At 37.4% G+C, this 141358-nt stretch overlaps 2 protein-coding genes across 2 annotated transcripts; one reads left to right on the top strand and one right to left on the bottom strand.

Moving 5' to 3' along the window:
• Positions 1-38041: 38041 nt before the first annotated feature.
• On the bottom strand, positions 38042-59870 carry DCLRE1A (DNA cross-link repair 1A). The gene is made up of 10 exons (XM_081251488.1): positions 59626-59870; positions 57987-59104; positions 54355-56055; positions 52763-52896; positions 51553-51671; positions 48089-48229; positions 46174-46319; positions 45234-45388; positions 39980-40121; positions 38042-38616 (listed from the first exon to the last, which is right to left on the bottom strand). The coding sequence occupies exons 2-10, from the start codon at positions 58450-58452 to the stop codon at positions 38456-38458; spliced, it is 3165 nt and encodes a 1054-aa protein (XP_081107614.1). The 5' UTR covers positions 58453-59104; positions 59626-59870; the 3' UTR covers positions 38042-38455.
• A 40-nt stretch (positions 59871-59910) lies between these two features.
• On the top strand, positions 59911-125180 carry NHLRC2 (NHL repeat containing 2). Its single transcript, XM_081251543.1, has 11 exons — positions 59911-60300; positions 63210-63362; positions 75698-76153; positions 78881-79002; positions 92959-93088; positions 106122-106221; positions 109353-109584; positions 110152-110274; positions 111189-111398; positions 112732-112951; positions 117296-125180. Exons 1-11 carry the CDS (start codon positions 60123-60125, stop codon positions 117550-117552), a joined length of 2181 nt encoding a protein of 726 aa, XP_081107669.1. The 5' UTR covers positions 59911-60122; the 3' UTR covers positions 117553-125180.
• Positions 125181-141358: the final 16178 nt, after the last annotated feature.

The raw sequence follows: 141358 nt of genomic DNA, 5'->3' as shown, positions 1-141358 counted from the left end.
GATGTTTACAATATCTTAAGAATGAAAGAAGCAAGTTGCAGTGCAGTAGGTATAACATCATCCCACATTTACAAAAATAAATGACTGGTGTTGGTGCATATAAAATTTTCCCAACCCTGGGCTTCCCTGGTGGTGCAGTAGTTGAGAATCCACCTGCCAATGCAGGGGGCATGGGTTCGAGTCCTGGTCCGGGAAGATCCCACATGCCGCAGAGCAACTAAGCCCGTGCGCCACATCTACTGAGCTCATGTGCCACAACTACTGAAGCCCGCACACCTAGACCCGTGCTCCGCAGCAGGAGAGGCCACTGCAATGAGAGGCCTGTGCTCTGCGGCAAGGGGTAGCCCCCGCTCGCCGGAACTAGAGAAAGCCCACCCACAGTGATGAGGGCCCAACGCAGCCAAAAATAAATAAATTAATTAATTAAAAAAAAATCTTTCCCAACCCTAACTGGGGAGAGAAATCCCTCCCTCACAGGGGTTGTTATGATGTTGAAATGGATGATGTACAAACAGCCCCTGACACATTGCCTGATACGGAGTAAGCACTCAATAAAGGTTAGTTATACTGCTGCTGCTCAGACAATACCTTTTTTTATCTAGAAGAACATACATCAAATTGTCGATAAGAATCATCTCTGAGAAGTATGATCACAGTTGGCCATTGGAGGGAGGCATTTCTATAATGTTCGAATTTTTTTCTCTCTCTTTTTCTTTTTACTATGAGCACATGTCACATTTTTAATGAAAAATAAATACAGGTGTGGTAAATAATATATACATTTAAACATATTTATATATTAAGCCTTCATAAGTAGAAACCAAGCCGCCTTAGTGAAGGAAATTTAAAAAAATATCAAGGTAAAACGGAATCAACAATGGGGGGTGGGTACACTGCTTTGAAGCCCAGAGGTCCTTCTCCTGTTTTGCTCAGATGTCTAAGCTGAGATGGGTGGACAAGCACTAGCTCCCAGGCCCTTCAGTGCCACATTGAGTGGAAGAAGAGCCTGAAGACTAAGGCACTGAAGTGTTTTCGTGGCTCACGGAAGTGCTGGGAGAACACAGGACTCCTGGCTCCTAGTCCGTGCTCTCCCCTGTGCAATGAGGGTAGAGAGGCTGCTCCTGGCCCTCTCTTCATCCCAGAACGTTCCCTGGCATTTGTCCCAGACCATTTGTCCCTGGGATACTTGTTACGAAGATCCTGCCCTAGGGGCTTCTCCCACATGAGCGGTTTGTTCCCCAAAGGAAGTCTCAGGGCAGATTTCAAGATCTCCCCCAACCCAAAGGTTCTGATTTGGTAGTTCTGTTGTGGGGCCCTGGAATCTGCCTTCTAACAACCAGGTGACTGGACTGCAGGTGAACCAGGGAGCACTTCTGGGGAGCATCACCGCCCCCTGCCCCAGGGTAACAGGGAGAGGCCGGTGTATCTTCTGAGAAGCTGCAGGACACGGACTATGCACGAGGATGAGTTTGAGAGGAAAAAGCCGTTCGTTTTCAACAGTTCTGGAAGAGGCTGATGACAACCACCCCTCCATTCCCCCTCCAGAAAGGAACCCTGTGCCCGAGCAGAGAAGCCTGGTGTCCACTCTGCTCTCTGCCACTGGGGAGTGTCCTAACCAGGGCTGGGAAGAAGCAACCTGCCCTGACTCTGTGTGCCCACACGCCATTGGGCGGGTGACGAGCAGAAGCATTAAGATGGAGAGGAACGTGGCGTGGGACTGCAGGCTGCTTCTCCTCATCCAGTTTCATTCCTCTGCATCTCCCCCTTACCAGAGCAGTCAGCCAGCAATTTTCCCGCGATTTATTTAAGCTAGGTCCTGCCCAATGACGGCTCTTCTTCAACCTAACAATGGTAGTGGCCCCAAGGAAAGCTGGTGACGGGCCCAGAAACCTGCTAACCGAGGCATTTGTCCCAGACCCAGCTTTTTGTTACTCAGCCAAGAGAACTGTAGGACAGCCTGCTGAGAGATGGGGGCAAGTCTGGAGGCCAAGGCGAAAAGGACATGTGCCTCACAGACGTGTAATTCATCAGAGCAGAGAGGGCAGGATAGACCCTCCTCCCACTGTGCACCCCCCACCGCATCCACACCCCCCCTCGGTGCATAGAGTCATCTGTGACCTTCCCCTTCCAGAGCTGCCCTGTTGTTCAGTCCAGCCCGATTCCAGATGGACGAACATGAGTGAAGGTGGAGCGGGGGGCTGCAGAGTGATGAACCCACCTGTCCCTGCAAGAGGTAGCCCCGTTCTGGGCATATTTCTGGAAGAAAGGAGGTAACGAGAATGGATTATAAGCTAGTCTTGGCCATCATATAACCTAGGCCTGAATCTGGTGCACTTCAGTCTTGCTGGGGAAGAAACCAGAGCTGGCAATGTGAAGAGAGTTACCTGGGCTCCCCAGCTCTGCGTGGCACCTCCAACTTCCAGGTTGACATCTTTTCTTCCCTTGCTCAACTTTCCAAAAGGGCACTTGGAGCTGCCACCTCTCAGCCACTCCCTCTTCCTAATGGTTGCATCATGCCTCTAGGACAGGCCTCAGAAGGTGTCTGTATCTTTCCACTTTGTTCTTTCTGCTGAGGACACAAACTATTCAGAGTGAAATCTAAATAGCAGCTGGTAAGATATGCAATGGACATGCAAGGCCAAATACATCTATCCTGACTCAAAGCTGCTGACATATTAGCATGGATTCCAGAAAGGAGCTTACATACATGTGTGTACATTTGTGTGCATGTTGATGGGTGGGGGGGGGGTGGAGAAGACAGGTGGGAGCAACAATAATTCTTTAATCATCTGAGAAGTTGAAGCACTCAATCTCCCCACACCTACCCCTTTCTCTTCAGGGCTTGGGCCAAGTACTTTCCCTTGGAATGAGAAGGAGGATTTAAACTATCATAAACAGGCCCAAACGGAGAGGGCTTTCAGATTCAGAAGCTGGAGTAACTTAGATTTTTATCCTGAAGTTGAATACACAGACATGCAGGAAATGTGTTTTATTGAAAAATCTCTTTAAAACATCTGAGTTGATGAAGGCTTTGTCTAATGATCAAGAATCTGGAAGGACCTCCGGAGCCATTCTCAATATCAACTCTGGCTAGATGGTTCTGGAAATCTAAGGGTTTAAGTGAACTTTGCACTCACAGGACTGGATGCTGGAGCTGGGCTGCCCAATTCAGTAGCCACTAGCCACATGTGACTTAAAATTTTAAACTAATTAAAATCAAGTAAAATTTAAAATCTGGTTTTTCAGTTGTACTAGCCACACTGGAATTGTTCGGTAGCCATATGATGGTAACTGGCTACAGTACTGGACAGCACAGATGTAGAATATTTTCATCATTGCAGAAAGTTCTAGTGTACAGCCCTGCTCTAGAATGTTAAACCCCTCAGAGGGGAACAATTCACATCTGCCTTGCTCACTACCATATTCCTAGCACGTAAATACATTGCACTGCTCATGACAAGGGCTAATAAATACATGTTAAAAGAAGGAATCACTAAATGTGGGGTTAAATACCAATACACAAGCATTATTCTATTTTGTTAATGGTTTCAAATAAAATATTCATATCAATGATTTTTATAACTTTTTTTTCTTTTGATATGGGGTCAGATCCAATTAATTTAAAAGCCAAGCTGTGGGCCTTTTTTTTTTTTTTTTTGAGGTAGGTGGGCCTCTCACTGTTGTGGGCCCTCCCGTTGCAGAGCACAGCCTCCGGACACGCAGGCCCAGTGGCCATGGCTCACAGGCCCAGCCGCTCCGCGGCACGTGGGATCTTCCCAGACCAGGGCACGAACCCGTGTCTGCTGCATCGGCAGGCGGACTCTCAACCACTGTGCTACCAGGAAAGCCCCAAGGGCCTTTTTAATATAAGCTGTTTTCTCAACAATTAACAGGTTTTTATGGACTAGTCACTATTGACTTGGGAGCTCTCCTGGGGACACAAAAGATATACAAGATCTAAAACTCTTTAACAAGAGCTTATGACATAGTAAAAAAAGAGGAAAATGACCAAACTGTGATCTCTTGTTTACCTGATGTCATTTGAGAAGTCACCCTCCTATAGTTTAAATTTTAAATTATGTTCATCATAATCTTTCTGAAATATGTTAACCCTCTCTTGCCTTCTTAAACTCTTCTTACTCAGGGTCATGGTGATGGGCATTATATTACCATACTCTAAGTATTTTCTAAGAAGTACTGGGACATGGAAGACATTTACATATACACACACACACACACACACACACACACACACATATCTGGTCTAATGTGTCATTTAAGGCCGGTGTTTCTTTACCAATTTTCTGTCTGGGTGACCTGTCCATTGTTACAAGTGGGGTTTTATTTTTTAATTTTTTTAATTTAATTTTTTAAATTGAAGTATAGTTGATTTACAGTGTTGTGCCAATCTCTTATTTTTTCTTATACCAAATGATCCTGGACTGCTTTTGTTTATGCCATGGGCTGGGGAGGCAGAGGGTGCCTCCTGTACTCACTGTACATACATTAAGGGTTAATACTCTATGAGTGTGTGTATAAGAGGTTTTAGGAGGAGAGCCCATTAGTTTCTAGTACAGGGGTTCTGTGACATTAATTTGGGGTGCTCCGTTATCTTGATGGTGGTAGTGGAGTTATTGTTATTTACCTGCCTCTTGGTTCTCAAGTGTGTCCTGGAAAAATGAATGGGGAACAAAGTAAAATTACTCTATAAGAAAAACTAGAGGACAATTAATTACCAAACTGTATGGTGACAGAAGGAAGAGATGGTGATGGAATGGAGTACAATCATGGCTAACATTCAGTGAGCTGAGCGTACACACGCTAGTGAATCCTACAACAGCCTTGTAAAACCAGGACTGTCACTACCCCCCATTTTGTATGGGAAGCCAAAGCACAGTGAAGCTAAATAACTTGCTCAAGGCTATGGCTGATACATGACAGAGCCAGAATTTAAACCAGACTGGTTGGCCTTGGAGGCCACAAGTCTAACTCTACATCACACTGAAAGCTTCTCGGAGGAGGAAGGAACTTGAGCTCTGCAAGAGGATAATCCACAGGCGACAGTGACACAGGCAGCAACGAGCATGAAGCATACTGTCCAAGTGCAGACAAGGAATGTGTGGAATGACTCAGATTTTTTGTACATCTCTGATTTCAATAATATCCACTCCTTGACTGGGCCTCTTGCCCAGGAGAACCATAAAAGTCGACACCTTCTGTTCCAGGAACCAGGGGAACTCTATGGAGGCTCCTACTATGACTGGTTAGCATGTTTCATACCCCTCCTTTTAGATGGCCATCTGGCTCCATATAACATTCAAGTTAACAAGCAATGCACAGCTCCAATGACAAAGGCATTAGGCTAGAACTCTGGACAGGAGATGAGTAATAAAGCATCTTTGACTTTGCAAACCTTTTCCTCAAGTAGGAGTAATAGGAACACGTGCATAGATAACTACAAGGCAAATCTGATAGCCCTAAATCCTTTGTTAAAATACAAACTCAGTGTTAAATGAGTAAAAGGCTTAAAGATGAATCCTATTTGGTTGGTTTGAGGAGAGCCTCACAGGAAGGGTGATTATTCATTTATTTATTTACTTACTTAGTTAGTTATTGTGTGGTGTGAGGGGTGAAATTTTACCTATGGAAGAATGAATAAAATTTACTTGATTCTCTAGAACAGGCCAAATCACCAGTGCACAGACATCAGAATGTAACTGGCAGGACCAAAGAAATTCTCGAGGCCCTATAGCACTCCTTCCTTAATTCTTACACCATCTAAGCCCTTTGAATTGTCACCAACAGCACTTCTTAAGCACATCGTGGGTTCAGAGAACTGTGCCAAGCACTAGTGATATCAACAGAAATAAAATACCTTCCTTCAGGGAATTAATAATCCCTAATTAAGGGCGAGAGGGTAAAAATTGCTTAGGGGTAAAATTTTCCCAAATAGAATGGATATATTGTCACACAAAAATTTGTACATGGATGTTCACAGCAGCATTACTCATAATAGTCAAAAAGTGGAAATGATCATCAATTGTTGTACGAATAAATTAAATGTGATATATCCATACAATAGAACATTATCTAGCCATAAAAAGGAAGGAAGTATTGATATTTACTATGACGTAGATGATCCTTGAAAAAGTGATAAGTGAAGAACGGCAGGGACAAAAGGTCACATATTATATGATTCTGTTTATATGAAGTTTCCACCATATACAAATCCATAAAGACAGAAAATAGATTAATGGTTGCCACGAGATGGGGGGAGGGGAGAATGGGGAGTGACTGCTAATGGTCTGAGGTGAAAACGTTGTGAAATTAGATAGAGGTGATTGTTGTACAACTCTACATATACTAAAAACCACTGAATTGTACACTTTAAAAAGGTGAATTTACGGTGTGTAAATTATATCTCCATTTTAAAAATATAAAAGAAAAATGTCCCTCATAGACTCTAAACTGGGGTAAGGAAATTGGATATCAAGGCATTCCCCCCAACCTTGAAGATAGGGTTCATTTATAGTTGATGAAGAATAAAGGCAGGAGCAGCCTTTCCCATGACTGACTAAGCAGTCTTTTCTAAAACATGGCTTCATGTGAAGATGATAAGAGGATCCTGTTGTAAGAAACAGTTGATTAACAGCTGATTAACATCTTTAATTCCTTTATAGGTGTTAATTCTTGTTAACATCAAATCTTAAGATAAAAGTACCTCAAGGACCAGGGATCCCATTTAAAGTCTCATTTATACTAAGGTGCAAATGACTATATGAGCCTTAGAGCAGAAGGATGGTAAGAAAGGACAAGAATGCACTCAGTGCCTAGAAGGGCAGGATGTGCAGAGCTAGACTACAGAAAATGAGGAAAGATACCAATAAATCATCCAAAACAAATAACATAATTAACTTATCAATGTAGCTATTGATACTGGCGAAAGTGGCCAGAAATTATAGTCCCTCCTCTAAAGCCTTCTTCTAGGGACTGCTGAGAAAACATAATTGCTATTTTTGTTCAGAGTCATATATGTAGGACTGGCAGGATTTTCTTGTGCTCCAAGGAAAGGTAACTCCTTGATCAAATTGTTTTTTGCCTTATATGCTAATCCAATCCTGCTGTCTCGTAAATTGTTTTGCAATCCCATTGTCTTGCCATGAAAAAAATCGCACGAAATTTAACACTGTAACAAAAAGGTCTTCCCAAAGCCTAAACAATGCCCAAATCAAGAGGATCCAGCTGGGAGACCAGAAGCTCTAGCAATGAGCTACGTGGAAGAGGAGTAGGACTTGAACTCAAGAAGAGGGAAATCTAGGAAGAAATTGGTCTTAACCAATTACAGCTGGCTAGCAAGATGCTGAGAGCTCAAATCAGCCTGGATGCTGTGATCCAACTTTTATTTAATTAATATTCTCACACTTCCAAACAAAGTGGGTGAAATCATAAAAGCTCTGCCAACATTCCTCTCAGCTTACATAAGCCAAACTTGAGCTGCGTTGTGGATTTATTAGGCAGTGCTGTGAACATTTTAATGCAGTATTTATTTACTAAGCTGTATAAATAGACTTGATACTAATGACACCATCATTTTAGGAAAGATGCTCCTCTTCATATGTTGGCTGTTAGACATTTGCACATTATTCATTATCTTCAAAGCATTTTCCACCATCCCCTCCCCCTTGCACTCCTTCCCTCCCAATTTTTTGAATCTGAGAGTATAGATGACAGTCCAGATCATTTAAACCATACAAGAATTGCCTGGTTAACTCTCTACGATGCAGGAATTAAATGAAAAATAAGAGTAAAGCTAATCAGAACGCTGTGAGCATTTTTAATATAGTATTTGCTTACTTGGCAAACACTTGACCCCCAAGGTCCAGCTCAAATGTCACCCTTCTCTATCTCTTCGCCTCCCTTTCTCAAGTAGAATTGATTGCCCCATCCATGTTTCCACATCAATTTGTATCCATTTCCTCTGTAGCATGTAAATCTATTACTTCTCTTGTCAATACATCTGTTATTCCATACAAGTCTGTGGATTCTTTGAAAGCTAAGCCATATCTTGGTCACCTTTATATTGTTAGGATCTGTAAGAGTGCTCAGAATAATAAGTGCACGTCGAATTAAAGTGAAATATGAGGTTACAGTCTCACAATATGGGGCCTTCCCCAAAGTGCAGCTACACATGCCCACAGCACACCAAGTCTCCACTTGGTTTCGGTTAAGAAGATGAGTTCTTAGGGCTGGATACTTCAGAGATGCTGGGGTGATAGAGTTCTAACATTTGTCATCAGCAAAAACCCTCCACTTTTCTCTTGAGTCAATAAAAGAGTATTTACTCAGTGCTGCTTAATAAGGCTTGGCGCTTAGAAGTTGTAGAAGATACCTACTTTATTCTTTAAGATGTAGAAAGGAATGGAAAGGGGCCTGGATTTTTGAGGCTCTCTTCAATAACACTAGGCACTGCTTTCTGAACATTATTCCATTTAACCTTCTCAACAACTCTTCAAGGTAAGTACTACCAACCTCATTTTAAAGATGAGGAAAATAAAGCTCAGTGAAGTTAAGTAATTGTCCCAAGGTCACAGATTCAAATCCAGGTGACCTGGCTCCAAAACCCCTGCACCTACCTTATGGGGCACAGTCTTCGGGGTCCCACTGATCTGTCATCTAGCTTCTGTTTGACCTTTGGTCTGGAACATTCACTTCACCTCCTGGGCCTCAATTACTACATCTGTAAAATGGAAATGATACTACCTCTTTTGGACAAGTGATAGCCTAAGTTTTTAAGGAACCCTTGTAACCCTATCAAGCCTGTCATTCTAAATCTACTCGGGGAGATGTGACTATCATGAAACTAGTATTGTGTAACATAAGAAAGAATGAATCTAAGTGTTAAAATCTACCATATAAACAAAAAGTAATGCAGGAATTCAGAGGAAGATAACATGAATGTAAGCTAATGTTCTCAGAGAAGCCTCCCCTTGCAACAGAAGAGGGATAAATTGGGACTAAAAGAATGAATGAGATTTGGAAAGCCAAAGGAAGAGCAGATTGAACAAAAGAAGAAAAATGTTTGAAATGAGCATGATAGTGAAAAGAGCACTGCACACTACGATGAAGAATACTACCATTTATTGTGTGTTTATTATATAGCAGGAAGAGTGCCAAGCACTTTGTAAGCATTACTTCATTTAATCCTTGCACTAATCTTATGAGGTTAGCTATTTGAGTATCCCCATTTTACTGATGGGAAAACTAAGGATCAGAGAGGTGAAGTGATTTGCCCAGGGTCACAGAGTTATTAAATGGTAGAACTAGGAATCTGACTCCATGCTCTTGACTAACCAGGAAAGATGGCACATGTCAAAGAAGTTATTCAGAAGACTATGGAAAACCAGCTGGCCTCTGTAGTCACTGAGATTATCAGTCTATGTGAATTAATTTTCCCATAAAGTGTTAAGAAATGCAACACCTTAAAGATAAATTCCCCTAAGTTCCTATAATTTGTCCTACCCTTTGAGGGAACAAAGGGTAGGACAAACCCACTTATTTGATTTGACCTTTTCTAGGTATTCACTGCATCATTGTATTTTTGCCAATGTCAATAGATTTCATTTTTGTTTGTTATATATCCTGACGTCATCATAAAGTCAAGGTGGTTTCCTGTATCTACTATTCTTCCCTTTTGAAAATTATCCTTTCTTCCTCTTTTCAAAGTTAATAACTAATAACTTTTTTACTTAATAACTTGTCTATTATTCCATGTTGAAAAAACAACAGTGAGGAGGTTGGCAATGAATAAACAGATTTATTTCTTTAACTCCATCTGATAGATGGCAGCCAGATGAAGTACTTTACAGAGACACATTTCCCAAGGATTCTTTAGAGGAAATAGTTCTTTGAGATCTTTGTAGTCCAAATTTCTTTTAATTTCATTTAACAAAGAGTGCCAAGTTTTATTATTATTGTTATAATTTCTAAATTAATTCCTCATGTGCCTATTGATATTTTTTTTCTTTCTGTCTCTTTCTCCCAGGCTTTTAACTCTCAGCTCTTCTCTATGAGCTCTTTAACTAATACAACTCTTTCTATATGTTAGTGTATCAGAGAATCTGGTTCTCTAGAGGCTTTGGTTCTATCATATATTTAGTCCTTGTATTCTAAACAATTCAAAAATTTAAAGCTAGACCTCTAACATAGAAATGACATGATATAAGAAGCTCCTTTTCACTGCACTGCACAAAATGGAAAAATGAAATGCTATGACTATGTGGATCAGGGGTCAAGAAGTAATCTGGCTTCAAATTAAGCCACCTTTGACCACTGGCCCCTTTGGATTCAGAGAGAACTACTCTTTAGAAGATGACCACACTCTGAAGCATCCACATCTGCTTTCTTTCATCTGCAGTGACAAAAACTCAGTCAACCTATCACCCAATTTCAGGGCATAAATGTTGTGCCTTCAAGGATGGGGGCCCCTACACTTGGTGGGAGTTTGTGCCCAGAGTGTGTGGCAGTCTCTTGAAGATTCAGTGACCATCAGGTGAAGCTGCTTTTACACATTGTATTGACTTTCTCAGGATGCCAATTATTAAAGACCAAAATGAATACCCAGCAAAGGGTAAGTCTTTCCAGACAGGAAAATTCTGGATCCCATGGTTTTAGATGTGAAGATTACCATTTGGAAAGGAAGTAAAGTGTGTTGAAAGTCAGCATTTGATAATAGTTACTGTTCTAGCTCTGAGGAATATAAATGGACAGAGGAAGGTTTGGGGAGGTGGTGGGGAGTCCACTCCCCATCCCCTCTCCTTGAGTGCCCAACTCTCCCTGGTGCCCTCATGTGAAAATTCTGCCATGCAACCCCACAACTGTGAGTCCTGATTAGGCAGGGGCACCATTGTGCATAGCCATTTCCTGTCAACCTACCTGGCCCCGGAGGGGGCCTCATACTGAAATACATAACCGAAGTATCTTAATAGGACATAAATCCATTGGAAAATGACATGGAGAATTATGCAGAGAGCACTTTCTTTAAAAATGACTGGCAGGTGGAGAGGAATTGGGCAGCAGTTTCCCATATGCGAACTGCTTTTCATTTCAGGTCAGAAATAAAATCAAACTTAATCATCGCAGCAGGACTGAGTAAGAGTGTGCCTACGTGTTCAGTCCTTATGTCGATTCTTTCCCAGATTAACATTCACCAAGAAAAATAGAAAGCTACACTTAAAACTGAAGTTGCATAGTTCAATGCAAATCTGTAAATGTGTATTGAAAACCTACTATGTGCAAGACATCCTGAAGATACAAAAGTGGATGAAATATAACCCTTCTTTCTATTGCCACCTCAGGCATTGCAAATTGTCAAGGTGAACACCTGGCTGCAAACACACGGGCTGAAGATTTGAAAAATAAAAATCAATGTCCAGGCCCAAATCCTGTCCTTATTCTCAAATTGATGACCAACCTCAACCTGAAAGTGGGAATAAGATCTAAGTGTTAAATGCTCTTTGGCCTTAGTAAATCCTCCCAATTTCCAGTCCTGGCTACTTGCTGGCCAATTTGTATTTGTTTAAGAAAAACCATTGGTTCAACAAATATTTCCAGCATCTATTACGTTCCAGGGACTATTTAAGGCACCAGAGCTGTAGCAATAAACAAAAAAAACAAAAATAGTTGCTTTCATAGAGATTACATTTTGGTAAAATCATCACCTCCAGCACAGAAATTATAATAGTAGATGTGTTTTCCATACAAAGTTGACAGAGAGTATGTATTTTCTGCCAGTACTTTCTAGGCAGAATTTTTATTGATTGACTGCTGAACTGAAAATAAACTCTTCTGATTTTCCCTCGGTGTGTCCCATGGATACCTGAAGTAGACAAGTTAATAAACTTCTGTTTGTTTTTCTCTTGTTAAAAACAATAAAACAAACTCTTCTAAATAATACTGTTGATGAAAAATTAATCTGACTCTCTAAGAAAGAAATGGAAAATTTTATTCAAGCCAAATTTGAGGATTTTAACCCGAGAAAAGCAACTCAGGAAGCTTTGAGAATTGTTCCACCTGTTAGAAGTCAAGGCATAGTTATATAAATTTTTGAGACAGAGGGCTATACATTAAATGACGTACTATTGACAGTTTACACAATCCAGAACTAAGCACCATCATGGCCCCTTACAAGATTAAGAAGGAATGTTATCTTTTAAGGAGTTGTCTTATTGATGCTAAGAGAATGTTGCTTTTTATGGTTGAGCGGGTATTTCTGCCGATGGGGAAGTTTGGTCGATGTATAATGCAGATACACAATGCACAGTAGCGGGGAGAGAGGAGGCCAAAGGGCAGAGAAAATTTTTTATGTCTGAATTATTCTTGTCTTGCCATAAAATATGAATTTTATTTCATAATGTGCATACTGGTTACTATTTAATTAAACCCTTATTTAAAAAATTATGTACTTAACCCTAAAATTAAGTATAACTATGCTATTGATTAAATACATATATTTTAATTAATCATTTAAAAATTTAAATACACTTAACATGCTGACAATATCAAAACACTTTCGTGAATTTGCTGTGATCTTAGGTCTTGCTGGATTGCGGTTTCTTGGCTTTCCCCTCCCAGCAAATGTAATCTCTTGAATAACTTGGTTTTGTCCTGAGAAGTAACAATCCCACTTGTGTACCCTCATAAAGGCCTCAAATATTTTTCACTTCATAATTTTGCTGCATTTGCAAAGTAGTTGGAATGGATCAGACATTTCCTAGCAACAACTTTTGTATATAAAAAGTCTGGAATTTAACATTCCAATGATAAAGTACACCATTTGGACAAAGCAAGAAATTAAGAACTTGCAGAGGTTTGCATTTATCAAAAGAACTAAAAAGAGAGTAATGTTGCCAATGCATTTAACAGTGGGGTTCCCAAGGCAGTGGGGTGCTGGTGGATAGCAAAACATCTGGATGTAGTCTGACTTTCACCATGACTCACTGTGCAACCTTAGATGAATGACAAGTTCTCTGGGTCCCCATCCCTCTCCAGTTTAAACCCACATCTGGCCTCCAAATAAAGAGCCTTCCCTCCCAAACAATTTGATGAAGTAGATTGGATCTCTGTGAGTACTCCCGTTTAGTTTTAAATAGAACCAGGTGGAACAATCCATATTAGTGATAACATTTTGACTGATGTTGACACTAATCTCAGGAATTTAAAACGGCCCATGTCCTTTTCAGTACCGAAGGTCACTGAAATGATTTCCTTCCATGTACAAAATGATTTTAATAGAAATTTAAAAATCACTTTACCTCCCCTAGATCTATTCTGGAGATCAGAATGATCAGAATTGGAATCTTGGCTAAATCCAAATTGATAATGCTGGGAAATTCACGGGACTATAATCCCCTAGATAAAACAAGGGTGAGAGACTGGGTTGGTGGGTTGTTTTCAAATGGTTTTAAGACCACATCTCCCTAGTTTTGTAACTCATTTCTTCAGCCATGAAAATAAATAATTGCACAATATTTTCAGAACTTAAATCAGGCTGAAATCAGGCAATAAGACTAAAAACAAATGAATTTATTCTGCTTCTCTTTCATGTGGCCTTATGTTTTTAAGGCCATATTTATTGGAAATCTTTTAAGTTCAGTGAAATTTTCAGAATCATCTTGTTAAGTAATGGTTTGTATTCCATTACATAATTTTTTTCCCATAAAAATTGCCCTTGAGGCTAACACTGGCAATTCTCCCCCATCAGACTGAGAAAACACTCCTTAACAAACTGTGAATTTTTTGTGTGTTTAAAAAAAAAATTTTAAGCTAAGGGAAGGCCTAACGGCCGAAAGATACCAGGTGAGTTTTTTTTGGTTGGTTTGGTTTTGGATTTTGTTCTTTTTCCAGAAAGCTCACGCAGTTAAAGTAAAAATGCCACAGCTGTAGTTTCCCGAATGCTAGGAAGTCCAGCCGGTCAAAGTGTCAAGGCCTCACAGGTATAGGTGATGATAGATTCTGACATTCTGCCCTGACAAGATATAAAGCCTCCCAGAAATAATGAGGATCTAAAGGATAAATATGCCATGTTTTCCTTTGGGCTACTTGAGATTGGGATTGGCTAGGGTGTGGAAATTCTTCCCGACCTGCAGGCCTATGGAATACCTCCTGGGAATAAACATTTATTTATTCTAATAGATGTTCTTTGGATCATCTGTTAAATTCACTTCCAAGAAAATCAAATCCCTTTTGCCATTCATTTGTACTTTGTGAAAATATATAAGATCTGTACATGATGTGTGTGGGGGGTGTGTGTGTGTGTGTGTGTGTGTGTGTGCGTGTGTGTGTAAAGCTTATATTAATTTCTCTTTCTGAAATTTTCAGTTTTCCTCATGACTGGACAGAAATTCAATCTCAAATAAATTGTGTTTTCAATCTGCCTGCTTATAATAGTAAGAAAGCCTCTGACTTAGTCTAACGTGGACTCACGTGACAAAGGAATGCTAAGCTTACAGGAACATTAATATGAAATGCAAGCCACCTCTTTCTGAATTATACATTTTTCATAACTCATTTTATTTTTAGTATTCATTTATATCATAGCTTATAATATGAAATGCAGTAAAATAATAAAGCTAACTTATTTTAGGCTGGATTCCTGTTTAGTCATGAGGAAAATCATGAAAGTTTGCAGAGAAAATAATTGATTTCAAGTTTTTTTAATCCATAAAAATTACTTAGAGCTGAAATGAGTTGTACCAGCGTTAAGAAATAAATTGGGGTACTGGTCTAGATATGACAAAATCGAATGCATATTTTTCACAGTTATATTAACCTTCCTATTATCTGTACTAGGGAGATTTAATTGATTTAGCTCAGTGTTTCTCAATCTTGGCTACAATTTAGAATTCTCTGGTGAGCTTTTCAAGATATACCAATGCATGAGCCCCTCCCCAGACCAAACTGAATCAGAATCTCTAGGGGTGAGACTTGGGCATCAGTACTCTTGAAAACATCCCATGTTGTTCTAATAAGCAGCTGAAGTTGAGGATCACTGATTTACAGAGAATCTGACCCTAGAAACATGAATGATCACATGGTCTATGGTCTAGAAGATGCCATTGCAGATCCACTACCAGCAGGTAGCAGTAGAGGAAAATAAAAAGCCAGGCCAGATGCCAGCCCTGGTTAAGAAGCCTGGCCGATGTGTTACCAAACCCAGGTCCGGCTACTCGCCGCTCGAAAGCCAGTTCTCGAGAGACAAGTGTTGGTAGGAAAGGAAAGTTGTTTTATTTCGGAGGCTGGCAACTCAGGGGGTGGGGAGAGGGTGGACGCCTGTCCAAAGGCCGACTCCCCCCTCCCCCAACAATCAGGGGGCAAGAGCTTTTATAGACAGAAGGAGGGGGCTACATGCAGAAACAATACAGTCAGCTCTGATAGTCATCTTGAAATTGGTCATTGGTGGTCTGACCAGTGTCATCTCAATTGTTTTGGGCATAGTTAATCTTCAGTTCCAGGGTCAGTTTGTTTCCATTTCTTTGAGGCCAATTCTTGGAATTGTGGCAGCTTGTAACATGGCTACAGTCTTGTCATCATGTAGTTCACTTCTTCCACCTGGCGGGGCTTTCAGTATCTATAAGACAGCTCACAGGATATGGCTCAGAATATTATCTATAGCCCTTAAGGAGGACCTAAAGGTCCTTGACTATGCTTAATGACTAAACTATTATTATTTGGTGTCCTTTGACTGTTTTCCTCTGTTTCTGCATTTCTCACTTGTCTGATTAAAATTACTCTTTGGCTAAAGTTTTTCCACGGACAAAAGGCGGGCTGAGGACATGGTGGGGGCAAGGACCATATAGGGTCCTACTCCACTTCAAATGTACATTGGGCACCAAAAAGAATCTTTAAAGACTGGAGGACTTCTTAAAAATCATTCTCAAGGTTGTGTTTTTTTACTTTTTCTGAAACTTATCTTTGGGTCTGATATTTGGGAAGTTCAACACATTAAACCAAGGCAAGATATATGAAAGCCTGGAAAACGGAATGGGAAGGAAAAGAAATCACAGTTTAAAAGATGTTTCTTTCTCAAGGACTTCTTTGCTTCCAAAAAATGCAAAGTTATTGAGAGAAATATCTGTAGCTATCTATGTCTGTAGTTATGTTCTAAACATTCAAGACTTTGGAAAGAACCATGGAATTTAAAATTAAAGATGAAGGGGCTTCCCTGGTGGCACAGTGGTTGAGAGTCCGCCTGCCGATGCAGGGGACATGGGTTTGTGCCCCGGTCCGGGAAGATCCCACATGCCACGGAGTGGCTGGGCCCGTGAGCCATGGCCGCTGAGTCTGTGCGTCCAGAGCCTGTGCTCCGCAATGGGAGAGGCCACAGCAGTGAGAGGCCCATGTACCACAAAAAAAAATAAAAATAATAAAATTAAATTAAAGGTGAAGGAATCTTGATGCCATGGCAGTGTAATCTTGAGCAAGTTAATCTCTATGACCCCCAGTTTCCTCATTTGAAAAATATGGCTTAGATGGAAAAACAATTGAAATGCAAACCACATAAAAATTTTCAAATGTGCAACTGCTAATTATTTTCTTTAAAGTTGGCTTTCGGGTATATTGGAATTTCAAGGTCAATCCCTCAGCTACCATTTTTTGAGTGTCTCCCATGTACAGAGCCCTATACTAGGGGCTTTGATCTAATGAAGGCCCTGACTTGTTACCAAGAATGGTTAAGAATACTCATCACAAAAGTAGCCATTGTTCTAAATACTTATACATGCCTTGACTTTTTCTTAGTCTCAAACTAGCTAATAAGGAGTTAATAGTTCAATTAAAGTTACTTAAATGTGACTAAAATAGGACATTCTCTTCTCAGCAACTGGAAAGAGTGCTGGCTTCTGGAGAATAGCCGAGTTTTAAAATGTTTATATCCCCATGTCCTCCTGCCCCAAAAGGCTTAATAAAGATTCTGGTTGGAATTAAATTTACAATACGGTGACTAGACATTTCATTTTTACTGAGATGCAGTCTAATCCCCTTAGAGTATTGCATTTCATCTATGTAAATATCTACAATTCGCAGATGCCTGTCCCTACTCCAATAAATTGCAAAAGACTGTTGATGATATTTGGCCTCCCAAGAGCTCACAGATTTTTTTACAAACTGTATTCAGTATTATTTTCAAGCTCTGCAATCAGAATTGTGAGTCTCGGCAGTCAGCTGCTTGGGCATTTCATAACACATAGCCTTGTACTGATAACTTGACTCTTGTTTGAAAGCCTTAACCCCTCAACTGCACTGTAATTACTGACGGGCAGGTACCAGGACTTCTGTTTCCTGTCTGTCCTTACAGTCTCCTATATGTCTCATTCACAGCAGAGAGTCAAAGATTCTCCATAATACAGAAAGTACTGGAACTGGATGGAGTATGGGAGGCCATTTGATCTAACAGTCTCATCTTCAGAGTAAGGTTGAAAGACTCCAGAAAGTCAAAAGACATGCCCATGGTAACTCAGTAGCAAAATGAGAACTTGAACCTAGCACTCCTAACTCCCAGATCCATTGGATGAATTGGTAAGAAGCATTAAACATCTCATAGAAGATCTGATGGCTGGAAAGTCTGCCAGGAACAAAAAAGGAATAAAAAGTGTGGTGTCATTCTATTCCCCCAGCTCCCTACATGTTCCCTAAGATGGAATGACACTAGGTTACCAGTCTGAGTAGAACACATGAAAGCAGAAGTAGTGGCATTTGGAGGGATATAAAGATGTGGAACAAAAGTGGAAGGGGTCTTCTATTCCAACCTACCTCCAGGAACTTTCCCAGCTTGTGTAAACCTGGTTCTTTTTTTTTTTTTTTTGCGGTGTGTGGGCCTCTCACTGTTGTGGCCTCTCCCGCTGCGGAGCACAGGCTCCGGAAGCGCAGGCTCAGCGGCCATGGCTCACGGGCCCAGCCGCTCCGCAGCACGTGGGATCCTCCCGGACCGGGGCACAAACCCGTGTCCCCTGCATCGGCAGGCGGACTCCCAACCACTGCGCCACCAGGGAAGCCCCTAGACCTGGTTCTTGAAAGAGAACAAACTTATAACCAAAGCTCTAAGTAAGGACTTTTAGGACATGTGCGTATATTGGTCTGGATTTGGATAAGTGAGATGAGTGGGACAGGGATTTGTAAATAATAAAACACTAGACAAGCAAAAAGGAGATTATTGTCTATCACTTATTTTAATCCAAAAAAGGCATGGCTTTCATTTGTACTTTCAAAATTTGGAGTCAAAAGAAAATAGTACCAAGAACGTTACAAAATTCAATCTCATGCTCAACATCACTAATCATTAGAGAAATGCAAACCAAAACTACAAAGGTATCACCTCACACCAGTCAGAATGGCCATCATCCAAAAATCTACAAACAATAAATGCTAGAGAGGGTGGGGAGAAAAGGGAACCCTCTTGCACTGTTGGTGGGAATGTAAATGGATACAGCCACTATGGAGAACAGTGTGGAGGTTCCTTAAAAAACTACAAATAGAATTACCATACGACCCAGTAATCCCACTACTGGGCATATACCCTGAGAAAACCATAATTCAAAAAGAGTCATGTACCACAATATTCACTGCAGCTCTATTTACAATAGCCAGGATATGGAAGCAACCTAAATGTCCATCAACAGATGAATGGATAAAGAGGATGTGGCATATATATATATATATATATATATATATATATATATATATATATATATATATAGGAATATTACTCAGCCATAAAAAGAAACAAAATCGAGTTATTTGTAGTGAGGTGGATGGACCTAGAGTCTGTCATACAGAGTGAAGTAAGTCAGAAAGAGAAAAACAAATACCATTTGCTAACACACATATATATGGAATCAAAAAAAAAAAGGTTCTTTAAAACCTAGGGTCAGGACAGGAATAAAGACACAGACGTAGAGAATGGACTTGAGGACACGGGGACTGGGAAGGGTAAGCTGGGACGAAGTGAGAGAGTGGCATGGACATATATACACTACCAAATGGAAAATAGATAGCTAGTGGGAAGCAGCCGCATAGCACAGGGAGATCAGCTCGGTGCTTTGTGACCACCTAGAGGGGTGGGACAGGGAGGGTGGGAGGGAGATGCAAGAGGGAGGAGATATGGGGATATATGTATATGTATAGCTGATTCACTTTGTTATAAAGCAGAAACTAACACACCATTGTAAAGCAATTATACTCCAATAAAGATGTTTAAAAAACAACAACAAAACCAAAACAAGACAACAACAAAATTCAGTCTCAGCTTTTACAATGCAGAATGGCCATATTTCTTCCCTTCATCACAGGAAAGCCCCAACTTACTACAAGTGAAGTTCTCTCACTATTTTCTCATTCTAAGGTACATAGAAAGTACATATATTTTATTGGATTCAAATCCACACATGCTAAGTATTTCAAAGGCTGACAAAACACAAGAACAGAAGGACAGCTTTTCCAGTAATCCTTGTGTAATGTAATGATTTCAGGAATTCCAGCTCTTGAAGTTTACAAAGTCAAATGTCAGTTTCAGCTCTGTTACTTGATTCATGACAAGAAATCCATGACACACAGTTACAATTCAGCCAATAAAAAGCTACTATATTTAGAAATCCCAGTTTCTTCCAATGGTCTTTTTGTTTATTAACAGACCCTCCCAACTTCCCCTTCTCCTCTATAAAAGTTTCCTCTCTTTTGTTTTACTAGACTTGCATGCGGTTCACCATAATTGCATGCCCTGAACTGCAATTCTTTGCTGCTCCTGAATAAACTTGTGTTGCTGATAAAATAACTAGCTGTTTTATTGTTTGAGGTTAATAATAGTCAGTAGGTAAGCAGTCTTTGTCAAAACCTATAAGGATTGTATAAAAATGAAAAACTCCCTAATTTAGCAACATAAACCTTTATAAATAAAAAACAGAACGGTTTTCTATCCAATTCATCGTTCCACAAAATGTTCATTTAATCCACTCAATGGATTACTGACCACCAAAAAACTTTAATTATTTTCTTCTTGGAATGTTCCATTCTTCAATCCCATTGTTTATTTAAAATGATCCTATTTTTGATAGAGTTAATTTGGTTTAAGTTTAAGTACATATAAGAATTTCTTTCTTCTACTCCTAGCCATGAAAAAAAAAAAGTTTAAGAGATGGGTCATTACAGAATACAAAATGGAAAGCATAGGGGCTTTTTTGGTTGTTGTTTGTTTGCTTGTGTCTTGAGTTATTCTCAGATACCAGGTTTTCAGGTGTACCTGATGTTTTATCTAACACCATGAGGTGGTTTGTCCTTCGACCCTTCTGTGGGTCATTTCTGATTATCTTCTGGAAGCCCCTGCACATTGAGTCCCCAGGAGAGAAAACCCAGAAACATGGTCTTGCATTTTGGGGATAAGCCAGCTACCTGGCCACGCATTAGATCTCAATGTTTTTCCACCTCAAATTTATAGTACTATTCAAAGTCAGCTTGCATTTCCTGGACCCATAACATGCAAACTGTGGGTAATGAGCTGTTGTGTCCACCGCGAGGCAGGGAAGAATGCCTCCATCATGGAGAGGAGGCAGCCTGTGCTAGAAATTCACTGCAGTAAAGTCTGCTGAGAGATCCCTAACAAAGCCACTTCCTCATTCAAGCTTTGCTTTCAGGTGTGTCATCTTCTTCCTTGTACATAGTACTTATATTCTTAAGCCACCAGTAGATGAGCTCCCTAATTTACTTCCTTTTTGTACTTATGATGCCGGTATCTTTCATGATATCTGACTATGTATCATAGCAATGAAGCAACTGTTTTCTCTTTCAATATTTGTACACACATATTTCTTTAATGTTTCAGGATGCTTAGAACTAAGCAACACCCACATTTCTTGGCTAATGATGCAAGTGCTACAATACTGTTAAATTTTATCCTTTACAGGGAGAAAAACAGAGCTCCGAGTCCTATGGATTAAAGCAGTGATTCACGAATTTTGGGGGGCATTAAGAATAATCTGCATCCTTCCTCCTTAAATACAAAAGCAAAAAAACCCCTGCAGATTGTAAATCCCCAGATTCCCCCTCCACCCATTGGAGATACTGATTGAGGTCCAGGAATTTGTCTTTTTTTTTTTTTTTTTTTTAAACTAGGGCCCCAGGTAATTCTGAGAAATGCCCACAGATCATACTCTGAGAAACCCTGGAATGAAGGAGAGCTGTTTTAGCTATACTCACCCCTTTATTAAGCTGTCATCCGAGCGATCTCTAAGCTCAGAAAGAAACCCATGAGGAGTTAGAAAGCCCTTCTGTGAGTGAACTGAACAGTCCACAGTGGGAGGTTTCTGGATACCTCGGAAGAGATAAAGGCAAATGCTTTGTTTCAAAAAATGGCCTCATTTCATCATCTGGTTGCCTTCTTCTTCCTGTTCTCCCCCTCCCCCCTCGTGCTGCTTTTCCTCCTCCACCTCCTGTTCTTCCTCTTCTCTCTCACCATCCTCCTCCTCCTCTTCCCTTTCCCCTTCCCCTGTCTCTTCTCTCCCTCCTCCTCTTCTTCTTCCTTCTTTTTTGGCTCACTTAGGCACTGTATTCTTTTCTCCTTTCACTATCCAACCTCCTTTTCCACCAGCTGTTGCCAAGTCTGTCAGGTGACTATTTTTAAGAAGACGGAGTTGGTAGAAAGTATCATCTGCAAGCAGAACTTACAGGTGAGACTCAGAACTTCAGAAAAGCTGAGAGGCTTCTCTCTGCAGTCTTGGCATAATGACCTTTCTTATTTTTAGAAATAAAACTGGGAATAAATTACCTTTCTTATTTTTAGGATGAATCTGATAAGTGTGTATAAAGTGGTGGCGAAATTCAGCAGCACCCCATTGCTCAGATCCTAGCAGGGGAGCCTTCCTCCCCCATCCCTCTCCACACAAACACTCCCATTACCAGGAGCAGGCAAACAAAGAACACAGATTCACCATATCCCACCAGATTCAAAGCCGTCACACACAGGCGCTAAGACTCTGCCACAATGAAAACCTCCAGGAACTGATTACCAAGGTTAGTCACCAGGGTGACTCAGCCTAAGAAGGAGCATAGCTTTTGAAGTAGTCGTTGGGGAATGCAAGGGTAGCAAGGCTAATTTAAGAGGTTGCTAACACAGACAAAGCTATTTACAAGCAAGGACTTTCATTCTTTTATCGGTGAAGCAAACCAGCTGCCCTGTTAGTCTTGACACTGTAATCTGACCTGTAAAATGGCAGTTGATTAACAACATCCTCTCTCACCAAGCCAAGAAATGGTGAAAAAATTGTCTCCAGGGACCCCTTTAGGGATTAAACAGAGGGTAATGCTTATTATCTTTTGATCCTTTAGCTGTTAGGAAGATAGGTGTTGTCAAAATGGGTGAACAATTACCAGTGGAGTTTGAATCTGGTGTGTTTGTATCCATCTTACTTGTGGTTGAAAAGCTGGCTCTGGAGACTAATTGAGAGAAAAAGAGAGAGAGAAAGAATGGAACTTTAAAAAGCCACTCTTTTATCCAAAAGCAGAATAGCTCTGTCCTCTTGTGCTCCCACTAGGGGCCAGGCCTCTGTCTTGCCTTGCCTTATAGGGAATTAAGCTATTTTCCATCTGAGAATCTGGCTCTCTTAAGCCTATAGAGGGAATCCTGAGTATATGGAAGGGAATGGGATGCAAAATTCCCTCCTATGAGTAGGAAATGAAGGAGCAGTTCTTACTCAGGGTCACTCAGCTTCTCTTCTCCCCAAAGCCACCCCAAACCTTCAAATATTTCCTTCTTGTTGATGCCTCTTGGATCATCAATTTATTCTAAGTTCAGGGGAAGAGCAGATACTGCAGTATATTATTAACCAACAAAATCACCAAAGAGGTTCCATAGATCTGCCAGAACCTGTTAATGTACTGCATCACTAGGCTGAATCCGGACACTGCAGCTCTAAACTGTCATTATTTGGCAATTGATGTAATATATAGGTCTTACCAGCTGCTTGTATAACACCTTGTTCATCAAAATGAATAATCTGCATTTGTGGATTTGTTCTGCTCCTGTGTGCCCTGGGAATGCAGAAGAACGAATGTACTCTGCTTACTCATTCTTTCATTCACTTACTGAAGGGCAGGTCTATTGCTATTGGCTCCTGGTCCTATTTTAGAGTTAATACAACCATTTTAGTTAATACCACTATAAGGGATCAATTCTTCCATTACTTTACCTTCAAGGCCCCAAAGCTAAACTGAAGGAAGTTCTGCCATTTATATATTTATATATATGTATAGATATGTATGTATATATATATATATATACACATACATATATATTTAAATTAAATGATAAAATAAATTGATTTAAAACATTTTCTCATCTAACATATTTTAATATTATAGAATATATATATTGTGATAAGTAGCTTGAGCAAAACCATCATGTCCAAGTCCTGGAAAAGCATGAAACACTCTGAACAAAATAGCAACTGAGCTAACAGACTCATAGAATTACATAGCCATGACCTAGAGATCTACCAGCTCTCTCATTCTAGTGGAGGAAACAGACCTCATTTCAGTAATTCAGGGAAGTGAATTCATCTGCCCAAGGTCACAAATTAGTGGCAGAATCAGGCTTAAATGATAGTCTCTGGACACTAAGCCAAAATTTTTCATTACGACACCTCCCGTGTCAACAATATCTCTTCTCAGAGAGTCATAAACTAATTACAAGTTGTATGATGATGATACCAATGGCCTTTTTGCAGAGCTAACACCTGACTCCTTTGAGCATCATGTAATGATGTTAGTATTCCCAGCTCATTTGGCTAATTTCACCATGTTTAATTGGAGCTAGAAAAATGTCCCTCTTCCTTTGATTGGTGGCCATTCCAACCAAAAAGTTTTCATCATCAAAGAACCATGGGGAGTGAGGGTGCTTTTCTCATTCATGTTCATCTCTAAAAGGTACTCAAGACCTGCCATCCATCACTTTATCTGCTCCTGTTTGGGCTGCTGTGGTTGGGACCACCATTGCTGTCATGGCTTTATCTACAGGGTTTTCCAAGTGTGACGTCTAATCTCATTTCATACTCTCCCCACAAACTCCTGTCTGAATCAGTGACTGCTTGAGATTTCTCATTCATTCACAAAATTATTGAATAACTTCTCAGGCCTGTATTTGTTATTGAAATTTATAGCACATATGTGGTGCCTGCCACCGAGAAGGTGCTGAGTAGTATTTGAGTAAATGTTTTGATGACAAAACAGGTGGCATACAATTAGAGACATTTTGTTTGAATACAGTACAAGCTACCGCAAAATAATCATGCCTTTAATATTCTTATGTAATTTGCCAAATCACTTATTGCTTACAAGAGTTATTATAAAGAGAAAATCATGAAATACAAGATGAGAAAGAGAGATTCCGTGTTGTTTAAGTAGAAGCAAGAAACATGGCTGGTTAATTACAAAGGAAAAGTAATAATATTATGGAGGTGTGCTAAAAGAGAAATAATGGCTTGAGGGAAAAAAGGAAAAGGTGGGGGAATGCTGTATTCTGGAAATATTCATGTGGGAATTCCCTGATGGCCCAGTGGTTAGGACTCCTCACTTTCACCGCAAGGGGCACAGGTTCGACCCCTGGTCGGAGAACTAAGATCCCGTATGCCGCCTGGTGAGGCCAAAAAAAAAAAAAAGAAAAATATTCATGTGCTGAGAATATCCTTAGTCAAGGAAGTTTGGAAAAATACACAATCCAACTGTCAATCGATAATCAAAAATATAACAGCAGCATAATTTGTACAGTTACAAAATCTATTATTTTTTCTGGATCTTGAGCGTGTGTGTGTGTGCGCATGTGTGTGTGTGTACCGTTATTCTAGGAAAGGTGAAAACGACACATGGGAACCATGGATGTAATCATAGAGCAGGAAGAGCCAAGCGTTTGGAGGACTGGTTTTGTAGGGCCACATTCTGAACCAGCACAAACAAAGAGGTGTCAGCTCACTGATAGTGCACTGATTACAAATGTGACCAAGTGGAAAAACCTTCCTGCTGCCAAATTAGTCACTGGAAACTTGATAAGAAAGCGACAGTGTAGTCGTGGTTACAAGTTCAGAGAAGCATTAAAATTAAAAGGGGAAAACCCTAAAAAGGAGGAGAAGGTGGTAGCTCACTCCGTCAGTCTCCTTAATACAATAAGATGGTCCCCAGTCCCTATTTCCTCATATATTCTAGCTCCCCAAGTGATCATCACTCATGATCTCTTTGCTCTAAATACTACGGGCGTTTTTCAGAACTGATCTTAATGTTCTATTGGCAGCATTCCTCATTTAATGCTGGTGACTCTCAAACCTATTTCTAGCCAAGATCTTCTAGCCCTGGAGATCCAAATGTTCCCCAACTGCCTTTGTGTCAACAGGCACCAGGAATCTGTAAGCCAACAAGTTCAAGCTACTCACTGGTCTCCCTCTCTCCACGCTGCCCCTCATGTCACTGCTCAGCGAACAGCCCATCAGTCACCCAGGTAACCTAGTCAGACTTCTGAGCTCACCCTTGATTCTTTCCTCTTCTTTAGATCACACATATTCACTGAGTATCCACATGTACCAGCAACCATTCTAGGCTGGCCCCGGGATGGAGTAGTAAAAACGGAGCTTATAGGTGTGAACATGCCTCACTCTCACCCATCCTGCTAACACTGTCCTGTTGTTCTTGAGGCAGCCCTCCTCTCTCTAACCCAGCCGCTGCTTTCCCACTTTAGGAATCCATCATTTCTTGTCTTGATTACGTCAACTGCTTCCTAAATCATTTCTCTGATTCTAGGCTTGGCTTTCCAAACCATTTCCACAATTCAGGGAGAGAAAACTGCCTGCAGCCAATCTTATCACGCCATCTCTGCTTAACACGCTCCAGTGTCTCCTCACCGCTCTTAGATTAGGGTAAAACTCCTCAAGAAATGGCTCATTAAGTGGCCTCTAAGACACCTAGGAAGGAAGATAACATGGTGTCTCTTCAAACCTAAAGTCTTTAAATATTCATTCAACATTGTTAATCAGGAAAAAGCTGATTCTATTAATAAAACCTGAATATCCATTTATATCTAAAGTTAGGAATTCGCCATATGCATTGACTATAACATAGCATCTTTTTATGCATATATGCTTCATATATATACAAAAATGGATCCTGCTCTACATATTGACGTGTTATGTAACCTACTCTTTTTATTTTCATATTTCCATGTCATTAAACATTTTTCTACCACTGTGATGACCACACAGTGTTTTATTGATTTGTTTATTTTTAAATTTGATCTTTCCCAAAGTGATAAATGCACTTTAAAAAAATCAAATAGGGGCTTCCCTGGTGGCGCAGTGGTTGAGAGCCCGCCTGCCGATGCAGGGGACACGGATTCGTGCCCCGGTCCGGGAAGATCCCACATGACGCGGAGCGGCTGCGCCTGTGAGCCGTGGCCGCTGAGCCTGCGCGTCCGGAGCCTGTGCTCCGCAACGGGAGAGGCCCGCGTACCGCAAAACAAACAAAACAAAACAAAACAAAACAAAAATCAAATAGTATTAAAGGGTTTATAATAAAAAAAAACAATAGCACCCTATGCCAACGGTCTCCCCTCCAGCTCTGGTCCCCAGAAGCAGCCATTTAAGAATATTTTAGCTGTTGTTTTTACTAATTGATCTCTATATTTCCAAATAATATGGGTACGCCACTTTGTATTGATTGATCTATTTTATCTATTGACTTGCAGTGTGATGGAGTCAATAATTCAACTAATACCTTTTAGTCACTACTATGTGCCAGACACTGTTCCAGGCAATGAACAAAACAGACAAGATTATTACATTGTGAAACTTAATTCTAGGAGAAAGCCAATTAAAAAGCAAATAACTAAATACAACAATTTAATATACTACTATGTGCTATAAAGAAAGTAAAACAGAGTAAGAATAACTTCAGGTAAGGTGGTCAAGAAATGTTCCTCTGAAATGACATTTGAGTTGAGCCTGTATTGTGAAGATCTAGAACAAGAACGGTATTAATTAGGGTATGGGTCCGGTGCATGTAATGGACCCTATAACAATGGCCTAAACAAGTGACTTTGTTTTCTTTTTCTTTTTTTTTCCTTATGTAATAGCCTGAGGGTAGGCCAGCCAGGGGTCCAGGCTCCTTCTATTTTCTTGCTCCTCATCTGTAAGGTCCAAGATATCTTCACTACATTCATTTTTCACAGAACAAGATGGAAGAAAGAGAAGGGTGCATCTCTTCTTTATAAGGGCACAACTCAGAAATTTCTCATCTCTTATGCTCACATACTTTTGGCCAGAACTTAGTCACATAGTCACAGCTAGCTGCAAGAGAAACTTGAAATGTGTTTTCTATTCTGGGCAGCCATGTGCTGAGCTAAAATTCTATTGCTGTGGGAGAAGAGAATGGGTAACAGGGACCAACTTATTCTCTGACAAAAGAACATTTTACACACAGGAAAGATCAAGTGCAAAGGCTCTGAGGAGAGCAAGACCTTGACTTGTTTAAAGAAGAGAAAGAAGGCCAGTGTCACTGAATGTTGTTTCAAGAGGGGAGGGTGGGAGGCTATGGGTTCAGGGAAGCAGACAGGGACCAGACCATGTGGGAATTTTAAACCCTGGTAAGGAATTTCACTTTTACTCTAATTGCATTCGGAACCCACGGGAGACTTTTCAGCAGGGAACTGATTTAACCATTTTCTCTCACATCTTCCCCTTTTCCATTCCTTATTAGCATTACATCCCTGACTTTGATTAAATCATTATCACTGTTAACATCAGTGTTAATATTGCTCATTGCAGAACCAAGTAGTTTAACTGAAGTTCATTTTCCTTTCCTGTGTAGCTTTTGGTGTGCCTCATGTTAATAGTATCATTTGTTTTTCACTTACATAATTATACACATATGCACACAAATACACAGCTTCAATTCATTCCAGAGTCTCTATCATACCATCTGTCATCTAGTCTGCCCAGTTGACCTTTTTCTGTCTTCCAGAAATTTCTTGTTTAATCTCTCAACCACTGATGGAATTATTCTTGTGAATCTATTTCTTTTTAATAACTTTACTACCATGTTAATGAATTTTGGGAAGGAGAGGAGAAAAATAAGCATGGTTTATCCACCAATTTAATTGAAATTCCATTAATATTTTAGCTTAAGAATTCTCTCCTTTTACAATAACTTTTAACAAATATACATTGAAAAGAAGACTCCCCTTTTGATACATTTGTGAGACATGGAAGATTCAAAAGGCTTCCAGAATGTCTCTGTCAAGTTGTTGCTTTGAATGTGTCTGAATGCCAGGAGGGGATGATCAGGCCACACTCATCTTTCAACTCCCAAGTTGGACGCTGTCTCTGCCCACACCATCCTATTTCTCCTATAATGTATTCAATATTATGACTCCCCATTTACTTTGTATATTCCAAAAGCCCTGTAAATGCAGGTATCTCTGTATTTTTGGTTGTTTTCGAACTGTTCTGTTTACTGCCTGAACTCCTTTTGTGGACACTTAAATGTTTCTTGGTTGTATGGATGCTATCCACCTGGTCCTTCAGTGGAACCTTTCTCACAAGCATCTTTGATTTTTTTTAGATACAACAGCCACTCTGAGCTTTTATCTTTTATGAGTATGCCAATTGTACTCATGTTTAAAATTCACTTTAAATGCTACCTGGTCCCCCTAAGGAATCAAGCCCCTTCCTCTGCCCAGCAGAGTGTCTTACAGATAATTAGCACCCAGTAAATGTTTCCTGAATTAATAAACTAAGTCAGTCAATGAGGATTTAAATGAACTTTTCCATTCTATGTATTAAAAAATTTTCAAGCTTCTACCATTAAATATTGAGCAGCTGGAAAGGCCAGCATTGTTAATGTTAAGCATGATTCCCAGCCTAGACACAGACGTGTAGCAAAAGGATATTTAACATTTTCCTTAATTGTTTATTTGGCACAGCAAGGGTAATATAACCAAACCCATCTGTTTCCTCTTGTCCAGGGATTTCAAATGGTGACAAAAAGAACTTTATGCTGACCTTCTCAAGACTCCTGACTTAACTCACCTGTTCTTCGTCAGAAACTTGTTAAAAATTTTAATACATATGAATAAATTACTAGAACACAACCTGGGGTCAACAGCTTAGAAACAAAAAGATAAGTTTCTTGGCTGATTATTCTCATGACGAGAATAGCTGAACTGTTTAAAACACTGTGCTTTATTATGTACTTAAAAGAACCTGGATGTTAACCAGGAATTATATAATTAGAGGATTTAAGACTAAACAGGACACAAATAAGTTCTTTATTTCATTATCGAGCCTTCACAAAAGATCTTAAATAGCATGCTGCAATTTTATTTTATTTATTTTTTAACATCCTTATTGGAGTATAATTGCTTTACAATGGTGTGTTAGTTTCTGCTTTATAACAAAGTGAATCAGCAATACATATACATATATTCCCATATCTCCTCCCTGTTGCGTCTCCCTCCTGTCCTCCCTATCCCACCCCTCTAGGTGGTCACAAATAACCAAGCTGATCTCCTTGTGCTATGCGGCTGCTTCCCACTAGCTATCTATTTTACGTTTGGTAGTGTATATAAGTCCATGCCACTCTCTCACTTCGTCCCAGCTTACCATTCCCCCTCCCCATGTCCTCAAGTCCATTCTCTACGTCTGCGTCTTTATTCCTGTCCTGCCCCTAGGTTCTTCAGAACCTTTTTTTTTTTTTTAGATTCCATATATATGTGTTAGCATACGGTATTTGTTTTTCTCTTTCTGACTTACTTCACTCTGTATGACAGACTCTAGGTCTACCCACCTCACTACAAATAACTCAATTTTGTTTCTTTTTATGGCTGAGTAATACTCCATAGTACATATGTGCCACATCTTCTTTATCCATTCATCTGTTGATGGACACTTAGGTTGCTTCCATGTCCTGGCTATTGTAAATAGAGCTGCAATGAACATTTTGGTACATGACTCTTTTTGAATTATGGTTTTCTCAGGGTATATGCCCAGTAGTGGGATTGCTGGGTTGTATGGTAGTTCTATTTGTAGTTTTCTAAGGAACCTCCACACTGTTCTCCATAGTGGCTGTATCAATTTACATTCCCACCAACAGTGCAAGAGGGTTCCCTTTTCTCCACACCCTCTCCAGCATTTATTGTTTGTAGATTTTTTGATGATGGCCATTCTGACTGCTGTGAGGTGATACTTCATTGTAGTTTTGATTTGCATTTCTCTAATGATTAATGATGTTGAGCATTCTTTCATGTGTTTGTTGGCAATCTGTCTATTTTCTTTGGAGAAATGTCTATTTAGGTCTTCTGCCCATTTTTGGATTGGTTTGTTTGCTTTTTTAATATTGAGCTGCATGAGCTGCTTGTAAATTTTGGAGGTTAGTCCTTTGTCAGTTGCTTCATTTGCAAATATTTTCTTCCATTCTGAGGGTTGTCTTTTCATCATGTTTATGGTTTCCTCTGCTGTGCAAAAGCTTTGAAGTTTCATTAGGTGCCACTTGTTTATTTTTGTTTTTATTTCCATTTCTCTAGGAGGTGGGTAAAAAACGATCTTGCTGTGATTTATGTCATAGAATGTTCTGCCTATGTTTTCCTCTGAGTTTTATAGTGTCTAGCCTTACATATACGTCTTTAATCCATTTTGAGTTTATTTTTGTGTATGGTGTTAGGGAGTGTTCTAATTTCATTCTTTTACATGTAGCTGTCCAGTTTTCCCAGCACCACTTATTGAAGAGGCTGTCTTTTCTCCATTGCATATTCTTGCCTCCTTTATCAATGGTAAGGTGACCATATATGTGTGGGTTTATCTCTGGGCTTTCTATCCTGTTCCATTGATCTATATTTCTGTTTTTATGCCAGTACCATACTGTCTTGATTACTGTAGCTTTGTACTATAGTCTGAAGTCCTGGAACCTGATTCCTCCAGCTCCATTTTTCTTTCTCAAGATTGCTTTGGCTATTCAGGGTCTTTTGTGTTTCCATAAAAATTGTGAAATTTTTTGTTCTAGTTCTGTGAAAAATGCCATTGGTAGTTTGATAGTGATTGCATTGAATCTATAGATTGCTTTGGGTAGTAGAGTCATTTTCACAATGTTGATTCTTCCAATCCAAGAACATGGTATATCTCTCCATCTGTTGGTATCATCTTTAATTTCTTTCATCAGTGTCTTACAGTTTTCTGCATACAGGTCTTTTGTCTCCTTAGGTAGGTTTATTCCTAGGTATTTTATTCTTTTTGTTGCAGTGGTAAATGGGAGTGTTTCCTTAATTTCTCTTTCAGATTTTTCATCATTAGTGTATAGGAATGCAAGAGATTTCTGTGCATTAATTATGTATCCTGCTACTTTACCAAATTCGTTGATTAACTCTAGTAGTTTTCTGGTAGCATCTTTAGGATTCTCTATGTATAGTATCATGTCATCTGCAAACAGTGACAGCTTTACTTCTTCTTTTCCAATTTGGATTCCTTTTCTTTTTCTTCTCTGATTGCTGTGGCTAAAACCTCCAAAACTATGTTGAATAGTAGTAGTGAGACTGGACAACCTTGTCTTGTTCCTGATCTTAGAGGAAATGGTTTCAGTTTTTCACCATTGAGAATGATGTTGGCTGTGGGTTTGTCATATGTGGCCTTTATTATGTTGAGGAAAGTTCCCTCTATGCCTACTTTCTGGAGGGTTTTTATCATAAATGGATGTTGAATTTTGTTGAAAGCTTTTTCTGCATCTATTGAGATGATCATATGGTTTTTCTCCTTCAATTTGTTAATATGGTGTATCACATTGATTGATTTGCATATATTGAAGAATCCTTGCATTCCTGGAATAAACCCCACTGGATCATGGTGTGTGATCCTTTTAATGTGCTGTTGGATTCTGTTTGCTAGTATTTTGTTGAGGATTTTTGCATCTATGTTCATCAGTGATATTGGCCTGTGGTTTTCTTTCTTGATGACATCTTTGTCTGGTTTTCTTATCAGGGTGATTGTGGCCTCATAGAATGAGTTTGGGAGTGTTCCTCCCTCTGCTATATTTTGGAAGAGTTTGAGAAGGATAGGTGTTAGCTCTTCTCTAAATGTTTGACAGAATTCGCCTGTGAAGCCATCTGGTCCTGGGCTTTTGTTTGTTGGAAGATTTTTAATCATAGTCTTGATTTCAGTGCTTTTGATTGGTCTGTTTATATTTTCTATTTCTTCCTGGTTCAGTCTCAGAAGGTTGTGCTTTTCTAAGAATTTGACCATTTCTTCCAGGTTGTCCATTTTATTGGTATATAGTTTCTTGTAGTAATCTCTCATGATACTTTGTATTTCTGCAGTGTTAGTTGTTCATGCTGCAATTTTGAAGTTTAAAAACTGGATAAAGATTTATATTTATGTATTCACATCATCATTGTTGACCATTTTAATAAATTGCATTGCTTATTCAAGTCAGCTGCTGTTATCGACCATAATATTTTAAAACTTCCTATCTCAAGTCTTCCTTTCCAACTTATAATTATGAAGATCATTTTGCTTCCTTTCTGCAATCTGAGGCACTAAATCTGTGTTACCTGCATTGCATATAACCACTTCATACCTGCAATGCTGTTATGTATTTAAATTTATCTTATTACTGATAATTCAAATAATTCTCATCAGACCAAAATTATACACTTGTCATTATTAATCATCATCTTCTAGCAAATCAAGGCCACAATCTATAAAAACTGACTATTTTACTTAGGCTTAAATAATACATTTTAGAACAATCATTTAATTGAGCTTTGTGTACAGTGCAATCTTTCAAGACAGAGTTAGTGAAAAGATGATCAACATCATTAGTCATTATGGAAATGCAAATAAAGACCACAACCAGATACCACTTCATATCCAGCAGGATGGTTGTAATCAAAAAGGCAGATAATAACAAGTGTTGGTGAGGATGTGGACAGGTTGGAATCCTCATACATTGCTGGTGAAAATGTAAAATGGTGAAGCACTTTGGAAAACAATTTGGAGTTCCTCAGAAAGTTTAAACGGAATTGCCATATGACCCAGTACTTCCACTTCTAGGTACATACCCAAGAGAAATGAAAATATATGTTCACACAAAAATTTGTACAAAATGTTAACAGCAGTATTATTCACAAGAGCCAAAAAGTGGATAACCCACATATCCACTAGCTGATGAATGGACAAAATGGGTATTTTCAAACACTGGAATATTATTCAGCCATAAAAAGGAATGGAATACTTACATTGATACATGCTACAATATGGATGAACCTTGAAAACATTGTCAAAAAAGCCAATAACAAAAGACCGTGTACTAGATTCCATTTATATGAAATGTCCAGAATAGGTAAATCTATAGAGACAGGAAGATTTGTTGTTGCCCAGGACGAGGGGGTGGGTGGTAGTCAGTTGGGTGGGGTGGAGGACAGGAGATGCCTGGGGAGTAACTACTAATGAGCATAGGATTTCTTTGGGGGTGATAAAAATACTCTAAAACTGATTGTGGCGATGGTTGCACAACTCTATAAGTATACCAAAACCCACTGAATTGTACACTTTAAATGGGTAAGTGATGTGGTGGTATGTGAATTATAACTCCATAAAGCTATTTTAAAAAAAAAGAAAACCAAAACATAACAAACAGAGTTTAGGACTCTTTCCATGGATAAAAGACACTAATAAAAAAAACTGACTGATTTAGCAAAACAAGGGTATTTGGCCTTTATTCCCCTTCCAGACACTGTTGCTTTTAGTTCATTTACAATTTTATCTGCTTATCCCACGTGATACCTAACCAGAGCTCAGTCTCAGCAGGAAGTCCACAACAGTTCTTTCAAACAAACTTAAAAAAAAAACAGTTTAATAACATTATCTAATAGTGTATTAAAGCATTGCTTTGAGCATTGCTTTATGATCTTAAGCTCCTTGCTTTCCATTTTGAAATAGCAGAAGGGCTTATACAGGTAATGTAATTTGACTTTACGAAATTTCCTCTATCATTGAAAAAAAGTCTATCATATTTAGGACAAACACAAATAGTGTTCTTAGGTGTTTTGAATCCCTATGTAATCTACAATCGCTTTATAGGGATTTAAACCACAAAATGTAGTCCCAAACAGAAGAGCAGCATTTATATAAACCAAGTTTGATTTAAATTAAATGAACTTCCTAAAGACCAGTTCAATTGATCACTCATGAATTGTTTACATGCGGTTTTGTTTCTTAATTAGTTTCACGTGTATCCTGTTTCGTCAACTAGCTCATACAACTCCAACCTACTCCAAACTTTCCTTTCTCAAGATCTAAAGCCACACGAATTTATCTCTGAACTATTTTACATATATTAGCTTTTTTTCCAGCCCCCTATGGAAATGCTAAGCTCCTCAAAGGCAAGGATTTTGTGTTAAATGTCAGCACCTCAGATATTCCATAATTATCGTGTTTCTCAAGGTTCAAGGCTTAGCCCATGTCTCTTGTCAAGCTGTATATATTCATATATGTATAAGTGTGTATATATCAATATCTATCTCACTTTTACTTCATTTCCAACACATAGGTATATGTTGACTGCCCCCAAATCTTCAAAAACTCTCAATATTCTTCAGAATAACCTCTAAACTCCTTAGTAGTGTTATCAGAGTTGTGTGCCATCTTCCTCCACCTATTCCTTCTAGTCTGAGCTCCACACGCCAATACACCAATTGCTCAAAGCTCCTCTTGCACAACTTACACTGTCACAGCTCCAGGACTTGGCTGTCTCTTAGATTTCTCTCCAGCCTATGAAAGGTCTGTTAACTCATGTTTTAAGAACTGTGTAAAAAGGCATCTTCTCTATGGACTCTTCCTTATCAGAATTAATTTCTCCCTTTGAAGTGTTTGGTATTATACCACTTGTCACGGTGCCTAGGGACATGTCTTTCTCTCCTAGTACTACTTTTCTGACATTTGAGACTATTTTATTTATGTGTGAATCCCTGAAAAAAGAACACGTTTATACCCCCTTCACCTTATACAGAATAATCACTCAATAAATCCTTGTTAGATTGAATTATTCTTAATTTCCACACAACACCAAGAATAGTGTGGGGCACATAGCAGTTACTCAACAGATAGAATAAGTTCTAAGAGAGAGGATTCAAATACTCAGTGACTGATTATAGTGACATTTAAACTAAAGTAATAGATCTTGACAAAAAATAAAACTTTATTCTCTAAATTGTTCCTACACTGAAGTCATGGACATTTTAATATACCCAAACAATCAACTGAGTAGTTTCAATATATTTTTATTTTTAGTGGTTCTTCTGGAATCACACTATTTTCACCTGAGGAAAACATGTAAAAGAATTTTGGAAGTCAGATTCTTAGAACATAGATGGATTTTTCACTGTTTATTCAAGATTCATTCAAGCATTTACCATCTGTTAGAACTGTCTCTGAACCAGACCACATACTGAAAAAGGTACTAGATCATAAGATGAGTAAGATATGAGCCCTGCCCTGAAAGTGTTTAAAATACCCCAGCGGAAGGATCTCAAAGGAATCTGGGTTTTGGTGCTGGTATAATTAGCTCTATATCGATGAATCTGGAAATTCTTGAAAATGTACTCTCCTAAATTCAGATTACAATATTTATGTTTCAATGTATATTAAAAACAAAGCTATAACAATATTCTATTTAGAAAACCACTTGGGATTCACCAAAATAGCAAAAAAAAACATAATTAGGTGCTACGAATCAGGACCTGGAACTAGGTTGAGGCAAGAGAGATTTCCTAGAGTAGCGTTTAAGGAGACACTCACTCTCAGGGTCATGCAAGTGCAGGGTCAGCCTTAAAAAGGATTTTTACCTTTTGCCTCTTTAAATTTTACATTCTAGGCATCTCTCCTGCCTCACCCTAGTTCTGGCCTGGCTATGATTGTTTAAGAAAAGAATAATTTTGTGTTATACTTGGTGTTGTATAATTGGTCCACTCCATAACAAGCGTTTTATAAATTATTTCTGGCTTACCAAAAGTAGAACAGTGAAATCATGGGGGATTGAGTTCCTAAGCAAAGAGAGTATGCCTACTTTCTGGAGAAGGGGTAGATACTAAGGGAAAGTTGAAATATAATTAGCATACAAAATGATTACCAAGTTAAAAGCTTCCAACTATTCAGATTAGAAGGAATTCTCATACCTAAACCATTCTATTATCTATAACCATTAGCTTATGATTTTGCTGATTTCAGATAACTTCTTTGGAATTTTTCTAAGATCAATACCAAATGAACTGAATGAACAGCAATAAAACAACCAGAAAAGTTACAAGGCAATATCAATAGTCTTTCAAGACAGATAATTTTGGGTATTAGTACTTGGAGTTCCCTAGTCTAGTATACATGGTTATTCAGGACCAAATAAGGAAATTCTAAATGCATTTGGTTCACAAAAATATAACTCAATAACTGAAGAAAGCAATAATTTAGTTTTTCTGAAAACCAGTTTCCTATTTAGGTACATTAAGAAATACAGGGTAAATGATAAATAACAGGAATAAAAGGCATTGACATCAAGTGGAAAAGGTTTTCTTATTAAATCAAAGTCATGAGAACTTGAAAACATCCTGTCAAGTGTCGGTGCATCTGGTAATTCAATGTTTAGATAAGAGTGTAAAGGAGCTTTCTGAAAAGTTCCGAATACATGTAATGTGTAGTAAAGCATTTTCCCCTTTGTTGGCTTAATTCTTTCTTCTTCTCTACACATGGTAAGGATGTTCAAGAGCTGCCATCCATTTATTTTGGGTTGATGGTAGATTTTTTTCTTCTTTTGCTTTGCTTTAAAATTGAACATTTTTACCTACCAAAGTGTTAGGTTATTGGAACTAAGAATTTCCCATACAGTTCTCAACAGAGCCTTGAAAAGTTCGGTTGTTGCGACTTATTTGTAAAATAAATCCCATATTTGGGATGGTCCCTAAATGAGGTTTTGCATATTCTGCAATAATAACAGCAAAACAAATCATTCCAAGCTGCCATAATGGTGCTAATTGTGTAGAAAGATGTTTTTGCGTTCGAAAATAAGATGGCTGAGGATGCTTTTAAATAACATGCCGGAATTTCCAAAGTAAAACATTCAAAATCATGAAAAATCTTTCTACCAATGAAAAATGACAATTCTAGGAAAAAACTATTACTCAAAAAAAAAAAAAATGACCTTAAATGACTTGGCCATCTCCTCTATGTTAAAAATACCTGTATTTGCAGACTACATGTAATTTTTCTAGTTATAACTCTTAATTAATGATTTATAAAAAGTTTAAAACACCAAGTCCAAAGAAGTCAAAATATTTTAAATATATAATTGAAATCAACTCAGAACATAGTTACACTGGATTTATTACTACTGGGCCCCAAATGCTTTTCCTTCCCTAAACATGATTCCCTACTAACACCACCATAACAAAGTAAAATCCAAGTTTATGAAAATAAAGTTCATGGAGAGTACTATTCTTCTGGTGACTGAAATCATCACAGAAAATAATTTTCCATTAAGACATTAAGGAATCCCTAAATTAATTTCATGAGAGGCAATGGAAGAATACACATGTATACACATGCATACTTTCATTATGCTAGCCATTTTCTTATTTAAACCCCATAAAAACACTTTTAACATGTATTGCCCCAAATTTTCATTTTGGATCAGTTACTTCATCTCTGTTGGAGAGATCAAGACTCATAAATAAATTACATAATCTCACTTTAAAAAAAAATTGCAATCTAAACTTTTAGTTATCTGATGTCTTGAGTAAACAATTCAGATAAACATTATTCACGCAAACTTTTCTCCATCGTTTACTGGGTAGTTGTCTAGTCTCTTTGAGTCATCTTTTTCAGAGTCAAATGTTGAATTACTGTGACTGAAATTCTATAAGATTGCATACATGTCAGTTATAAATCCTAAAAACCAAACGACACTATGGCAAATTTAAGATCAATTTTTTATTTAAGTATACATATCATAGAAAAGCTTTATCTCATAAAAATATGCCCCATATTAAATAATTTTAAAGATACATAATTACTTACATATAATGCTTTCAATCTAGTTTATTATCATGAATCCTTTGGTCCCCAAACCTGCCTATGTTTACGCTCCTACTGTTGGATGCAGAATACAACAGCCCCACAGGGAGGGGCAAGAAACAAGGGTACTAGGCAGACCAGTCTCAATTATTGATGATGCTGAGAGGCCCTGCACTGTAAACATGTTATTCAAACGTAAATGAGAAAATAAGCTGTATGAGTGACCTTCATGAGGTTTTTCACATAAAGTGAAATATCATATCACTGAAGATTTAACTACTAACAAGCTAGGCCTAAGTTACTTAACTACTTCTGAGTTCTCTGAGGTAACATCAATATTCAGCTTCCAACTTCCACTCTTCAAAATATTTCTCCATTGTGCGTCTGGATCTCAAGGTGCCAACATTCACGGTAGGTATGATTTTCTGCGGCTTCAGCCATTGAACAAAACGTTTCATCTCTAGGTAGCTGCTGTGTTCACTATAAGGAATCCCTGCAACATGAAAGACAGTGCCTACTAAAAATCAAACTAATAAAGAAAACTGCACAAGCCCAAAATGAAATAAAAGAGAAAAGGAAAGCAATCCAGAGTATTTTTGCCAAAAATTCCTTGGTGCTTTTTTTCTGATAACAAAAATTTGCTAGTATCTTTTTTTTTTTTTTTTGCGGTAGGTGGGCCTCTCACTGTTGTGGCCTCTCCCATTGCGGAGCACAGGCTCCGGACGCGCAGGCTCAGCAGCCATGGCTCACGGGCCCAGCCGTTCCGCGGCATGTGGGATCTTCCCGGAGCGGGGCACGAACCCGTGTCCCCTGCATCGGCAGGTGGACTCTCAACCACTGCGCCACCAGGGAAGCCCCCTGCTAGTATCTTTTACAAATAATAAATATTAAAATGATACAAAAACTTTTGAACATTAAAAAATTCTATTACTTTGCTATGTAGACACTTAATAATATGCATTTCTATAGATTCTTATTTATAAGTAGGCTTTTCTTTTTAAACAATTCTTCCCTTTAAGCACTTTGCCCAGCTATTGATTTCAGGAAAATTCTGGAAGAAATATGAGTAAAATTTAAAGAGTAACAAGCAGAAGACTCTTGATTTCCACAGCAAGTAAGCAGATTCCATCCCCAAGCTTTGTACGCATAAAAAGGAAAAAAAAATTAAGTACTAAAAGTCTCTTCATCTTCTTTACTGAAAATCAAATACCTCAGAGAAAGAGGGAGAAAGGGTCCTGTTTTGAGTAAACTAGGATCCAAAAATGTTTCCATCAGCCATTATTGTAATAAGCCAATCTCTGAGGACAATGGTAAACATCCTCCAAAGATGAAAAAATTAAAGTCAAGTCTGTATCTCTTGCTGTCATCACATCTAATCCACTGTCTTCCTGTTCTTGGTGTCGCAGCATCATTTAAACTTCCAGGACACAATGGCACTACCCACCCCTCCTTTCAAGTAGTTCTACAATCTCCCCTACATGTCACTGATCACACATATAGACTGATCTGTATTAGTCAATGTCTATTTACTACAGTAAATACATCAGTAGAGCATGATGAATGATTTGAACTTGTTAAATTATTAAATTTAATTATTTAAATTATTAAATGATTTAATTATTAAATTTAATTATTAAATGATTTGAACTTGTTAAATTATTACTACAGTAAATACATCATGTAGAGCATGATGAATGATTTGAACTTGTTAAATTATTATTATTATTATTGTTTTAACTTGTTAAATTATTAAAGATTCTTTGGTGCCTCTTTTTCCTTGGATCTTAGTTTTACTGTTTTTAAAAAAATGTAAGGTAATTACAAACATTAAGAGTAAAAAAATTGAATAATCATACCATATATTGAAATGTTTCCTTTGGTCTGGGGAATAATATCTGCCATACTAGTTAACTTGTTAGAATGTGTCCATCCTGTAGGTCGAAAAGCCAAAATCTGATCATATTTCCCACCACACTTCTTCAAATGATTCTGTAAACCCTGTTAAATAAAAACAGGATATTTATTTAATGGTCAGTGAAGATGGGTTATATGGAATAAAACCGAATGATTAAGATGTTACATTGGCACAGTCACGGAGTTTTCACTTGGTGAACATTAAATAGGAAAACCTAGTGCACTCCCCCAAAAATAAAATCACCAAAAAAAAAAAATCTTTTCCCCTTTACTTATCTAAAGTTAAACAAGTTTAAGTACAGTCTGAGAAAAATAAGATGAGGCAACTTTAAAGATAAGTAATCATGTGTTTTAAAATTACAATTCAGATAGCTACCAAAAACAAACAAAACAAACACCTCTCCAAATCCTACAATTATTAGGATATTAGAGATACTGGCATCTAATACTATCCTTATGAGACATACTGATATTAACACTGGTAAACATCATTCCAAACATATCCTCATACATATACACCAGTAGAGGACTGACAGATGGATAAAAAGATGGAAATAACTTTATAATGGCATTATACTCAACTCAGACATACATTTTAAGATGCATAGTATCTAGTGTTCCCTTTTCAAGTGTTTACTCCTTTTCACCCTTTATGCATGAACTAGAATAATTTCAAAACTTTTCACAGTGCCATGATCAGAAGTAATATGCTAATAAATCTTGAGGTCATCATTAGTGAGGTCGTCATTAGTGAGGACATTAGGTAAGATTCTCAGAAAATCAGTGACAAAGGTTCAACCTTTGAAAGATAAGAGAAATCCAGATAAAGATAATAATGGCAAGAGGGATACAAAAAAACTCTAATACTTTTTGGGCTAAAGATTCAACCCAGAGTGTCAAAAGCTTAGTGTAAATTTATAATAAAATTTTAATTTTATTTAAAATAATAAAAAACCTAAAGTGTATATAGTGTCATCTTGGATTTCCAGAAGTCTTCTTTTTCTTCTTTAACCATACATACTTTACTGAATTTTTAAAAGATGCTGGTAGGAAGTTCTGAAGAAATGATAAAGATAAATTCACTCATCCATCTATTCATTCGTTCAATAAATATCTGTTCCAGTATTAACACCAGGTGCTGATGCCAGAGTGGTGAGTGAGACATAGCCTTCACCTTTTGGAAGCTTACAGCCTAAGGGGAAGACATCAATAAACACCACCTTCTAAGTCTTTTTTTTTTTTTTTTTAGTGGAAACAATCTGCCCTTTCCTAACTTTTTAAGACTCTCATCATCTATTATACCATCAGCACCTAGGAACTTACAGATTGATCTCTTCAGAAAGGACTCATTTTTTAGTATAAGTTTCTAGAAATGGAAATAGTTGAGGATTTACCCTCTTTTCTATTACTATCCAAGTGGATGAAGAGTGCCAATTTCTCTGAATCTCAGCATAGGGATATTACCTTTTTTAAAAGTACACCAATTTGGTAGAAGACAAACACATCATTTTAAAAAAATTTTTCTTTTTGATTACTATTTAAAGGTTGAACAGTTTATTGTGTTTATCAGACATTAAGATTTCACTTGACGAATTAATAATAACCCTTTGATTTCTCTTTTGCATCAAATAATGATCTTTTATTAATTTGTATACCTACCATTAAACAGTCATATTTCTTACCAGCTACTACCCCCCCAAAAAAGTTTAAGTTATAGCTATATAACTAAGTTTTCATTACCATATCCCTGGCCCTGCAAATTTTCAGATCTTTGTCTTACTTAGTCTAGGATCTATTGTAATACTATTTGCTTAATTACTAATCCCTCTCTCTTCCTGTCCTCACAAAGAAAAGGAAATAACAGGAAACAGGTTTAGAGCAATTAAACAGGTAATATCATAAACTGAGAGCCCAGCTATCAATGCAGGTCATCAAACTTATCCATTCTTATTTGTCTCTGTAAAAACACTCGGGAGAACCCAATCAGAAGTAATTTCATGCTTTTCATGAGACAAATTAGAGTTACCATGAAAACATCATTAATCTGTGCCACAAACAAAAACATAGGATATTATCATATAAGCCAAACATACAGGGAAGACTGCTGACAGCCACTAGTCTTTCATTAACCACAACTGCAGAACTACTATCATGAGGAATTTTATTATCATTTAGTCAACATAAAGTCCCTGGTCTATGACTTGTCTCTCTGTTTACTGGTAACCAGTTTGTGATTAAAATGCACTCAGTAGATGCCCCTAAAGTTATTTTTTCAGTATGCAAATAATCATCTATAACATTATGGTTATAATGTTTTACCACATCCCATGAATCAGGTTTAAATCAGAGGTGATAGAAAACTATATACTTACGTATATGAACTTGGGATGTTGAACTAGGTAGCATGAATGGTTTTATTTATAGGGTTTCTAAGTCGTTCAAGCCTGCCTTAGAAACCCTGACAATTGTATCAGGTTTACATTTTCACAAAAAAGTCATTAGCTCTGATACAATAAAACTATTTTTGGCTGGTAAAAAAAATTGGCTTTAAGTACTAAAATATAGTCTTACGGTAACTGTCAGCTTCTGCTCCGTCTGTGTTCTGAAGATATGAAATTGTAAAAAATGTCAACAATATCTGGTCACTTTCATGGAGGAAGGGGAAGGGCTACTGAACAATACCAACAACCTATGACAAATAATGGAAATAATACAAGCAATGATTTCAGATATTCCTTTTTTTGTTTTTTGTCTTCAAAGCAGGTACCTGCCAGTTTTTTGGGTGTTTTTTAAGCATACAGTTCAGTGGTTGTTGGTATAGCCACAAAGTTGTATGACCATCACCACTATCTAATTCTAGAACATTTCATCACCCCTCCATAAAACACTGTACTCATTAGCAGTCACTCCCCATTCCCTCTCCCTCAAGCCCTGGAAACCACTAATCTACTTACTTCTTCAGATTTACCTATTCTGGATATTTCATATAAATGGAATCACACAATATGCGGCCTTTTGTGTCTGGCTTCTTTCACTTGGCATGTTCTCAATGCTCATTCATATAGTAGCATGTAGCAGTAATTCATTCCTTTTTACAGCTGAAGAATATTTCTATTTTATGTATATATAACATTTTGTTTATCCATCCAACATTTGATGGACATCTGAGTTGTTTCCAGTTTTTTGCTATTATGAATAATGCTGCTGTGAACATTTGTGTAGAAGTGGACATACGTTCTCAATTCTCCTAGGCATATACCTAGGACTGGAATTGCTGGTCATATAGTCACTCCATGCTTAACTTTGAAAGAAATTAACAAACTGCTTTCTAAAGCAGCTGCACCACTTAAAAATCTCATTAGCAACGCACGAGGGTTCCAGTTTCTCCATGTCCTCACCAACAATCGGCACTGTCTATCTTTCTTAGTATAGCTATCCTTGTGAGTGTAAAGTGCTATCTCACTGTGGTTTTGATTTGCAGTTCCCTGATGGCTAACAGTGTTGATCCTCTTTTTATGTGCTTCTTGGCCATTTGTATACCTTCTCATTCATTCCTTAGCCCTCTGCTGTCACTGGTTTTCTCCAACATCACTTCACTGAAACAGTTCTTGTGCAGGTCACTTTTTCCTTATATGACCTCTCCACAGCATATGGTACTTTTAAACACTATTCTTGAAAAGGTCTAGTCCCTTCATTTCCATAATATTCTGACTTCCCCACCCCTTTTGTCCCCCTAAATGGATAAATTGTCCAAATGAAACTAAGTTAGCAGGAAATAAGACTGTATTGCATGAAGTAATCTTTATAAAAATTATAAAAATATGCTATACCCTCCGCAGGATATCAGTGTTCATTTTATAATTAACCAACATCCTCATTAGCCTCCATGCAAACTGGATGCCTCTCAGATTTAACATATGTTTGCAAAACTGGCTTAAACACCAATGGACAACACTATGACCTGATTATCCTTGACATTTTTATGAATTATATACTCATGAAAATAGGCCATAAAATTTTTACCATGATCTCATGAAAAGAGTAGTTACACCAGTGAGAATTTCCTTACTCAAGGGATAGAACTAAAATACTAATTTTCTTTACACAATGTGTTATTATTTATAAGACAGATACAGTAATCAACACCTAAACTATTTCAAAAATCTCCATAAAAGTTATTTCATAAACATTATAGCAAAATTAAAAACATATTTTTTTGGTGTACATTATGTTCTGAATTACTTTTTTTTTTAAGAAGATGTTGGGGGTAGGAATTTATTAATTAATTAATTTATTTTTGCTGTGTTGGGTCTTTGTTTCTGTGCGAGGGCTTTCTCTAGTTGTGGCAAGCGGGGGCCACTCTTCATTGCGGTGCGCAGGCCTCTCACTATCGCGACCTCTCTTGTTGCGGAGCACAGGCTCCAGACACGCAGGCTCAGTAGTTGTGGCTCACGGGCCTAGTTGCTCCGTGGCATGTGGGATCCTCCGACCACAGCTCGAACCCGTGTCCCCTGCATTAGCAGGCAGATCCTCAACCACTGTGCCACCAGGGAAGCCCTGAATTACTTTTAATACATAGGTTTGATGTTATTCCATTGCAAGGTGTCAAAACGTTAGTAAATGGAATGAATCTTAGTATCTGAATAAATCTGACAAATGAGCCCCCATAAATCACAGGGAGGTCATGTCATATGTATCTTAATTTATATCTCAGAACTAGCACTAGAACTTTCTCTTTCACTTCTACTGTTTCATTTAATCCTCACAAGTATATTTTCAACGTATATCAATGTTATAGTGGCTTAAAATTATACAGAATAGACCTGAAGAAAAGTAAGAACTCCCTAGAATTTTCCACTCATTTCCCTACTCATCCAGGAAGAATGGAGAACAATCTCAAAATGTTTGAATGACCAGAGAGCTGCACACTTTTCTATTTTTGTTTCTTTCTTTGTGACAGTTCTCTAGTTCTTAAACTCCTGGTGGGCATATGAATCACTCTATACAGCTGCACACACATACAAACTTAAAATGTTTAAAATTCCACTTAAAAGATTTTCTAGGGCAAAGTTTACTTTGACTCCACTGTAACTGAATTCCTCTAAGTTAAATGCAAGTAAAATGGGATTCTAGTTTACAATCATCAGATTGCCTTTTCTAGTTCATCCTAAAAAGACATATCTCTTGAATACTTACCTTAAAATTAATTTGCATCATTGGGAGAAGGTGAACCAGTGAATTGCACATGTCTGTAGTGATGAGGGAATTAATTTCTGGTATATTGAAGCACTGTAATGTGTTATATTTTTCTTTGGACATGCCCACTTTTGAACCTAAAACATCAGCAATGGCTACAGGCAAAGGAAAAGTTTAAAAATAGTAAAATTACAGCTTATGAAAAAAATAAAATTACAAGTTAACTTTAAAATAAGAATTTACCAAATTAAAAGAAATTCAAAACATTCACACTTTTGCCATAATATCTCAAAAAGGCTGAACAGGTTTGTCAGTTAACTATGTGGAATAAATTGTGAGAAAGCCAAGAATTTATTTTTAAAGACCTAGTATTTAAAAATTGCATAAGATGTATGGAAAGAGTTAGAGGGAGGGAAAAAACAAAATTTGGAGGAGTTAAAACCTTAGCTTTATCATTTCACATCTTAATGTTTGACATTATGGGACCACAGTTAAGAAGAAATGGAAGTACTTTGCAAAATAGTACAATACTATGTAGACAAACTACAGTTACATATCCAAAAATCATTTAGGAACAAAAACTAAAACTGGTCTCTAAAATAATTAATTGGTGGCTATCATCAAAGAATGCAGTGAAAGACCTATGCACTAGTCATCTTTCAAAGTTTACTAAAATAGTAATGTAGCATGGACTTTTGCTCTATAAACATTTTGTAGATATAAAGGCTACCATAAACATACTTAACAAATGTTTCCATTAAGTTAAGCCTTTCAAAATTTAAATGAATCAAACTCTATCAAATTTTTCTTTCAACCTCAAAGGTAATATTGAACTGTTTCAGGAAATAAATATCAACTGAAAGAACAGAGCCTGAAAGGGCTTTAAGCAAAAAGAATCTGATCTTTGTAATACAGTAAATTAGCTACAGCTACCACCCACCTAGGAAGACTTTCTCTTTTCCAATAGAATAAGTGCCACAGACAACAAGAGCACGTGGGTTTAGAGTTACAGTCTCAAAGGCAGTGTTGATGGCAAACTGGATAACCTCTTGCTGAGACGGAAAAGAGTATTCTGGGCTGCAATATCTGTAATATGGAAACATGGTACTTATTAAAAGAACAACAAGAAAGTCATAGCATTAAGTTGGGTGCTATTTTAGAAAACAAGCTTTAGCAAAATTACATACAACAGCAGTATAGTACATTAACACCACCGCAGTTATCTCACCAGTGCCTGTGGTTAAAATATTTGTTACCAGCTATTGATTATTTATGATGGAACTATACATTTCAATATACCTTTTTAATTATATTTCTTTTATAACCCTCAAATAAAGAAATTGCATTTTTTTTCCTTCAAGAATATTTCTAGGTAGCTATTTTAGCTATGAATTATAGGCCTTAATATCTTCTTTTTTTTAACCCCAATCCCTATCAAAGGAAATACGATTTATAGGGATTATCTTTTTGGACTAAAGAATTCTGATTTAGTAAAAAAAAAATATACATATATATATAAATATAAAATAATAAATATAAAATATATATATATAAATATATATATTTATTTATTTATTTTTGCAGTACGCGGGCCTCTCACTACTGTGGCCTCTCCTGCTGCGGAGCACAGACTCCGGACGCACAGGCTCAGCGGCCATAGCACACGGGCCCAGCCGCTCCGCGGCATGTGGGATCCTCCCGGACCGGGGCATGAACCCGTGTCCCCTGCATCGGCAGGTGGACTCTCAACCACTGTGCCACCAGGGAAGCCCAAAATATATATATTTTTAAGATAATGAAAGTGAACATGAATTTAATGAAGTAGCATTAAATCAAACAGTTAATATTCATCTGTTTGTTATTTTCTTTTAGGAGATATAGAAATACATATAGTATTATGGGACTACAGCAGATCCAGTTGGGTCTACTTCAGTACAGTAACACCCAATGAAAAATTAACACTAAGACTACTAGTTATATATATTTGAGATGAAAATTAAGCACTTTTTCACTAAAGATCTCATAAAGTACACACATCAAAGAAATATTTTTCCAATTTTCAAAATTGTTTTTGCTGTTCAGCCATAAATCTTATTATTAAGAAAAGACTTAGTCCTTTCTCCTATAAATACTCACAAAGAAATCCAGAATTGTATGTAGAATAGAATTAAGTAACAAAAAAAAGTTTAAAAAATTATTTTCTTAGTTCACCTAGTATTTAGGTGAATGGAAGAATTAACTATAGTATTAAAAAACTCGTTGTGGAAAGACCATCTCTTACTAAGATATGCCATCCAAACTCACTTCTTCTTGAAACAGGTTGAAATGGTTAACGTAATTTCTGACCAATTGATGAGGTATTTCAATATATAAAAGAAGATAATAGCTTATACCATTATGTAGCACTTAGGAATTCAAGGTTGCCACTTATAGATTACCTTTTGGAGAAAGGAACAAAGTAAGTTTGAATATTCAGACAGAATCTCATTCTCTGTTTTGTTCTTCACAATCATGCTTAATAGTTACACAGACACTTTGAAAGGATAACTTTAAAGGGCGTTTTCCTAAAGTTTGCTCCCAAATTTTTCATCCTTGTTTCAGTAACAAGCTTTTTACATAAACCATATTTTCAAAAGGATATTACATAAAAATTGAGCTGGAGTCAGTTAAGCCATGCAATCCAAAATTTGTTCTTAAGTATATATTTTTTCAAACAGCATCCACCTGATAAATACTTAAAATGATAATTGACAGTAAGCCATCATTTTGATTACCTAAGCAAAAGTTCAAATTATTCATAACATGCAGGGCAAATGCTGTTGGTGGAAAAAAGAAGTACACAAAGTTTCTCTTACGTTGTATCTAAGTAAAGCGTGTGGACTTTCTGGCCTGCAAGAAGAGAACGTTCCATGGTGGGATCTGCTCTGAAGTCTCCCGTGTGTAGTATGACATAACCATTAGGAAGATAAAAAAGGATCATGACAGCACCTGGACAGCTGAACACAAACATTGAAAAAGGAATATTCTTAACACAGGCAAAGCATCTAAAGAAAGAGTGTTCATTTCAATATCAACAAGTTAATATACTTTATTAGCTGACCACAATGACATAGCATTGTACTACAAAGGTATGTAGCATTTTAACTTAAGGAAATTTATGTCACACACACAGAAAAAATGGTGTGCAGGAAAGGGTTAATTCAGCAGGCCAGTGTTGTGCAAACTCCACAGGTCCCCAAGAAAGGCCTGTCCTTAGGAATAGTCATTGACTGGCTCTTGGGAGATAAGTTTAGAGTCCTTGAAATATTCTGCCTGCTAAGAGTGTTTTGTATGCCTGACACATTGGGCCATGTGTTACTAGTTTGATAAGATAGTTTATGTTAACAGTGTGATCTATGGTGAATATCTGTCTTTGCTCCTGGGGACTGGCGTCTGAGTAGCCCAGGTCAATCAGCATGGGTGTTGCATGTGTACATGATTGATCCTCAATAAAAATCCTGGATACCAAGGCTCAGCTGAGCTTCCCTGGTTGGCCACACCTCCTACGTGTTGTTACACACTGTCGCTGGGAGAATTAAGCACATCTGTGCCACTCCACTAGAAGAGGAAACCTTGAAACTTGCACCTAGTTTCTCCTGGATTTGCCTCCATTTGCCTTTTTCCCTTTGCTGACTTTAATCTGTATCCATTCACTGTGATAAGCTGTAACCACAAATAAAACAGCTTTTCTGTGTCCTGTGAGTCCATCTGATGAACCATTGAGCCTCAAGGTGGTCTTGGGGACCCCTGACACAATGGGGTTTGGAAATTACTGCCGAAAGACAGAGAATTTTCATTTTAAATTCTAGGAAAACACAGGAAATAATTACAATTGTAATTAAAAACTTCCCCTTATCTCCCTGACGCCAAAATTAAGGCCCTGACCACTTCACTAGAGATTTTCCACTTAGGGAAGAAATAATAATAATTACCACATGACACCTTTTAGAAAATAGAGGAAGGAATATTTCATGAGACCAGTATTACTCTGATATCAAAATAAGACAAAAGCGTAGTTAAAAAAACCCTATAGACGAATATACTTTTTAAAACAGACACAAAATTTCTTAACAAAATATTAGCATATCAAATCCAGCTATATATTTTTAAAAAGGGTAATACATGAAGACCAAGTGGGGTTTATCTCAGTAATGCAAGGCTGGTTTAAGTCCATCTTTGTCATTTACCACATTAACATTATAGAGGACAAAAGTTGTTTTATCACCTCAACAGATGCCAAAGAAACATTTGACAAAATTCAACACCCATTCATGATTACAAACTCCCAGCAGAATAGGAATAGAAGGGACTTTCCTCAACCTGACAAAAGGCATCTATGAAAAACCTATTGCTAACATCATACTTAATGGAGAAAGACTGAAAGCATTCCCCTTAAGATCAAGAACATGGCAATATGTCTGCTCACATCACTCCTACTCAACACTGTATTGAAGGCATAATCCCGTACAATAAATAAGAGAAAAAATATCATTCTAAATGGAAAGAAAGAAGTAAAACGAAAGCATCTTTATTTGTGGATGACATATGTAGAAAATTTTCAAGAATCTACAAAAAACCTACAACAACTAATGAGCAAGCTTAGCAAGGTCTCAGGATACAAGATCAATAAACAAAAATCAGTTTTCCAACAAGAAGTGAATGGAAAAAATAATTGTATTGTGTCCATACAATAGATAGTACTCAGTAAGTAAAAGGAACACACAACAGCATGAATGAATCTCACAAACATGAGGAGTGACAGATACAAAACAGAAGATATTATATGATTTCATTTAGATGAATCCCTATTAAAGACAAATCTAATCCATAGTCATAGAAAACAAATCAATGGTTGCCTGGGTAGGAGTTGGGGTTGGGGATTGACTGGGAAGGAGCACAAGGAAAACTTGTGGTGGGGAATATTTTCCATATTTTTATTGTGGTGGGAATTACATGGGTGTTTACTTTTGTCAAAATTCAGCAAAGATTTAAAATGGGTCCATTTTATTTATGTAAATTGTACCTCAATAAAGTTGACCAAAAAAAAAAAAATCAGAACCTGAGTTATCATAATTGGTGATTAAAAAAATAAACAGCAGCAAAGTTAGCAGACAAAAACTTATAGGCAACCTGAAAAAATAACAAGCCTGGATTTTAGGAAACCTAGGTTTAGTCTTAATTTTAATTCTCTAGGCATCTATGATCTCTAAGGTACATAAGGCTAACATTCTATGGAAATTATAAAGATGAATAGCTGACTGACAGTTACATTTTGGCAATGTGAATCCTGACAGTACTTTACATTAAAAAAAATGAGGGAAAAAGAAAAACAATTTCCAAGAAAAAAATCTTCCAAGACTTTAGTGTCAAAAACCTAAAGGAGGGCTTCCCTGGTGGCACAGTGGTTGAGAGTCCACCTGCCGATGCAGGGGACACGGGTTTGTGCCCCGGTCTGGGAAGATCCCACATGCCGCGGAGCGGCTGGGCCCGTGAGCCATGGCCGCTGAGCCTGTGCATCCGGAGCCTGTGCTCCGCAGCGGGAGAGGCCACAGCAGTGAGAGGCCCGCGTACCGCAAAAAATAAAAAAAAATTTAAAACCCTAAAGGATTTCTTCAAGGAAAAAAAAAACAACCCTCTAGAATCTGAATGGAGTACCAGCTGTTAATTTGTACCAGCTGTTAATATATATAAGTGATATTAAAGAAAATGGCAAAAGGTTTTCTCTTAAAGAACAGCAGCAATATGTTAAAAGATTTTTTAAAAAAATAAGATGGAGTCTCATGTAAAGCATAGTAATTTAAACTGCATTAAAAAATGGGTTAGAGAACACTTAGAGAATCTCTCTACATTTAATCTTTGATCCTGTAATTGCGTACATTTTTTTTCAAAAGGAGAAACACACTTTACTTAAGTGTTTCTTATCTTACTTAAATAAGACATTTATGAAATATCAAGCATAATAGTTCCAATAAGAAGTTCTTAAATAACCATGCAATGTGTTTTCCTTTTGAATATTTAAAAATAGGGTATTACTGGGCTTCCCGGGTGGTGCAGTGGTTGAGAGTCCGCCTGTCGATGCAGGGGACACGGGTTCGTGCCCTGGTCCGGGAAGATCCCACATGCCGCGGAGCGGCTGGGCCCGTGAGCCATCGCCGCTGAGCCTGCACGTCTGGAGCCTGTGCTCCGCAACGGGAGAGGTCACAGCAGTGAGAGGCCCGCGTACCGCAAAAAAAAAAAAAAAAAAAAAAAAGGGTATTACTAAGGTAACTTTAATACTTACTGATTGGCATCTAGCAAAACAACCTTGACACCATTCACTATACATTCAGTGTCTGTTGGCAATGGATGGATATATTGTTCTTGCACGTGAAGTTTGCTCTTCAACAAATTGCCAGTTATCTGCAAAACAGGATGTGCTTATTGCTGATACATTAAAACATTAAATATGTCTTTTATTTCATATCTAGTTTAGAACACAAACATCTTAATAACCGCCTGGTTCTCCCACTTATACTCATGTAAACCCTCCAGAATGCCAGGAAGAACTTTCTAAAATGACTGTGTCACAACTCTGCTTAAACACTGTCACTGATTCTCCCTCACCTGTAAAAAGTCCATTATCCCCATCATGTCATACAAAACCCTTCATGATCTGGCCCCTACCCATTTCTGTGGATTTATCTCCTGTTATTCCCTATCTTGTCTTTAGTGATTCTGAATTATCTGAAGTTCCTGGAATGGGCATACTTCTTAGGTGTCTGTGCCTTTACACAAATTCTTCTCTACCTGGAAGGCTCTCTCCTCTTTCCTCTGCCTTGCTCTGAAATGAGACAGACCTGTGTTCAAATTCTGGCTCTGCCATTACTAGCTCTGTGACTTGGGGCATGGCACTTAACCTCTCCAAGCCTCAGTTGCTTCATTAATAAAAAGAAGATAATTCAAGAATGCTTGAGGATAAAATCAAATTCTAGCCAAAGCCCTTAGTAGTACACATTAAAATGCTCACCTTTTAATAATTATTTCAAGGTATCTCTTGCACCGTGAAACTTTTTCTAACCTTAGCCTAGGACACAGTAAAGCCCTGCTTCTCCCTACTTTTAGGCATTCTGTTCACTTTTCTATTACAGTACAGATCCCATTGCGGTACTACTTGTGAATGTGTAGCCTGAAAGCTCCTTGAAGTTAGGTATTTTGCCTTGAGTATCTTTTTAGGCATTCAGTAAATATTTACTGAATGAAACATACATGTTTTAGTACATCATGAGGTATCAATATTTATTGTTTCCACATAATAAAGCATAATTTAAAAAATCTATTGTAACTATTGACAATAACTCATTTAATTTTAGAATCTCAATGTGGAGTCTGTTTTTTCATATATTTTCTAGAAGAATGATAGATCTTACAATCTTAATTACCTTTTTTTTAACCAGACTGGTTAGAAATTTGCTGCATTCTACAAATTCAGGATTTAGAATACTAAAACTTACCTCACTACAATAAACAGGAAACGTGAAGTTTTTAGACAATCCAGCATAATGATCAGAATGAAAATGTGTGAGAAAATAGGCCGTGCAACCTTCAACCAATCCATACTGAAAGGCATCGACTGTAAAGCCAGTTCCTACAATGAAAACACCAACACAGATGCTTGAGCAATAGCTAACTAAGTAAAAGCAGTCCAATTTGCTTATATAGCAAACCCTCTGACACTTTACATCTCATTTCCAACTTAACTTTACATTTTAATTTAAAAATCTACACCATATAAATTCAGCAAAAGGTGATGTTAGAGATGAAAATGAGTCTTATAAGTTTCCATTAAGTATCCCAGTATAGGCTTTTTAATGAATAACTGTATCAAAAAAATTAAAAATACTAAGCTACAAATGAGTTACTTTTTTGTTTTGCTGAATGTTTTCACAATACTTACTGGGCACCTAAAATCCTTTACTTCTGCAAAACAGCAGAAGGAGAATGCTAACTTTCTTTTAAAACATGAATTCTCAATGGGGGTGATATTGGTATGCTTCTAAGGGGCAAAAATGGTTGATGACCCAAATAATCTAATGGCCCTCCAAAGGGCCACAGTACAATAACAGATAAACAGGGTATCTGTAGTATTTGAATTTCATTGTGGGAGGTGGGGAGGAGGAAGGGAAACAAACAAACAAACAAACAAAAAGCCTAAAAAGGCTCCCTAGAGGAGCAATAATGAAAAAAAAAAAGATTGAGCTGTTCTGAAATTTGTTCATGAGAAAAAAACAAGTGCGCTGACTGTGATATGCAGGTAAATAAACATACCTCCACAATTCTACGGAGGCCTAGCCACACATGGCCCACTAATTCTGGGCTCACTTAAAATACAGAAAATTAATCAAAATAATTATTAAAAACAGAACTGGTACTAAGATGTACATAAATGCTTTTCTTTACATAAATATTTTGAACAAATTATATTGAATAGATTTAGAATATCAAAAAAGCATATTAAAAAATTTTTCTGAAACCAAGTATATTTGGGCAGTTTTATATTCTTTTCAGAAGAAGGGTACCTGTTTTCTTCAATAATAAAATTCATCTTACGACACATTTTTCTACTAACTCATCTATGAAGACATGAGAAATTATAAGAACATGAAAAGACTGAGAAACTAAGCTATGATACGGTTTAAAAATGTTTAGCATTTATTATGACCTGTATAACCTGTGACATTTTCCTTCTTTGAAGCTATTTAGTACTTGCATTTTTCTTAAGTGCTTAGAGACTGTTATTATGGTTACTTACAGAGAGCCTTTCCTCCTTCTGTATTAAGCTGATCTATATGAATCTTTGTCAGATCTGTAATATCTATCTAAATAGTATAGTACCTTATATATAAATATGTTTAATAAAAGTTTGCTGAACTGAATGGAGTAAAAAAGATTAAATAGGAAAAAAAGTCTGTTACAGGTCAATGAGGTATAAAAAGTAAACACACACAAACAGATTGTTTTACACACACATAACATGGGCAATGAACATGTAATTCAAAAAAGTTACATCTTCGTAGATATAGTAAGCCTTGATATTTCAACTTACCAGGTATTTTCTTATAGAATGGACATGTCCTTTTCCTTAATTCTCCTGCATTCGATGACTCTGGGATTTTCGTGTTCCCTCTCTGCAGCCTGCCATGAGCTGATTTTACGAAGACTCTGTCTTTACTTAACTTGACTGTTCCAGGTTCTGTCTTGTTACGGTGACCTGAACTCTTCTGATGTACTCCTTCCTGCAATGAATCTGACTTTTTAAGTCTCTTTCTTTGACGCTGTGACCTCTTACGAGAAAGTTCCACAGAGGGCTGACTCTCACTTAAATTATTTGCCTCTAATTCTAAATCACTTAAAGATTTTTCTGCTTTCCTCTTGCACTGCCGGGACCTCTTTTCATTAGGACTTACAACTGTATTTAAGTTCATCCCTTCTAAGGCATTTTCCACCAGCAATTTCTCTTCTTTTCTTTTGGGTGGTAGTCCAAAATACACACCTATATCCATTTGCTTCATTACCTTAGTAGAAGGTTGTGATGCATTACACTTAGGGCCAGATGGCAATATTTTCAAAGACTTAGCAGCAGTAGGTGTACTAGAAAATATCGCTGTATTTAAAGCTGTAACTTTACTGTCTAGCATACCATCTAATGCCTTTCTGCAGAAACATGCTGAGTTCGTATTGTGCTTAGCATTGAAATTCTTACTTGATAATTCTCTAGTTTTACTTTGGGTTGGTTGGAAAGAATGACACCCTCCTCCCTGGCTTTCAAAAGGTTTTGACATTTTATTCTTAAGTAACGGAAGAGAAATTTGATTGTAAACAGCTGATTCTTCAATTACCTGTTTCTCTTTATTTGATTGAGATGAGTGAAATTCTGGCTCATCAGGTTTTGCTTTAGTGGCTTGGTAACTAGGAGAAGTAAACCTCTCTGCTAATGCAGGTGGAAACAATATAAAATCATCATCAGTATATGCTGGATCATCACGTAAAATAATACTCTTATTTTGGAAAGTAAGTTGAGACGAATCATTTAGAGTGTTGCATTTATACAGTTCTTCATCGTATTTATCCTGAGTTAAGAAGCTATCCACTTCGGGGCAGCTCTCCTCCTGGTCCTTCAGTAAAGGGTCATGGAATTTTTTAGACAAAGTGGAGCTATTTTCATCTCCTTCTAAGCTGCCATCTTTAGAGCTTTCTGTAAAAAATAGTTCCTGTTGTGAATCATCCAGCTTTTCATCTGTATCATAAGTTTCTTCATCACTTTGAAGTGGAGAATAGGAGATTTCACAGTTGCTAAAGTCATTTTCTGGCAACGTCAAATTTATGTGTTCTGGGCTGTTTTGACTGTCTAATTCTTCAGCAAGAGGCAAACCAAATCCTACCAGTTTGTCATGATTAACAAGTTCTGTAAATTGTGGGACTTGTTGGGAAGTTTGGATATTTGTCGAAGAGGAAACCTTTTTATCAGTTTCAGTTGGAGACTGAGATTTTCTTAGACATTGTGTCACTAACAAGGGATCAGTTGAAACATTTTTTTTTAAGTTATCTGTTTGTTTCTGATATGGAGACCATCTTTCCTTAAGGCTACAAAGAAAGCCTGAATGAGTCTCACTGAAACTCCCACCTGACTCATGGGATGGATTGCTGAAAGGACTATTACTAGCCCTGCTTTGAGCTAGCAGGAGATGAGTGTATCTCTTGTAATGAGAAGGAATTGTTGAGGAACACTGAAGAGCATCAGGACACTCTGAAAATTTTAATAAAGAAAAAAGTATTACCAGATCAAAGCACAGACTAAGCTTTGACAGTATTAGCACTATAAATTAACATGTAAGTGGAAAGTCATCAGTCCAACTTTGAGGCCTTAGGACAATAGCTATCTTTATATAAACAAAAAATCAGCACACAATAACAGTAATCCAGTATGGTTTTGCAAGGTGCTAGTTATTATTTTTAAATCAATATATTCTTTTAAATTTCTTGTCAAATACTCTTTTCCCCCAAAAAATTTAAGACTAACACCTTTTCCTCCCCACTAAAAACTTTCACAAATATGAGCTCCTCCAAAATGCATGTCATGCTTGCACTAGGTATTTCTTAAACAGGTGCTACAAATTGATCCCATCAGTTTCACTACATCACTATTGCTCAAGCAATAAAGAGTAGAGAAGGCTGGTATGTCTCTCACAGACTAAAGTTCTACCTCAATTTTTATCTTATCAGGCAACACATATGTATGAGAGTTGCAGTACCAAATTAGGTTCCATTATTTAATATTCACACTGTATATGAAACAGTAATAGCAATCTTAATTAGAGCTGTTCATACCCTAAACATTTTAAGTTCTGTTCTAAGTTTTGACATTCAATTTGATAAACTGGTTAATAATAAGGCTTTAATAATCTGGAAACTATTCCCTGTCATACCATTATGACTGAGAAACAGTCTGTAATGCATCTTGGCATACCCCACCCCCTGTATGTTCATTTTCAGGCCTGTCAAAAAATGATCCGCCCCCCAAAAAAGATGTCACGTTAAACTGGAGACTTCATTGCTTAAAAATTAACTTAAAACCACCTCATAAAAGTATATGTTATAGAATAAAATTCAATTCAAGAAGAATCCACCTGAGATTATCCATTCAAAGGAGTTTAATCAGTGAAAAAACCAAGAGAAAAACTCTTTGAGGTGGCTTCATCTATAAGATATTTCACTCTGAGTGCTCACCATGGGATTCCAACTGCCATTTCTGACTTTCAAGCCACTGAAAAACAAATTACTAGCATTTGATGAGGCTTTCTCTGTTGTATGAGGCTAGTGCCAAATTTTTTAAGTTATTTTGCATCTTCATGCAGTACTTTAAAATGAGAACTAGAAGTTAATAATAAAACGTCTTCTGAATCATAGTTAACACGAAAGCCATACTCAATATTATTTTTATTTTACTGAATTTTGATTCTTTGAGATTTAAAAATTTATGTATGGTATATATAACTTTTAAATAATCAAATCATCAATAACAACCCATTCTCCATATACTACAAGTAGGATTTTCTACATATTAAACATGATATTTATTATATAGTTTAAATGATAACAGGAACATAGTGTTACTTCAGTTCTCATTTGGCACAATTTTATTTATTAGAACCTTAATAACCAAACACTCCTTCCTAGTTCTTATTTCTGTCCATTAGCATGATGACCCCAACACAGCCGTATTTAGAAGGCTGGACTACATTCATGATTCTCTAAAAGTCTGTTTCATAAAAGATAACAAAATGGGCAAGTTGTTTAGCTTTTAAGAACCCTCATCTGTCAGATGTCAATACCACCTACCTTATGCAGGTGAAAATATCTACCATAATATGTGCTCAATTAACATTTATGAAAAATCACAGATTTTTAGGGACTCTTATGAAATAGTAAAATGCATTTAAACTGTTTTCAAGTTTGCAACATTCTTTACAATTATACTATTGACTGTTATCTTTTTACCCTTCACAAGAAGCGTAACAATGCATTACCTTGTTTCCTTCTACGGTTAAGTCATTTATACTTTGAGTATCTCATCTCATTTTTGGTTTACTGCTTACCTGGCTTGTTTCACTGGACTGATATGTCTGGCCTAATGCAGGTCTTTTTGACTAGAGTTCACTATCTTTTTTGGAATCTTACCTGGTGCGGAGACTGGTATGGAATCCAAACACTCAAAAACATGCCATCGAGGTGTTTGACCTAGCAAGGAGGAAAAAGGCATCTGGCAGTTTGGACAGTACCCATCATAAACTGGTCGTATCTTCGGAGACACGTGTTTGTTTTTGTGAGTCCTACAGTGCTTTCCTGGAGTGGCCTCCCTGTCTTGGCACTGCTGAATACCATCTCCACAACTAGAGTTCTGACTGGAAGCGCCAGAAGTCTGACTGTCTGTTTCTCCAAGGCACGTTTCGGGGGCCTTAACCTTCTTTCTACCTTCTACAGTCCTTTTTTTATTTCTGTTTCGTTTTGACTGGTATTGTTCATCTGTTGCTTTCTCAACAGATTTTGGAATATTCTCAGAGCAATTATTTGGATGTACTGGTTTGGGTTTTCTTTTGGATTTGTATTCCCAGATGTCTTGTTCCAGAAAAGCATCCTCTAACATGGCAGAATGTTTTTGATCATTAAAGAAGCACTAACCTTAAGTAAATTGAGGGTCTATGTCGTGTTACAAAATTTTTAAATGGAATTATTTTGCTCAGAAAAAAAAGTAACAAAAACCCCACCAACTTGATGGGAATCTAAAGCTCTGATAATGAATATATTGGCAAACTACAAACCTTATACATGAGAACACTTGCTGTCTCATTTATAGCACAATCAAATTAACATGAGTTTTCCATCGTGCGTATTTTGTTCAGGTATCTTGGTTTTTCCCAGGACTTGATTCATAAAAGTAGTATCAGTAATACTTTGAACACTAAACCCCAATGGGAAGTATAGGTTTAACAGTTCAATCTTAGAAGGAGTTTTGTAAAATTGCTATAAAGCTCCTGTCAGCTCTCTTTCAACTGGACAATTGTCCAAATAACTCACAAATCCAACCACAGTCCCTGGGCAACTGGCTCAGCAGGTGTTCCAAACACTTAATGGCTACTTCAGTTTGCGAGTAACACTAGTCACACCATAATCAAATGTGTGTGATTGGCAAAAAAAAAAAACCCAAAAACGCGCCCTTATCCGTGACTGGTGAATATTCGACAACTTCAGTTTCCTGGGTCAATCCAGTATCTTCCTCCAGCGGCAATGAACAAACACTGCACAATGAACAAACAAAATTCAAGTACGTGAAGTTGTGCTTACACTGAGGCCACCCACACTCCTAACTCCAGACCCCAGAGGTGGTCTGCCTGAAGGCGATCAGCTCTCTCTCCAGCTGCCTCAAAACCAAGCTTCACCTGCCTGATGCCTCCCACCGGCTCGACCGCCTCTTTGGGCATTAGAGGCTGCAAGGCCAGCGGAGTGGGCCCTCGCCCCCTCCAGGGAAGGGAGCGAGGGAGCTGCCACCACAGCTCGCTCCACAAAAGCCACCAGTGCTCTCCACTTCTGAAGACAGAGGCCGGGCCCTCAGGGATCCCCGCGGCCGCCCACCTGCCACCCTCGCCCCTCGGGAGTAGCTCCAGCTGCGTCCGCTCCCGTCGTGCCCCCTCCCCCTGCTTGGCTGACAATCTATTCGCACCTGCACTTTCAGCACTGCAGGGTAACAAAATGCTGCGTTTGCGTATAAGCCAAGGCCATTGGCTAGTCACTCCCAACTTTAAAAAGCCTACTTCTTTACCTTTCGTGCCGTGGCGGGAACAGCTTCACGTTCCCAATGCTGTGTCGAATCGGCTGATCCTGGTCTAAACGTGAGACTTTAAAAAGAAAAAAAAGTTAGGGCCCTTTTAAATCCTACGGATTTATTTTTGTTTTGTTTTAGTTCTAAAACTTGCTAATTTTCAAAGTGAAGGGTGGGGAATTGTTCTCTTGGAGCTTCTAGAACGCTGGCCCAGAAGCCTTTTCCATGTTGAATCTGGCGCGCTGAATGTCCAGGCTCAGCGGCGGCGAGAAGATTTAGAGGGGCGGGGTAGGTTGGGACCGTAGTTTAAGTACGTGCCTGGGAATTGCGTCAATTTGTACTTTAGCATTTGAAAAAAGTGCTGTGAGCGTGGAGTGGGGCTGGTGGAGAGTGAGGCGAATGTGCGGTTTTGAAACCAAAGGACCGTAAGTCCCTCTCCCTCCAAACGAGACCGTCCCGCGGGCTCTGCGGCCGCCTCTGGACTGTCCGGAGAGAACATGGCGGCGCCCGGAGCCCGGAGCTGCAGCCTCTCGGGCCTGCTCCCGGCTCAGACCTCGCTGGAGTACGCTCTGCTCGACGCCGTCACCCAGGAGGAGAAGGACAGCCTGGTCTACCAGTATCTGCAGAAGGTGGACGGCTGGGAGCAGGACTTGTCAGTGCCCGAGTTTCCGGAAGGTGAGGGGCTGGCTTCGGGGTGGGGACCCCTCCCGGAACCTCCCCTTCCTCGGGGACGGCGCCCTCCCCTGAAGCGGTGGGCGAGGCGTGGTTCTGCCGCCGCGCCGGGCAGAGGCGCTTCGCCCAGCCGAGCCTCTGTCCCCAGGCGGCGGCGGCGGCGGCGGCGGCGGACCGGGGATTTGTGGAGGGTGGGCCGATGCATCTTTGTCTCTGTTTCCTCCCTATCTGCCTGGGCCGTGTGTTAACTCAATAGACTTTCCCTGACTGTTTCGTGGCCCCTGTTGGCAGTGATTCCAGTGTCCACGCCCATTCAGTCTGGTTGCCCAGCATCGTCATCATTTTTGTGTATCATCCTAGCTTCCATTTATTGATCACTTCTTATGGGCCCCACGCAGCCCTGAATACAAAGGTATTATCTTATTTAATCCTCTCTGCAAACCATTTGAGGTGCTCTTCTTAGCCCTGTTTTATAGATGGGAAACTGAGGCCCGGGAACAGGGAGGTTAAGTCGTCTGCCGAGGGCCTCACAACTGAGAACGGCTAGAGTTGGATTATACAGACACCCCCCCTCCCCCGCACTGCATCGGCCGGTTTCTTAACTGTGTCACACTCCTCCGTTCAAAGTCGTGAACCTTGTAATTTTTAAAATCTGAATCAATTATGGCCTGTCTCCAGGTTTGAATCCTGGCTCTGTGAATGTTTGGAGCACGAGGGAACTGATATTCCCAGCAGTGCTATTTGTGAAGCTCATCTTGCTATGATAAATGAAACCGAACTTTACCTTCTTTGGTTGGGACTGGCATTGTTCTGACTGGTGGTGTTGGCGTGTCTCCTGGCATGACACTGAAACCACATGTATAGTTAATTGGTTCGATGTGGTAGGGTTCAGTATCTCATGGGAGGTCTGTTGGAACCTTGCCTCTGACGACAGCCTCGTGTCTTTCGAAGCCTTTTGCTCTCGCCTTCATACGTGCTTATTTTATCTGTTATTAATCCTATACTGGACTTGAATTATTGTGGAATTCTATCAAAAGAATTGGGTGCATTAGTGCTTATCCCATCAAAGGAACTTTAAAAGTTTATATACATGAACGTGTATTTTTTTTTAAAAGTCTGTAAGAAGTTAGTTATATATCGTACCCTGTCATAAAACGGGCATGCCAGCAGCTAGGATTTGGGCCAGTGTTTTTATTTTCTTGTTTGTATCTACGATGAGTGTATTTTATTACTATGAGATTTGATCTTTGTGACTCATACGTAATACAACAAAATATTCAGGCTTCATATATGACACAAATTTTCTGCTGGACCTGATTATTGAGAACAGAATACTAGATGTGAGTTTTTTCTTGGTTTCTTTATCAGTTACTGTAATCAGGAAGTCATAAACATAACTCTCAAAAACACTGTGTTTTGTTAATTTCTTCAAAGAAACATGTTTTATGGGAAGCAGTGTGGTATAATGGATGGATTCAGACAGACCTGGAATTAAATCCCAGTTATTCCATTTGTCAGCTGCATGATTTTGAGCAAGTTAGTTGACTTTGCCAAGCCTTACTTTTCTCACATAAAATGGAAGCAATTATTTACCTTTCAGGTTTATTATGCAGACTGTATAGTATATCTAAAGTTCTTACTTCATAGGGGAGCTCAGTAAATGTCATTGTTAGCAGCTTTTAAAGTTATATTCATTGTTATTGTTATTATAAAGTGAATTACTAAGTCTGGTAAGCACCTAGCACAATAAGTGACATGTGATTATACTTTCCCTGCCTCCCCAATCTAAGTCACTTGACTATTTACAGAAAATAAATTTGAGACAAATTCATAAATATTTTAAAATTAGGATTTGAAATATACATAATTAGTTTGAAGTTTTATAGGGTCACTTGATCTGGCATACAATTAAAACTTTATCTAAATGGATATTTAAGACCTCACTGTACCCTAAACCTCACTAGGTGTGACTAACTGGCAGAAATTAGTTTGATTTGCAGATTTTTTTTTTTTAGTATTTTGTTTTAATTGAGTAACTTCAGTTGCTGTTATTAGTTGTTAGCTGTTATTATTCATTTGTTCCACCCAGCTTTGGCTTTCAGTTTCTATAAAATATTTCCAAATACCTGTTTCAAGTTATAATTAATACTTTTAGTAGCTGCATTTATTTACTTATAAGCAACAAACTCATTATCTTTGTTTCCTTAAATTGGTTAAACAGAGATGCTGTACTTTTAATCTACTTTTGTTTAACAAAATTTTTCTTCATAGTTAAAATTGTAAATCATGGTCAAGTAATTATAAATTCTAATTTACAAAAGCACAGATTAATGAGATTCTGTTTTTCTTTTCTTTGGAGGGAAGGGAACATGCTTCTTGAATATTAATGTTGCTTCCATGAAATCTATAATAATAGCAGTGTGTTTTGCTTAACTTTGCATTTAAAATATTTTGTATTTAAGGTTTCACTCAAATCCAGAGCATTTCAGCTCTTTCTCTTATGAAATTGGCTTAGGTATTTTGTATGTTTATCATTATATTGTAACACTTTTTTGATATTTAGTTTGTTCTTAAGGTTGACCTTCATTCTCAGTAGCCCATTTGTACCTAATCATGTACTTAAGTCCTTTTAATATTTGATATTTCCTCTTATTTTTACCTAAATATGTTAATCTTACTTCCTTTCACACACAGACTAATATACCATTTCTGAAAGAATTTAGTAGCTTTTTCTTACTGTATTTGCAGACTGTCTCATACTAGTAGCTTTCCCATCTCCTACCTCCCCTCTCCCTTCCTGCCCTGCCAATCCCTTCCTTAGAAATAATAATTGTTCACATTTTAATAGAAAGTTTTAAGTAAATTATCTTTATCATTTCCTTTAATCATTTTTTATTTTGTGTAAATTTCAGGATTAGAATGGCTGAACACAGAAGAATCTATTTCTGTCTACAAGGATCTATGTGGAAAAGTGGTCATCCTTGATTTCTTCACCTACTGCTGCATAAACTGTATTCACCTATTGCCTGATCTTCATGCATTAGAGCACACATACTCTGATAAAGGTATCTGCCCTTTAATTGGTTTCTAACAGTCTGTCCTGGCATAGTCACTGGAAGATTAGCTGACTCATTTTGCTAATAGGAGAATGAAACATTTGGCAAGACTTCAGTGATTCTAAAGTAATTTCTAATCTATGAATTAACGACTCCATGTACCTTTTCATGAAGAGTTAAGCTTAGTGATAATGGTTTGCCTTCCTAAAGAACCAGCATTTAGTCTATGATTTTTCTTTAAAGATAGGACATAGTTTACTTTTTTCATGATGAAGTATTTTAAAAAGGTCATTTTGTATATCTGGACTTACCTAAATTTGTTCTATGAAAAAAATGAAATGTGTGACTAATTTTATCTTCTTCTTGTGATAAAAAGGTTTAAAGTTCTTATTAGGAAATATGAATAAACTTCCTTTAATTTCAGATGACATAAACTACTACCTGTACTAATATTTTGGAAGGCAAAATATTATAACAGATACTTTTCTTTGACCCTGCTTTATTTAAAAATTATTTATAAAGGTTAATGTTTTCCAAAGCACACTAGGAAATCCTTTTTTATGGTATTACAAATTCTGAAAACGTAAGAGGTTATACTTAGTATTTTCTTTAGAACTTTGACATTTTTTCAGATTTTTTTTCTTGTTTACTTCCTTCTAAGAAGAGAGCATATGAGATAAATGAAACTAATTAAAGGTTCCATTTAATTAGGCTTAAATTAATTGAAGCTGTCCTCTTTGCAGTGACTAAAAGGAAGAGGGGGTCACTGATCTTATGAGAGTAAAGATGAGAATAGAGTATACATGTACAAAAGTGAAGGATTTCTTGAAACTTAGTTTAAAAAAAGGAGTGTTGGATAAAACCTTCAGTGCAAGTGAAACTTCAGATGCTTTTAAATTGTAACGGACTGTATCTTGGAATTGCCTATCAATGAGATTTACCAAGAACTCAAATATTCCCAATAGCTAAACTATGTTTTCAAAAATTCATCTATATTTAAGAAATATGAGTATTTCATTATCTCCTAGGTTTTGGATACTTGTGTGTCTTGTTCAAGTCCATGTAATAAATACATTTATTGAGCATGTATTATGTGCAGGGTACTCTAACTGCTGGGGAAATATGTAACAAAGTTGAATTAAAGCATTATGGAACATGGGGAAAAGAGTAACTCGCTTTGCCTAGAAGCTTTGGAAAATATTTCTCAAGAGAAGGAGACGATTAAGCTGGAACTTGAAAAATGAGCAGGAGTGCAGCTGAAAATGAAAATGGGGCAGGAGGGACACTCCTGGTTGAGGAAGTGACAGGTAAACAAGGAGGGAAGCACAGAAGAGTAGGTTTGGAGAGTGGTAAATAGTTTAGTGTCACAAGATTGTAGGGGCCCCTGGGAAGAGTTAAAGGGGAGGAAGGCAGATTAGGTTCAGACTGCGTTATGAAGGGCTTTGTATAATGTTCTTAATAGTTAAGTTAATGGACTTTTTCATCCACTGAAAGTACAGAGATGTTTAAGGTTGTTTTTGATTTACTTGTTTAAGAGGAGGATGACAGTACAATTTGTGTTTCAGAATGGCACTTACAGACTGGATTAAAAATCCCAAAGTTAACCATTTCCTACTTAAGATCACCCCTAATGGACTGTTTAGCTTAATTGGTTAACCCCATACCTGATGCAAATTCAGTGGCTTCTTAGAATGGATCCTTAACAATCTCTTTACCAGTTTACTGAAAATATTTTTGTAACACATTGTGACACAAAATATTAACTATTTTTTATATATAAATACACTTCTAAAAAGTAAAATACTTTGTAAGTGATTTCAACATTGTAATTTCAAAGAAACATTACTTCATTATGCTGCTGTATGAAAATGCTGGTAACTTAGAAATAAAAGATTTTTGTATTGCTTAGAAGATAAGTTCAGTTCATATTCACAAAAGCAGGCATACCTAGAGATTATCATATGAAAGTTCAGTAGGCTGTCACTAAATTTGCTTTCTTGCTGCTGTCTTTTTTAAAATTTTTATTGGAGTATAGTTGATTTACAATGTTGTGTTAGTTTCAGGTGTACAGCAAAGTAAATGAGTTATATATATGTATATATCCATTCTTTTTCAGATTCTTTTCTCATATAGGTTATTACAGAATATTAAGTAGAGTTCCCTGTGCTATACCGTAGGTCCTTGTTAGTTATCTATTTTATGTATAGTAGTATGTATATGTTAATTCCAATCTCCTAATTTATCATGATGCTGTGTCTTATTTCATTACTCTCTGATGTTTCTGAATTTATCTTCAGCAGTGCTATTTATGTTCTTGAAGAGACATTCAGCAGCCTGTTTTTATTCCATGAAATATTCAGTTCATTTTATCAGTAAGCTGGAAATGCTCAGCTGAGTGAGGAAGTGCATTTTAATTCAAAAACACTCTGAAAGAAGCCCACTTTAATACTCAGTCTCCTTCCTCTGTAAACAGCTTTTAAAGTCAGGTTTGTAATGGTGACCAGTATCACTTTCACAGTAGCATAAAAGAAATTATAAATGCCAAAAATCTAAAGCAAAAGTAAAAAGATACTTAATAGTAATGAATGGTTCTGGTTTCTCCTTGAGGGTTTCTAATTTCTTTTACCTGTTTATGCTGGATACATTAATGATATATAATACCCAAATTTAGCACAATGGCTATCATCTAAGGAAAAGCACTTGGAAAACTTGGCATATTTTAAAATGTGTTTGCTAGGTGAATGTTAATATATAATTAAATCAGACTTCAAAAACCTAAATGCCATAACACTGCTGAGTAAATGCTGGTATTCTCGTTATGTGGTATATGCTATTTTTCACTTTATTAAAAATTAGAAGAATGTATTTCTAATTTATAGGGAAACTAAACCCTATAATGAGTCAATATACAATTTTACTCTGTGTCAGGGTTCCCAAAACCACCCCCAGGTCAATAATTCTTTAGGAGGACTCACAGGATTCAACATGTAGCTGTACTCATGGCTATAATTTATTACAACAAAAGGACACAAAGCAGAATCAGCCAAGGGAAAAAACGCATGGGGCTGAATCCAGGGGAGACCAGGAGCATGCCGAGTCCTCTCTTGGTGGAGTTGCGTAAGAGGTGCTTAATTCCCCCAGCAAAGAGTTGTTACAGCGAGTTTGGATGTTGCCAACCAGGGAAGCTCACTAGAGACAGCACCCAGCACTTTAGGCCTTATGAGGTACTCTCATCAGGTCTGGGAATGATGGGAATGCTTCCGAAATACAGGCAAGGACCAGCCCTGTAAGCAGGTCTTTGAAAGAATAGTAGTGCGGCCTGCTATGTTAACTCTTTTTTGTACACACTTCACACTTTCTTTTTGCAGCACCCCATACACTGATTATTCTTTGTTCTTAAATAGTTAAAGTATGACGAAAATATTGGCTGATTTATGGCAAACTTTCAGAGTGTTTAATGTAGACACAGGGAAATGTCAGTTTTTGAAATTAAAAAAATTTCACATTTGCTTCTGGTCTCTGATTTAATTTAGTGTTCGGGTGATTTTGATTTTTTTTTTTTTTTTTGCGGTACGCGGGCCTCTCACTGTTGTGGCCTCTCCCGTTGCGGAGCACAGGCTCCGGACGCGCAGGCTCAGCGGCCATGGCTCACGGGCCCAGCCACTTCGCGGCATGTGGGATCTTCCCGTACCGGGGCACGAACCCGTGTCCCCTGCATCGGCAGGCGGACTCTCAACCACTGCGCCACCAGGGAAGCCCCCAATTTTTTTACTTCATGTTTCCATCTCTCCATATCCTTCTTCCCTTCGCTCGGGGTGTTCTAGCCTCCGTGACCTGCCTTCATCCTTTCTTGCATAGTAAAGTCATGCTCGTCTTTTAGATCTCAAAATGCCTCAATTTACAGGTTTTGTAACATCTAAAACTCCTTAAATATTTTTAGTTTTTGCATTGAACTAAGTTATTATACTGCCTGTGATTAAACTATACTGTCTGCTATACACTATATATAAATATGTTATATACTACTATGCATAATTGTATTTATATGTCTATACATTTCTGAAAAATAGGACCTTTGTAGTTAGTTCCCTGACCAGGGATCGAACCCATGCTCCCTGCAGTGGAAACACGGAGTCCTAACCCCTGGACTGCCAGGGAATTCCCTGAAGTTTCTTAAATGATTTTAAAAAGTTATTTTATTACTAATATTTTAGAAGCAGTTATTTTTTATTTTTTATTTTTTTTTAGATGTTGGGGGTAGGAGTTTATTTATTTATTTTTGCTGTGTTGGGTCTTTGTTTCTGTGCGAGGGCTTTCTCTAGTTGTGGCAAGCGGGGGCCTCTCACTATCGCGGCCTCTCTTGTTGCGGAGCACAGGCTCCAGACGCGCAGGCTCAGTAGTTGTGGTTCACGGGCCCAGTTGCTCCGCGGCATGTGGGATCTTCCCAGACCAGGGCTCGAACCCGTGTCCCCTGCATTAGCAGGCAGATTTGCAACCACTGCACCACCAGGGAAGCCCCTAGAAGCAGTTATTCTTTTTATTTGGTTTCACCTTTTCTCTTTCCCTTTCTTTTTCCTCTCCCTCTTGTCTCTCTTTCTTCCTTTTCTTCTTTCCATGTTTTATTTTAAATGTAGTAGTTTTGATCCATGTGTTGGCAAAAGATCCATAAAGGGAAGAATCTTCTACATCCTGTTTTTTATTGTGTATGATTAATAGAACAAACAAAATATTTTAAGAAAAATTTCTGTACACTTACTTTAAGGTTGTTGACACTGAAAAAATGAGATGCATAGCTATTTGGCAGTTGTCCTTGTATGTAGATCAATATAGATACTCTATTTAGACAATATGATGTGGTTTATATATTATACAAATATGTTTCTTCAGTATTTATGTCCTGTCCATTCATTTCCTATTATGTATGAGGCACTATGCTGGTAAATAATAAAACAGTGTATGGTCCCTAAATAATTAATAGGAATTACAGTCTAACAAGGGGAAAACTTACAATCAAATAACCACACAAATATTTTTATAATTTCTGATTAGTGCTAAGAAGGAAAATTACAGACTGCTATGAAAACAAATAATGAGGTTTACTCTAATCTGGAAGAATTAAAGAAAGCTTTTTTAAGAGTAAAAATTGAACTGAGATCTAAAAGACAGGTATGACTTTACTAGGTGAGAAGGTTCCAGGCAGAGAGACACTATGTGTCAAGGCTTTAAAGCAAGAGGAATAATGATATTCTGGACGAACTAAGAAAGTCCCGGTTGCTACCGTACCCTGAGGGAAGGGAAGAAGAGTGGAAAAAGATGATGGAGAGGTGAGATGTGGTTTTTGCATGTGGTTTTCCATTGGGAAAGCCTAGGAAGGATTTTCTGCCAGAGGGTGATGTGATCAGATTTGTGTTTTTTAAAGATCAGTTCATCTCCTGGGTGGGCAACTAATTAGTGGACAAGAAATGGATTGGTGACAAGTCTATGTGCTCCCTGTGAGATATCATAATAGCTTAGCCCGTTATAGATGATAAGATCAATAGGACTCAGTCATGGATTAACTGTGGGTGATGAGAGAGGGCTGGTTGGTTATTACAGAGATATCCTAGGTAGGTTTCTGGCTTGTATAATTGGAAAGACGGTGGTGCCATTTGGTGACAGGAAATGCTGTAGAAAGGAGGTTTGGAGGGGAAGTTCATGAGTTTAGTTTGAAGTATCTTTGAGACTTGCACTTCATTCTCCATCTGACTTCCATTGCTTTTAAGAAAAAATCTCAACCCTTATTATGACTTATGAGACTGACCCTATCTGCATGTTTATTCTTGTTTTGTCCCATGCTCCCCTTTGTCCTCCGTGTTCTTCAGTCTCTGTCTCGTCCCACTTTTCAGTTTGTTGTTTTCTCTCCCTGAAATCTCCTCTGTTACTCTCTTCACATAGTTAACATCGTCTCGTCATTTAGATCTCACCTCAGTCATCACTTTTTCAAAGAAGTGTTGGGATATATTGACCAAAGGAAAAAAATACATTTTTGAAGTAATAAGATATGTATTGTGTATATATATTATATATATAAAATAGATTTGGACTCAACACATGGTTTCTTTTTTAATTTGTTGATATAAATCATCAATCATTTGTTTTGATTTTCAAATTTTCCGTATTTGACTAATGGGATCCCCTTCAAGCTATCACCTGTGTCCTTCTGACATGTCCTTATCATTCTCTGAGCACTTCTTTGCTTGTCACAACAAAATATTTCCGGGTTTGTCTTGTACTTTCCCAGCCCCATCTCTGAATCAGCCACTTCTCCAAGGAGCTCTCATTCCTTTTAGTACTGAACATTGGGAATGGTTTTGAGAAACCAAGGTCTGGGCACTAGATGTGCTTGTTGCTAGTGGGGTGTCTTTGCTTCCAGTCCCTCTCAACTAATTTAAAAATTACTTAAACTAGTCCCTCTCACCCCCCATGAGGTTATGTTATTCATTTGAAATATAGCTAGATTCATTTGTTTCTGTTTGTATTTTTAGACCCCCTTTCTCCATTTCTGTTGATTTTGTTTTCGAGTATACAAAATTATAACATGGTCTGAAAGTCAGAACTATACAGAAAGTATAGATCCATACACCCATCTCTTCTGCCTATTCCTACCTTCTCATTCTTTCTGTCCCATTCTTTTTCTTTTTTAAAATTTCTTCTTTTCTTTAACATAAAAACTGATATACTATTGACATTTTTGTGCACTTCACTTTTATCATGTGACATTTTTCCTGGTAGTCACTCCATATCAGTTTATAAAGAACTTCCTGGTTATTTTTAGTAGCTGCATAGTACTGTGTGTGTGTGTGTGTGTGTGTGTGTGTGTGTGTGTGTGTGTACCATAATTTATTCAGCCACTCTCCTATCCTATGTATTGGCCCTTACTTTGTTTCTAATATTTAACAGTTACAAACAGTGAATAATCTTGCGGATACATTTTTGTACTGCTGGTAGTATATCTTAAGGGTATATTCCTAGAAGTGGGATTGCTGGGTCAAAGTTAAATGTATATACAATTTTGTTAGAGATTGCCATGTTCCGTACCAGGAGGACTGTACCAGTTTGCATTCTTTTTTTTTGGCAGCACCACACAGCTTTCGGGATCTTAGTTCCCTGACCAGGGATCAAACCTGGGCCCCCTGCAGTGGAAGCGCAGAGTCCTAACCACTGGACTGCCAGGGAATTCCCTCAGTTTGCATTCTTACTAACAGTGTATGGTGTCTCTTTCCCTGTTGTCGCTCCAGTAAAATGTGTTGACATATTTTTACTGGTTTAGTATATGAGAAATGGTATCTCGGTGTAGTTTTAAATTGCATTTTAGAGTGGAGTTGAACAAGTCTTTTCATATGTTTATGGCTATTTATTGTAAATGGGGTTTTGTTTACCATTATATCCTCCAAAACTGGGTATTATGTAGGTATATAAAGTCTATTGATTTCTGTTGTTAATTTTATATTCCACAACTTCCTGAATCTTTTATTATTTGGGTTAGTTTTGTAATTGATTCTCTGGAGTTTCCCTAACATACTATCATATTACCTGCAAAGAAAATTTCCAATTCTTACGCCTATAACTGATTTCTCTTGTCTGATTTTGTTGTCTACTACCACCCTTCCTACTCATTGTTAAATAGTAGTGGAAGCAGTGGACATCTCTGCCTTGTTCCTTATCTTACTGGAAAACTTCTAGTTCTTCTCCATTAAGTTAGAGGCTGGTTTTAGGACTCAGTTTATTTATTTACTCAATTAACAAATTATCAAAGTACAAAATTACTTTAAATTATATCTCAATAAACCTGATGTTAAAAACAAAAATCTATCTCTGCTACTTCTGGGTTTGGAGGAGAATGGTGGCTACCTAATTTTGAATCTCCCTATGTCCCTTTCCCCCGCTCCCCAAACATAAAAACAACAGGGAGAGTAAATAGAACCACACCTGATCCTACGTTCAGCGATACTAGGAGACAGAGAATATCATGGCCTTCAAATTACCTGCAAGTTGTGAAATAAACTTAATTCCATTAAAGATCCTGCTGCTACTAGCCAGCAGGTGCTGAGAACAGAAATGGGGGAGGCTTAAAAGACTCCATGAAAAAAATAAAGTGGTTCAGAGGACTTAGGCAAAGCACAGAGTAATCCCCTTACCTGCAGAAAGAGAAACTCCAACACTAAGTGCAAAATACTGAACACAGGTTTGGATATACTAGAACATAGTACTAACTCTTGAAAGAGTGTGGGACTGGGAACAGAAGCCTCAGAGAAGCATTGCTTCTGGAAGAGAATCAGATATGTAGAGGTGTGTGTAGTTTCCCTTGGAGATAGTCTACTGAAGGGAACGAAGAAGATAAGAGGGAAAAGTTAAGGATGCTGCAGAAACAACAGAATATACACATCAACTCCTTCTTCCAACGGCGCTCTCTGAAAAGAGACTGCACAGAAAAGGGGGACTGTCAGAAGAGGGCACTCTCAAACTAGGAGCTCTGTCCAAAAACTGATTAGGATTTTTAAAAAGCAGATCACATCCATATAAAACTGTAAAAAGCTGAAAATGTGATTCAAAGTTGAAATGCTGATGAAAATTCTCACTTAATCAAAAAGTTGACAGAAACTATAACACAGTCCTCCATATTGAATGACATATCCTCTAAAAGTATTTAGGAATAATGAAAAAGTTTGAATCAGAAATTTAAAAACTAAAAACAGAAATGGACATGCCCTCCGCCCCCCACAAAACAAAGGAAGAAATGAGTGTTGATTAAACCAGAAAAGAAATAGAAGAAAAACGTCCGAATAATATTAGAGATGAAGACTAAATTACAGGGTGTCCAAGGGATAATAAATTCATGTAAAAATGTTATAAGGGGCATTGAGCTAAAGCAGGGATATAAAAACAGACTTAGAGACTGAAAATGAGCTTAAAAAAAAAAGAAGTAAAAAGGATTAGAGAGGAAATGATTGAATTGGAAGACTAGGAGAAGAGGTCCAACATAAGACTACTTTGGAGACTGGAGAAGAAAATCAAAACAACTGACCAGAACTAATATCTAAAATTAGAATCCAAGAAGACATCCCAGAAACAAAAAGAACCTTAAATCTACATATTGAAAGGGCCTACTAGATACCAGGGAAAATACCCAGAACAGCCTAAGAAGTATCCTAGTGAAACTATTACACTTTAAAGATGTTTAAAAAAAAAAAAAGTCCTCAGGGCCTCTAGGAAAAGATGACTTTGAAAGACATGTAAATTAGACTGGACAGACTTTTCACAAATAATGTACAAAGCAAGGTAACAGTGAAGCAACATTTCTAAGAATCTTAAGGAAGTACAAACCAAGGATTTTATAGCTAAGCAGCTGCCTTTCAAGAATCAATCAAGGTTACAGAAAGTTTTTTTTAATTTGTTTTAATAAATTTATTTACTTATTTATTTTTGGCTGCATTGGGTCTTTGTTGCTGCGGGCGGGCTTTCTCTACTTGCCGCGAGCGGGGGCTACTCTTTGTTGCGGAGCACGGGCTGTAGGCGCTCAGGCTTCAGTAGTTGTGGCATGTGGACTCAGTGGTTGTGGCTCGGCTGTAGAGCGCAGGCTCAGTAGTTGTGGCACGTGGGCTTAGTTGCTTTGCGGCATGTGGGATCCTCGCGGACCACGGCTCGAACCCGTGTCCCCTGCATTGGCAGGCAGATTCTTTAACCATTGTGCCACCAGGGAAGTCCTAGAAAGACAGTTTTGAATGTCCAAGAACTCAGAGAATACTGTGCCCAGGTGCCCTTTCTGGTGAATCTACTTGAGGGAGATTCTAACCAGGTGTGACTAAGGAAACTCCAAACGGATGAATGAAGACTTCATACATGTATTTGTAGAGCTGTGACCAATGAGGATGAGGCGTTTTGGTGAATCAGTCAGAGTTTGATCAGAGGAGAAGGACCACTAGGAGTAAGGAGAAATAATAAGGATTTGTTAAAGGCACTTGACGTTATGTAATTGTGGGAGCTGGTTAACTAGTCTACATGTATATAGCTGTTGCTTCTGTGTCTGATTCCTCAATTTGAAGTCAGAAGTTCAGGCAGTTGAAAAGGAAAGATGGATAAGAAGTAGGGGCGATCAAGGGTAAACTACAACCTGCAGGCATGAACTGGAATCCATAAGGATGAACTGGAACCTATGTAAGCTTCCAATTTAAATAATGAGGTGACCAGAAAAATAAGTTTGTTCCCTTCATCAGGAGCTAAAATCTTGCCTGGCCCAGGAGTTGCAAAAGCTGAGGGAGGAGATCTGGCAGGAGCTGGTGCAGCTGCTGGGGCCCAGCTGCTACCCCACAACCCCTGAGGTGAGCCAGTAGATGAGCTACAGATTGTGTAAACTGCAGTAGCACCTGGTGCCCTGCACCAACCTTCCAACAAGAGAGGATATGGCTGCTGCTGCCTTTAACACCTTCCAGTTCTCTCTCATAATATCTTGTGGTCCAGGATAACCCAGAGCTAGGCAGGGAGTAGAATACCGGAAAACAATTCCAACTCAGCTAAATTGATAAATCCATCACCCAAGAGTAGAAGAATAATATAAAATCATATAGTCTGACAAAATTAGAAAGAATGCAACTAAAGAAAGATGGAAAGAAAAAGGAGAGAGGGGAAACAGAAGACTATTGATTATTGTATAGGTAATAAGTGGGAAAGGATGCCATTTAAAAATGATAGGCCAGATAGTAAAAGGTTATAAAAAATGGGGATTAATACTTTTATAATATGATTAAAAAGTATTAATAGAAAATAACCACTGGAACAAAACTAGAAAACTTTTAAAATAGAAACAATAAGTTGCTTCCTTTATTGCTTGGTACATGGATATTCCTAATTGTTTTATCTTTGTTGTGAATGCTTTTCACATTAAAACGTTTCTTCCTTTGTCCTGTTTAATGCTTTGGGGCTTGAAATCTACCTTGTCGGGTAGATCCTAACTACCAGGATCACACCCTTATGTTCCTGTCGCTTCATTTACCCACGTATCTTTGTGCATATCTTTATTTTTAGCTTTTCTGATACAAATCATTTTAGTAGATGAGTTAAACCCATTCACATTTATTTATAAGTATTATGTATAGTTATTGTGTTATTTTGTATTAGGTTTTATTTGCTGTTTCTCAACATGATGTGCTTTTTTGCTATTTTACTTTACTGATTTCTTTTGATATATAGAAAGTGTTGTATTTCTCTTTTATTGGTTACCTTTGTACTTATAACTTTAAAAAATAATAATAATGAACATTTGTTGAAGTTTTACAGTAAACTAGGTACTATGCTAAATGCCTTATGCAGATTATCTTTTTAAATCCTCAAAACTGACCTATGAGGTAATTCCTATTAGTTTCCCATTTTACAAATAAGAAAACTGATGCACAGAGAGATTAAGTAACATGCCCGAGGTAACATGTTACTTGGTCATCAATGCTGAGTTTTTCTCTGAATCCAGCCTAACACTTCATACTTTTTTTTTCTATATTATTTTCTTGATATACTATATTGATTAGGTAGAAGAAATATGTTGTTTTTAGTTTTTAGTTTTCAGCAGGTCTGCTGTGTATAACAAGGTTTGTTCTAAGAACTATACAATAGGAATTTTTAAAAAAGACCTTATGGGGCTTCCCTGGTGGCGCAGTGATTGAGAGTCCGCCTGCCAATGCAGGGAACACGGGTTCGTGCCCTGGTCCGGGAAGATCCCACATGCCGCAGAGCGGCTGGGCCCGTGAGCCGTGGCCGCTGAGCCTGCGCGTCCGGAGCCTGTGCTCCGTAGCGGGAGAGGCCACAGCAGTGAGGGGCCCGCGTATCGCAAAAAAAAAAAAAAAAAAAAAAAAAGACCTTATGGAAACATCTTGCTTATATTCATTATGTTAATTTATGATAGAGTTAGGTCAGAAAAATCTAAGAGGATAATGTGATAATAAATACCAACAAAAAGCAATCATAGTCACTGTGAATTTCAAAGGGGCTTAAAACAGGTGGAAAAAATTTACAAAATTTCAACATCTTCTAAGAAAATAGAGAATATTATTTTAAAGCTTTATCTAGATAAAGGACACAGGGTTTTAAACTTAAAATAGCTGCATGGTTTTGATCATATGTGTTTGAATTTAGATTTAAATGTTAATTTTTTATTCATGAGTGTAAACGCAGTTGAAGATACTAATTTAGTTCTGTTTCCTCTTTTTTAATCTCTGACAGTTTATACTTATTTATGACCCAAAACCTAATATGTGGATGGTGATATTCAAACTTTAATACTTTATAATGTTCAACATATAATTTTTCCCATTTAGATGGTCTTCTGATTGTTGGTGTTCACTCGGCTAAGTTTCCAAATGAAAAAGTCCTGGATAACGTTAAGAGTGCTATTCTTCGATACAACATCACCCACCCTGTGGTTAATGATGCAGATGCCAGCCTTTGGCAAGAACTAGAAGTTTCCTGCTGGCCAACTCTGATCATACTTGGACCCCGTGGAAACATGTTGTTTTCTTTGATTGGAGAAGGACATAGAGAGAAATTATTTTTATATACTTCAATAGCTTTAAAATATTACAAAGACAGGGGACAGATCAGAGATAATAAAATTGGAATAAAACTCTATAAAGATTCGTTGCCACCTTCACCATTGCTGTTTCCTGGCAAAGTAACAGTAGACCATGTTTCTAATAGATTGGTAATAGCAGACACTGGACATCATAGAATTTTGGTCGTCTGGAGGAATGGACAAATTCAGTACAGCATTGGAGGTAAAGTTTGCTAATTATGTTATATAATGTATCTTACATTATACATGTAAAAAATAGTTCAAGGAAATGTATTAAAATTGAAATTTATAAATAAGAACTAATTGTAGAAGGGCAATATACACTGATTTTTAACTTCATCAGAAATTATTTTAATTGTGTCTGAATTAATCTCTCCTCACTCCCTCAAAAACAAACAAAACTACCCAAAAAACTTCATTAAGATCAAAAGGAGGAAATCTTTTGTGTAATTTTCAAGTATATTCATATATCCCATCTTGTTTTTTCAAAAAACTGCCACACTATTGTATCTTATGAAAGTATTATATACATTTTAGATTTCAGGCATTTTAAATGGAAGTATTTCACTTTCCATCAAAATATAGCCATTTATATAGATTTGTTTGTTTGTTTGTTTGTTTATGGCTGTGTTGGGTCTTTGTTGCTGCACGTGGGCTTTCTCTAGTTGCAGGGAGTGGGGGCTACTCTTCATTGCGGTGCACGGGCTTCTCATTGCGGTGGCTTCTCTTGTTGCAGATCACGGGCTCTAGGCAAGCGGGCTTCAGTAGTTGTGGCACGCGGGCTGAGTAGTTGTGGCTTGCGGGCTCTAGAGCGCAGGCTCAGTAGTTGTGGCTCATGGGCTCTAGAGCGCAGGCTCAGTAGTTGTGGCGCACGAGCTTAGTTGCTCTGCAGCATGTGGGGGCTTCCCGGACCAGGGCTCGAACCCATGTCCCCTGCATTGGCAGGCGGATTCTTAACCACTGTGCCACCAGGGAAGTCCCTAGCCATGTGTTTTTTAAGACCACAGCAATACCCTAGGAAGTTGAGTCTTAGATTATGAAATAACCTAGGATTTGTATATTATTATACTTTTCTCTCCTTCCATAAGAACTTAAGCATACTTCTGAATCCATTCTATTTGGTTGTAGTGAAATAAAAGTATCATACAGGCATAGATCATTTTCTTCCATATCTCCCTGGTCTTCATCTAAAAAGGGCTCTTATTGACATATAATTAATAAAATCTGTTAAGTACATTATTAATCCTGCTCACCAGGCTGAACTGACATCTGACAACATAATTAGTCAAAGAGAAGAGTAATTCATCTCTTTGCAATCCTACTTTGGTCACACATGCAGTGTTAGTACATAAAGTAGGGATATCAACATTCCTGATGCAAATCAACAAATAAACTAAAAAATAAACTAATTGTTTCCTAAGTCCTGGAGCTATTCTTAGTATGCCAAGGTATCATTCCCTTAGCTCTTGAATTCATTTGTTTCTTGTTCGTTGTTTCTGTTAGAGTATGTGTGTGTTCTATATTGTTTATTTTGCTTGGGCAACTTGGTATTTTGGTTAATAACAGGAAGTTATGACAGTTGTTACTCAAAAAGCATCTGTTATAGCAAATTACATGTAAATGGTTAAAAGTTTTTAATAGATTCTAAAATTTTCTAAACAGTTTAGATGGATATTCTCCTTTGTTAAACAGAGGAACCAGCAGCAAGCTACCTTTTCCAAATATGTTTCTAGGAATATTGTTATCTTGTGATAAATTTGTAGTTATTCTACAATTAAAAGAAAATTCTGTGGTCAGATACACTCAGGAAATACTGATCAGATGTGCTTTAAAAGATTTTTGGTGGTGGTGGTGTCACTGTACTCAGATCTTTTATCTCATGAATATATGAGAGGAGGTTATAGTATACAGTATTTTCCAATCTGAAGTGATCACAGTACTCTCCTTTTTTTCCCCCAGGGAACTCTCATCACCAACAATAATAAATAGTATTATTAATAATAGTAATAGTAGCAAGCAAAAATACACCTGGCATTATTCTAAGCACTTTACCTGTATTAATTTATTTAGTCCTCACAGTGCTAGAGTTAGGTATATTATTATTATTATTATTATTATTATTATTATTATTATTATTATTATTATTTGCTGTATGCGGGCCTCTCACTGTTGTGGCCTCTCCCGTTGCGGAGCACAGGCTCCGGATGCACAGGCTCAGCGGCCATGGCTCATGGGCCCAGCCGCTCCGCGGCATGTGGGATCTTCCCGGACTGGGGCACGAACCCATGTCCTCTGCATCGGCAGGCAGACTCTCAACCACTGCGCCACCAGGGAAGCCCTAGGTATATTATTAATTCCATTTTACAAAAGAGAAACTGAGACACACAGAACTTGCCCAGATCATCAGCTAGGAAGAGCTAGGGTTTAAACGAAGTCTGTTAACTTGGGATTCATGGGCTATTAAGAAATGCTTGAATGATCCTCATGATTTAGGAGCCCCTTGAAATTCCTGTGACATTTTATGGGCATGTGTATTTTTGTAAGGAAAGGGTTCGTAATTTTCAGTTATAATCAAAGGAGTTTATCTTCCAAAATTGTTAAAAATCATTCATCTAGATTATAAAAGATTTAAGTTATTTTTTAATTCTTTCAAGTCTAGATACTAGGTAATTCAGATGCTTTTTGAAGTAATTTCTTCTGATACCTACTACTAAAGTGTACTAGTAACTGTTATCTTGTAAGCCCTGTCATTAGCAAAACTTACTCTTGAGAAGAATAGGTATCTTGGGATACAGTTTAGTTTTTAGGTAGAAGTATCAAGTTATTTATATTAAAATCCCAGCTTTAAATACATATTTTATTTTTTCGGTGTTAATTTGAAATAACTTTAAGTGGAAAAATTTTGTCTTATGGCTATCTTGTCTTGTAGGACCCAACCCTGGAAGAAAAGATGGAATGTTTTCAGAGTCAACTTTTAACTCACCACAAGGTGTAGCCATAATGGATAATATCATATATGTGGCAGATACAGAAAACCACCTTATAAGAAAGGTAATTTTCCATTTTAAATAAAGTTTCAATCCTTCTAATCAGAAAAACTTATATTTACTTGCTACGTAAATATTTGAAGTGAGAGGGTGTTGCTTAAATACTTCAGATCATCCTCATTCAGCTTTTTTCAGAGGTTACTTGCTTTAACTTTATTCTTAGACAAACCCATCAAATCGTTTTTTTAATCCTTTATTTTAAAGTCATGTGCCTAATCACCCAAAAGCTCCTGATTTTGAGGTATTTTCCTAACTACTATTTGTAAAGTGATGCTTTGTCCTTTTTCAGTTAAATTTTCTCAAACTTAGAGAAAAAAAAAACCATATCACTCCTGCATCCCTTCAGCTCTTATGCTTTGGGAATACTTATCTGTCAATTAGTCTTAAAATTTATTTTATCTCATTATAAAAGTAATATATGATCTTGTTTTTAAAAAAATGAATTAATACATAAAGGTAAAAAAGGTCTCCTAATCATCTATTCAGGCTCTCCAGGGGTAACCAACAGTTGTTAAAATTTGTGTCTTCAGAAATTTTCTACTCATGTATAAATAATTTTATATTGAAAGGACTGTCTCTAGAGAATCTTCTTTTTTAAACAAATGGAATCATAAGGTACATACATAATTCCTACATTCTTTTTTTAACTTTTTTTTTCCATGTTAGTCATATGACCATGACTGCATAGTATTACCTAGTTTTTTTTTTTTTTTTTTTTTTTTTTTTTTTTTTTTGCGGTATGCGGGCCTCTCACTGTCGTGGCCTCTCCCGCCGCGGAACACAGGCTCCGGACACGCAGGCCCAGCGGCCATGGCTCACGGGCCCAGCCGCTTCGCGGCATATGGGATCCTCCCAGACCGGGGCACGAACCCGCATCCCCTGCATCGGCAGGCGGACTCTCAACCTCTGCGCCACCAGGGAAGCCCTACCTAGTTATTTTAAACATTTCTTACTGATGAGTATTCTGACTGTAATCTGTTGGTCTTTAAGTTGTTATTTCTATTTGGAAAATAAGTAAGTTCATCTAACCCATTCTGTCTGAACATATATGTACTACATATTGTACCTAAGTACATTTAGGTACTTCCTTTTCTCTCTATTCCTCTCTCTTGATATTTTTGCCCATTTATATTACAAAATTATCAACTAATATATATATAATAGGAAAAAACATATGTAGAACATTTAATAATAACCACTGTAATGTAAATCTCCATGAGGGCATGACATTTGTTTTCTTTACTGCTGAAATCCTAAGCACCTAAAACAGTGCCTGGCCCACAGTAGGTGTTTATTAGATATTTGTTGAATTGATTTATAAGCAGCTAACATCTGTTGAATGAAGCATTTTCTAAAGTGTAAATTCCTCTTAATATGAAAAGATGTTAATGAAAAAAGGATTTTGTGGATTTATAAATTAAAGCAGGCTTATTTTTTGAAAGTCTTGCTAATATATTTTAATATGCTAATATATTGTGAATACACTAGTTGGGGGATGTGTGTGCGGTATTTCTAAACTTATTTGACCAAGGAGCCCTTTTTTGGCAGAACTTTTCATAGGACTATAGCTTAATGTTGTATACTCTGGGAAAAGTGCTTTTATGTTACGAACTCCTTAGAGGTCAGTATTTCCTTATCATTATCTTTTTGGGGTTCTGTGCTTCTAAAATTCATCATAGTGTCATAGATATCTAACAGGATATTGAAGTAGTAATATATGTAGCCCACAACATACAGGGAATACTTGTCCTTTTTTGATTTTATGTTATTTCTCTTGCTTTAGGACTTAGTGGGTTTTGGAGTATTGACTGCATTTCAAATACTTTTTAAGTAGCATAATCATCATAACAAATATAGGTTACTCAAAGTCATTTTTATGACTTAGTTTAGTGTCTGCAAAAATGGAAATGAGAGAATTATGATTTCTTCCTTTTGTTTTAAAAGTATAAAAATATTTATTGTATTTTACATTTGTTTAAGATCTCATTAGCAGAGGGTTGATCATACTCCTACATTCATGGCTCATGAACATCATTGTTCCAGCCCGACCTGTCTCTTGTTAGAATAACTTATTTATTAATTTGTAAATTCCTCTTCATCTCCATTCCCATTTCCCCTGCCATTCCCTGTACATAAGTACTCCTATAGGCAGCCTTTCTGATATGTTTCATTCACATCTTATTTATCTGTGACCTTGTAAAACATGTAGTATTTTGTGTGTGTGTGTTTTTTTAACAACTTTATTGTGATATATTTTACATAGTACAAAGGTCACCCATTTCATGAATATAATTCAGGAATTTTTAGTAAATTTAACAAGTTGTGTAACCATCACCATAAATCATTTTTAGAACATTTTCATCCTCCTAGTAAGAACCCTCATGCCCAATTACAGTTAATCCCCGTTCCCACCCCCAGCCCTAATCTACTTTTTGTCTGTGTAAATTTGCCTCATTGAACATTTCATATAAACAGAATCATATAATACATGGTCTTATGTGTCTGGCTTCTTTCATTCTGTGTAATGTTTCTGAGGTTCATTGATGATGTAACATGTCAGTAATTAATTCCTTTGTATTGCTGGATAGCATTCTGTTGCATGTATAAACCACATTTTATCTGTTTACCAGTTGGTGGACATTTAAGGTGTTTTCCAATTTTTGGCTATTTATAAATAATTCACATATAAGTTTTGTGTGGACATACATTTTTATTTCTCTTGGGTAAGTGTGTAAATACTAGAAGTGTTGATTCGTATGTTTTATATTTTGTGTTTAACTTTTTGAGAGCGTGCTAAACCACAGTGGTTGCATCATTTTACATTTCTACCTGCAATATATGTGGATTCCAGTTTCTCCATATCTTCACCATTACCTATCATTTTCCATTTTCTTTCTTTTTTCTTTTTTTCATTTTCCATTTTTAAACTTCTAGGCATTCTACTAGGTGTGAAGTGGCCTATCATTGTGGTTTGGAATATGCATTTCTCTAATGAGGAATGATGTTGAGCGTCTTTTCCTACGTATATGGACCATTTGTTTATCTTCTTTTGAGAAGTGTCTATTCAGATTCTTTGACAGTTTTTTATTGGGTTTTTTGTGTTTTTTATTACTGAGTTGTAAGAGTTCTTTATGTATTCTAGATGCAAATTCCTTATCAGATATATGATTTTCAATACTCACCCACATTCTGTGAGTTGTCTTTTCACATTCCTTTTTTTTCCACACACACACTGTATTTTATTTTTACAAGAGATAAATAAACTGACACCAAGCATTGTAAATGGATGACCACAACAAAAGCAACAATAATTGTAATTACCAAACACGAAACACACTCATACTGTGTCATAATATTGACATTCAGTCCACGAATCCTCCACTGTAACCGCTCCTTTACTTTGCAGTGAAAATTGATTTGTATATTTTTTGCCTCTGAGTCCTTGTGGGTTTTTTTTTTTTATTCAAACAGAAAGTCACAAAAATTATAATCATCCTCATCAGTTCACTCAGTCCCATGTAATTAATTTTTTTTCATCTTGATCTTTTGTTAGCACTTTTATGAATTCATCAGTTTTCCATTAGAGTTCTGAAAATGCTTATTCATTCAGTTCAGCAGTATAGTCAGTTACCAGAAACCTATACTTGTCAGTCTTTTCCATGAATTCCTTGAAGATGAAACCCTTTTATAGGAACATTTTTGCAGAAGCATCAGAGTACACCCAGAACTGTCTGTAAATGACAAAAGACTTAAAAATGACCACAGTTAAAGATTTGATGAAAGTTGATAATAATGCAATTGACAAGGAAATTTAGTTATTTCTGAGGTATACATTTTAAATAACTAGAATTATGACTTATAACATTATACCAGAACATTTTAGAAATTGCATGTAATGTCTGAAACATTTATATTAACATATTTCCATACAAATAACCCAAAGAAAGTTTAGTATTAGTTGTTTTTTTGTTTGTTTGTTTATACTGCAGGTTCTTATTAGTCATCAGTTTTATATACATCATTGTATACATGTCAACCCCAATCGCCCAATTCAGCACACCACCATCCCCTCCCCACCACAGTTTTCACCCCTTGGTGTCCATACGTTAGTTCTCTACATCTGTGTCTCAACTTTTGCCCTGCAAACTGGTTCATCTGTACCATTTTTCTAGGTTCCACATACATACGTTAATATACAATATTTGTTTCTCTCTTTCCGACTTACTTCACTCTGTATGACAGTCTCTAGGTCCATCCACGTCTCAGCAAATGACTCAATTTTGTTACTTTTTATGGCTGAGTAATATTCCATTGTATATATGTACCACAACTTCTTTATCCATTCGTCTGTCAATGGGCATTTAGGTTGCTTCCCTGACCAGGCTATTGTAAATAGTGCTGCAGTAAACATTGGGGTGCATGTGTCTTTTTGAATTATGGTTTTCTCTGGGTATATATGCCCAGTAGTGGGATTGCTAGATCATATGGTAATTCTATTTTTAGTTTTTTAAGGAACCTCCTTACTGTTATCCATAGTGGCTGTATCAATTTACATTCTCACCAACAGTGCAAGAGGGTTCCCTTTTCTCCACACCCTCTCCAGCATCTGTTGTTTGTAGATTTTCTGATGATGCCCATTCTAACTGGTGTGAGGTGATACCTCATTATAGTTTTGATTTGCATTTCTCTAATAATTAGTGATGTTGACCAGCTTTTCATATGCTTCTTGGCCATCTGTATGTCTTCTTTGGAGAAATGTCTATTTAGGTCTTCTGCCCATTTTTGGATTGGGTTAATTGTTTCTTTAATATTCAGCTGCATGAGCTGTTTATATATTTTGGAGATTAATCCTTTGTCTGTTGATTCATTTGCAAATATTTTCTCCCATTCTGAGGGTTGTCTTTTGGTCTTGTTTATGGTTTCCTTTGCTGTGCAGAAGCTTTGAAGTTTCATTAGGTCCCATTTGTTTATTTTTGTTTTTCCATTACTCTAGGAGGTGGATCAAGAAAGATCTTGCTGTGATTTATGTCGAAGAGTGTTCTTCCTATGTTTTCCTCTAAGAGTTTTATAGTGTCCGGTCTTAAATTTAGGTCTCAAATCCATTTTGAGTTTATTTTTGTGTATGGTGTTAGGGAGTGTTCTAATTTCATTCTTTTACATGTAGCTGTCCAATTTTCACAGCACCACTTATTGAAGAGACGGTCTTTTCTCCATTGTATATTTTTGCCTCCTTTGTCGTAGATTAGTTGACCATAGGTGCATGGGTTTATCTCTGGGCTTTCTATCTTGTTCCATTGATCTGTGTTTCTGTTTTTGTGCCAGTACCATATTGCCTTGATTACTGTAGCTTTGTAGTATAGTCTGAAGTCAGGGAGTCTGATTCCTCCAGCTCCGTTGTTTTCCCTCAAGACTGCTTTGGCTATTCGGGGTCTTTTGTGTTTCCATACAAATTTTAAGATGATTTGTTCTAGTTCCGTAAAAAATTCCATTGGTAATTTGATAGGGATTGCATTGAATCTGTAGATTGCTTTGGGTAGTATAGTCATTTTCACAATATTGATTCTTCCAATTCAAGAACATGGTATATCTCTCCATCTGTTGGTATCATCTTTAATTTCTTTCATCAGTGTCTTAAAGTTTTATGCATAAAGGTCTTTTGTCTCCCTAGGTAGGTTTATTCCTAGGTATTTTATTCTTTTTGTTGCAGTGGTAAATGGGAGTGTTTCCTTAATTTCTATTTCAGATTTTTCATCATTAGTGTATAGGAATGCAAGAGATTTCTATGCATTAATTTTATATCCTGCAACTTTACCAAATTCATTGATTAGCTCTAGTAGTTTTCTGGTGGCATTTTTAGGATTCTCTATGTATAGTATCATGTCATCTGCAAACAGTGACAGTTTTACTTCTTCTTTTCCAATTTGTATTCTTTTTATTTCTTTTTCTTCTCTGATTGCTGTGGCTAGGACTTCCAAAACTGTGTTGAATAATAGTGGTGAGAGTGGACATCCTTGTCTCGTTCCTGATCTTAGAGGAAATGCTTTTAGTTTTTCACCATTGAGAATGATGTTTGCTGTGGGTTTGTCATATATGGCCTTTATTATGTTGAGGTAGGTTCCCTCTATGCCCACTTTCTGGAGAGTTTTTATCATAAATGGGTGTTGAATTTTGTCAGAAGTTTTTTCTGCATCTATTGAGATGATCATATGATTTTTATTCTTCAATTTGTTAATATGGTGTATCACATTGATTGATTTGCATATATTGAAGAATCCTTGCATCCCTGGGATAAATCCCACTTGATCATGGTGTATGAGCCTTTTAATGTGTTGTTGGATTCTGTTTGCTAGTATTTTGTTGAGGATTTTTGCATCTATATTCATCAGTGATATTGGTCTGTAATTTTCTTTTTTTGTGGTATCTTTGTCTGGTTTTGGTATCAGGGTGATGGTGGCCTCATAGAATGAGTTTGGGAATGTTCCTTCCTCTGCAATTTTTTGGTGAGATTAGAAGGATAGGTGCTAGCTCTTCTCTAAATGTTTGATAGAATTCACCTGGGAAGCCAGCTGGTCCTGGAGTTTTGTGTGTTGGAAGATTTTTAATCACAGTTTGAATTTCATTACTTGTGATTGGTCTGTTCATATTTTCTGTTTCTTGTTGATTCAGATTTGGAAGGTTATACCTTTCTAAGAATTTGTCCATTTCTTCCAGGTTGTCCTTTTCTTCCAGGTTGTCCATTTTATTGGCATAGAGTTGCTTGTAGTAGTCTCTTTGGATGCTTTGTATTTCTGTGTTGTCTGTTGTAACCTCTCCTTTTTCATTTCTAGTTTTATTGATTTGGGTCCTCTCCCTCTTTTTCTTGATGAGTCTGGCTAATGGTTTATCAATTTTGTTTATCTTCTCAAAGAACCAGCTTTTAGTTTTATTGATCTTTGCTATTGTTTTCTTTGTTTCTATTTCATTTATTTCTGCTCTGATCTTTATGACTTCTTTCCTTCTGCTAACTTTAGGTTTTGTTCTTCTTTCTCTAGTTCCTTTGGGTGTAAGATTAGACTGTTTACTTGAGATTTTTCTTGTTTCTTGAGGTAGGCTTGTATAGCTATAAACTTCCCTCTTAGAACTGCTTTTGCTGCATCCCATAGGTTTTGGATCGTCGTGTTTTCATTGTCATTTGTCTCTAGGTATGTTTTGATTTCCTCTTTGATTTCTTCAGTGATCTCTTGGTTGTTTAGTAACGTATTGTTTAGCCTCCATGTGTTTGTGTTTTTTACATTTTTTTCCCTGTAATTCATTTCTAATCTCATAGCAGTGTGGTCAGAAAAGATGCTTGATATGATTTCAATTTTCTTAAATTTACTGAGGCTTGATTTGTGACCCAAGATGTGATCTATCCTGGAGAATGTTCCATGCGCACTTGAGAAGAAAGTGTAATCTGCTGTTTTTGGATGGAATGTCCTATAAATAGCAATTAAATCTATCTGGTCTATTGTGTCATTTAAAGCTTCTGTTTCCTTATTTATTTTCATTTTGGATGATCTGTCTATTGGTGTAAGTGAGGTGTTAAAGTCCCCCACTATTATTGTGTTACTGTCGATTTCCTCTCTTAGAGCTGTTAGCAGTTACCTTATGTATTGGGTTGCTCCTCTGTAGTGTGCACATATATTTATAATTGTTATATCTTCTTCTTGGATTGATCCCTTGATCATTATGTAGTGTCCTTCCTTGTCTCTTGTAACATTCTTTATTTTAAAGTCTATTTTATCTGATATGAGTATAGCTACTCCAGCTTTCTTTTGATTTCCATTTTCATGGAATATCTTTTTCCATCCTCTCACTTTCAGTCTGTATGTGTCCCTAGGTCTGAAATCAGTCTCTTGTAAACAGCATATATCTGGGTCTTGTTTTTGTATCCATTCAGCAAGCCTGTGTCTTTTGGTTGGAGCACTTAATCCATTCACGTTTAAGGTAATTATCGATATGTATGTTCCTATGACCATTTTCTTAATTGTTTTGGGTTGTTTTTGTAGATCCTTTTTTTCTCTTGTGTTTCCCACTTTGAGAAGTTCCTTTAGCATTTGTTGTAGAGCTGGTTTGGTAGTGCTGAATTCTGTTAGGTTTTGCTTGTCTGTAAAGCTTTTGATTTCTCCATCGAATCTGAATGAGATCCTTGCTGGGTAGAGTAATCTTGGTTGTAGGTTTTTCCCTTTCATCACTGTAAGTATATCATGCCACTCCCTTCTGGCTTGTAGAGTTTCTGCTGAGAAATCAGCTGTTAACCTTATTGGAGTTCCCTTGTATGTTATTTTTCGTTTTTCCCTTGCTGCTTTTAGTAATTTTTCTTTGTCTTTAATTTTTGCCAATTTGATTACTATGTGTCTCAGCATGTTTCTCCATGGGTTTATCCTGCATGGGACTGTCTGCGCTTCCTGGACTTGGGTGGCTATTTCCTTTCCCATGTTAGGGAAGTTTTCTACTATAATCTCTTCAAATATTTTCTCTGGTCCTTTCTCTCTCTCTTCTCCCTCTGGGACCCCTATAATGCGAATGTTGTTGCATTTAATGTTGTCCCAGAGGTCTCTTAGGCTGTCTTCATTTCTTTTCATTCTTTTTTCTTTATTCTGTTCCGCAGCAGTGAATTCCACCATTCTGTCTTCCAGGTCACTTATCCATTCTTCTGCCTCAGTTATTCTGCTATTGAGTCCTTCTAGTGTAGTTTTCATTTCAGTTACTGTATTGTGCATCTGTTTGTTTGTTCTTTAATTCCTCTAGGTTTTTGTTAAACATTTCTTGCATCTTCTCAATATTTGCCTCCATTCTTTTTTCCGAGGTCCTGGATCATCTTCAGTATCATTATTCTGAATTCTTTTTCTGGAAGGTTGCCTATCTCCACTTCATTTAGCTGTTTTTCTGGGGTTTTATCTTGTTCTTTCATCTGGTACATAGCCCTCTACCTTTCCATCTTGTCTATCTTTCTGTGAATGTGGTTTTTGTTCCACAGGCTCCAGGACTGTAGTTCTTCTTGCTTCTGCTCTCTGCCCTCTGGTGTATGAGGCTACCTAAGAGGCTTGTGTAAGTTTCCTGATGGGAGGGACTGGTGGTGGGTAGAGCTGACTGTTGCTCTGGTGGGCAGAGCTCAGTAAAACTTTAATCTGCTTGACTGTTGATGGGTGGGGTTCCCTCCCTGTTTGTTGTTTGCCTGAGGCAACCCAACACTGGAGCCTACCTGGGCTCTTCGGTGGGGCTAATGACACTCTGGGAGGGCTCATGCCAAGGAGTACTTCCCAGAACCTCTGCTGCCAGCGTCCCTGTCCCCACGGTGAGCCACAGCCCCCACTCCCCACACCGCCTCTGCAGGAGACCCTCCAACAGTAGCAGGTAGGTCTGGTTCAGTTTCCCCTGGGGTCACTGCTTCTTCACCTGGGTCCCGATGCGCACACTACTTTGTGTGTGCTCTCCAAGAGTGGAATCTCTGTTTCCCCCAGTCCTGCAGTCAATTCCCACTAGGCTTCAACGTCTGATTCTCTAGGAATTCCTCCTCCCGTTGCCGGACCCCCAGGTTGGGAAGCCTGACGTGGGGCTCAGAACCTTCACTCCAGCAGATGGATTCTGTGTTATAAGTGTCCTCCAGTCTGTGAGTCACCCACCCAGCAGTTATGGGATTTGATTTTACTGTGATTGCACCCCTCCTACCATCTCATTGTGGCCTCTCCTTTGTCTTTGGATGTGGGGTATCTCTTTTGGTGAGTTCCAGTGTCTTCCTGTCGATGATTGTCCAGCAACTAGTTGTGATTCTGGTGTTCTCGCAAGAGGGAGTGAGAGCACGTCCTTCTACTCCGCCATCTTAGTTTCTCCCTTCTCCTCCTTTCACTTTCTTAATCATGTCTTTTGATGAACAGAAGTTTTATATTTTGATGATTCCCAATTTATCTATTTATTTCTTTCATTGCTTATATTTTTGGTGTCATGTAAGAATCCATTGCCAAATCCAAGGTCACGAAGATTTATTCCTATGTTTTCTTCTAAGATTTTTATAGTTATGGCTCTCACAGTTAGATCTTAGATCCATTTTTAGTTGATTTTTGCATATGGTATGAAGTAAGAGTCCAACTTCATTCTTTTACATGTGGATATCCAGTTATCCCAGAACCATTTATGGAAGAGACTATTCTTTCACCATTGAATAGTCTTGGCAACCTTTAGACAATTATTCATACATGCATGGGTTTATTTCTGGACTTTGAAGTCTATTCCGTTGATCTATGTATCTGTCCTTATGCCAGTACCACACTGTTTTGACTCCTATAACTTTTAATAAGTTGTGAAATCAGAAAGTATGAATCCTCCTACTTATTTCTTTTTCAACATTGTTTTGACTGTTCTGAATCCCTTGCAATTCCACATGAATTTTAGGATCAACTTATCCATTTCTGCAAAAACTTCTGTTTCTTTCTCATATAAGTAAATTATATTTTTTAAAGGAACAAATGACAGTTTTATCTTTTCCCTTCTTATTTTTATACTTCCCATTTCCTTTTATTATATTGCTTTTAAGCATTACAGCCATAGTGGGTGTCTTGTCATGCTTGTAGTCTTAAATGGAACTCTTGTAAACTTTCTCCACAAGTTTAATATTTTCCATAGCTTTGGGAAATAAAATATTTATGAAGTTAAGAAACTTTATTCCTTGTTACTAAGAATTATTATATGATTTTATTAAATGCATTTTCTACATTTATGGGAATAATTTTATAGTTTTTTGCCCTTAGTATTCTGATGTGATGAATTATATTAATATATATTTTTTATGTTGAACCATCTTTTTCATCCTGGGATAAACCTTACTAATCATGAATTTTTTAAAAAGTCAAATTGGATTTGATTATCCAAAATTATATTTAATATTTTAAAATTAAATGGCTCTATATTTTCTTGACTGTTCTCACCTGATTTTGGAATCAAGGTCACACTAACCTCATCAAATGAGCTGGTTTTCATTCTTTTTCTGTTTTTTGGAATAATTTGTCTAACATAGGAATTAATAGTTTTGAATACTTATTAAAACTCCCTTGTAACATCATCTGGGCCCAGGGCTTCTTCAAAGAGGAATTTTTAAACTATCCTATCAGTTTCTGTGATACATTTCTTAAATCAGATCTATTTCAAGGGCCCATCTGTAGCTGCCTATGGTATTTTTGCAGATTATATTTTGCAGATTTTGAGTTCAGTAAAAATATAAATAAAGTTACATTGATGAATATTCTTTACAATTTCAAGATATTATAGAGCAGCTACTAAAAATAATGCAAGAGGATATCACCAGAATAAATCAATGTAATTCACCATAGTAACAGAATAAAAGATGATGCTTCACTAGATTCAGAAAAACATTGGAAAACATTTAATACCTAATCATGTTAAAATTAGTAAACAAAAGACTTAAAAATAACCATGGTTAAAGATCTGATGAAAGTTGATAATAATGCAGTTGACAAGGAAATTAACTTATTTCTGAGATATACATTTTAAAGTAATAACTGGAATTATGACTTATAACATTATACCAGAACATACAAGATTTTTAGAAATTTCATGTAATGTCTGAAACATTTATATTAACATATTTCCATACAAATAACCCAAAGAAAGTTTAGTATTAGTTGTTTGTTTGTTTGTTTGTTTGTACTGCAGGTTCTTATCAGTCATCAGTTGTATACACATCAGTGTATACATGTCACTTGATTTTCTAAAAAGCATGAAATCAATCAGGGGAGAAAGGAAAGTCATCTCTGCACATTGTGCTTGAACAACTAAATACCAACATGGGGAAAAAGTAAACATGACACCTACTTCACACACCATATACAAACATCAATTCAAGATGCATCACAGACCTAAATGTAAATGCTAAAACTATGAAGCTTTTACAAGAAAACATGAGAATATCTTTGTGACTTGCATGTAGGCAAAGGTTTCTCAGAGACAGGACACAGAAACAATAATCATAAAAGAAAAAAAACTAAATTCAAATTTATCTAAATGTAAAACTTCTATTAAACTTCACTGTTAAGGTGAAAAGCCACAGGCTGTCAGAAAATAGTCACAAAAATTCACAAAAACGCATCTGTGTAGGGGATTAGTATCCATGAAATATAAAGGCTTCTACAACTGAAAAATGAGAAGGCAGACCAATGAGAAATGAGCCAAAGTTTTGAATATTTTTCAAAAGAAGATATAAGAATGACCACAAGCACATAGAAAAGTGATCAACATCATGAGCTGAGAAGGAAATGTACGTTCAAACCACAATGAAATACCACTGTATATCCAGTATAATGGTTAAAGTTAAAAAGACTGACAATACCATAGGTTGGCAAGGATGTGGAGCAGTTTGAACTCTCGTACATCATTGGTGGGAAGAGACAATGATAGAGCACTGGAGAAAACCTTTTGAGAGTTTTTAAATCAAACGAATCATATACTTGCCCTCTAACACAGCAGTTATAGTCCTCTGTGTATACCCAAGAGAAGTGAAAGCAAGTCCACAAAAAGGCTTTTATACAAGAATATTAATAGCAGCTCTGTTTGAAGGGCCCCAAACTGGAAATAGCCCAGCTGTCTGTCAGTAAGAAAATACATAAATGAGCTGTGAGGTATTCTTTATATGGAATACTGCTCAGCAATAAAAAGGAACATGGATAAATCTCAAACATGTTAAATGAAAGAAGCCTCACACAAGAGTTTAGTACTGTATGACTCCATTGATCTGAGATCCTAGGAGAGTTACAACCAATCTGTGATGGAAAAAAAAATTAACACTGTTTGCCACTGGGGTCAAGAATGACTGGGAAGAGGTATGAGGGAACTTTCTGGAGTGAAGGTAACATTCTGTATCTTTATATAAGTTGGGGCCACACAGGTTTATGCATTTTTGAGAATTTGTCAGGTGATACACTTAAGATTTGTGCATTTCATTGTAAGTTTTGCCTCAAAGGAAAAAGGAGATCTGAAAACATATGGAACTGTAGTTAATGACAAGCTTACTGAAATATTTAGGGACAGTGTACCAATGTTTATGATTTACTTTGAAATGCATCAAAAAATGTAAATGAATTGAAGGATTGATAGCTGGATGAGATAGGTGATAAAGCACGTCAGTGAACTGTTGATATATGGATGCTTGGTGCAATATTCTTTCAGCTTTCTCTATGTTTGAAAATTTTCATGATAAAATGTTGAAAGTGTCTCAGGAGATGAAACCAGAGCATCTTTTTTCAGTAGAATGCATTGATTTTTTGGTTTATGAAGCAGAGGCAATATAACATAGTAGAGCTAGAACTGGTTCAAATCCAAGATCCTTGACTTACTAGCTGTGGGATCTTGGGATCTTACTTAATGATCTGTGCCTCAGTTTCCTCTAAGGTAATCAAGATCACAGTCATAGGGTTATTAAGATGGGTGGATGGATGGATGGATGGATGGATGATACTTGGATTAGTTCTTACCACATATTAAGCTCCATATGTGTCAATTACTAGCCAAGCATAATTGAAATACATACATTTAATTTAAGAAGCAAGTGTTTTCCTTGATTCTGTTTTAAATTTTCAAATTTCACCTTCTTTTAAAATATTTTATAGCTGAGATGAGATCAACAGCAGTTCTGGTAGAGGCATGATGAGGGAGGGGAGTAAGAGGAAAGTGGGGGAGTGGACAGATGGAGAAATGGAAAGGACTGAGTTTTATGCATTCCAGTAACAAGGTCACCATGTACTTGATTAGCCTTTTTTTAAAGCTTTTTTAAGTATTTATGTTGCACATGTTTTTTTTTACACACTAAAAACCACTCAGTTTTATTAATTAACATATAATAAGTTCACACATACTGTAAATAAAGTACATGTTTTCTGTATGTTCTACTGGAAATAGATGCATTGCATGAAACCTGTATTAATGTCTATAGATTGACCTAGAAGCTGAGATGGTGAGCACTGTAGCTGGCATTGGAATTCAAGGTACAGATAAAGAAGGTGGAGCTAAAGGAGAAGAACAGCCCATTAGTTCTCCTTGGGATGTAGTTTTTGGAAGGTCAGGTATGTAAACTTTTGATATTAAATATAAGTAAATTTTGCTAAGTAAAAGTTTTAAGATATTATGGGGACATTCATTTGGATTAATTATTTTACTAGTTATTTTATGCTTTTATACCAATGACTTCGGATTTGTTAATTGCATAAAAACAAAGCCAGCAGTAATATATAGAAGATAGAGTAAATATATCATTATATATTACATGTAACATTACATACATATTATATTTTAGGCACAAGATAGGGTATGTATTTCTCTAATGTTAAAGAATTTCATCTTAGTTGCATCTTCCAATTAAGATAGTTCTGAATATTCTGAAATTGGATGGATTATAGTTTCAGAATTTCAAAAGATTATTCACACACTATACTGTTTAACAATGTCCTTTTTATTTACTGTCGTGTGAAAAATCAAGAAATGACAGCGGGTTTTCTTTTAGATTATCAATAAAATTTTTATTTAATTATTATAGCTTCTTTTGAGTAGTTAAAAAAAAACTTATATGCAATGGAATATTACTCAGCCATAAAATGAATGAAATATTGCCATTTGTGACAACATGAATGGACCTAGAGGGTGAGAAAGACAAATACTGTATAATTTCACCTATATGTGGAATCTAAAAACAAATGAGCAAACATAACAAAACAAAGAGAGTCATAGATACAGAGAACAAACAGGGAAGGGGATGGTGGGGATGAGTGAAATAGGTGAGGAAAATTGAGGTACAAATTTCCAGTTACAAAAGAAATGAGTCACAGGGATGCAATTTACAACATGAGGAATATAGTCAATAATAATACAATATCTTTGGTAAATAGACTTACCGTGATCATTTTGCAATGTATAGAAATATCAAATCACTACGTTGTGTACCAGGAGCTATCGTAGAGTTGTAGTCGATTATACTTCAAAAAACAAACAAACGTATAGAAAAAGAGATCAAATTTATGGTCACCAGAGACAGGGGTGGAGGATTTGGATGAAGGTGGTCAAAAGGTACAAAATTCCAGTTATGAGATACATAAGAAGTAGGGCTATAATGTACAACATGATTAATATAACTAACAATGCTGTATGTGTGTACGAAAGTTGTTAAGATGAGTAAGTCCTAAGAGTTCTCATCACAAGGAAAAAAATTGTTTTTTCTTTTCTTTTTTAATCTATATGAGGTGATGGATATTCACTAAACTTAATGTAATTATTTCATGGTGTATGGAAGTCAAATCATTATGTTGTACGTTTTAAACTTATACAGTGCTGTATGTGTCAATTATATAAATAAAACTGGAAGAAAAAGTTAAGATTAAAAAATAAAACTTAATTTAAAAAGTAAAAACTTGATCCTACTGAATTACTTAGATAATTGAAAATGAGATTTGCCTTATTTTTTACAATCTTTGTTACCTATATATTACTTGACTAAAAGATAATCCAGGAGTGCTAGTACTCTTATTTTTCACTGGCCCTCAGTGTTGCTGACATGGTTATCTACATGTTTAAAACCAGAGTAATGAAGAAAGAAATTTAGTAGAATATATTGAAAATGGAACTTGGAGCTAAATGGTTTGTATGATTTTAATATATTTATAGAGTGACTTAAGCACCATCTTAGTTGGATGATTTTACATTTGAGATAATTTTTTTATGATGCCAATTTGGTTATAATTCAAAGACCTTAATTTTTTCATTGTGATTAACATTTTATAAAGCTTTTAATATTTATGAAGTAACTGAATGAACTTCTGGTACTACCTGCACTTAATCTATGTAACTTAGGTATTTTGTGTAAGTTATTTTTGAAAATTCCATTTTTGGAATTTGGTGCCCTAATAATGATGAGTTGTTTTAGTGGCTCACAGTGGGGACGGGTTGAGAAGGTAGAGGGAGCAGTGTGTCTCAGGAGCAATCAATAAGGGGATATATTACATGTAGAGATTTTAAAAACAATAAGAAAACCAACTATACCTCGATCTTCTTTTTATCACCATGCACCAGCAATTCTAAATAATTTCAGGGTTAAAAATACTCATCCCCATCAGGACTTAACTGGACTTGCCTCCCTGCTTTTGGTACACACCTGAGCTATTTGAACATAATCTTATAGATGGAAAAACAGTCTGAAATATATCTTAGTAAAATAGTCAAAGTGGATGAGAACTGTTATTTTGGTATATTATTACCTTCCCTCAAGGAAAAAAAAATTCTCTTAATATGTAAGCCCCCAGTGATTTATAGTTAATAGTCCATATAGCAATTCAGTTATTGATATTTATATTTTACATCTTACAGGCTGTATTTACTGTCTGTCAGTAATTGCCACAGTAAAGCTTCATAAGAAATCATCCCCAAACTCATATAAACCTAAACATTTATTTCTCACTTACATACAGGGTTGGGGTTCAGTTGATCAAGGCTGAGCCTGGGCTTAGTTCCAGACTGTTTTTTGGGTCCAGATCTGCTCCATTTGTTTCTCCTTTTCCTTGAGCCAGTAGCTGACTGAGGTATATTCTTTTGGCAAAAGGCAGGAGCACAGGAGAGTAAGCCCAGTTACTCACATTTAAAGCTTTTGCTCATGTCATATCTGCCTACTTACTGTCATTAAAGCAAGTCACATAACTAAGCTCAAAGTTATGGGGCAGGGATATGCACTTTGCCTACAGTGAGGCAATGGCAAGGGTGTGGTTGTATTATTACCACAGAGGAATAAAGACTTGAGACCAGTAATTCAATCTTACATATTTCAGAATTTACATTGCTTAAAAACAGGGTGGGGCTTCCCTGGTGGCGCAGTGGTTGAGAGTCCGCCTGCCGGTGCAGGGGACACGGGTTCGTGCCCCGGTCCGGGAAGATCCCACATGCCACGGAGCGGCTGGGTTCGTGAGCCATGGCCACTGAGCCTGCGCGTCCGGAGCCCGTGCTCCGCAACGGGAGAGGCCACAACAGTGAGAGGCCCGCGTACCGCAAAAAAAAACCCCAAAACAAAACAGGGTGTACTTTACCGGATGCTTTACTAAGTTGGATTTATTTAATAGAGTACTTATTTTTATAGGCTAAAACTGTTTCAGTCATACTTTATGGCATGGAATTTCTGGTTGTTTATCTCATATTGAGAGTGTACCCAAATTGCTTTCCAAGGAAAATATTGGCTCTGTTGACAAGTACTCCCTCAGCTTCCAACTGGAGTGATGTGCTGAGGCTTGTGTCTTTATTAAGCTCAGCTTTTAGAAAAGGAAGTGAATCCTACCTTAGCTCAATAGATCATTAAAAGCATATGGTTCCACATTTAACTTACAGTTTAAATTAGCTTCACTCCAGGTACTTGGTAATAGGAGTAATCTTGAACGCACTTAAATGAGCTCAACACCTTTCAAAATGCTAAGAGAAAATGGTTTTCAAGTACCGTATGAAGGACCTACAATCACAATGACTACAAGAGTTTTTAACCTTGAGTTATATACCCAAGGCATTCGTGGTTAGATTTTGCGAAGTACTTAAATTTCCCAGAAATTCTATTTAAGGTTTGGGGGAGTTGGTCAGATTCTCATCAGTTTCAAAGTGGTGTGTTACCCCAAAACATTTTAAGAGCTGCTGCTTTAAATCACTCTGAAGTCTAATCCTGGATTAATGCATATTGTCAGAGTATGGGGAAATTAGATCATAGAATAATTGCTCTCCTTACAATTGTTTTTACTAAACTATATTCTGACATCATGTCATTCATTTAAAAATATATTAACACATCAACATATCTTACATTCATTTATATGTGTATATGTTTCATATTATATATTTCATCAAAACACAGTCCTGTGGGACTTCTGAACTGTTTTTACTATAAGGGTTTGCTGCTAATTTCAGTTATTATCTTATAAATAACCTATGTGATTATCTACTAGAGAATTTTTCTGTGTTATAGATAATTATGTTTTTTTCTAAGTATCAAGTTTGTTTTTAAGCTCCTGGATAATTTGAATATCATAACTGATTGTGTTTGCATTGTTATATTGATTCCTAGGAAACTTAGAGACAGATTTGTCTCTAGCAAAGTGTAATGGAAACATGACATTCATTTTTTAATATTACTTGGCTGCATCTTTCTTTTCTACTCTATTTACCTATTGCTTCAATTTTCTTATTTTAAATTTATTTATCTTACTAGGGTTTATTTCCTTGTAAACTACCTGAATACTTTGTGAAATAAAAGTAGAAATAAATAAATCCAGTAGAGTAATTTACTGAACTGATTGGGTATGATAATTGATCCATGTGGGAAAAAAAATCTGTTAATCATAAAACTAAAAATGCTTTAAGAACTATAAATGTACATTTATAGAATGTACATTTTTAACCAGTCTTTTGATGTTTAAGTGTGTCTTTTCTGACAGTCTTATACCAATCACAATGTATTGTTTTGGTTTCCTTAAACTGTGATGAGTTTTTAAAACACCTGCAAAGAAAACAGGGCTGAAATTTTTAAAACCTATTCTTTCCAATTGTCTTTCCACATCTTATTCACTAACAATTTGACTTTGCTACTTGCCTTTACTGTCTTTCCAAAGTATTAACTTTGTTTTCAGAGGAAAAACTTCCTTCCAGTTCATTCATATTGAATTGGTTTGAATATATTTAAATTATGTAATTGTACAACTGGTTTAAGCAGATGTGGGATTAAATGCAACTTGAAGGGGACTGTGGTTAAGAAAAATTGTTCTTGTAAGCACTTAAATTCTTTAATACTTTAAGAATTATATAGAATATTTCTGAAATTCTACCATAGTTAGGAATATGAGAAAGGATGGAATTATCAGAAGGAAAACATGAAAAATAGATAAGGTATTGTGGTATCTTCATATATTAAGCTGTTCTGCAGTGCAAACAATGGACCACAGCTACACCTGACAGCATGGAGAAGTATCAGGAAATCTGTTGAGTGGAAAAAACACCTTTTATAGAGTGTTCAGTAGCAAGCAAGACTAACTATACATTGAGAGATCCATTCAGACATGGTAAAATTTTTAAATCAAAGAAGATAATGAAAAACACATTTTTAGACTGGTAGTTCCTTCTGGGAAGAGGAGGAGGATATGCTCACAGAGGGATGCAGAAAGTTTTCAAATAATCTTCCCTTTTCTTGAGCTGGTGGTGTGCACATGGATGTTTAGTTATTATTTAAACTTGATGTAGAACAGTTATCCATTCATATGCATATTTAAGTAAAAATTAAACCTTAAAAGGAAAGAAAATAGATCAGATAAAGAGAGTGAAAAATAACAAAGACAAATATACAGTTGAATATATACCCCACCAAGAGACTCAGATAATGAACAGCATACTTCGAAAAGAGATTAGGGAAAGGGACTTGAAATACCTCTGATTATTTTAAATATATATGTAATATGTAAATGTGTTTGTGTTTGTATTTTAAATAGTACCTGAATATTTAACCTAATTATGCCATTACAGTGATAAAAGCATGGAAATAATTCACATAAATTGATTTTTACAAAAACTCACTTTATAAAAGTTATTTTCATCTTTGTCCATTTTTGATTACCACTCTAAATATGGTCAAAACTTTATAATGCACTAAAAATAATTAAAAATAACTCCAATAAATTCATTTTTTCACCAGAAACATTGCCATGTTTCTAAAATGCATATCAAGTCTGTGCTGTCTCCACTCATGCCAGACAATAACCCGAGAATATTTCTTATCGTAAAGGTCAGAACCCCTGCTAGTCTCTAAGTACTTCAGACTTCACCTGATTTAAAATCATTTACAAAAAGGATAGTGTGCCCAAATCCCATTAACCTTCCTTGGCCCTTTAATCAGCATTTCCCTAGATAGACATTTAGTTGTACTTATTTGACCTTTAACGATTGAAATCCAACTATTTAGTATGCTAGTCTGGTAATCTACAGCTTAGATAATATGCTTCTCTGACTTCCATTAATATGCTCTAAATAAAATACATTTATCCTCTTATCAGGTGATACAAAATTTTTTTGAGGAATAAATTTTATATAATGTGACTAGTGTGTTTTTATTTTAACAAAATAAAAACAGTTGTAGGGCTTCCCTGGTGGCGCAGCGGTGGAGAGTCCGCCTGCCGATGCAGGGGACACAGGTTCGTGCCCCGGTCCGGGAAGACCCCACATGCCATGGAGTGGCTGGGCCCGTGAGCCATGGCTGCTGAGCCTGCATGTCTGGAGCCTGTGCTCCGCAACAGGAGAGGCCACAACAGTGAGAGGCCCACGTACCGCAAAAAAAAAAAAAAAACAGTTGTAGTGTTTTTATATCTGGATAACTATTATCACACTGATTTGGTGTTTATAAGGTTTTTTTCCAGTCTGAATGATGAGGTAATAATTTACAGAAAGTAACATTTACCCTTAATAGGTGTAAGTTCTATTATGAAGTATCTTTATAACCATTGCTACAATCAATATAGAATATTTCCATCACCCCAAAAAGTTCTCTTATGACTCTGTTCAGTCTCCCTCCCTCCCCCTCTACCACCCACTTCACCCACTCCATCCACTGGCAACAATGATTTCTTGTTCCTCAGTATAGTTTGTATGTCTGGTTTCTTTCAGTTACCATAATCTTTTGCGATTCATCCATGTTCTTGCATGTGTCAGTAGTTCTTTTTTATTGCTGAGTAGTATTCCATTGTACAGCTGTACCACAATTTGTTTATTAATTCACCAGTTGGTAAGCATTTCAGCTGTCTCTGGTTTATGGCAATTATGATTAAAGCCTCTATAAATGTTTGTGTACAGGTTTTTATGTGGACATATATTTTCTCTTGAGCAAATGCTTAGGAATGAAATTGCTAGATCATATAAGTGTATGTGTAATTTTATAAGAAACTGCCAAACTGCTTCCCAAAGTTGCTGTTTTCTTAAAAATCTCATGTCTGGCTGGAATAATTTTGCTTTTGCCTGAAGAACTAACTTTAACATTTCTTGTAGCACATGTCTGCTAACAATGATTTCTCTTGACCCTTTCTTTGGAGGGGGAGGGTCTGAAAAAGTAATTAGCATTCATTTTTGAAAGCTATTTTTACTCCATAAATAAGTCTGGATTGGCTTTTTTTCTTTTTTTTGATATTTTAAAGATGTCATTCCACTGTGTTATAGCTTACATAGTATAAACAAGAAGTCTGATTTAATTTTTTCCTAGTTCCTTAGTATAAAAAATGTGTTTTTTCCTCTGGCTGCCTTCAAGATTTTCTTTTTGGTTTTCAGCAGTTTGATTGATATGTCTAGGAGTTATCCTGCTTAGGATTCTTGATGTCCTTCGTTATTTGGAAAAATTCTCAACCATTATCTTCTCAAATAGTTTTTCTGCTCCTTTCTCTTCTTTCTAGGATTTCAGTTACTCATATGTTAGATTCTAATATTATATTCAACAATTTTTACATATTATGGTTTTGGGTTTTTTTAAATTTTCACCCTTTATTCTCTTTGTGTTTCAGTGTACATAATTTCTGTTGATTTATCTTTAGGGTCACTGATTGTTTCCTCAGCTGTGTCTAGTCAACTGATGAGCTTGTTGAAGGAATTTTTCATTTCTGATATTATTCTTTTTCTAATAGTATTTCCATTTTAATATTTCTTAGAGATTTCATTTATCTGCTCAAATTCCCCATCTATTTAGGTATATTGGCCATCTTTTTCTCTGGATTCTTTACCATAGTAAGCATAGTGATTTCAAAGTCTATGTCATAGATCTAAATTTCAGATCAGCTCTGAGTCTGTTTCTGTTGATTGCTTTGTCTCTTGAAAATGGTTTTTTGTTTTTTTATTTTGTTTTGCTTACATTTATGTGCATCTTCTCATTTTTTGTTAAATTCCAGTCATGCGTGGAACTATAGAGGCTGAGATCAATAGTATTTGTCATTATTATAGGAGGTCGAGTCAATTTAGTCAGAAGCTGGCCTGGATCTGGATTTTATTATTGCTGTGAGTTCTGTCAAATCACCATAGCTTTCACGGTCCTCTAGCAGTGGGCTGTTGCCTAAGCCTGGAGGGCTAGATGCTAGAGACTTTTTCTTAGTGTTAGTACTCCACCGTCAGCTTTCAGTCAGCCAGCACAGATCCCCGAGGGATAGACTGCTGCTGTCTTTCTGTACTAGGTTGCATTGGGGCTAAGGGAGAGTTCTCTGTTGTTCTGGTGAGCCTCAGTCTTAGGGAGGCACTATGTGCCTGGGCCTCCATGAAACGAGGTGGAGAGCTTAGAGCTTTTTCAGTGATTCTGTTCCTTCTCTCTGGCAGCTAAACTCTGTCTTATATTTGTGAGTGGTTTTGAAGTGTTTCCCACTTCTCTCCCAGCAGTGGGAAATCTCTACTTGGTGTCTGGGGTCTTTGGCCAAAGACATTTCCTTGCCTCTCCCCCAGAAGTAGAGAGATTTTTTTTTTTCTCCTCTCCACCTCCTCCAGTTATAATTAGTCTTTTCCTGTGCCCTGGCAGTGACAGACTTTGTTGCTTTTTCCTAGTGGATTAAGGCTTTGCTTTACAGGGGAGATTTAGAAGCTGTGCAGAAAAAACCATTTACACTAATGGATGATTTCACAGATGCCATTACGAGGGTTCTAGTCGGTGGGATCTATTTTGATCATAGTTGCTTAAAATAACACAGAATTTGTAAAAGCTGGACTGCAGGTAATTTTTATATTCATATTTCATTTGCTGATTTTGTTCCTGTTTTCTGAAACTATTTCACTAATCCTTCTTGATAATTGATAATTATGAGGGATTTTGCCTTTAAAAATACTTAACTCCCAAAACCTTTTTAGCTATTGGCATTGTCCTTTTTTTATTTTTAATTTCTGACTGCTGTAAGTCAGTGATTCTAAGGACACTCTTTTTTTTTCTTTAATAAATTTATTTTATTTATTTTTGGCTGCGTTGGGTCGTCGTTGCTGCACATAGGCTTTCTCTAGTTGCGTCAAGAGAGGGTTACTCTTTGTTGCGGTACAGGGGCTTCTCATTGTGGTGGCTTCTCTTGTTGCAGAGAACGGGCTCTAGGCACATGGGCTTCAGTAGTTGTGACTCACGGGCTTAGTTGCTCCACAGCATGTGGGATCTTCCTGAACCTGGGATCGAACCTGTGTCCCCTGCATCGGCAGGCGGATTCTTAACCACTGCGCCACCAGGGAAGTCCCAAGTGCACTCTTAATTTAAGGTTGAAATGTTCATGATTGCCACATTCTTGTTAGAAGGAACTAATACCTATACTTGGTGATACAACTATATACTTTTTTTAAAAATAAATTTATTTATTTTTATTTTTTGCTGTGTTGGGTCTTCGTTTCTGTGCGAGGGCTTTCTCTAGTTGCGGCAAGCGGGGGCCACTCTTCATCGCATCGCGCGGGCCTCTCACTGTCGCGGCCTCTCTTGTTGTGGAGCACAGGCTCCAGACGCGCAGGCTCAGTAGTTGTGGCTCATGGGCCCAGTTGCTCCGCGGCACGTGGGATCTTCCCAGACCAGGGCTCGAACCCGTGTCTCCTGCATTGGCAGGCAGATTCTCAACCACTGCACCACCAGGGAAGCCCCTACTTTTTTTTTTTTTTAAGCTGAGGGGAAAGTCAAGAGACTTCTTCCCAACAGGATGGAAATCTTATTTTTTATTTTATTTTATTTTACTTATTTATTTTTGGTTGTGTTGGGTCTTTGTTGCTGTGCACAGGCTTTCTCTAGTTGTGGCGAGCGGGGGCTACTCTTTGTTGTGGTGTGCAGGCTTCTCATTGTGGTGGCTTCTCTTGTTGCAGAGCACAGGCTCTAGGCGCACAGGCTTCCGTAGTTGTGGCACGCAGGCTCTAGAGCACGGGCTCAGTAGTTGTGGCACGTGGGCTCTAGAGCGCAGGCTCAGTAGTTGTGGTGCACAGACTTAGTTGTTCCATGATATGTGGGATCTTCCCGGACTAGGGATTGAACCCGTGTCCCCTGCATTGGCAGGAGGATTCTTAACCACTGCGCCACCAGAGAAGTCCCACAACTATATACTTTAGATTTAAAAATCCAGGATGAACAATATAAACATGATTATTAGTTTGACAGACATTATAAATGCCAGACTACACCCCCCCCATTTTTTTAAACTCCCATTTTATTTACAAGAACAAACTCTTCAGCCCTCAGTGAAATGGTCAGGCAGGGTAAAAACTTCTTGAGTGGCAGTTTAGCAAGGAAGTGATGAGCCTGGACTCTGGGGCCAGACCACTTGGGTTCTAATTAGTTTCACATCTTAGTAGTTGTGTGACTTTGGACAAGTTACTCAGCCTCTTGATGCCTCAGTTTCCTCATCTAAATGGGAGATACTGATAGTATCTACCTCAAATGTTTATTGTGAGAATTATGCGAATTAACATACGGAAAGCACCCAGAACAGTGCCTGGCACATAGAAAGTACTATATAAGTGTCTGTTGTTATTGTTGTTTGCTATAAGATTCTCATTTTAAAAATCTCAAGGAGATGTTGATAAGCTGAACCAAACCAAAAATGGAAAGGCAAGGGACTGGAAAAAATACTTGAAAGAGATTATTTGGCCACAGGCTATTCCAGAGGCTACAAGAAGAGAAGGGCAGAAGCAGTGACCTAGCCACAGATACTGGAGTATAAAGCCTTGGTTACATTTGATCAGATCTCAATTTCTGATCACACATTAAAATGCACTTGGGTAACTGAATCCAAAGCTAAGTCCATGGAGCAGGGGTGGAAGGGAGAGAAAAGAGAACGGGCCAAGCAGAGTATTGGCCAGAAGAGCACAGGCTCACTTCTGTAGTCCCTTCATTCTGATCAGAACACTAATAACCTGGAACTGGACTCACTAATGGATTATTATTCCAGGTTTAGCTGTGTGAATACCAACAAATTATTTAACCCCTTTGAATTTCAATTTCTTTATAAAATGGAGATGATAATAATTAGACTTGCTAATGTTGTTAAAGGAAATAATCCATATAAAGTGCTGATTATTAGCTCAGTGCCTTAAACAGGAAATGTTCTGAATGGTTTTCATTTTCACCACCATGCCCCCCGTTGTCATTATCATCCTCATCAGCTGGTATGTAGAATCATAAACTCCTGAATCCCCACCTGAGACAGCCTCTGCTTCTACACTATTTCTCATACCTCCAGCTTCTAAAGGAAATAAGTACACAGAGACCAAGACCAAACAGTTGCTCACACTGATATTACGATCAAGCTTTGGCCTCATAGGTAGACCCTAGTTGAACTAGCCTGGCCTGGTTGGAGAAGTAGATAATGGAGGCCTGATTTGGTCTTTCACTCCTGTATATACCAACACAGCTCTTCTCTGGCAAAGTAGAGAGGCTTTAAACCCATGTCATCTTCTAATGATTATAGATTTATTTCCAATCTTTATGCTTTTTACTTCTTCATATGATGCTAAATAAGTGTTGATAGCGGATCTCCTTGTCTCATTTCTGTTCTCAGGGGCAATGTCTTAGTTCGGGCTGCCATAACAAAATGCCACAGAGTGGGTGGCTTAAACAACAGAATTTTATTTTCTCACAGTTCTGGAGGCTAGAAGTCCAAGGTCAAGGTGCCAGCATGATTGGTTTCTGGTGAGAGCTCTCCTCTGGCTTATAGACGGTCACCTTCAACCTTTGTCTTCACATGGCAGGGGCAAAATAAAATAAAAGAATATAATAATGAAAAGCTTTTGATCTAGTTCTAAAGTGATTAAGCAGAGACTGAGTCCCCAGAATATATGGATGCCACTGTTACTTTAATATAAATTATGTTTGTTAAAAATATTTGACTATGAAAAATTAAATGGAAATAAACTACTTTCCTTTAGATTTCATATGATAGCAGTTAACACAGCAAAAGAGGCAGCATGTTAAATAGACTTTCTTGTTGGACTTCCTGGGTTCAGATTCCAGTTCCTTCATTTACTAGCTCTGTGATCCTGGCAAGCTAGCTAACCTGTCTAAGCCTCAGTTTCTTTTGTAAAGGGCCTGTAGGAAGGGCCTTTTGAGAAGATTTAAGTGATAATCTCTGTAAAGTGCTTGGCACATAGCAACCACAATTTATTGACCATCAACATTATTTTTGTTAAATTAAATTAGACAAAATTTAAATAAACACAATTTAATTTTGTGAAAAGACACTTGAAAGTCATTCAAGTTAAGGAAGAAAAATTCCTTCTGGACACAACTACTTGAAGTTAAAGAAAGTACAAATAAAATAGCCTTTCCAAGATATTTATTTTGGCATATGTCTGACCAAATTATTTTAGTGAAAATGGCTCAACTACATGTAAAAGCTTCAGAATACAGCTTAATTAAATATTTTTAAAATAGAATTAATTTGAGAAACAGAGCCTTGTCACATTGTAATAAGTTGTAATATCAGTCTTACAAAACAGAAAATTATTTATTAATCTTAGAAAAGAGCTATATTGTAATATAGTGTACTCTTAGATTTATTACATGTCAACCATATCTTTTTGAAAAAGGTTCACAACAATTAAACAGTAGATTTTTAAAGAGCAGCAGTGATGTGAGTCTAAGTCTAAAAGCTAATACTGGGGTGGAAATATACATTTCTTAAACTATTAAAAGATACAGTCCTTTCATGAGAAGTTGTTCAAAGAACTATTCCTATATTCCTAAAGCATGTAATTTAGGTACTTGAGTGCCAGAGTTTCTTTGGAGAGTGTGTGTCAACCCATTTCTTCTGTCACATAAAATAAGAAATCAGATGTTTAAAAACACTGTGCCCAGAGATGCAGGGGGACATTTTGCTATTAAGAATACTTCGGATTTCTGTGAATGTAAACTTATAAGTCTAAAGAAGTAAACTTCTCACGAGGAAAATGGGAAAATTTCCAAAATGACTTAAAACATTGCAAATATTTTTACTTTCTTCCATCAGATGATTTATAAACATACTACTGTCTTCCCTTAATTTAAATTTCTGAAAGATTGGGAATGTTTGTATTAACCAGATATATATATATATATATATATAGTAATTACTGTTTATTTTCATAAAGGTTCAGAGGTCCAAAGAGATGACATTCTGTGGATAGCCATGGCAGGGACTCATCAGATATGGGCATTCCTGTTGGACTGTGGCAGATTACCAAAGAAAAAGTAAGTGGTAACATTGGTAACATCTCTCTTTGGGTAAACATGGCATTCACAGAATTCCTTTTCCCGAAGTCTCCATCCTCATAGCTCTCACTGTACTAGTCAGGATGTGCTGGGCTGTGCTACCGTAACCAGCAGCCCAGGTCCCCAGTGGCTTAGGACGAGGTTTGTTTGCTGGGGGAGCACTACTCTGCCCCTCAGGCTGATGCAGCAGCCACCGTCTGGAGCTCTGCCAGCTGTCCTGGCAGAGAGAGAGGTGGTGAGTTGCTCACTGGCTCTGAAAACTCCTCAGAAGTGACACACATCACTTCTACTCACATTTCATCAGCCCAATTAAGGCTCGTGACCACACCCAACTTTGGGGAGCTTGGGAAGAGCGGTCCCACCGAGCATCTACAAGGAGAACTGGGAACATCTTTTATTTTAATGCATATTTCTAATATCCCTGATCATTAATTCAAATATTTGAAGACTGCATAGCAGAGTAGTTAATAGCTCAGGTTTTGTAGTCAGGCCTGAGATTGAGTCCTGGCTTTGCCACTTATTATCTACATGAGCTTAGGAGAGTCACTTTAACTTTCTAAGCCTCAGTTTCCTTATTTATGTCTACCTCATAGGCTTGTTTTGAGAATTAATATGTGTGAAGATCTCAGCCTAGTGCCTGGCATGTACAGTAAATGTTGGTAGCATTGCTGCCACTGTTAGGGATATAAAGCTGGAAAAGTAAAGTAGTGTCTCTACAAATTTTCTTGTGTTTTTTCTATAGAGCCTTTCCTATTCTCCCTAACACCCCAGCCTTTCTCTTTCCCTCCCTTCCCCTTCCCTGCCCTCCCCTCCCACCTCTCCCTTCTTCCCCTCTCTCTCCCTCTCACCCCTCTCTCTCTCACCTTCTGTTTTTGGTTGCAGTTATTTGTTTACATAACTGTTTTCTCCGAGTAGACTGCCTCTTAAAGGAAAGGACCCTTTCTCATTCACTTTTGTGTCCCCTGTACCTAGCACAGTATCTGACACATGATAGGAGCTCAGTAAGGGTCTGCAGAAGAAATAAATGAATGAAAGTCACAGACCATAAAGACTGTCAAACCACCCTAGAAAGTAAGTGCCAGTCACCTTAGTTACCTTTATCAGTAGAAAGGGGCAGTTATATAGATAATCCAAAATATCAGATAGTCTAAAGAGTGTATATGTGTGTGTTGCTTTGTACGAGGTTTTGCAACATTTAATCATTCATCTAACAAATATTTATTAAGCAAACTAGGCACTATGCTTGGCAGTAGGGATGAAATGATATGTTCACTATATTAAGAATAAAATGAAAAGATGTGGTTACTGTCCTCAGTGGGTTTTCAGAGGAAGAATCAGATCAGCCAACAAACAAAAAATAGCTGGGAAGTACAGGTGCTGTGTGCAAAAGGAATCACTGCAGTAGTCCTTTAAATTGAAGTTGTCCCTTACATAAATAAGAGGAACACCTGATAGAAATAAGATCTGAGGTATCAAGGAAGGCTTCCTGGAAGATGGTACTGAACTAAAACCTGATAGAGAGTAGAAAGGAGTTCGGAAGAGTAGAGGTTTTCCAGGCAAGAAATGACCCTAGTGATGTCAGTAGCAGCCAGATCATGAAGTGCCTTGTGAGTCTTTTTTAGAGATTTGCAAGTTATTCTGCATACCTTTATCGAAAGTTTTAAGCTGGGAAGTGACATAAGACTTGTGTTTTTGAAAGAACACTGGCAGCATTTGGAGTGTGACAGTACTGGAGACAGAGGTACAGTGAGGGGGCGATGGCTGTTATCCAGGCCAGAGAGGATAGTAGCCCGGTGACAGGACCGATAACATAAAAGATGAGGGAAAAAGTAGTAGCAGAGATGACCGGAATATGCTGTTGTAAGCGATGGCTGTTTTGCACCTAGATGGTCAAGAGTGGACTAAGTTTCCACATAAGTAGAGTCACTTGTTTGCACTAGTAAAGTGTCCATTTGGATCACATTGACCTGTATTATAATTTTAAGGACGCTTTATCTTTATTTGTTACTGATCTTCAAGTGGTAATAAGTACTGAGCTTTTAGAAGTTACTGTTTCTCCCCACTCTTTCTACCTTTAATTAAGGGGAACTCCTTTTTAAGATTGTTGTAACTCCTTTATTTGTTTGGCATATTCGTTATTACATGTATTTCTCTGAGTAGGTTATTTTTACGAGTTCCTTGAATAAATGGCTGTATTTATACATTTTGTATCCCTTTGCCTCCACTCCCAGCTCCCTACCTAAGTTAGCATTGGGATCATATCAACTAGTAAATGATATGATGGTCATTTTAGACTTTTGCATGCTGTGCCCTATTAGGAAATGATATACGTATAGTCTCTCATTATTTTGTATCTGAAGTCAGCTTCTTCCCTTCCCTCAACCCAGGACATTACCATGTCTTCCTTACAGTTCCTCTGACATAAACTTAGAAACCAAGGTATAAAACTTTCTCTGCATTACAGAAGGAATCATTACGATAGTCCTTTAAATAGAAATTTCCCTAGTGTATATAAGAAATGGATTTGTACAATCGATTAGTTAAAGCAGTGTAATCATCTTATATTATTTTCTTAAAATGAGTACCTGACTATCTTTCACAAATTATTCTTTTAATTCTTTTTCCTAGTCTCTCCTTATATACAAGAAAATAAAACATTTTTAATGAAAATTTAAGCTTTACACTATCAAGAGCTAGAAAAGGTTACCTAGATCTTTTTAATTCCCTTTCAGAACCTAATGTTGCATGAAGCTAAGAAGAGGTCAGGAAGTAAAGGTGGGATCTAGCTGTGCCTATCTCTGATCACTTGGAGGAAAAAAAAAACTATCCCATCAATGATATGATCTTTATTCTTATATTTCTAACTTTGTCAGTGATTTCCTGTCTTGCCATTGAGAATAGTAGAAAGGTCCTTACACAGTGAATAAATAAGTTAATGATTAGAAACGACAGTGAAAGGTGATTTGCACAATTTAGGCCAAGATCACTGGATTTTTTTTTTTTTGTATATAATGCTGTCACCATTGATTCCATCATTTACATTCATTTGTTTAATGAAATTGGACACAGTATAACAATGTTGACTTCACCTACGAATTTGTCTTTTTTAGTGAGTTAAAAAAAGGAACCTGCCTTCGGTTTGCTGGAAGTGGAAATGAAGAGAATCGAAATAACTCATATCCTCACAAAGCAGGTTTTGCCCAACCTTCAGGTCTTTCTCTGGCCTCAGAGGATCCCTGGAGCTGCCTGTTTGTAGCAGATAGTGAGAGCAGTACAGTGAGAACCGTCTCGCTGAAAGATGGAGCCGTGAAGCACCTTGTGGGAGGAGAGAGAGATCCCATGGTAATGAAAAGCACTCTCTGTGGTGTGCCTGCTTAACAAGCTTGTGGTTTTCTGAACTGTGAAGAGTTAATAAAATTTAGGAAGGAGAAAGTTCTTGGCTTATCCATGTTAAAATGGAAGTCAAACCAAAGGAAATGTGAGTATGAAGAAATACAAGTAACAAAACCACCTAAGAAAATAAAATGACTCGACCTGATTATATATAAATGTCAAGGTTTCAGGGAAAAAGGAAGGATAAAATATTGATTACCAAGCAAGGGGAAAATGTAGATTAGATATGTGGCAGTAGGGTGGAAGGAGCACCAGATCAGTAGACTTGACCTGTTCCTGATCAAATATGTGATTTTTGTGAATAAAATTTCTAAGCACCACAAATTAATTCAAGTTCAGAATTCTATCATTTTTTTCTGATTTCAGTCAAATGCCCAACCCTATTTATATGAAATCAGACTTTTTCCCCTTTAAGTAGCATATACAGCTATCTTAATTTTCACTTTATACCCTAACAAAGCACTGTAAAAAATTTTAATACATGCTGTTTCTTTCTTTTTTTAAAAAAAATAAAAGAATTTATTTGCTTTTGGTGATGTTGATGGAGTAGGAATCAATGCAAAGCTTCAACACCCACTTGGAGTAACCTGGGACAAGAAAAGGAATTTACTTTACGTGGCAGACTCTTACAATCACAAGGTGAGTCTTGAAAGAATTATATAATTCCCTGCTTTTCACTTGTGGTATTTAAAATGCTGAAAGATCTGTGAGCCTCCTACAATTGCCGCTAAAATATAGCGAGGAATGACAGTTTTGGACAACGGTACATAAGCCTTTCTGCTCTTTTCTTGGTCCTTTCTTGCAGAGAGGATATGATGGTACTCTGAGCTGGGGGGAAAGGACTGAACAAATTCCCAATGACTGTAGCCAAAAATTGTGAATTGCAAGCCGTTAAAGCTGCTTAGTAACATGTTGAGTAAATGAGAAGGCAGGTAGCAGGGAAATTAACATGTCAACTAACAAATGAACATTTTTGAGCCTCTGCATAGTTGCCACGCCTGTTAGCAAATAATTCCGTTTTCATCAGCATTTTCATTTTTTTTTCTCTACTGCATTTTTACTGTGCATTTTTCCTTTTTATAAAGTCAGTGGAACCCAAATGTTAATATTTTTGTGATGATAGACTGTGAATTTAATGTAATTGAAACACAGTGAGGAATCATTAAGTTTAACGTAAGTAGGCAAATCCTTAGCCAATGTTAGATATTCACGAGAAGAATGTCAGTTCAACTTTGTCCCATTGTGAGGGAAAAGAACATTAAAAAAATTTTTTTTAATTCCATAAATAATTTCATCAAAGATTGCTTCTAGAAGACAGGATGTAACTGGGGATTTTATAGTGTTTAGCCCTCAGAATGAAATATCTCCCCTTAGACTGTAATTTGAATGTTTGGCTTTTCAAGAAAATATGGAAATGTCTGTTCTTTTTCTGAGATTTATTAAGAATACTAATGTCAATCAGGAATTCTCTGGCTTGCTTAATATGATACTTTTCCATACTACAAATGTGCAGTTGAGCTTCAGATATATAAATTTTTGTCCTATCTTCTTAGATTAAAGTTGTGGATCCAAAAACAAAAAACTGTACAACATTAGCGGGAACTGGAGATGCAAGTAATGTTATCGGATCCAGTTTTACCGACTCAGCTTTTAATGAACCAGGAGGCTTGTGTATTGGAGAGAATGGTCAGTTATTATATGTGGCAGACACCAATAACCATCAAATTAAAGTGATGGATTTAGAAACAAAAACAGTTTCTGTGGTAAGTAATCTTTTTTTTTAACTATTAAAGCCTTTTATATGAATAACTTTTTTTTTACAACTTTATTGGAGTATAATTGCTTCACAATGGTGTGTTAGTTTCTGCTTTATAACAAAGTGAATCAGTTATACATATACATCTGTTCCCATATCCCTTCCCTCTTGCGTCTCCCTCCCTCCCACCCTCCCTATCCCACCCCTCCAGGCGGTCACAAAGCACAGAGCTGATCTCCCTGTGCTATGCGGCTGCTTCCCACTAGCTATCTACCTTACGTTTGGTAGTGTATATCTGTCCATGCCTCTCTCTTGCTTTGTGTGGTAAGTAATCTTTAAGTTAAAGGGCATCATTTTAAGAAAGATTCTAAGATCCTCAGCAACAGCAGAGGCACTTTTCGTTAGGCCATCTCTAGTGGTGAAAGTGAAACATGTGGGTAGAGTAGTGAGTGGGTGCCTATTCCAAGGATATCCTGTTATTTTTAAAATAAAAATTCCATTTGTGCCAAGAGTGTTTGAGGAAGATTCTAGAGGTTGGAGAGAATTTGATGAACTTTCAGAAAAGGAAAAAAAAAAAAGGACTCACGTGTTTTTAAATGTATGGACATACTGACACACTACACATACAAACTATGTGGGTTGGGTTGTTTAATCTTGGGTGTTTTTTTTTTAATGATCCTCTGACTAATGGGTAATCTTTGTTTCCTATGGTGAATCCATTACCAAATAATCTTTAAAGGAAGCTCTAGGAGCCACATTTCTCAAGACTTAAAAATAAGATTGGAAGAAACTTAAGTAAGTTCTAATTTTAAAGATATGGACATGGTCTCTAATACAAGTTACCCCTTTATATATCACATTTGCCTGGAAAAATGCAAGAGTTCTTTTTCTAAAATTCTAGGAATTTCCAAGATGTGTTTTAAAATAAAAACACAGATTCCCATCGTAAGTGTCATTTCTCTTGACATAGATCTCTGATATAATGACATCTTATAGTTGGCAATGAAAATTATAAGAGGGCGTATATTATATCCACTACATTTAAATTGATAAAGTTTTATTTTAATTTCCTGCTATCTATAAACATATTGGACAGTTAATTTAATTCAGTTTCATTCATAAGTGTTGGCAGTTTTTTGGCCAGGATGCAATATTTTTCTGAACCTACAAAATAATCATGAGGAAATTTAAGTAAACACATTCTGATTCAGAAGAGAATGGCAATTAAGTTTCCTTGACACAGAATCTCATGTTTGTACTGAAGTCTGAAAATAAGCTCTGTCAGTCTATAATACTATAAAGTACTTGTGCTTTAAAAAACAGATTTTCTTGTTTTCTAGCTCCCAGTCTTCAGATCTGAAAGTGCTATGGTGGACGGCCCATTCCTAGTAGAAAAACAGAAGACCTTACCCAGACTACCTAAATCTGCTCCAGGCATTAGACTTTCCCCAGTGGCTGCATCTCCAGGGCAAACTCTTCAGTTCAAGCTAAGATTAGACCTCCCATCAGGAACAAAGCTAACTGAAGGAGCACCCAGTTGCTGGTTTCTATCAGCTGAAGGTATGACAATAATCTTGCAAATGCAAATATTTCATAAATTCTTGAGATTTGATCTAGTGATTTTTCTCATTTGTGATATGTTTACAGTTGGGCAGGATTTGAGGAAGGTCTTATAAAACAGAAAGATACAGATCGAACCCCACTTTAGCAGTTTTCTGTAGCCTTTGAGATTCTTTCTTTTATTAAATAACAGTGTAACTCACCTAAAGTTAATCATAATTGCTGCCATTTGCTATTAAGCAGATTCATTACATGAGACAGACTCGTGTGGCCTTAGAATGTTAGGCCCTTGAATATTAGGGCTGAAAGGCACCAAAGGACACCATCTATTTTAAGACTCTTAATTTATAAATGAGGAGACTATGGGCTCAAAGAGATAAAGTGATTTGCTGAAGGGCATATATTGAATTAGGTCAAAAGATGGAATTTGAACCCAGCTCTGCTGGTTCTAAGTGTAGTGTCTTTTCCATTGTGCTACTCCATCTCAAACTAGCTCTAGGGTTATTAGTCCTAAAAACGAAATTAGTTTTTTAAAGACATAAAATTCAAAGCCACCAGTTAGTTACGCGTTTGGGTGTTACAAAAGTTTCCAAACCTCACTCTTGGTTTCTGTACTTAACTCACCATGGTTTGTGGACCAGCACCGGTCCACAGACTATACTTTGGTGACCCTGTTCTAGAGCACTGCAGCATAAAGAGATCAAGGAGGGAGGTAGGGACCACACAGAAGACTGAAGAGTGAATAAGCAAGTAGAAGCAAAACCAAGAGAGAGGGTAGTTTCCTGGAGCAGGTGTTTTAAGGAGAGAGTGATCAGCTGTGTTGAATGCGATTGATACATCAGGTGAAATAAGGACTAAGAATTGATCGTTGATTCAATGTTATAGTTAATTGATGTCCTCGACCAGGGCCGTTTCAGAGTGATGGAGGAGGTGCCTGATGAGAGCAGGTTAAAAAAGAATTGAAGGAGAGGAACTGGAGAAAGCAAATATAGATAGCTCTTTGAGGAGCTTAGCTAAAAAGATAAGGGAAAAGAGAGCAGTTGCCCGCAGGGGAAAAAATGGCGTTGAGAGAGCAGTGTGTTTGTTATATTGATGGCAAAGATCAGTAGAGGAAAGGACTGATGGTACGTGTTGCGGGGTATCCTTTAGGAGGATAGGAGAGGTGGCAGGCTGGCCTTTGCCAGGAATGTGGACCTCATTTCCACGGTAAGGAGGGAGGGCCCAGTGTGCGACCCAGAGATCTAGATGGGTAACTGTGGCGTGGATGCTTGTGGAAGCGCTCTTCTGCATGCTCTGTTTTCTTAATTATGGGGAAGCACGGCCATCAGATGAGAGTGGGAGTGAGAGATGGTGGGGGAGGTTTTGGCGGTTTGAAAAAAGAAGAGGGTCAGGAGGGTGGGAGGGTGACCGCATGAGGGAAATACAGTGTGATTGCTGAACGGCCGGGAGGCTGTGTTTGAGGCTGGCTGTCATGAATTGAAAGTTAGGCTAGTCCGCGTGGGGGCTGTTTGTCTCCAGTCAAGGTGAGGGACAAGGAGGCAGAAGTGTAGGTATTGGCTAAGCAGTTTAATCAGCAGGTCTCTGGGGTCCTGATCCGGTATTAATTATGATTGCCACTATACCACTAAATCTCACAGATTCTCTTCTAAAGAATTAAATTGGTTTTTCCCTTGAGTTTGATTTTTTTTAAATATATTCTTGCTTTTAACTGAATTAACTTGACACAAACTCTTTCTAATTCGGTTCTTTGGTTGTTTTATTATTATCTTTCACTTTTCCAGATAGCGTCTGTCAAACGCTTTAGAGCTTTCAATTGCTGTTCATTTTATTTCAGTAGTATCGTTAGGACTTGACTTACCGGTTATTAAGCCTGAAGCTGTGTTTTCTTCTCTAGGGATTCCAAAGGTAGAATTTGAGCCCCATTAACTTTCTTGCTACAAGAAATTGCATGCCAAAGCCATTGCTTAAAAGTATGCCATTCAAGTAGAAGAAAAAACATTGTTGGAGGAGGATGTGTAATTAAATACAGATGAATTACTATGATTAGAGTCCAGGCAGAGCCTTTGTCCTCAGTCACTGATTTGTGATCTTTTAATCTCAGAACATTTCCTGTTTGAGTCTATTCTCGAAAGTATTCAGTTACTGTAAATTATGTAAAGATTTGGGTGTGTGTTGGAATCACAGTGTGAACTTATTTCATGAATTGATAAGTAATCAGTATACTGCTTGTCTTCTAGCAGTGCTTTCCAACCTCTCTCACAGAATAGACAACAATTTCAAAGTGAAACAGTACTAGTCCAGAGCTAAATTCTGACTTCTTGTCTCTAGTGATCTTGCTCTGTCCTAGTCTCCCACGCTCTTTCACAGGTTCTCCCTCAGTTTTGAATTTGCTGCCCGACTCCTCCTGTCTCATGCCCTCTCACACCCTTTTCTTTTGTACATGACCCAGATCCAGGCTTTATGCCTTCTTACCTTGGTACCTTCTCAGAGCAGCGGCCACCGTCCTGCAACTGCCCGCTTGGTATCCACACCAAGAGAACAGACAGATCTCGGTAGGCTAGCCAGAAGGAACTGCTGAGTGAGAGTTTGCTGGCTCTGGAGTGACTGACTGAGCCTGTGGGGAAATCACCCCCCTCTACTCCCCACAGAGGAGAGGGCTGAGCCGTGCAGTACTAGAGGATGTTTGGGCAGAAGAGAACGCAAACCCTGGCCGTTCATTCCGCAGTCCTCGGTAGGTTCAGAGCAAGTCCTCAACTGCCAGTTTAACTGTTCTGCCTGGGTCCATTAGTCTGAAAGCAGTGCATCATTGGGAGATGACTGCTCTTTAATTGCACACAGAGAAATGAAATTAACAGTATTTTTTAATAGGATACTGGTAAATTAACATGTTTATTTTAACTCTGTCAAATACACAAGTTAATTAGTATCAAGTTATTGGAGTACAAAACAGGGATAGTATTAAAGGAAAGTGAAGTGATCTAAAGAGAAAAATTCTTAGCTATTTTTAGCTGTCTATTTTAGATACATGTGATGTGTCTAAAAATTATCTAGAGAAACACTTTTATTTCTAGAATTGGACATTAAGATAGCATAATTTACTATTTTCCTGTTTTCATTTAACATATAAGAAGTTCCCCCACTAACCTGCTATCTAACAAAATCAAACATTAAAATAAAACATATTCCTCAGTCCAGAAGTAAGCAAAAACGGCCAGATAATTTTAAAAGAATTGTTTAAAAGCTCTGCGCTTAACTCTTTAGATTCTCAACCTTTCACATTCTCCTTACTCTTATTTGATATATTTATCTCAGATGCAATAAACTAAAGGAGAGATGAAGAGGACCAGTAGAGGCAGGTGCTCTAGTCTGTTGACTCATCCTGAGGTCAAAAGAGAGAAAAGCTAAAAAGTAGACACAGAATTTCATCACTACTCAGTAGATGGTCCAGTTTTTGTACAGATGGCCCCAAGTCGTTGTTAAGTCGTTAGATTACGTTCAATGTATTCTATTCAAGATGGCAGGAAAGCAGGTCCTGCATTTCCCAAATGATGGCTCTTAATAGCTAATGCTGAATATCAGCCTAAGTATGCACTTCCTCAATATGATGCATATGTTCCTTCTGAGAGAAGGCACTGGGTGAATAAAAACATTTAAAAAACTTTAATACTAGAAGACTTAATGATTTTTAGTGGTTTTTTAGACGTTTGTTGCATAGATAATCTATGTATTTAAGTCTCAGAGGAGTTTTATGTGTTAAAATGAGGTAGACAAAATCTGTCCGTTTTTTACATTGAGTCCATTGGAATAATGTATTCAGTGTTACTTGTTTCTAAAAAAATCAGTGGCTTTTTTTAATTACCACCTTTAGATAGTCAATAATTCATCATCTTAACTTGAAAGTCACTGCAGTTGTACATACATTTGTATTCCCTAATTATTTTGTAGTTTGCGTATTATATTTCTAGACACTTATCTGGTAAAAATGATCTATTTTCTGAAGTGTCCTATGTTTATTTCTAGAACTTACTAATAGTTTTCATTTTAAATTCTATAATCACATTTTAAATCTATAACCATATTGGCAGTATTCATCTTGATTTCAGTAGAAATAACTATAATTTATTTTACAGTGTTGAAAGGAAGAATTTTAACTTGATATCAAGATGATTAGACTAGGAACTTCTTATATCTTATTTTGTATCCTTCACACAGAGCACAGTGCCTGGCACTTAGAGGCTTTCAGTAAATATTCACTGATTGAATGAATCTGGTGTTCATAAGGTTTGTCCAATTTCCTACTTGACTTCTTATACAGTCTTAATAATTTACCTTTTTATTTTCTAGGCAATGAATGGCTTCTTCAAGGACAGATACCATCTGGAGAGATAGAGAGCATTTCCAGTCAACCAACAATCTCACTGCAGATTCCTGGGGATTGTTTATCACTTGAAGCCGTTCTATCTATCAGCGTATTTCTTTATTACTGTAGTGCAGACAGCAGTGCCTGTATGATGAAGGGAATTTTGTTCAGTCAGCCTTTACAAATAACCGATACACAACAAGACTACATACCTCCAGTAGAACTCAAGTATATATTTTAGCAAGCTGGCTAGCATCCCAGTGCCTCCTGTTCTCCGTCCCCACCATCACTGTGTAATTTATAAAAAGAAACTTTATTTCTGCCTCTGGGTACCCAGAAACCCATTGTTGAGTTCTAGCAACTGATACCAAAATAAAGCTATGCTCCTTATTTATTTATTATAGACAAATTCCTTCATTCTCACTGTGTACCAGCTAAGTCATTGACCGTGATTTGAACCATGATCCTGTAATCTGTGCTGCTATTTGGCACAAGACTTAAGTCCACATTATAGGACAGAATATTATGAGATAATTTGCAGTGAATACTGATAACAATAATGATAACATTTTTTTTTTTTTTTTTTTTTTGAGGTACGCGGGCCTCTCACTGTTGTGGCCTCTCCCGTTGCAGAGCACAGGCTCCGGACGCGCAGGCTCAGCGGCCATGGCTCACGGGCCCAGCCGCTCTGCAGCATGTGGGATCTTCCCAGACTGGGGCACAGACCCGTGTCCCCTGCATCGGCAGGCGGACTCTCAACCACTGCGCCACCAGGGAAGCCCCGATACCAAATATTTTTAACTAACTTTTTTACGTTTATCAAGCAGCACATCTGAATGTGTAAATTTCACAATAACTTTAAACAGAAGTTAAGCTCCAGTCCACATATTATAAGGACACCTGCCATTCAAGGTGTAAGGTCTGTTTTAGGCCCCAAAAAACGTCTTTTCATCACAGTAGCAGCTTAACGAGTATCAAGGTGGTAAAAATGTTCTTTGTTCTCGTCTGCGATTTTTCTCATTTGAGATATATTTATTCAGTCTATTTTAAATTATTTGCTATTTTAACATACCATTATTAATGGTATGTTAAATATTCTGTATGTTTCTATATACAGAAAATATATTTCTATATTTCTAAAAGTTAGAGTCTCTAAGGACATACAGGCTCACTCCTTTAACTTTTTTCTGAATGAACAGTCTTACCAAATAATGGATGAATCCACAGAAATGTTATGACTTTAAAGGAGAAAGGGACTTCGGGACACATTACTGTCTGTGATACCACGTAAAGAACTGTGACACTGAATCTGATGCAAATGGGTATGTATGTTATCTTAGAAGTTTACATTTCAGTTGAAGCGTTAAATGCAGATTTGTTGGGTTTTGGGGGTTTTTTGGTTCCCATATTCAGAATTTAAATTACCATCATTTATTGTGATGTTTTAAAAAATTACTGTCAAGCCTTCAAAGTGAAAATTTCAATGTGAAGCACTTTCACGCTATTAATATGTATAGTATATCTTAATATATTACTTTAAAATATTAAGGCTGAAACATACAGTGATTTGATGACACTGTTTTTGGTGGGGGTTTTTTTAACCTTAAAAGAAATAGTCACCAGAAGATATTGAAAGGTTTTTTTAATCATAATTTCTCTTTATAACTATTTTAAAAGCCTCTGCTTGTTTTTACTAAAACTGATTCAACATGTTTGTGGTGTAATCAGCTTACAAGATTTTTAAAAACAGGTGAATCGTATTTATTGAGTAACTATTTATAGACAATATAGCATAATATGCCTTCTCCCTTCAAAACCAGTGCTCAATTTGAAGTGTAATTTTTTAAGCATGATCATCTGCCCATATCTTTATATTTTTTTGAACTATAGTTTTGAACATACTATTCATTTCTTTTATTCAGGTTACCTAAATCTGAAGTAAGGAAATGCGTAGATCATGACTTTCATTTAATTTGTAGCCTGCTAAAGATATTTTTAAAGAGAAGTATTATAAATGTAAAGTTAAAAGGAACTCTGTTTAAAATTATATATAAGTACCGCATAAACCTTTTCTCTCCATAAAAAAATATGTTCTGTAATAAAAGGATATATAACATTAATTTTCTCTTGTATGGAGAATAGGCCATAGTAATTTTTTAATCTCATTTTATTATTATAGTTCTCATTTCCAGTTGGACAGGATAGTTTGACTTCATTTTTTTTCCTATTTAAGGACAATAATTTCACTCTCTGAAAGAAGTATATACAGTTTCAAATTGCTAATTCAGGAATGCCTGATAACTATTTTTTCAGTATTATACACAAATATACACACTATGTATTTTCATGTACACTAAAATCCAAAAGTATTTCTTAGAATATATTAATGTTCACTTTGTCTAGACAGAGTTTGCTGTTAGTATTAAGCTTATGCTCTTCTTGACTTTCAAAGTACAGTTTTACTGAACATTCTTATTCTTAGCAAGCCACTAGTCTGCATTGTTTTTTACATTCAAAATATTATTTATATGTATTGGTGTGATTTTTTTGTAAATCATATTAAGCAATATAAATAGGTTCCGAGAATTTATGACTAACATAAATCTCTTACATAAGAGGAAGCACAAGAAAGTTTATTTTTAAAAACTTAATGATTCCTGACTTCTGTTTTCTATAAGGATTTCTGCATATTTTTTAATTTATGCATGAGGAAAAGCAAAAGTTATGTTCAGTGGTAGTTTAAAAAAAAGATTTTAGTGTTAGTCACTGTAATCAAAGTGCCAGTAATGTGGCATTACATACACTTAGACATAATACCTGGGATCTTTGCCCTAAATTATTCTGCTGCTTTGTCACCATTTTTTTCTGCCACTCGTTATGATATCATTTCACAAATGGTAGAATTTTCTTTTCTGAATTTGTACTCAGGATTGATATCTCTGAAAAGAATTTTGCTTATCTTGAAAATGCTGTCTGTAGCAAATATTTAACCTTTTCACAAGGGGAAGCTTTACAGTTTAATCACCCATAAGTGTAACTTTGGTTACACTTCAATGACTAAACAATTTTCTCCTTAACTGTTCTAATAATATATTTAGCTATAGTGTTATCAGGCCTGCAGAAAGCTATAAATCTTAAAACAGCCAAAAAAAGCTTAGTATATGTAGATGAGTGTATGTATATATGTATGTGTATATATACTTATGCAGATACATAAGATCAACTCAATTTCTCACATGGCCAATATGCTTTGGAGCTAGTACCACTGAAATAAGTTATTCTCTGCTTGTTTTTCCATAGTTGGAAAATTTGCAAAGACATTAATAATACATACCTCTGTAATATAATTTTCTGCTTGCCCAACATTTAGCATTCGTTTATATCTATCTGCCAATTAAAAATAGTCTAGCCATTATATTTGGCATCATGTTTAAGAACAATCATCAAAAACTAAATTTTAAAGCTCACAAGTTGCATAAAAATATATATGCAGAGGGACTATGTCAGTGATGGACTATGAATGCTGGACTTGTGAATATTTCTGTTTTCTACTTTTCCTTAATATTTTTTTCATTGAGCAATGGGTTATTTAAAAAAAAAAAAAAAACCCAACTGGGAATGTGCTTTAAAGATTTAAAATGAACTGAACAGTAAGGACTTGTTCTATAATATCTTTTCTAAAGTCACTTTTATTACCAAAGATCAGAACACAGTTTAGAGCTCTCAGATCTACCACTTCTCTTAAGTATGTATGTGATTTGGTGGAGACAGAAATGATTATGACTTTTTCTGCTGGAGTTTTTATTGTGTGATGTAGCGTAGCATTTATGAGCACAGACTTTGCAGTCACTTGGATTCCGCCCTGTAAACTGGGGTTGCTATACCTGCCTTATTGAGTTGCTGTAAGGACTCAGTGAAATAGTGTTTGTGTAGCAGTTGTTAGTAAATAATGAAACTGCTGGTTATTGGCTTAGTTAACAATAATGATAATAACTTATGTCTATAAACACATGGCTTCACATTTTCTTTGCAACCACAGTTTCTAAAGGAAACTATTTCTCTATCAACTGTTTGGTATTTAATACTGTCCATAGAGTTGGAATTCAAGAAGAGAAAGTTTTATAATAAACATATTACTATTTTATAAACGTTGTTATAAAGAAACATACCTACAGTTTTGTTTTTTAAAGTTTTTTTAAGACCTGGAACTATGAGTAACAAACTTCCTTAGAGGGTCCAGACATACCCTAAACCACATTCCTGGAACGTACTCTGATGGTGCTTTCCCAAATCTTCCAAGTGCCTTCATGCATTTTGCCTCATTTGAGCTTCAGAATAACCTTATGAATCAGACAGGTAGATCTTATGTCCATTTTACAGATGAGGAAGCTGCTCCCCGAATAATGGCTGATGCTGGAGTGGTGCCTGGTGCAGGCAGTTGCTCAGCCAGTTTTGTTGAATGACTAAGGGTGACTAGTGAGGGATGGATCTTTTATTTGAACACAGATCTCCTGATTCCTAGCTGTACTCCTAGATGTAGAGTGAAAACAGACTGGGATTAAGAGTACTTACTTTTGTGAATGCTTTCTTAAGCCTTTGGCAGTACTTAAAGTAATAATAGCTAAATTTATTCATTGCTTACTATGTGCCTGACACTTTTCTAAGTGCTTTCTGCGTATTAACTAATTTAATCCTCACAACCACCTTCTGAGGGAGGTACTATTTTTCTTTATTTCCCTGATGAAGAAACTGAGACATAAAGAAGTTACAAGCAGTTACACCAGTGTAATGGAGATCACACGTTTAGGACTGGCCAAGCCTGGGTGCGTCTACTCAACTACCATGCTGTGATGCCTGCCTCTCAATTTTTTTTTTTTTAAGCATAAATCTTCATAGTTATATATAGTAACTAATCAACACAAAGAACCCCAAAAATCCTAGTGGTGATTGTTTTTGAAATGTAAATCTGTTTAATTTTACTAGCTTTGGGGACTTTTCATTATACATAGTTATCCTTCAGGGTTTGGAACAGTCTGTATAATTGTTTTTCCCAGAAGATTTTATGTACCATTCTTTCTTAAATTCAGATACTATCCAGTTTTTCTTGGCAGATGGATGTATTAAAGAATTAAATAGCTTTTCAGTTCCAGTTCCAACAGTGCTATTTTAATAGGTCTTCAGAAGGTAATTGCAAGACCTTCTCACAGAATTCTTAGCACAGGACTCTCTCAAACCCTTAAAAGCTTATTCATATTTAAGAAAATACCATTTTAATAACCAAAGTGAGCCCTAGGAATGTAATATTTGGCCAGTCTGTTAACACAAAGTCATCTGCCTACTTGATTCATAAATAGCACTGAAGTATGTAGGCCTCACCCCACCCGGCAAGACTCAGATATTTGCAATTCTATTATAGTAAAGTTTTCACCACGTCAACCTATCATTCCAGCTTTAGGTACTCTTAAAAGGTATGAAGTAAAATGCTACATACCATTGATTACGATTCATGATCTTCCAAATACAAGAATGCAGATGTTTTTCATTTAAATCGTTTGCTGATTTAAATATTATAATTTAACATTGTTATAAAATTCCACTTCTGAAACCCTTAAAGAAATGTACATCAACTTGCAAAGGTAATGATAGCGTCATACTTCAGAATTCACTGTTAATCACCAAGGTTTCCTCCTCTTCCGACTCCTGTGGCACATGGTTTTTTTCAATGAATTCACGCTAACCACAAGTCATGATTTTGTCCTGAATAATTAAAAGTTTGCTTTCTTTCCCCCCATTTCCTTGCAATACGGTAATAGAAAGCATGGCGTTAAGAGTTAGAGCCTGGACTGATCTCCTGTATGTATTCTGTGACCAGCAGACCTTGGCCCTTTCACATATTATTAGACTGCAGGTCAGCCTGGCTGCTTCGGGCCGAGGCTGCCAGTCTGACCACAGCCTGGGAAAAGCAGAACAGGAGGCAGCGTGGTCAGCTTCTCTGACTGCATCCCCCCCATTTCTTAGTGTGCTGATTTGGTTTAGTTTTTTTTCAAAGGTTGGAGTTGGAAAATGAGAACCCTAGATACTTGTGGAATGTTTGTCCGGCTGTAGTTATTCCTTGTTTGGTGTGTCCCTCTTCCTCACTGGCATGTCGCTCTCAAGTGGACCGAAGGACATTTTGTTCAGTTGAAAGCCCCACGACCAAAAGGAAAGAATCGCAAGTATTTCCAAATCTACTTCCCGGCCTATACCAACAACCATATACTAAGAAGCACTAAACAAGCACAGTGGAGCGCCTAACAGCCATATACTCGAAAGTATTTTTGTAACATGTCAGGGCACGGTATGAATTCCTTCCTCTTTAAGCAGCAACTTGCAGACCTGGTGTTTTTCAGTAAAACAGAATTAAGCAAGAGTGTCAGATTTTTTTATGAGTTAGATGGACAAGCAGAATTTATTACCTTTTGCTTTTAATATACTTGGTTACATATTTACATTTGAAATAAAATGAAATGAGACCTCATAATACTGAGGGGAAAAAAAAATCAGCCTTCAGATTTGCATAGAACCAGTTTAAACAGTATTTTTGATTCTTTGTCTAGTGTGCTATGCTCGTGAAAAGTATGTGTTAAGGTATATAGGGCAAAACAGTTGATAAATTATGGTAATGAAGGGTAAAAATAGACACGTTCCTTTCTGAAAATTAAGAAGGGCTCAGCCTTGGAGCTATCTTCCATTTTTAGATGTTGTCGTCATTATTCTTAATCCCACCAGAAATATATTCATTCTGTGAGCATGTGCAGGATGGCTACCTGTTGTGTTCATTACACTGTTCAAACACTAACAAGTGCGTGTTTTTATGGAGTTGGGATGTGTTTTCCCCGGGTGCCTCTGATGTTCATCATCCAAATTTACCTGTAAAAACACACGACCACTTCCTCTCCACACCTTAGGTTTCCCGCTTTTGGAAAACAATATTATAGTAGTTTCTATAGAAGTTTCAGTGAGGAACTATATGGTTCCAGAATAACAGATACAGTAGATTGGTTTTGCTGTGGTAAATTTTTCTTCTAAAATTCCTAATACGTCAGTTTCCAAAGGAGGAGAACAGTACCCAACATGACTTTAGAAATAATTTCTCTCTACTTGGAGGTATATGTTTCTAATTATGTTATACATAGGTTAATATTTTTTAAAAGTTTGAAATGTTCACTGTTAGGTCACATCGAGAGCCAGTTTAGAAATTTTTCATTGCTGTCATTACTTCATGTGTGGATTATGGACAAATCGAAGTTTGCTTGTGATACATATATATCACACACGTACATATATACACAATCACTCAAATTGTAACATTTCATAAATTTGTCAAATTTTAAAAACTCAGACTCTTGCCTTCTTCTGTGTGTGTAAACTTGTGATTTTATTTTTGAGAACAGAGTTGGTCTGCTGTGCTAACTTCATCTCTGTCATTCCAAGGGTTTGATTATATCTATTTTTTCTTCAAAAGTAATGAAAGCAATGAAAATCCAATTTACAGGGTCATATATTGATATTTCTAGACATGGTCAAGTTCTAAAAGAATTTACTTGGTCTGCATTTTTAAGCATTTCATGTAGATAGAGTATTTTTATACAACACTGTTTCTACCTTTATTTCAAGTCTATTTTCAGTGACTTTTTCAAGTGCATGTGTTAACAGAAGATGGTTGGAATGAGTACACGGTGGCCTCCGTTACCAACTCAAAAGAAGTGTATAATACGTGTGATTATAGAAAACAAGAATCTGTTCATACTGTACACTGAAACCTAATGCCGCTTTTCTAAAGCTTTGTACGTTATTTTCATGAAATAGATTAAATATTTTCCCTCTAAAGCCATGTTTCTCTCTTTTGTGCTGTTTTAAGTATATCATGAGATGATTTTACTGCTTAGAATCCTGTAAGTCATGATACTCTTTCTGTAGCATTTTTAAACAACTGAAAATATTTTAAGAATACATATAGATAAAATTCTGTCAAAAAGGAGAAACAAGGAAATGATAACTACCAGATTAAGACTGGTAGGTAGTTTGGGTGGGAGACAGGGAGATGAGGGTGACCACTAGATGTGAGTTGTATCAACAGCCTAGCTTGTGTGTTAAGTGATTCAGGAGTTTTTACTGAGAGTGATAAAACCAAGGGTATGGATAATACAATGTGGTGCACCTGCATTCCATTAAAAAGCAACAGGCAATGAAGCTGGCACAAACTTGCTGAACTGGGTGGGGGTCAGGAGGATGGGGACAATGTCAGAGGGTAGGCAGCAGCCAAATTTTGAGCAATTTGCATTCTGAGTTTTCAAAGTTCAGCTAGAAGCCATTAAGGAATGCTAACAGGGAGTCATGTGATCTAGTTTATGTTTTTGAAGATCACTATGGCTGCTATGTGAAAAATGGATTATGAGGAATGGGGCCAGGAGAGAGGAAGCAGTTAGGAAGCTATTAGCCCAAGCAATAAAGAGTGGATTATGAATTGGGTTAGTATGGGAGAAGTGGATAGAACTGACACATTGTAGAGGTAAACCCAATAGGATTTGCTGATAGATCTTTTTGCCCATGAAATTGGCAAAATTTAAGAAGTCTTGGTGAGGGCACATGGAAATGTGCACTTTTGTAACGGTTTAAAGGAATATAAATTACACATCTTTTTCAAGGGCTGTTTGGCCATATCTGTCAAAATTTTTAATGCATAAATGTCTTGACCCAGTAGTTGTACTTAACATAAATCGGTTCGTTCAAGTACTTGCATATGTGCACAAAAGTGTGTCGGCAATTGTAGTAGTGAAAAACTGGAAACAACCTAAATGTCCATCAACAGAATGAATGTAAATATCCTATTTTATTTTTTTAACTATATATATTATCAAAAAAGACAAAAAAAATGTTGGTAAGGATGTGGAGAAAAGGGAACCTTTGTGCACTGTTAGTGGGAATGCATTAAAATTGGTGCAGCCATTATGTAAAACAGTATGGAGGTTCCTAAAAAAATTAAAAATAGACCTACCATATGACCTAGTAATTCCACTTCTCAGTATTTATCTGAAGAAAATGAAAACACTAACTTGATAAGATATATACACCCCCATGTTCATTGCAGCATTATTTACAAGAGCCAAGATACGGAAAAAACCTGTGTCCATTTATGGATGAATGGATAAAGAAAATGTGATATATGTGCGTGTATATACGTGTATATACACACATGTATATACACACATGTATATACACAAAATGAAATATTATTCAGCCATAAAAAAGGAAATCTTGCCATTTGCATCAACATGGATGGACCTTGAGGACATTATGATATGATAAGCAAAATAAGTCAGACAAATACCGTATTATCTCACTTTCATGGGCATCTAAGAACAAACAAAAACCCAAACAAACAAACCAAAAAACTGAGCTCATAGATACAGAGAACAGACTGGTGGCTGGGAAGTGAGGGATAGGTGAAATGGGTGAAGGGGGTCAAAAGGTACCAACTTCTAGTTAAAAAAAAAACAAAAACTAGTTCTATACAGGTGCATATTTGTTTACAGGCACACACACACAAATGACATAGACAATCTTTGTACAGTAATGCAAGATTATAAAAATGACCATACAGGGACTTACCTGGTGGCGCAGCAGATAAGACTGTGTTCCCAATGCAGGGGGCCTGGGTTCGATCCCTGGTCAGGGAACTAGATCCCACATGCATGCCACAACTAAGAGTTTGCATACCACAACTAAGGAGCCCGTGTGCCGCAACTAAGACCCCACACAACCAAATAAGTAAATATTTTTCTTAAAAAGACCATGCATGTAAGCTGAAACTGCAAGGCAATCTTAATAATCAATGGGAGAAAGTATTATTTTCCATGACCTTTAAAAATATTAAAAACTCTTAGTGTTATAAATGTATGGGAAAAATTTTTTAAATAAAGCTAATATTTAGCACACTGTAATTTAAAACATTACAAATATTGAGTTAAAGTTTTCTTTGTTAAGAAAACTTATCAAGAGTATTTGAACATTGCTTTCTTCCCATCATAAATTTATGAGATAGAGCAAGTACCTTTTCTCTACCCTGGCAAATTGTCACACTCCTTTCGAAGTCTGGATGAGCTTCCCATATTTTAATCTTTGTGCTTTCAGTACCGTGCTATATTCTCCAAGAGTTCCTTTAATGTGAAGTTTTTTTTTTTTTTTTGCCAGTGTCACTTCCTCTGAGACATCATCATTTTCATCACAGCCACTTTCCTCATTTATGTTAGTAAGTTCACTCAGTTTCTCTGGTTGTGTACCTAGAGTCCATCAAACATTCCCATGGGCAGCTATTTCCTCTGTAACTCTATTTACGTTCCATTCAAATTTCACTTCCAGTGTTTTCACTTTTCATTTCTTTGCTGTACCTTTTGTCTTTTAGGCCAATTCCCTCTTTCGATTTTCCACTTTTGTAAAATGTCACATGGCTCTATCGCTAGAAAACAATAAAGCAACACAACTGCATGATTTGCTGTCTGTGCATGAACTAAATAACATGAACAGTGACTAGTCACTAACAGACTTTGAAAGTGACATTATTAGTCACGGTCATGGGACCCATCTCTTATTACATAATGATTTGTGGACTGAAGAGCTGGCAGTGAGGTTTGTACATAGGTAATTACAGTTAATATAGTGTGATAACTGAAACTGGAGTTGTGTTGCTGGGGAACTAGTGTTAAACTATACTCACTGAAACTGTGCACATCGGAATTGTTCAAAGCAAGGGCTGCCTGCATATACAGAGAGAAACAAGAAATAGCTAATTGGAAGGATGCAACAAATTCCTAATAACTATATGGAGTTAAATACAGAGGATAGGGAAAGACTAGTATTTATTGACCTGATATATTTTTGTATTGTTTGAACTTTTGTAAATTAATATTTCTAACTTTTTAGAGCAAATTAAAGTGGGAAAAGTATTACTTCTGTTTCCCACAATTACACTGCTAGCTTTGTGGGTGTCCTGGTAAGGGTAACCAGAGGGTAATGAGAAGTAATATGAGAAAGAGTGTTGAATAAGAAAATGTTTGTTTGGGGGTAGGAGTGAGGAAAGCCTGTGATGGTTATCTTAGAATATGCAGAGAATTCATGTAAAATGAGAGTGAACTTGTCACACAGCATAGTGTCATGTCTAAAACACCAATTTTGTTCCAGCTGACCTGACACTGTCACTTAATAACAGAATGGCCTTGAGCAAGTTACTTCACCTCCGACATTGTTTCTTCATCTGTCAAACTGGATATTAATACCTCACAGAATTATGTTTTGATAATATTAGAAAAGCACTTAGCCCAGTGACTAACAACTAGTCCATGCTACAAACACTGAGTCACTCATGCCACGAAGAGCACTGAGTTCTCTGCCCATGAATGTCTTCAAATAGAGGCTGTAAGATAGTTGGATCAAGTATTTATCACAGTGGGTGGGAAATGAAACCAGATGACCTCAAGTTCTGAATCATTCTAAGATTCTGTGATTTGGAATATATATGGAAAAATCTGTTTGTTTAGTTTTACTTCAAAATAATAATTTGTTATTTATGCCTTAGGACTTTGTAACATTTTTTAGAATGAAACACACACTATAAACCAATTCAAATATCGGTACGTTTATAAAGATACACAGATTTTTTAATAGGACCCAGAAAATGATTTAAAACACTTTTAGGTAACCAAATGTAACTTCGTTATTATAATTTTGTGCAAGTCCAGTCTCTACCTAATGCAATTGCGGTTTTGAACTCCTAACGAGATAAGAAACTTCTTACTAAGAAAAGGATCTTGAGCTAAAAAAAAATTGGATATTCATCCCCTCCCTTTTTTGCTTTTGAATATGCAACAAATATTTAAAATATCCTTTATGTATATAAAACCTTACTTAGGATATTTTTAAACCCCATTAAAATGAAGGTTTACAGAAAATCATGGGCTATCCAACATACAGTAATTGTGCTATTTTACAGATTTGTGACCTTGATCTTCAAAGCCTTCCAAAGAATATATTGCTCTTTATTATGGGATTTTTTTCATGACACATGGAATACATCGACATTGGTGATATTTTGTGCTCATTCCTTATCTTGTCAACTGTCTAGGAGCAGATATAATCAAGAAACTTAGATAACTGAAATGACAGGCAAATGTATTTCCAAACTCCTGAAGTTTGCCTTTCAGTACGTGAAACAACCTTTTGTCAGCATCCACGGATGTGTCAGTGCAGCCAGTTATTTTCCAAGAGGGGGATAACCCCTCAAAATAAACAGGATTGCTTCAAATCAGCTTTTAAGTCACTAGGTTTTAGTGAAACTAAGATGAGAATTTTTTTCGCATTAGTGAGGACTGTACTTTTGCTGTTCATCAAAGCACTTTAAGTTGACTTTTAGCTCAGATAGAATTTAGCTTTTTAGCTTAAAGACATCTCTATAAACTTTAAACCACTTTTATGCCTTAGGACTCTATAATACTCAATATATATTAATATATATATTGATCACTATCTAAATCTATATATCTATATGTATATAATCATGATATACATATATAATTTAGTATGTATAATTTGTGTATATATTTCACCAGCTGTAGTTACTAGTTTTCCCTTTTTGATCCCAAAGTCAAATTCTAGTATCTTAGAGCACAACTTTAATAAGTAGTAATTTTAACCAAACTTTGCAAATTACCATTTAAATATATGTTCCATATATTTTCTGTTGCTAAGAGAAGCTGTCAGATAGTATCACTATATCTGCTACTTCTTCCTCTTATTGAAGAAATTACTGAACTGCCATTGGAAGAGTGGGAGGATCCCAAAGAAAGGCCAAGTTCTATAATCTTGCCAACATACGAGAACATGCATTTCCCCTAATATTTTTGAGATTTTAATTTGCAAAGAGGCATCTCATTAAATAATATATATCTTTTTAAATTGAAATTGTTCTATATTTGGCATTTTATTTGAAATGACACCACAACCAAGTCCCTTGCTAGAGTAAGCAAGATAAGGAGGATCGGGCTTCCCTGGTGACGCAGTGGTTGAGAGTCCGCCTGACGATGCAGGGGACACGGGTTCATGCCCCGGTCTGGGAAGATCCCACATGCCGTGGAGCGGCTGGGCCCGTGAGCCACGGCCGCTGAGCCTGCGCGTCCGGAGCCTATGCTCCGCAACGGGAGAGGCCACAACAGTGAGAGGCCCGCATACCGCAAAAAAAAAAAAAAATAAGGAGGATAAATATTTGAAGTAGGGTTTATCTCCTCATCCTGGAAAGGGAAAAACAATAGCTTACCATGTTCAGGAAGCTGACATGCCCTAAGAATCCAAGCATTGCCAGGGATCTAACGAGGCTGTTTACCCTGTGCCCCAGTCTGGGGAGCAACGAGCCCAACTCAGCCTTTTGCGGAAAGTCAAGTAGGAAAGACAGCTGCTTTTATTTGTTTAGCTTTCTGGAGGAAGAACAAAATAATCATCCGCGTGGCCCAGAACCTCATTCGGTTTAATTGCACTTTGCTATTAAAAACTTTAAAATATTTGTGGGTGTTTCACTCTGGCTCAGTGTTGTAGGTAAAAGGTACAACACTGATGTTATTTTAAATCATTTATGTTAATAAAGTACCTCTGTCAAATTCTACCATAATGAATGGTGGTGATGGGGAAGCTGTATTTTAGTCACTCAGGAGATCAACCATCTAAAGTTAAGGATCCAGTCTGTTTTAAAATGCTATGCTGAAACCTTTATGGGCAATATGTTCTATTATATAACAACCTTGCAAAGAGATTATGTGTGTCTAACCTATGTGCCTTGCTCCGCATTATACGCATTCCACTTTGTACTAAGCTCTTCATAAACTTAACCTTCTCTTTTCAAAGTTAATCACATCATATTTTAACATTTTTTTCAATTCAGTATTAATTCCCCACATATATGCCTCCTATGTTGTCTTTCTTAGTCTCCTGTTTTTCACCAGCCCTCCCTGAACTGTCCACAGCCACCTAAAGTTATAAAGCCAAAACTTAAAGCACATTCTGTGGAGAGGCAAACCAATGCTGGAGATGAGGCATACTTCTGGAATGTCACATGAGGAGTTCTGAGGACCCTCTTCTCCAGTGAATTATAACTGGTGAAAATTATCTATAAATAACTATCTCTGTAAATTGTTCCAATTGCATACATCAAAGGAAGAAACATTTATTCAAGAAAATCTACTAAAACCTCAAGAATCCATGGCACTAGAGCCATGACCCATTCCCTTGCTCCCTTTGCCCCAGATCAGTATAGCAGAAGCCCCACTCTGGGTGGGTGTGGCCTCTCTCCAGTTCCCAGGTAAGGGCTGCAGTAGTTCCTCAGGAGGGCAGGCTGCCTGCATTCTTATCCCTCTCCCCCACCCCCACCACCTCCCTCTTATCCCTGCCTCTCTGCTAAATTCCAGGTGAGTGCAGCCAAGAGTCATGGTCTGCCTTCCTTCACCTAGCCTCACTCATGCAGTAAAGGCTCTACCCCAGGCACAGCAAGCCAAGAACACTGGGGCCCTGAACGTCTCACCCACCTAACTCATTCGACAGAGGTTCCACAGCATAAGACACAAGCCAAGAAGATGAGAGGCTACCACCCCCACTCAGTGCCATGCTCACAAAGCATGAGCGTCGCTCCAAAAACATAGGGCACTATCCCCACTACCACATCCAGAACAGTGATACAAAGAAGCAAAAGTGAAAGAGGGGACATTACTACTGAACTTACAGAAATAAAAAGGATTATGAATGAATAAAATGAATATTTTAACAGATAAAATGGACACATTTCTGTAAAGACAAAAATGACTGAAACTGACTCAAGAAGAAATCGAAAGTCTTAAAAGACTTATAAAAATAAATAGATTGAATTATTAGTTGCAAAACTTCCCACAAAAAAATCCCAACAATAGATGGCTTCACTGGTAAATTCTACCAAATGTTCAAAGAGGAATTAACATCAATTCTTCACAAAACTCTTCCAAAAAATAGCAGAATACTTCCCAATTCATCCTATCAGCCTGCTACCAAAAACAAGACAAAGACATCACAAGAAAACTATAAACCAATCTCTCTTATGACTATAGAAGTAAAAATCCTCAATAAAAAATACCAACAAACTCAATCTAGCAACATATAAAAAGAATGACACACCATGACTGTTGTATAATAAATATTATATTTATCTGGTCTTTGCCCAAGGTTCCTGGCATGGAGCTTCTAAAACGCTTATAATTTCCTGAGTGATGAAGTATCTTTGTTATTTATGAGCCCCTTGGATTACAACTAAATTTATGCCAATGAGTTGACTCACAGTGAGCCCCTAGGTATCAATAGCTTCAGGATGGGGGCTGGTCATGCTGGAAAGATCAACCATGTGATTAGAGGGATGGAACTTTGAGTCACATGATATCAGCCTGACCTCCTGACTTCCAGGGAGGAGAGGGAAGGAAAGAGCTGGAGACAGAGTTCAATCATATGTCCAATGTTCAATAAATTATGCCTATGTAATGATAACCTAATAAAAACTCTAGGCATGAATGGTAGAGCTCCTGGTTGGTGAACACATCATTGAGCCAGAAGGGTGACATACACTGATTCCCTTGGGAAAAGTCATTGAAGCTGTGTTTGGGGTCCTCCCAGACCTCACAGTCACAGTACGTGTGTCTTCATTTGCATGTAACTATAGTGTTGTCCTGAGTTCTGTGGCTTGATACTGAATCCCACCAGGCTTGTAGTCAGTTGATCTGACATAAGATCAGTCTTGTTGTAGACCATGTCCTTCAACTAGTGGGTTCTATAGTAACTCCATCTGGTTGAGTTTTTATCTTTGAGCACTTTAAATGTTATTCCCCAACCTCTGGCCTCCATTGTTTCTGCTGAGAAGTCAGTGCTTAATCTTACGGAGATGCCCTTGTGACAAGTTTTTTTTTTCTTGCTTTCAAGATTTTTCTCTTTGACTGTCACCATTTTTTACCATAATATGTTTATTTGTGAATCTCTATGTATTTATCCTACTTGGAGTTCATTGAATTTCCTGGATGTGTAGGTTATTGTTTTTCAATAATTTGGAAAATTTATTTGTTTTTTTTTCTGCTCCTTTCTCTCTCTCCTCTCCTTCCAATACTTCTATTGTGTGTATATAGACATGCTTGATGGTTTCCCCTATTTCTCTGAGGCTGCATTCATCTTTCTTCATTCTTTTTGCTCTCTATTCTTCAGCTGGCATATTTTCTATTTATTTATCTTCAGGTTCACTAATTTTTCTTCTGCTAGTTCAAATCTACATTTGAGCTTCTTTAGTGAATTTTTAATAGACTTTATTTTTTAGAGCGGTTTTAGGTACACAGCAAAATTGAGCAGGAAATACAGAGTTCCCATATGTACCCTGACCCAACACAAAACAGCCTCCTCACTATCAACATCCTGCACCAGAGGGGTACATTTGTTACAACTCATAAACCTACTCTGACACATCATTATCACCCAAAGTCCATAACATACACCAAGGTTCGCTCTTGGTGTTGTACATTCTATGGTTGGCAAATGTATAATGATACGTATCTACCATCACAGTATCATACCCAATAGTTTCCTGTCCTAAAAATCCTCTGTGCTTTTACTGTTAATCCTTCCCTCCCACCTAACCCTGGGCAACTAGTGACCTTTTCACTGTCACTATGGTTTTCCCTTTTCCAGAATGTCACATGGTTGGAATCATGCAATATGTAGCCTTTTCAGATTGGTTTATTTCATTTAATAGTATGCATTTAAGATTCCTCCATGTATTTTCATGGCTTGATACCTCATTTATTTTAGAGCCAAATAATATTCCATTGTTTGGATGTATCACAACTTATTTACTCATTCACCTACTGAAGGATATCTTGGTTGCTTCCAAGTTTTGGCAATTCTGAATAAAGTTGCTCTAAACATCTGTGTGCAAGTCTTTGTGTAGACATAAAGTTTCAACTCATTTGGGTAAATACCAGGGCATGCAATTGCTGGGCTGTATGGTAACAGTATGTTTAGTTTTGTAAGAAAACTGCCAAACTGTCCTCCAACGTGGCTGTACCGTTTTTGTATTCCCACCAGTAATGAATGAGAGTTCCTGTTGCTCCACATCTTTATCAGATTTTGGTCTTGTTGGTGTTCTAGTTTTTGGCCATTCTAATAGGTGTGTAGAAATATTTCATTGTTGTTTTAATTTGCATTTTCCTGATTACATGTAATGATGAGCATCTTTTACATGTAATGATGAGCATCTTATTTGCCATCTGTATGTTTTCTTTGGAGACGTGTCTATTCAGGTCTTTTGCCCTTTTTAAATCAGCTTGCTCATTTTCTTATTATTGACTTTTTAGTCCTTTATCAGATAAGTCTTTTACAAATATTTTCTCCCAATCTGTCACTTGTCTTCTCATTCTCTTGATCTAGTGATTTTTTAATTCCAATTATTATATTTTTAAACTCAAGAACTTCCATTTGCTTCTTTTATAATTTTTCTCTCTTCATTGCCATTCTCTATTTAATGCAACATACCTTCCTTTACTTCTTTAATCATGCTTCCCTTTAGTTCTGTGAACATATTTATTGTGGCTATTTTGAAATCTTTTTCTATTAAATCCAACATCTGGTGCTGTCACAGGCAGTTACTGTTGGCTGTTTTGTTTTGTTTTGTTTTTTCCTGGTGTATGGGTCATCCTTTCCTGTTTCATTGCATACCTCATAATTTATTTTGTTGGAAACTGAACATATTAAATGACATATTATAGCAACTCTGGATACTGACATCCACTTCTTATTGTTGTTTTGCCTGTTTAATTTTAGTAACTGGCTGTATTATTTTACTGTAGTCTCTCCACCCCTTCCCCAACCCAATACATACACACATTGATAAGCCTCTGATCTTGCTCCTTAGGAAGGTGCAGCTCTGGGTGTGCCTGCAGTAACCCTGGAGTGACTGCGGTATCCAGAGGGCTTTCTCCCCCTCTCACTGACCACACCCAGCTGTTAAACTCTACTAATTTCCAGCAGATTGCTCTATTGTTTTCAACATTGTACTCAATTGCTCTACAAATGAGTCCAATCAAATTGTGGCTCCTTTAAAGGAACAGTTTCTGAGGTCAGCATTTGTTATTTGTTCTGACCTGACGAGGGCTCCTCCTCAGCTGTTTTATTTCTCAGTTCTCTCCTCCAAGCTGGCCACCCCACGGTCTAAACCAAATCTTTTTAATCTAGGCTGTCCTTTAAATCCATGAATCACCTCCGTATTGCCTTTAACTACAACCTCCACTGTTCTTCAGAGTGCCTTTATATTTGCGCTTTTTCACTCTGTTATAAATAAAATCAGTTCCTTTGGAAAGAGATTAGGAGCTAACTGTTTTACAGCCTGCTCTCCCTCTCCCCCGGGGCAAAATCTCTGAGCCAGGGCTTTGGAACTGGGAATGACACAACAGCTTCTCCCTGAGTGACATTCCTGTTTTGGGGTTAAGTGCTCAGTGCAAGTTGGGGTGGCCGCAGCCTGAGGTCCTCTTGGCTTGCCTCTACCAATACCTCATGAGCCAGGCAAGGGCAATAGGGGCCCCAGCGCTCCTGGTGCACTTTGCCCAAGGTAGAGCTTTCCTTCCATGAGCGAGGGCTGGACAGAAGCAGGGAGCACCCACCTCCTGACCACACTTGCCTGGGACTAAGCCTCAGCAGCAGGAAGCTGGGAGTTGGAAACACTCAAGTCCTGCTTTTCACAGGAAGGAAGCCCCCCCCATTTTGGAGCTGGGGGGTTAGGCAGCCTTGAGCTCTTGGTTACAGTGGTCTGGAGTGGAGTCCTCACCTCACTGAGCTGGAGAGATGAGGGAGGAAGCAGCCTTGTTTCAAATACCACAGACTCAACTCTTCACCACATTCTTGTAGATTTTTCTTGAATAGACGTTTCTTCATTTACTGTTTGTCCTTAGGACCATTTCCAGAGGTTTTAATGGTTCCTTTCTTATCATTTTAACCAGTTTCACCGGGAAGTGAGTCAGCCAAGCTCTGCACACTGTCATTCCACAAGGGACCTCCTCTCCCCCATCCTCTTGGGTTGTACTCCAGGCAAGGACCATCATTCCCTGCCTTGTGCTCATGAGCTTGTTTTTTCTTTTATGACTGGCAACTGTAGCCATCTCCAAAGTCATCATAAATCTTTTAAAGTTGTCAAAGAAAGAAGGCCTTTATCCAAGAGCTAACGAAAATGTTAAGCAGCACTTGTAAAAACTCCAAACAGTCTTCTAAAGCCAAAAACTCATGTGGCATTCAGTGGTTCAAAGTGTGTGTGTGTGGGGGGGGGTGTCTTGAAGATAAGAATATTGCTTACTCTCTTACTCTGTTCAGTCTGCTTATAACAAAATATCATATACTGGGTAGCTTGTAAACAATATAAATTTCCCAGAGTTCTGGAGGCTGGAAGTCCAAGATCAGGGTGCCAACATGGTTGGGTTCCAGTGAAAGCCCTCGGGTTGCAGACTGTCAATCTCTCATGTGTCCTCACATGGTGGAAGGGAGGAGCTAGCTCTCTGGGGCCTTTTTTATAAGAGCTTAGTCCCATTCACCAGGGCGCCACCATCATGACCTAAGCACCTCTCAAAGGCCCCACCTCCTAATGCCATTGCCTTGGGGGTTAGGATTTCAACATATGAACTGGTGGGGGGCAGTGAGAAGGACACAAGCATTCAGACCACATACCTATGTCTCTAGTTTTATTATTTTTACTGGATACATAGGGCAAATTCTTAAACTGATCTTCCCCAGGGTATGTTCTAGGAAATGCAAGTCTGAAAAGCTTATATGAAAAAAGATTCTGTGCTTAATAATTTTCATGTTACATGAAAATAATTCCACAGGAAGTTTGGCTTCCCATCTTACTAGATCTCAGGAGTAAGACTCAAAGAATAGATCTTATTGGAGAACAATTAATAATACATCCATTACACTAAAACCAGACAGGAACAAGAAATGTGATTCCATTATATGGATGGAAACGCAGAGCCAGTGAAATGGTAACAGTCAGAATGACCTTATTTGGAAATATTTGATGATGTGGTTAGTTAAGATGAGGTCATAATGTATTAGGGTGGTCCTAATCCAGTGACCAGTGTCCTCATAAAAAGAGGGAAATTTGGACACAGACACATGGGAGAGAAGACCATGTGAAGACACAGAGATCCAGAGACACACAGAGATAAGGCTACATAAAGACAGAGGCAGAGGCAGAGACTGGAACTATGCATCTACAATCTAAAGAGCGACAAGGGTTGCCAGAAGCCCTCAGAAGCTAGGGAAAGAGGAATGAAACAGATCCTTCTCTGGACTCAGAGGAAGCATGGCCCTGTCAACATCTTGAGTTTGGACTTACAGCCTCCAGAACTGGGAGAGAAATTTTTCTGTTGTTTTAAGCCACCAAGTTTGTAGTTCTTTGCTACAGCAGCCTTAGGAAAACAATACAGCAACTATGTAAATTAACACTATGCAAATATTTACTATTGTATAAAAAAATAACAAGAAGGCAATATGAATTCTAACTGGGTAGTGCTTGCTTACTGGTTTAAATTTTACCTCAGAAACACAGTTGATTTAGAGGTGTCTCTACCCCATAGGTACTGTCATTACTATTATCTGTGGACCTTTAATTGTGTTCTCTAAAAGAATTGTGGGCATTTGTTTCTTGAAGGTTAAAAGCTCCTGAATTTGGAGTAAAATCTATATTCTCTTTCCAGTCCAGCTTAAGCTTTAAAAATTTTATTAATAAAAGAAATTATTAAGCATTTTTGCAGACATTTCTGGAATTATTTTCTCATTTTTCTGGCATATTGCCAACGTTAGTCCAGCTTGTCCTCAAAATAAGGTCTTTTAATTAACTAATCCTTTAGAAACAACATATGGTGACTAGATTAAAGATTAAAACAAGGGCATGAAATTGGTCTTTGTCGAAGGACTATTAACTTGGCTTTTCCTAGCCTCAAAATTTATTACAAATGAACATAATCTTCTAACCCACAGCAGGCTGCTGGTCCTCAAAAAGAAGTGAGAATAGCCCAGAAGTTTCATGGACATTTATCCAACCTACCTCCTCTTCTTTTAAAAAAATTTTTTTTTTTTGGGAGATTGTGATTCGGTGCGGGGAGGAGGTGTGGGAAGGGAAGGAATTTTTTTTTAAATAAATTTACTTATTTATTTATTTATTTTGGCTGCATTGGGTCTTCGTTGCTGCACGTGGGCTTTCTCTAGTTGCGGCGAGCGGGGGCTACTCTTTGTTGCGGTGCACGGGCTTCTCACTGTGGTGGCTTCTCTTGTTGTGGAGCATGGGCTCTAGGCACGTGGGCTTCAGTAGTTGTGTCACATGGGCTCAGTAGTTGTGGTTCGCAGGCTCTAGAGCGCAGGCTCAGCAGTTGTGGCGCACGGGCTTAGTTGCTCTGCGGCATGTGGGATCTTCCCAGACCAGGGCTTGAACCCGTATCCCCTGCATTGGCAGGCAGATTCTTAACCACCGCACCACCAGGGAAGTCCCAGGCATTTTACCAAAATTTGGTAAAATTTTTTTTTAATTAATTAATTTATTTATTTTTGGCTGTGTTGGGTCTTCATTTCTGTGCGAGGGCTTTCTCTAGCTGTGGCAAGTGGGGGCCACTCTCCATCGCAGCGCGCGGGCCTCTCACTGTTGCGGCCTCTCTTGTTGTGGAGCACAGGCTCCGGACGCACAGGCTCAGCGGCCATGGCTTACTAGGCCCAGCCGCTCCGTGGCATGTGGGATCCTCCCAGACCAGGGCTCGAACCCGTGTCCCCTGCATTAGCAGGCAGACTCTCAACCACTGCGCCACCAGGGAAGCCCCATGTTTTAAAGACAATTTTAGGTCCCCAAAAGAAAATATTTTCCTTAAAAATGTGTATTGTCCCAAAGGCATTAGAATATATCTGTTGCTCTTGCTTTTGGTGGTAGTGGCAACCCTTTGCTTTCTAAGGGGAAACTCAGCAATGGTCTTTGCTTAAGAAAAACATCCTAATTTTATTTACCGTAGGGTAAGGAACAGGTGCAGATGATGGTAAGTATGGGTTGGGTCAAAATAAATGCACTCGCTTGGTGAAAACTCCCTTTATCCTTGCTTCAAAAGCACTCTGGGATTTTTCGTACCTTATGCTGCAGACAAGGCTCCCCTTCCTAAACTCTTATCTGAGAGACTCGTCTACCTGTGAAGAATAAGGGCTAAATTCAACAGAAAATCTTTTCCTTTTGTCTCCGGGTGCCTTCAGATTTGTAAAATATGCTGGATAATTCTTTATATATGTTTATACACTTGCCTCTGTCATGTGCACTGAGTTCATGTTTTGGTAAAATGCACAGCGGGCTGCATGGTTTTGCAAGAAAGAATCCAGAATGATAGGTTTGATCCAAATCCATTCCAGAAGCTCTGGACTCCTAGCTGACTCCAAGAGCTAGAGCAGCACGCTGAGCGTCACTGGCGTGTGGAATCACGGCCCTACCCCATCCCCACACCCTCGCTCAGAGCACTCAGTGATTCTGGATGGGTGGAAGGCAGAATAAGGGCTCCCTGACGATGACCACATCCTGGCCCTTGGAACCTCTGAATATGTCACCAAGGAATGTGGGCAGCTTCCAGATGCTAGCAAAGGCAAGGAAACAGATTCTTTCCCAGAGCGTCCAGAAGGAACGCAGTCCTGATACCTTGATTTCATCCCAGTGAGACATTTTGGATTTCCCACCTCCAGAACTGTTAGAGAGTACATTTGTGCTGTGTTAAGCCACTAAGTTTGTGGTCATTTGTTACAGCAGCAACAGGAAACTAATACAAGTAGGAAGCTCTGGTTTAAAGAAAAAAGAAGGAAAGGAGAGAGGGAAAAAAAGGCAAGCAGGCCTTGGAGCCTCTCCTGTCTTAGCCCAGCAAAGGTGTTGCCATCTTGTATCAACCTATTTTATAAAGCTGCTCTCCTTGAAAAGGCTGGAGAGTCTGAAGCCCAGGCTGTGTGCTCTATATAAAGGCACCAGGCCTGGGTGGAAGGCATTCATTCACTGATTCGTGGATGGTTTGTCACAGTCTCACAAGTTCATTGCTTCCGGGGTTTTTTTTGTTTTACTTTGTTTTTGTTTTTAGCACCATCCTGCACTTAGCTTCACCAGTATCTAGGTGTGTCCCTCATAACCACATATTCAACCCCGAGTCTCAATACCAGCCTTTGCTTTTAAAAAACGATCGGTTAAATAAGGCCTCCCTTCTTTAAACTGGAGTCATTTCTGTCAAGAATCAAAATAAAAATAATTAAGAGAACAGCAAGAGTGTCACTCACTGTGTGGGAAGCAAGCCCATCACGGCGGCAAAGCCGAGGGACTTCTCGTGACACCCTTACTACAGATGTCACAGTAGCTGGCAAGCTGATGGAAGGTAAACAGCTTACTCGGGGAGTGAATTATGGGAAATGAGGCATTCTTTGGGTTAATTCTGCTTCCATTCTGTTTATGTAGCACTTTAAAAGGATAGCTACACCTTGACAAATCATGAGCAATTAAACCAGACACACGACCGAACTGGTGGCCCGTTTTCCTGCAAAAGGCTGCTTCCTCATATAAGAGCCACAGAGATCTGCATTTGATTCTCCAGTTCTTCTGGTTAGGGCGAGTGGACTCTGCTTTCAGACGGAGCAAGCACGACAGTGTCAAGTAAACCCACGTCAGGAAGAAACAGTAGCACTCACTCCCACTGAGAGACAGCTGGCCGGTTTGCAGAAGAGTGACTAGTATGTGCAGTTTGGAACTAAATATGGAAAGTTCTAAAACTCCCTGTGAAGACCTTCCATCACGCTGATGGAGACTGGGTAGGTTTTCTGGCCAAAAAATAATCACCGCAGGCTTCAGTTAAAGGTGTTTCTCCTCCAAATGGAGAAGACTCCATTTAACCATAGGTCCATCGACCTCATATTCTCCAAGTGGA

The sequence above is a fragment of the Mesoplodon bidens genome (genome assembly GCF_964165515.1).
Source record: "Mesoplodon bidens genome assembly, chromosome: 1".
In the NCBI taxonomy this organism is placed as follows: domain Eukaryota; kingdom Metazoa; phylum Chordata; class Mammalia; order Artiodactyla; family Ziphiidae; genus Mesoplodon; species Mesoplodon bidens.
The sequence above is the reverse complement of the archived record's forward strand: the minus strand, read 5'-3'. Positions and strand labels throughout refer to the sequence as shown.

Excerpts from the sequence above, each read along its gene's own strand:
- DCLRE1A (XM_081251488.1), bottom strand. The coding sequence starts at position 58,452 with ATGTTAGAGGATGCTTTTCTGGAACAAGACATCTGGGAATACAAATCC. Across the intron at positions 52,897-54,354 it reads ATTCTATAAGAAAATACCTG|GAACTGGCTTTACAGTCGAT; the intron begins GTAAGTTGAAAT and ends TTTTCATTGTAG. Across the intron at positions 38,617-39,979 it reads AGGAAACATTTCAATATATG|GGATTCCTTATAGTGAACAC; the intron begins GTATGATTATTC and ends TTCATGTTGCAG.
- NHLRC2 (XM_081251543.1), top strand. The coding sequence starts at position 60,123 with ATGGCGGCGCCCGGAGCCCGGAGCTGCAGCCTCTCGGGCCTGCTCCCG. Across the intron at positions 109,585-110,151 it reads GAGGAGAGAGAGATCCCATG|AATTTATTTGCTTTTGGTGA; the intron begins GTAATGAAAAGC and ends AAAAAATAAAAG. Across the intron at positions 112,952-117,295 it reads CTGGTTTCTATCAGCTGAAG|GCAATGAATGGCTTCTTCAA; the intron begins GTATGACAATAA and ends TTTATTTTCTAG.